The sequence below is a fragment of the Balaenoptera acutorostrata genome, chromosome 15, assembly GCF_949987535.1.
Source record: "Balaenoptera acutorostrata chromosome 15, mBalAcu1.1, whole genome shotgun sequence".
In the NCBI taxonomy this organism is placed as follows: Eukaryota; Metazoa; Chordata; class Mammalia; order Artiodactyla; family Balaenopteridae; genus Balaenoptera; species Balaenoptera acutorostrata.
This window is the reverse complement of record NC_080078.1, coordinates 78,307,886-78,452,064: the sequence shown is the minus strand read 5'-3', so window position 1 is coordinate 78,452,064 and position 144,179 is coordinate 78,307,886. Positions and strand designations below refer to the sequence as shown.

At 44.8% G+C, this 144,179-nt stretch overlaps 3 protein-coding genes across 8 annotated transcripts; 1 reads left to right on the top strand and 2 right to left on the bottom strand.

Moving 5' to 3' along the window:
• Positions 1–7,963: 7,963 nt before the first annotated feature.
• SPATA2 (spermatogenesis associated 2) lies at positions 7,964–17,580 on the top strand. Of its 3 annotated transcripts, none has more exons than XM_007185311.3 (3): positions 7,964–8,274; positions 14,187–14,634; positions 15,596–17,580. In XM_007185311.3, the coding sequence occupies exons 2-3, from the start codon at positions 14,299–14,301 to the stop codon at positions 16,820–16,822; spliced, it is 1,563 nt and encodes a 520-aa protein (XP_007185373.2). In that variant the 5' UTR covers positions 7,964–8,274; positions 14,187–14,298; the 3' UTR covers positions 16,823–17,580. The 3 variants fall into 3 exon arrangements, with proteins under 3 accessions (XP_007185373.2, XP_028023086.2, XP_057384808.1); XM_028167285.2 differs by having other exon boundaries at positions 14,123–14,634; XM_057528825.1 differs by lacking the exon at positions 7,964–8,274 and adding an exon at positions 8,338–8,592.
• A 4,162-nt stretch (positions 17,581–21,742) lies between these two features.
• On the bottom strand, positions 21,743–22,317 carry LOC103000389 (interferon lambda-1-like). The gene is given in 2 exon segments (XM_028167290.1): positions 21,743–21,891; positions 21,894–22,317. Coding segments are annotated over 2 exon segments (573 nt in total).
• Positions 22,318–41,411: 19,094 nt separating this feature from the next.
• On the bottom strand, positions 41,412–120,512 carry SLC9A8 (solute carrier family 9 member A8). Of its 4 annotated transcripts, none has more exons than XM_007185313.2 (17): positions 120,417–120,512; positions 118,338–118,516; positions 112,595–112,675; positions 97,825–97,883; positions 91,963–92,046; positions 80,692–80,793; positions 79,539–79,573; positions 74,002–74,145; positions 68,531–68,669; positions 66,917–67,022; positions 58,681–58,797; positions 56,359–56,441; positions 56,023–56,079; positions 53,472–53,583; positions 49,873–50,093; positions 47,615–47,761; positions 41,412–46,305 (listed from the first exon to the last, which is right to left on the bottom strand). In XM_007185313.2, exons 1-17 carry the CDS (start codon positions 120,428–120,430, stop codon positions 46,198–46,200), a joined length of 1,788 nt encoding a protein of 595 aa, XP_007185375.1. In that variant the 5' UTR covers positions 120,431–120,512; the 3' UTR covers positions 41,412–46,197. The 4 variants fall into 4 exon arrangements, with proteins under 4 accessions (XP_007185375.1, XP_057384686.1, XP_028023056.1 ...); XM_057528703.1 differs by lacking the exon at positions 56,023–56,079 and adding an exon at positions 119,822–119,976 and having other exon boundaries at positions 120,417–120,481; XM_028167255.2 differs by lacking the exon at positions 120,417–120,512 and adding an exon at positions 120,024–120,157.
• Positions 120,513–144,179: the final 23,667 nt, after the last annotated feature.

Genomic DNA, 144,179 nt, shown 5'->3' with positions numbered 1-144,179 from the left:
TGTATATTCAGCTTCTAAAACAGTACCTAGAGCATGGTAGGTAACTCCATAAGTATTTGTTAAATGAATATACAGCTGATAAGGAATGATGTTTGAAATATAGTTTTGATTAAAATAACACCAGGATGCTGAGTAATGCAACTAATATGTGTATATGTTTGTGTATGATGAATAGATGTCTCTGGGAGGTAGGGTGACCAACTATCCCAATTTTCCTGGGGCTGAGGGGTTTCCCAGGATGTGAGGCTTTCAGTGCTAAAGCTGGGAAAGTCCCAGGCAGAGCAGGATGAGTTGATTACCCTACTGGAAGGATTCCAGAGAATCCAGTACAAGTGGCTATTATCAGGAAGTGAAACTGAGGGCCTGGGGCCTAGGTTCTGGGCCTGGAGCAAGACTTACTTGTCATTCTCTTCCCTATTGTATTGTCTAAACTTTTCTATCAAGTTCATGCATTACTTTTTAAGTAAAAAAAATAAACAATGGCGCATTAGGCCCTGTGGGAGAATAGTTGAGATGAATTAGACATGACACCAGCCCTCAAATCAAGAAACCCTCAGAGTCCTCTCAGCCTCAGGTCACATTTAAAATTTATTACTATGCTTATCTAAAGTAGGAAGAATTTACACCATTATGCATTTCTACATTTATTAATTTATGGGTAGATAATTTCATCCAGTTCTTCAGGATTGCCAAACTGGGGACTTCCCAGGCGCCGCAGTGGTTAGGAATCCGCCTGCCAATGCAGGGGACACAGGTTCGATCCCTGGTCCAGGAAGATGCCACATGCCGCGGAGCAACTAAGCCCGTGCGCCACAGCTACTGAGCCTGCTCTCTAGAGCCCGCGAGCCACAACTACTGAGCCCACGTGCCGCAACTACTGAAGCCCGTGAACCCTAGAGCCTGTGCTCCGCAACAAGAGAAGCCACTGCAATGAGAAGCCCCTGCACCGCAATGAAGAGTAGCCCCCCTCACCGCAACTAGAGAAAGCCCGTGTGCAGCGACGAAGGCCCAAAAATAAATAAAATTAAATCTTTAAAAAAAAAAAAAAATTGCCAAACTGGTAAGAGAGCCGGGAGGAATTCCCATCTGCACCACTAGGGGGCGTAGGAGTATCTCACAGGCTCACCTGGCCTGGCTCAACTAGGTGATCGTGGCTTCCCTTGCTCTTTACAGTTCCTTAAATGTTTACTGCCCCTACCTCTATGGCTTACTGTACTTAGCATGGAAGTAAAAACCAAAAAGAAAAAGAAAAAGACTGGGGGAAAAAAAAGGACATAGTCTCGGATTGCAAGGAGTTTTTATTTTATTTTTTTTTGCAAGGAGTTTTAACATGAGTGACACTGACATGTAAATGTCTATTTAGGGACTTCCCTGGTAGCACGGTGGTTAAGAATCCGCGTGCCAATGCAGGGGACAGGGGTTCGAGCCTTGGTCCGGGAAGATCCCACATGCCGCGGAGCAACTAAGCCCGTGCGCCACAACTACTGAGCCTGCGCTCTAGAGCCCACGTGCCACAACTACTGAAGCCTGTGCGCCTAGAACCCATGCTCCGCAACAAAAGAAGCCACTGCAGTGAGAAGCCCGCGCACCACAACGAAGAGTAGCCCCCGCTCGCCACAACTAGAGAAAGCCCGTGCACAGCGACGAAGACCCAACGCAGCCAAAAATAAATAAGTAAATTAATAATAAATAAATAAATGTCTATTTAACCAATAACTTCTAGGTGTCAGGTATCCTGATAGGTGTTGAAATTATGGCAGAGAATGATTTGGATATAAACAGGAAAGACGCAGGGGATGACCACGTAAAAAGGCTGCTTCCAGAAAATTGCAGTTCATCAGTTACTCCACCAGCTCATTGCTTTTGCACAGCATTTTACAATTTGTATTATATCAAGGGTCAGCAAGATCCGATAAGAACTAAAACTGAAAAATGGATATTATGGTTGCTCCTGGTGATGTCTAATCTACTTTCTGTCCTTTGGTTGTTTTGTTTTGTTTTTTTTTTTTTGGCTGCGTTGGGTCTTCGTTGCTGTGCACGGGCTTTCTGTAGTTGCGGCGAGCAGGGGTTACTCTTCATTGTGGTATGCAGGCTTATTGCGGTGGCTTCTCTTGTTGCAGAGCACGGGCTCTAGCCACACGGGCTTCAGTAATTGCAGCACATGGCCTCAGTAGTTGCGGCACGCGGACTTTAGAGCGTGGGCTCAGTAGCTGTGGTGCACGGGCTTAGTTGCTCTGTGGCATGTGGGATCTTCCCAGACAAGGGATTGAACCCATGTCCCCTGCATTGGCAGGCAGACTCTCAACCACTGCGCCACCAGGGAAGTCCCTGTCTCTTTGAATTTGCCTATAATAGGCATTTCATGTAAGTGCAATCACATAATATTTGTCCTTTTGTGACTGGCTTCTTTCACTTAGCATAATGTTTTCAAGGTTAATCCATGGTATAGCATGCGTCTAAACTTCATTCCTTTTTACGGCTGAATAATATTCCATTGTGTGGATATACCATATTTTGTATATCCACTCATCTGTTGATGGACACGGGTTGTTTTCACCTTTTGGCTATTGTGAATAATACTGCTATGAATATTGTTGTACAATATTCTGCTCAAGTCCATGTTTTCAATTATTTTGGGTATATACCTAGGACTAGAATTGCTAGGTCACATGGTAATTCTTTTTAACTTTTCAAGAACTACCAAACTGTTTTCCACAGCAGCTGCACCATTTTTTGTTCCAACCAGCAATGTACAAGTTTTCCAGTTTCTCCACATCCTTGCCAACATTTGTTATTTTTCTTTTCTTTTCTTTTCTTTTTAATTATAGCCATCCTAGTAGGTGTGAAGTTGTATCTCATTGTGGTTTTGATTTGCATTCCCTAATGGCTAATGATGTTGAGTGTCTTTTCATGTGCTTATTGGCCATTTGTCTGTCTTCTTTGGAGAAATATCTAGTCCAAATATATATTCCAGTCTTTTGTCCATTTTTTAAATTGGGTTGTCTTTTTTTTTTGTCCACGCCCTGCATCATGTGGGATCTTAGTTCCCCAACCAGGGATCAAACCTGTGCCCCCTGCAGTGGAAGCTCAGAGTCTTAACCACTGGACCGCCAGGGAAGTCCCTAAATTGAGTTGTCTTTTTGTTGTTGAATTGTAGGAGTTCTTTTTTTTTTTAGGGGTTCTTTATATATTCTGGATATTATAAATTCTACTCTTCTGAGCAGCATAAATGCAAGGTGCCCAGGATTGAGCAGAAAGACATCAAGCACAACCATGTTGCCCAAACATCTGAGGCCTACTGTACACCCCAGCCTAGCAAGCCCCATGAGTCTGAGTCAAGAATAATCCTAGCTAGCTTGTGTTGAACTATCACTCTGCACGGGCACCTGTATTAGCTCATTCAATCCTTGGGGGTAGTTAGTTCTATTAACCCCATTTTGCTGATAAGGAAACTGAGGCCCAGCAAGGTAACTAGCTTGTCCAAAGTCACATATAGTTGGAAAGTGGCAGAACTGGGATCTGAACTCAGGCCTTTTGGCTTCTTTTCACAAGTCCCATCATTCTTTTGGCACTTCCTTACTTTCCGGCTTAATAAAATGTGCCAGCCTCACATTGTAATTTCCCTGCCCCAGTTCTGACAATCAGTTGTTTCTCCAAGGCTTGGTTCATTTTAGTGGAGAATGGTATTTAGAAAGCAAGATATGGGTGCTCAGTGCTTATTGCCACAGCGGTGTCATTTTTTTCTTTCTTTCTTTTTTTTTTTTTGCCATACTGCATGGCTTGTGGGATCTTAGCTCCCCAACCAGGGATGGAACCTCTGCCCCCTGCAGTGGGACCAGGGAGTCCTAATCCCTGGACCGCCAGGGAATTCCCCCCTCCCCCCCCCCCCCTTTTTTTCTAACAGCGGTGTCATTTCTCATAGGCTCCCTCAGTAGACAGAACTAGGAAGTATATCTACATATAGTGTTTATAATTGCAAAATTTCACTTAAAAATCTGGACTTTCAGCTCCTCTTCAGAAACCTGAATATCTGATCATGATCATCTGGGAAATTGGCAACAATCAGCTGGAGGATGGTAGGGGTTCAATAATTTTTGTTTTCTCACTAAGGTATTTATTGAATGCCTACTGTGAGCCAGGTACTATGTTGTATTACATTACTACTAATTTCTGGTACTATATAGTATGAGATGATAGTACTCTAGTACAAGTTATGCCTACCTTATATGTTTGTAGGCAGTTGAGTTTTAATTTCCAGTCCTTACTTTTTATTGCTTTCTTCCCTCTAGCTGGAAGGAAAGCTGGACATGCTTACATGTCCAAGTCACTCAAAGCCCAGTGCAAATGCCACCTCCTCCTTGAGGCTGTCCCCAATTTGCCGTCTCAGATGTCACTTCTCCATTCTCTAAGCTCTCTATCCCTCTCATAACGTTTGCCACCTTCTATCCTGAATTACTGGTTTTTAGTTCATCCTACTCCTAATTTATTAATATTCTCTCTCTTTTTTTTTTTTAAAGAATGTAGTCTTTTTTTTTTTTTTAAGTATTTATTTATTTATTTATGGCTGTGTTGGGTCTTCGTTTCTGTGCGAGGGCTTTCTCTAGTTGTGGCAAGCGGGGCCACTCTTCATTGCGGTGCGCGGGCCTCTTACTATCGCGGCCTCTCTTGTTGCGGAGCACAGGCTCCAGACGCGCAGGCTCAGTAATTGTGGCTCACGGGCTCAGCTGCTCCGCAGCACGTGGGATCTTCCCAGACCAGGGCTCGAACCTGTGTCCCCTGCATTGGCAGGCAGATTCTCAACCACTGCGCCACCAGGGAAGCCCAATATTCTCTCTTTTTAAAAATAGTTATTTATTTTATTTATTTGGCTGTGCCAGGTCTTAGTTGCGGCAGGCGGGCTCCTTAGTTGTGGCATGCGAACTTTTAGTTGCGACATGCATGTGGGATCTAGTTCCCTGACCAGGGATCGAACCCGGGCCCCCTGCATTGGGAGTGTGGAGTCTTAACCACTGTGCCAGCAGGGAAGTCCCTTAATATTCTCTTTCTGATAAGGAGGCTGTATGCTCCTTGAGGGCAAGGGCTGTATCTGTCTTGCTTGTGTCTGTCTTTGCCCCTTAAATCGAACAGCAATCCTGGCACATTGTAGGTATTCAATGAAAATTTCAGTTGGAAACAAATGCTGTTGAACTCTCTAATGGGTGTGCTACTAGTAGTAGTGTAGTATGGCAGGTAGTAGTAATATAATTGTGAGCAAAACAGGTATACTAGTTTTGTCCTCACAGAGCTAACTGACTTCTAGGGGAGAAAGATATTAATAAAAATCATATAATATGTATTCGTAGAATGATGTAAAAAACATGATCTGTATTTGCATTATTGTCCACAGTTGGCTTCATACATATGCATACATACATACGCACCCTTAGAAAATATATAGTATCAGTTGATGTTTTGTTTTCCATTTCAGGGTATGTCTCTTTTTTCCTTCCAAAATATGTCTTGCAGAGTTATGTAGGTTTACATTATCCTTTTTAAGTGATACATAGTAGTCATTAGTATGGCTACACCATTCCCTTATTGATGGACAATTAGAACGTTTCTGGGTTTTGTTTTTGCATTACAAACAATGATGCAACAGGTCTCTTTGTGCACTTATGCTTTTTCTCTGGTAGATTCCAAGAAATCAAATTGATGGGTCATAGGCTTGCTTTTTTTTTTTTCATTTTTTGCTCTACACGTCTGTGTCATTAGAATTCATGCATTACTTCTGTGATTTAAAAAAAAACACTAAAAAATAGAAAGAAGTAGGTAGATGGTTCATGTTGCTGGCTTTTAGAAAGTAGAGGTGCCTAATCATTGTTACATGACTGTTACATAATCTGCTAATCATTATGTAATAAAAGCTGAAAAGGATGCTCCCGTGATTCCATGTCACCAAGCAGAGAACTCTCAGACCTCCAGCCCTGTCTAAAAGATGAGAAACATGTCTCCTTTCAGAGACTTTGGTATTTTTCTGATATGAAATGTCACCGAGAATCAATGGCCAGGGTTTCCTACTGGTAAAACCTTCTTAAAAATCTGTTTTCTTTTTTGCTATCACAGAACCACAGAGCTGGAAGGGACTTATTAGCAGCCTCATGCAGTCTTGTAACAGTTTCCAAAGGACAGTTTTGAGTTGTTGCAAAGGCAGAGGGTTTGGGTAGGACAGTTTTTCTCAGCTGGAATTCCTGTAAACACCATCACCTTACAGGTGATTAAGAGAGGAGCTTAAACAGGAGCTGATAACAGCTGAAGTATACAAAGACCTTAAGTGATGCTCAGACAGCAACAGCTAAATATAGTAATTGCTGCTGTTTGAATAGCTGGTTGCTGGTTCTCCAAATGCTCTCCCATGTATTATGTCATTGACTCCTGAGACGACCCACTGACTTTAGCTGGGGACTCCAAGGCTGTGAGAGAATCCTGCAATCAAGCAACATCTGTTGGGTACCTCCTGATCATGTGCAGAGCTCACAGGAAACAGAGATAAATAAGAAGCTCCAGGTCTTGTGGGGGGTGTCAGGTTTAAGCATATATATATATATATATGTATATATATGTATATATACTTATTTATGGTAAGAGCTGAGATAAAATTATGAAAGACAGTGTTATGGGGTGGGAAAACAGAGGAATGTGGGTCTTTGCCTGGAGAAATCAGAGAAAGCTTCAGAAAGGATGTGAGGACTGAGCTGGGGCTGGAAGCCAAGAAAACAAGGAAGGGAAGAGGCGAAAGGAAGAACATTCAAACCCAGGGAACAGCATATAGAGGCATAGAGGCCAGAGGGGAAGAAGAGTATGGTAGGTACAGAGAGCCAAGACCATGTTGGAGAAAGAGAACTTGGCATGGAGTGGGCTCTGAGTCTTCAATAAATGTCTGGGGGTAAGATAGAGAGAATGAGCGGTTCAATGGTAAATATGTTCAACAAAGTCTTGAGTATGTGCTAGGCACTTTGCAAGCACTAGGGATTCAGTGAGTGGTGAATCACAAAAGCGGAGTTCACGGTCAATGTGGTGGGTGGGAGGCAAATCTATGAAGTGAAGTGACAAGCCACCAGAATTTATGCCAGTGTAGTTTACACTGCAGGTGTCTGGTGAGGTCACAAAGCAAGGAGGCAATATTTGGTTTGGTCTTCCCCAACCCTGGTTTCCATTCAAGGAAGATGAGGGCTGAGAGGAGTCATTTCCTTTAATTTAACCAGATTTTATTTTATTATTTATTTATTTATTTATTTATTTCTGGCCCCGCGGCAGGGCTTGCAGGATCTTAGTTCCCCCACCAGGGATTGAACCCCGGCCGACGGCAGTGAAAGCGCTGAGTCCTAACCACTAGACCGCCAGGTAATTCCCAACTTAACCAGATTTTAAAAACAAAGTGTATTTAGATTATTACTATAAGCCAACTACTGTAATAAGCTGTTTCCATACTCACTTCATTCTCACATGAATCTCAGGAGGCGGTATATTATTATTGCATTTTACGGGTGAAAAAGCTGAGGCTCAGAGAAGTTAACTAGCCTAAGGTCATGCAGCTGGTAAGTGGCAAAGGCAAAGCTGGAACCCTTACTAAACATAGCCTGTAACATCAACAGTCCTCTCAAGTCTGGATCCAGGCTCACGTGATACTGGGCACCTCACTTGCTCTTTCTAAGCCTCTGGTATTTCCACCTGTAAAATGGGGGTGAGGGAGCCAACTGTCAGCTTCTGGTCAGGCGCGGTCGGGAGCTCAGCCCGCAGATCATCTCGACAAGGGGAGGAGGAGGCCGCGGGTCGCTCAGTCTGAGATCGCAGCTCAGAGCTACGATCTCCAGACTACAGACCGGTTCCCATGACAACCCGGCCAGCCGCCATCCTGTGACCGAGGGCGTGCGTCACTTCCGGCCCATTTATTTCCGGGTCCCAGCCCCGGCAGTGGCAGTGGGCCTTCAGGCCCCAAAGCGGGACTCCGCGGCCTCTCTGCTCACTCTTCTGCCTCCCGCTTCTTCCTCCGCCGCCAGCGAGCAACGGCCTCTCCCCAGCCCAGGGCGTAGCCGCGGCCCGGCCTCCCTTTGCACCCGCCTCCGAGAGACGTCACTTCCTGGTTGAGTGTTTCCGGGTCGCCGCGGCCCCGGGGCACTGGTCTCTGTCTCCTGCTGCCGGCCGGAGCTGCGAGAGCCCAGCGGGGCCTGGCTCCGGCGGCGGCCGCGGCTCCTTCTTGCTCCCCTCGGCCGGGGCGTCCTCGGCGGCAGTGCCGGGGTGAGTGCGGGGCGGCCGCGGGCGGAAAAGGCCTCTGGGGCTTTCCCCGGCGGAGGGGGAGCCCCCGGTTCGGCGGGGCCCGGCCGGCCCGGGAGCGGGGTCCCTTCGCGGCCTGCGGGGGCGACGGGCGGGCCCGTCTTTTCGGCGCTCCGGGGGCCTATTTAATTCTCAGGATCCCCACTCCCCCAGGGTGGCTCAGGGCAGCTCAGGAGGAGCACCCCCTCTACAGCGAGTAACACGGCAGGAGGACACCCCGATTCCACCGTGAGGCAGTTACCGCGTAGTGGTCCCCAGCTCACGCTCTGGCGGCATACTGGGGTTTGTACTCACTGTGTGACCTTGGGCAAGTCACTTCGTCTCTGAGCCTCAGTTGCCTGATTAGTTAAATGGGGAGTGAACCTGCCTACTAGGGCCGTGGTGGGGATGAAGTGAGACGCATGCGAAGCACAGTCTCTGGCATACAGCAGGCGTCCAATAAATGATAGCTGCTGTTAATTCATTCACGGACCCGTGGGGAGGGCCCGAGTTTGGGACTAGGGTGTTTTTCACAACTGATGTCGCACTCAGAGGCTGTTGGAATTATCAGGCTGGGAATAGCAGTCGCCAGCTTCTGTCCCCTGCAGGGAGGGGAACCTCCTTGCTTCAGAGCCCCTCTGCGAGTCGCAGCTGCCACTGGGGAAGCCCAATTTCAGCATCGCTGAGGTTATTTTCAGAGGTTTGGAAACCCTCTCTCTGAATTTCTCTGGAACTGGGTTGGGGTGTGGGGACCCTCTGGTGCTTCACAGCCAGTGGAAGGTTGCCTAGGATGTGTCTCAGGGGCCTCGGGCTGGGGATGAATGCAGAGGAGTGGGGTGCGGAGGTGGAGGGGGTTGATCTGCGCTCCCCTTGCTGCTGTTTGGAGGCCAGGGGAACTCTGAGCCGCTTGAAGCTAGACCAGGGATACATAAACCTGTGGACTGGGGCGATGCCGGGCCCAAAATAGCTTCTGTCTGTGCAGGGAGGGGGCGCCTTCAAATGCTGCTTGGGGAATGTTTCTGCTTGAATGGGCCAGCTGAGGTAAAGCCAAGCTCATGCTTTGCTATCCAGAATCATTTCAGTTCCGTTTAGTGAGGTTTTAAACAGATATAGCTTTCCTTTGAGATGTTTAAAAAATAATAATTAAAAAGCCACCACCTCCCTGACTGCAATATCTCTCTCTTCATTGCTTTGCTTTTCAAAGGGGGCCCAGATTGTGAGTGCAGGAAGTGCTGACCAGGCCTGTTGGCTCTGGGCACCCGTCTGATTCTGTTAGGGATGTTCACGGTGCCATTTTTTTTTTTCTCTCCGCCACACTGGCACCTCTTGGCGTTCCAATCCTTGGGTTGCTTGGAGAAATTAACAGCTTCTGTCACCGGGCTGTCTTGGTCTCCTGTAACCACACTGTTTTTGCAGAGAGTGTGTTTTTTGTTGTTTTTGCAGAGTGCTAGGAATAAATTGCTGGCTCTATGCTCAGAAGAGACACCAGCTACAATGCAGCCTGTATTCTCAGGAATGAATTCAGGAGGGATGATGTCAGCTGCTCTACCACTGGCCCGGCTCTGGTCAGCCTCTCCTCTTGGCCCTTGAGCTTACGTCATAAATAGATTTGTGGCTCTTCCAGCCCCATTCTGTGTGAGAAGAGGTGAATTTTGCTACTACAGGAATTTTTAGAACTCAACTCTGCTGGCCCTGCCATAGGGCATTCTGACTTAGTTGAGCCCTTTCAAGAAGAGCTGTCCAGCAGCAGGACAGCTTTGCCTAAAAGCAGCACAGCTCAGAGCTTGAGTCAGGGTTTTGGCCTCAGACCTAGGTTCAGATCTCAGAGGCACTTCTTCCTAGCCTTGTGATGTAGGGCAAGCGACTTGGCCCCCCTGAGCCTCAGTTTTTTCTTTTTTAACCCTGGAGTTGTCGTGTGGATTTCGTTGATTTTCACGGAGCACTTAGCAAAGGGCCCTCATGTACTAATCCCTTGGTGAATGGTACTAATGGTAACAATAAATGAGTGAGATAAATGAGAAAAAGCACAGGCTGCAGGGCCGGTCAACCCAAGTTCAGATTCCAGCTCTGACCCATTCAAGCTGTGTTGGGCAGGTTGTTTAATGGCTGAGCCTTGGTTTGTTTCCTCGTAGAATTGTGAGGATTAAACTGGGTGATGCAGTTAAAGTGGAAAGCCCAATGCTTAGCACGTAGTAGGACTTCAATAATTGTTAGTTTCCTTCTCTCCTTGCCTTAATTATCTTTTAGCATTCATTTTCTTTCACCTGTTTCCTCATCTACCTAGGTTGGTTCAAGATTTTTCTTAGATGGGTTTCCTATCCTTGACTTTGGGACTTTGAATACCAACTGGGCTATTTGGATCCCTTTTCCTTGTTTATCTGTCAGCCATAAACAAGAGTGTGGACTATGGTGTGATTACAGAGCAGCAGACGCTGAGCTTGAGGGCGGCTGACTTTGTTTAAAAAAAAAATCAGTCTCTATTAGCTGAAGGCTGACGTCCTTGGAGAAAAATCACAGCAGTGTTTAGAAGACTTGATGTCCCTCTGTTTAAATTGTTCTCAGGTGTACTAAAAAACAGTCCCTGGGGCCAGAGGCTGGATGAAAGCTTCTTTTGGATAAAAAAAAAAATGGTATATGTATATGGGTTTTTTTTAGCAAGGACAGTGATGTCGTCTCTCAGGTTGCAATACAGTTTTATTTTTTAAGAGAACATACATACTTTGATCCTGGGCAGTAAGCCCTTTCAAGTAGAATTCAGGGCAGAGCTATATCTTCTCAACTTCTGTTCCCTACTGTCCCCTACCCACCCCACATTCCCCCCACTGCACCCAGCCTAGGGCCCGGCATAGGGTAGGTGCTGCATACTTGTTGAGCTCAGGAATCATGGGGTGGTGGGAGGTACACAGGTTTCAAGTCATAAGGCCAGTGGACTCTGGGATCCACCTTTTCCTAACACTGAGCTATAGACAGCATGTCGTGTCATGGAGCCTCGGCTTCTTCTCGCTCCCGCTGGTCTCCCAGAATTCTGGGGAGAGCTAAATGAGAAACTGAAGCATCATTTCGCCTGTTTTATCAAACACCTACTATGTGCCAGGAGCTGTGTTAGGCATCTTGGTGAACAAAACAGACACTGTCCTTGCCTTTGTGGAGCTTACTGGGTATTGGCGGGAGACAAAGAGAGGAAGCTAGTAAATGAATAAAGTTCATAATTTCAAATGGTGATTACCCCAGGGTAACGCAATAACGAGGGCCAGGGCAAGTGGGATTTACTGAGCTGAGGTTGTCAGGGAGAGCCTCGGAGGGATGACATCTGAGCTGAGACCTGAATGATGGGAGTGAGCCAGCGACGGGAGGAATCAAAGGAAGAACATGCAGAAGGAACAACATGTGCAGAGGTCCCGAGGTAGGGACTTCCCTGGTGGTGCAGTGGTTGAGAATCCACCTGCCAATGCAGGGGACACGGGTTCGAGCCCTGGTCTGGGAAGATCCCACATGCCGCGGAGCAACTAAGCCCGTGCGCCACAACTACTGAGCCTGCGCTCTAGAGCCAGCGAGCCACAACTACTGAAGCCCGCGCGCCTAGAGCCCGAGCTCTGCAACAAGAGAAACCACCGCGATGAGAAACCCGTGCACCGCAACGAAGAGTAGCCCCTGCTTGCTGCAACTAAAGGAAACTCGCGCGCAGCAACGAAGACCCAACGCAGCCAAAAATAAATGAATTAAAAAAAAAAAAAGAAAGGCTACCTGGCCTTTAAAAAAAAAAAAAAGGTCTTGAGGTAGAAATGGGCTTGATGTGTTTGAGGAGCAGACAGAAGGGTCCTTGTGGGTGGACCTTAAGAGGGAAGGGAAAGACTGCTCTGAGGACCACAGAGACGGTCAGGAGGTAAAATTTGATCCCAAGTGGATTTGTTTGCCTTGTGTGCTCCTCAGGCCTATTTGTTCTATTTGTTCCTGAAGCCTTGGGCTTCCTTGGCAGGGCAGTGGGTGGGAGAAGGTGACCTCTCTGTGTCCCTAATTCTCCTGCATGTCTTACCCCTCACCCCACAGTTAAGACCCCTGGGTGTCTCCCCAAAACTGTGGAGAAGCCAGAGGAGTGGCTCATTGAGACATGGGTGATTTTATTGACTTCCTGGTAGTTGCCAGGCTCGTAGGCCCTTAGAACTTCTGAGCTGAACTCAGATCTGCTAAAGGACTCCACAGGTTTGTCCCATCCCACTGTGGCTTCTTTTTGGTCCCTCATCATTTCCCACAGCCAGCAGGACCCCACCCTTCACTCAGGCAGCAGGTCTTTATGAAGCACGTAACCTGCTCTGGCATTGTGACCCTTATTGAGTCATTTGGTCGCAATCCCTGCACCCATGAGCTTGTGGTCAGGAAAGGCAGGACAGGCGAGTGTAAAAATGCATGTCCACCCCCGAGTCGGAGTTATTTGCATCACTCTGATCTGACCTCCTTGAGGATGCTTGGAGGGTCTAGCACCTTCACACACCAGGAATGTCTGCTTGTGTGTATCAAGGGCTTACTTTGAGCTGGCATTCTGAAGAGCTTTCTATACTGATTGCATATAATCCTTCCACCAGCTCTGGACTATAAGTGCTATTATTAACCCCCTTTTTCAGATGAGAAAACCGAGGCCCAGGTTGAGTAGTTTGCCCAAGTAACCTAGAAAAGCAGATCCAGGGTTCACACCCAGGCAGTCCAGCTTTGCAATCTGTTTGTAACCCCGATGCTGTGTTGCCTACCCTGGCCTGGCAGGTCCCTCCATGAATCCAGATTTGCTCCCAGCATCGTAACACCAAGGATACTGATGGATCTGTGCATGTTCTACTAACAAGTGGCCAAGGAGACAGCAAGAGTGTATAAATTCTGTGTGTCCCGGCTCAGAATGTCCTTTCCTCTCCCAACAGTGGACTGTAAAAAAAAACAAAGTCGGATATGGAATTCCCTGGTGGTCCATGGTTAGGATTCCACGCTTCCACTGCAGGGGGCATGGGTTCGATCCCTGGTCTGGGAATTAAGATCCCACATGTAGCGCGGACAAAAAAACCAAAGACGGATAAAGGCACTCTCCAGGACTCAGCAGCCAAAGTGGTCTTTTTAAAAAAATTGCAGATATGATCGTGTCCCTCTCCCCCTTGCTTTGAACTGTTCAGGGGCTTCACTTGGCTCTTTGAATAAAATGTACGATTCTTTGAGACCTTGGGGATCAGGATCCCGCTTATGCCGGCAGCTTCATCTCCTGTGACTCCCCTCCTCTCTCTGCTTCAGCCACACTAGCCTTCTTTGTGTTCACATGCCAGGCTCCTTCCCGCCTCAGGAAAGCGGGGTGTGGTGGTTAAGGGGACGGACTTGGGAGCCAGCCTGCCTGGGCTCTGATCTCAGCTCTGCTTCTTAATAGTCCTGTAACTTTGGGCAAGTTTCTTGATGTCTCCATGTCTCAGTTTTCACATTTGTAAAATGGGGATAACAATAGTGCCTATCTCCTGGAGTTGTTTAAGAAGACGGAATGAGTTAGTCCATGTAAGCACCTGGCATGTAGTAAGTGCTGAAAGTGTTAGCTCAGGGCCTTCCTCCCTGCCGACGCCTCATCCTTTGGGTCTAACCGTCACTTTCTCAGGGGCTTTTTAACCATCCCCCATCCCCATGAAACCAAGTTAGGTGCCCCAATCGTATTTTTCATTTGTGAGCTCAGCAAAGTCAAGGACCTTATCTGTCTTGTTTCCACTTCAACGTGGTGCACCTATTCACTAAATGTGTTGAATGAGCAGAAAGGGCCAGGGGCTGGTGGTGCCCGGTGTAGCTCAGGACAGCTCTGTTTTTTGTTTGGCCTCAGCAGCTGCAAGCTGGGACGTGGACCATCTCAAGGAATGATGTGCTGCTTATTCTTCCTCTTCCAGAGCATTCTGCTGGTCCAGGCAGGCGACACGTCAATGCTTTTAGCAATGTCCCTGCCTCTAACTCAGAAGCCATGGAGGAAATAAGGTAGCCCCCGTCCCTGGATCGGATCGGATGGGGAAGCCCAGTTCAATGGATGCAAAATATAAGGATGACTTATTTCGGAAGTACGTGCAGTTCCACGAAGGCAAAGTGGACACCACCCCCAGCAAGCAGCGGCCTGGCAGTGATGAGTCCCTGCGGGTGGCAGCCTCGACCCTGCTCAGCCTGCACAAGGTGGATCCCTTTTATAGATTCCGGCTGATCCAGTTCTATGAGGTGGTGGAGAGCTCCCTGCGCTCGCTGAGCTCCTCCAGTCTGCGGGCTCTGCACTGTGCCTTCAGTGTGCTCGAAACGGTGGGTGTCAACCTTTTCCTCTACCCGTGGAAGAAGGAATTCAGAAGCATCAAGGTAAGGTCTCGGGATGGGCTCGCCACGCTGGTCTCCCTTCTCCCTTCTCGCCCCTTCCAGTCCACCTTGAGAGGTTTTGTGCCCATCTAATCACATCCTTCCTCTGCTCGCGGGTCCCCCCGGCTTCCCCACTGCCTTTGAGATAGCAACCAGAACTGCCCCCATGGCTCCCCACCTGGCCCCTCTGCCTGGTGTCATCTCTTAACTGGCTCCCCACCCCTGGCAGCTCACATCTGAAACTGAGGTTGGAAAGGTGGGCAGTACCCGGTTGTGCAGGGCCTTGGAGCCCAGGGCAGAGGGCTGGAATTTATCCTAAGGGGGCTGGGAAGCAGGCAGTGCCGGGATCAGGTTTACATTGGAAAAGAATACTCCTGCTTGCTGTACGGGAGATGGATTGTAGAGGGGCAAGAGTCGGCGGGGGAGACCATTAGGAGGCTGCTGAAGGTGTCCGCGCAAGCTGAGGAAAACAGGAGGGAGGAGGATGAATTCGAGACAGAGAATTCTGAATCATTCCAAAGGCAGCGATGGCTCAGGAGAGTTTCCACCAAGTCAGGCTAAGCCTAACGTGTGCTTCACACCTTTGTAGAAATGCCAGAAAGGAGTATTCTCATTGCTCATGGCTGTTGTGCCTCTAATCCGATCCCCTTTCTTCACCCACGTTTGCCCTGCTCTTCCTCAAGGAGCAGAGCCACTGCACCCCATGTAGAAAGCTAGTGGCTTTGTTCCCTACGCTGAAGAAAGGAGCGCTGTGTCATTTCCCTCAGACCTGCGCGCTGAGCTGTTGGGAGGCATTAGCCTCTGCCTCCCGCGCTGAGACGCCGCCCTGGAGATCACTCCCCCTTCCTCCCCCGCGTGTTCCGGTTCAGACTTGATGGGATACGCTCTGATGCAGGCTCCGTGCGTTGTGTGCCTCAGAGAGAAAAACCCGCCTCTCTTTTTCTACCCTCCTTCCTTCCCCTAGACCTACACGGGCCCCTTTGTTTATTATGTCAAGTCCACATTACTGGAAGAGGACATCCGAGCCATCCTGAATTACATGGGCTACGTGCCCGAGTTGGGGACTGCGTACAAGCTCAAAGAGCTGGTAGAGACCCTCCAAGTGAAGATGGTCTCCTTTGAGCTCTTTCTGGCCAAGGTGGAGTGTGAACAGATGCTGGAAATCCACTCCCAAGTCAAGGACAAAGGCTACTCTGAGCTGGACGTGGTGAGCGAGCGCAGGAGCAGCGCGGAGGACGTGCATGGCTGCTCAGACGCCCTGCGGCGGCGGGCCGAGGGCCGGGAGCACCTGACGACCTCCATGGCCCGCGTGGTGCTCCAGAAGTCGGCCAGCGAGCGGGCAGCCAAGGACTACTACAAGCCCCGTGTGACCAAGCCCTCAAGGTCGGTGGACACCTACGACAATTACTGGGAGAGCCGGAAGCCGCCCCTGAAGGCCTCGCTGAGCCTGCGGAAGGAGCCTGTGGCAGCAGACTTGGGGGACGACCTCAAGGACGAGATCATCCGCCCGTCCCCCTCGCTCCTGGCCATGTCCAGCTCCCCCCACGGCAGCCCGGGTGACCTGCCGTCCCCCTCCCCCAACAATGGCCTTGGCTTGCTGCGTGGCACGTACTTCTCCACTCAGGAGGATGTGGATCTGTACACAGACTCGGAGCCCAGGGCCACGTACCGGAGGCAGGATGCCCTGCGGCCAGACATCTGGCTGGTCAGAAGTGACGCCCACCCCATCTACCACAAGCGCTCGCCCCCCGCCAAAGAGTCCGCCCTCTCCAAGTGCCAAAACTGCGGTCTGTCCTGCAGCTCCTCCCTCTGCCAGCGCTGCGACAGCCTGCTCGTCTGCTCCCCAGCCTCCAAGCCCGGCGGCTTCCCCAGCAAGGCCTCCGCCCACGACAGCCTGGCCCACGGGTCATCTCTGCGGGAGAAGTATGCAGGCCAGACGCAGGGCCTCGACCGGCCGCCGCACCTCCACTCGAAATCCAAGCCCTCCCCTGCAGCCGCCTCCCGCTGTGGCTTCTGTGACCGCCCGGGGGCCGCCAACACCTGCACCCAGTGTTCAAAAGCCTCCTGCGACGCCTGCCTCAGCACCTACCATTACGACCCCTGCTGCAAAAAGAGCGAGCTGCACAAGTTCATGCCCAACAACCAGCTGAACTACAAGTCCGCCCAGTTCTCCCATCTCGTGTACAGATAGACTCGCCTTGCACCTCCCTGCTACAAGGGCTACACCACTGACCTTTCTGGTTTCCTGGGGAAGAAATGTTAACGCGTTGATCTCAGAAGCAGAGGCCTGCACTTGACCACGTGGTTGTGGCGGGGGGATCATGCGGCCGGCTGCCTCACGTGGGAGTTCCCCTATCGACTCAGATATGTCAGCTGATGGCTGCTTTGCCACCTGGCAAGAGAGACGGTGGCACTTGCATTCAGATTCATTTTTGCTAATCACTCCCTGTTCCGTTCTTTTGTTTTTGTCTCTCAAAGAGGATTTCTATCTCTGGGACTCTTGCCATGCCGACCGCTCCCACGGCAAAGCCAACTTGGACTGGGAAGGGCCCTCCAGGTCCCCTCCAAACGCCCACCTGGAGTGGTGAGCTAGAGGCCTGTTGGCTTGTGAAATGAGCCCTCCTGCCACACCGGGCCTCATCCACTGGCTCATCCCTCCACCACCCTTTCCCAAACACGAGGATCCCTGGTGGCATCCCCCCACCCAACTTCCCTGCCTCTCCACGTATCGAAGGTGACCCGAGTCCAGGATTCGCTTAATGTCATCCTGTTGCCTCCACAGCTCAGTTCAGCCTTGGGGTTTGTGAAGTTGGCTCTAGCGCTCTGAAGGGTGGACCTTCCACACTGGGACTGACTTTTACCCCCTTTCTGTTGTTTGCACGTGCCTCTCTTACTCTACTGTAAATAGATTATTTTTGAGATTTATTTTTAAATAAATATTCAACTTGCTGTGTGTTTCAAAGTGGTTAAAACATTAACGATGTAGCTATTTATAAAAATGCCCCGGGTTCTTTAGTCTTCCAAGGGAGGGGCTCATGCCCTTCCACCTTGTATCCTCCACTCGCCACAGCCCGAGGGTAGAGTGGAGATTGTAGGGGCAGAGGAGGAACGGAGACGATGTCCCCTGAGTTGGTGGAGGGCCACTGTCTTCCCTACAATAAATTTCTAACACCTACCTCCAGTGTGCACTTAGGGGGTTAGTCCGGACCGAGAGGTCTGTGCGCCTGCAGACTGTGACAACCTAGTGACAATTCAGGAACCTCACCCTGTGGATCTCCAGCCTGGTCTTTGCCGCTTGCTGAGCGTGAACCTCGCACTCCAAACTTCTTGAGTCTCAATTCAGAAGGAAAATCGTTTGGGATTCCCACCACCCCTCCATCTCAGTCCTCTTCTCTTCACCTGTTTCCAGGATTCCTCTGCAACATTTGTGACCTTTTTGCACTAAAAGGGGGCAGGAGCCGGCGTGTGCCCATCAGACAGATGTGTCCTGAGATTCTTAGCTGAGCCTCAGCGCTTCTAAACCCGAAGGCCTCTTAAACTCCTCATGTGAATTGCTGACCCCGGATTTCCTTTTGGGGTGCAGAGCAGGAGTGGGGCAAGAATTTGAAAATAAAACTGCTTCCTTGTGAACTAACAGTATATTTTAGCCATAAGTGTTTGTGATGTACAGAATATTGTAGGAATTTACATGCAGTGGGTTTTCTGATAGAAGGAGGTATTCAGCTCTTGAGCAAATTTAAATCTGGCTGAATCCTGAGGCCACTGTGAATTTGCTGATGTTCTTCCAACTCAGTCGCGTGATTTTAAGGTTTTCAAAATCTTCTATGGCTCTTTTTCTATATATCTAGTAGATCACATGCAGATATTCAATGTGTATATAAAGCTGAATTTCACCCAACTTCATTACTAAGACCCACCCATTCTGGGGCATTCATCTCTGATGTTCTTCCTTTTCACGTTTCAGAAGTGTCCGTGCCTGTCCCAGTCCTGAGTTTTCTAGTTTTCCATTTCCAGACTGCTCTAGCACTACACTAACTCTTTTAACCAACCGTGATGCCACGTAACTTACACAGCAGACAAAAGTAGGAATAACTAACTTGTCCTGGAAGAGAAAGGCCAGTGTGTGTATCATCACGGAAATACTGTGTTCGTGGACTGGAATAGGAAATGCTATGACCATGCTCCTCCTCGTTGTGTATCTTATTGTATGAGGTTGCTGTGACCGAGATAAATACACGCTAATTTAAAAAAGCAGATGTTTTGCATTTGATTTCTACCAAGAGTTGAAATGTTGAGAGATGATTTAAAAAAAAAATAAAGTGTCTTCCATTGTTAAATGAAGTGTTTGGGGTTTTATGTTCCTCCTCCCTGCTGCTCTGAAGTTTGGGTTGCTTGGGGGTTTTTGTTTTTTTTTAAATTTAACTTCAAGAAAATTTTATTTATTTATTTATTTATTTATTTATTTATGGCTGTGTTGGGTCTTCATTGCTGCGCGCGGGCTTTCTTTAGTTGCGGTGAGTGAGGGCTACTCTTCGTTGCAGTGCGCAGGCTTCTCGTTGCGGTGGCTTTTTTTGTTGCGGAACATGGGCTCTAGAGCACAGGCTCAGTAGTTGTGGCACACGGGCCTAGCTGCTCCGTGGCATGTGGGATCTTCCTGGACCAGGGCTTGAACCCGTGTCCCCTGCATTCTTAACCAGGCAGGTGGATTCTTAACCACTGCGCCACCAGGGAATTCCAGTTGCTTGGGTGTTTTGGTGTTTTTTTTTTGGTTTTTTGTTTGTTTGTTTGTTTTTGCTCAAGCCATGTTCTTTAGTGACAGGACTCATATTTTCTCCTCCATGAAACTGACAAATGACAGCCAGCATTTGAGTGCTTATACTGTGAGCCAGGCATTTTATACGCTGAGACTTTACATTCATGATCTCATATAATTGTCTCAATCCTCCTAGAAGATAACATAAATCCTGCTCTGATCCCCATCTTACCAATGGGGAAACCAAGGTGTTCCGAGTTCAGCCATGTTTCCTAGGAGTGAGACTGCAGACTCCAGGAGAAGTGATTGTTGGTGGTGACTGACAGGAATTAAATAACATTGAAGGGCGTTGTGAAAAAAATTAATCCCGTTTAAAATTTTTTTGATTCGTTTAAATTCCCTAAGGAGGATCCTGGTCAGTGTAATGCGAGTTTGTCTTTAACAAAGAGAAAGCAGGAGTCAGGCTGAGAACCTCTGGCAGAATCTTAGGTTTTCAGTTACCTTCTATTTAGGGCAGGCCATACTACTTTTCCAATGATTGGGGATTACTTTAAAAATCAATTCAAGGTGTTTTTAAAAATGAAGTTTCCTGAAACTAATATAACATTGTAAATCAACTCTACTTCAATAAAAATAAATAATAAATAAATAATGAAGGTTGACTTAAAAGCAAAATGTCTTGCAAAAATCTTAAGGGTGGTGTAAGAGCAGCTGTGGTTTGGGACATCCTGTCTTTATGCGCTGGTAGGGTGTCTGTGCCACCATGCTGACCACTCTGCAGGGTTGGACCCCACGAAGCCACTCAGCTGTCGGGGAAGAGACTGAACGGTTTTCTCCATCTCATTCACTGGCCGAGCAAATATCCAGGCCTTGGACCAGACCAAGGCCCAGGTGCTGGGTTTGGTTTTAGTGACAGCATAGGAAATGGCACTGCCATCGTGGCTCCTGGGAACAGCAGCTTCCTAGAGCTGAACACCCAGCTTGGGAGAGCAAAGGAAGCCAGACACTCACTCCTGTATCTAAAGCGGAGCAGAGACTCTGAGCAGATTGCTTAATTTGTATATGTAAATGACAAGCATATTTAAACATCCTCAGGCCCACCAGCTGTACAACATTAACATTAGCCTTGCTGCCAGCTCTGTACCCCACACGACATTGCCAATTGAACCCCAATCTCTGCTCACCCTTTCTCCCTTGGTAATAGAAGCCTTGAGTTTTAGACATCTAGCCATCCAGAATAAAGACCGCCTTTCCCAGCCTCTCCTGCAGCTGGGCATGGTCATACGGTTATGTCTGGTCCCTAGGATGGAAAGATGCTGTGTGTGGCTTCTAAGACATGCCCTTCAAAGAAAGAAGCTTGTTCTTCCCACCCTGGCTGCGCTGGCTGGAGTGGAGCAGCCATGTGAGACACTGAGGCAGAGGCCAAGTGAAGGGGGGTGCAGTTAGTAGCTGGAAGAGGCTGGGTCCCTGATGCTTAGGAAGCCGCCATCATACCTGGCCTGCCCAACCTACCTTCAGAGTTTTATATGCGAGAAGTAAACTTCTATCTTGCTTAAACCACATTTTTTCCATTTGCTCATTTTAGAAAACTTTTTATTTACAAAAGAAGTGAGATGACTCTAATGATGCCTCATGTACATCGAACGCAGGACTTCAACAGTTCAACGGTTAACAACTTCTGGCCAATCTGACTTTTTTCTGTACCTGTCCATCCACTTCCCCCACTCCTAAGTTCCTTAGAAGCAAATTCCAGACATCTGTTTCATTTGTGAACATTTCAGTACCTGTATCTAAAAGACAAGGACTTTTAAAACAATACCATGATCACATCTAAATTTTTATAACAGTTTCTTAATTGTAACAAATATCCAGTCACTGTTCGCAGGTCCAGTTGTCTTATAAGTGCATACTTTTAAAACTGTGTGTTTGCATTGGGGCTCAAATAAGGTCTCACGTTGTTGCAATGGATAGATCTTTAAATCACATTTATCCTAAAGGCTGTCCCTATAGAAAAGGACACTTTTCTCTTTCTCTTTTTTTCCCTTGAAATGTATTTGTTGAAGAAATCAGATTGTTTGTCCTTTAGTTTGCCCGAGTCTAAATTTTGCTGATTGCAGCCCCTGCTGTTGTTTATCAAGTTCCTCTGTTCTCTCAACCTCCTGAAAATTGGCAGCTGGCTCTTCTTTTTTTTCCAGTTTCTTACTGTTTGTTTGAATATGTTGTACAAAAGTAGAAAAATAAACATTTCTTCTGCAGCTCCATAAATAAAGGGTGAGAGGAAATAACTTAAGGCAGGGTTGGGGCTTAGTGCATAAGTAAGGTCTGGGTCCCAGACGGGGTGGGGCTGGGTCCAGGTTTTCAGATATGCAGGTCTCCACTGGCAACAATTCTCAGGTCCCTTATGAGGAGGCGGAAGAGGTTGAATGTGACAGAGGCCTCGAGACAGCCTTGGGATTCCTCCTGTGTGGCCTCCTGGAGCTGGCACAGCCAGTGGTGGAGGCGGCCCGGGGCTGGGATTCTGCTGTGGGCCGAGCCGGGATGCAAGCCTGAAGCTCGGAGTGGATGTGGCGCAGCGTGTGCAGCGGCTGGTCCAGGATGACCCCCGAGGACGAGTCTGCCACAGCACCCAGGACCTTCAGCGTCAGGTCTAACTCCGCCTCCAAGGCCACAGGGCGCTCCCACACCTGCGGCTGCCTCAGGTCCCGGGTCCTGGGGAAGTGGTGAGGGCTGCAGCTCCAGTTCTTCAGCGAGAGCGACTCTTCTAAGGCATCCTTGGCTTTCTTGAAGCCCTCCAGCTCCCGTGGTGACAGAGATTGGAACCGGCCCATGTGGCAGCCCTTCCCAGTTGTGGTGGGCTTGGACGTGGGGACAGGGCCTGCTCTGGCCAAGTCCAGCATCACAGTCACCAACACCAGGACCCAAGCTGCAGCCATGGCTAAATCCCAACTGCTTGTTTGGCCCCATGGCTCTGCTTTTAGCCAGGTTCACTGGGCAATCCCAGCCGATGTGTATAACGTGAAAAGGCAAATGGAAATAGGAATCTTCACTTTGATGGCAAAGGCACAAGTCGGGGGGCCAGTCGCTGAACCAGGTGAGCCCGGACTTGTGCCAGGAAGGAAAGAGATACTGAAATTCAGTCACAGGAGAGAACTTTGCTTCTGAGAAGTCCCTGTGCGTGGAGAATCTCCAGGTTAGGACTCCCGGGGGCAGCCCTTAGCTCGCTGACTTTGGGGAGCCTCCGAATGAGGCTGAGGCAGGTGGAGGGATGGGAAACTGGCTCGAGGACTCTCACAGTGGGGTAGGGACCTGGCGGGTGTGGGTGAGGCTGCCTGAGCAGCAGAGAAGGGGCATCCCTTGAATGTGCAGAAGTTTTAAAGTTTGCTGTGGTCCCCTTTTCTACTTTTGCTTTTGTTACCTATGCTTTTGGTGTTATATCCAAGAAATTGTTGCCAAATCCAATGTCATGAAACTTCTCTCTGTTTTCTTCTAGGAGTTTTTTAGTTTTAGGTCTTACATTTGAACCTTTAATCTGTTTTCAGTTTTGTGTATGATGTAAGGTAGGGGTCTAACTTCGTTCTTTTGCATTTGGATATCCAGTTTTCCCAGTACCATTTGAGGAGACTGTCCTTTCCCCATTGAGTGGTCTTGACATCCTTGTTGAAGATCTTTTGACTACATACGTGAGGGTTTATTTCTGGCCTCTCTGTTCTGTTCCATTGGACCATATGTCTATCTTTATGCCAGTACCACACTATTTTGATTACTGTAGCTTTGTATGGAATGTGTTTTGAAATCAGGAAGTGTGAGGCCTCCAACGTTGTTCTTCTTTTTCAAGATTGTTCTGGCTATTCAGGGTCCCTTGAGATCCCATATAAATTTTAGGATTTTTTTCCCATCTTTGCAAATATGCCATTGGGATTTTGATAGGGATTACATTGAATCAGTAGACTGCTTTGGGTAGTGTGGACATTTTAATGCTATTCAGTCTTCTAACTCATGAGTACAGGATGTCTTTCCATTAATTTGTCTCTTTAACTTCTTTCAGCAATGTTTTGTAGTTTTTGGTGTACAAGTCCTTCACCTCCTTGGTTAAGTTTACTCCTAAATATTTTATTCTTTTTGATGCTATTGTAAGTGGAATTGTTTTTGTAATTTTCTCTTCAGATTGTTCATTATTCGTGTATAGAAATGCAACTGATTTTTGTGTGTTGATTTTGTATCCTGCAACTTGGCTGAATTCATTTCTTAGTTCTAACAGGTGTGTGTATTTGTGTAATCTTTAGGGTTTTCTACATAAGATCATGTCATCTGAGAACAGATATGATTTCACTTCTTTCCAGTTTGGATGCTATTTATTTATTTTTGTTTAATTGCTCTGGTTAAGACTACTAGTACTATGTTTAATAGAAGAGGCAAGAGTGGGCATTGTGGCCTCTTCTAAAGGAAAAACTCAGTCTTTCATCACTGAGTATGAAGTTAGCTGTGGTGTATGTGTTTTCTTTTTTTTTTTTTTTTTTTTTAAATATTTTTTTTTTGATGTGGACCATTTTTTTTTTTTTTTTTTTAATGAGGATCTTGAATCAGATGCGTATGTTTGATTGATTGATTGATTGATTGATTTTGGCTGTGTTGGGTCTTCGTTTCTGTGCGAGGGCTTTCTCCAGTTGTGGCAAGCGGGGGCCACTCTTCATCGCGATGCGCGGGCCTCTCTCGTTGCGGAGCACAGGCTCCAGACGCGCAGGCTCAGCAGTTGTGGCTCACGGGCCCAGCCGCTCTGCGGCATGTGGGATCTTCCCAGGCCAGGGCTCGAACCCGTGTCCCCTGCATTAGCAGGCAGATTCTCAACCACTGCGCCACCAGGGAAGCCCTGTATGTGTTTTCATATGTGGCTTTTATTATGTTGAGATAGTTTCCTTCTATTCCTAGTTTGTTGAATGTTTTTATCATGAAAGTATGTTGAATTTTGTCAAACGCTTTTCATGCATTAATTGAGATGATCTTGTGGTCTTTGTTCTTCATCCTATTAGTGTGCTATATCACGTGGTAGTTGACTTTTGAGGCTTGCTCAGATGTGGGTATGATTTTTTGTTGTTGTTGTAAGAATACTTCATAGATGTTATCTTCTTTCATCAGGAGGCACATGATGTCGAGTTCTCTCCCTTTGGGATATTAATAGCCGTTAAGGCTGTTACTCAGTACTTAGAACCATTATTTCATCAGAGCATGCAAAATGGAGATATTCCAATTCTAGTCTTCCTTGTTTGGCAACTGGAATACTTCTATAAAAAGAAACTTTTCTGTGGTGGTGTGACTCTATACCTGGGACAAAACTGCATGGAACTAAACACACAGACATACACACACACACAGAGGACAGCATGTAAAACTGGTGTAATCTGAACAAGGTCTATGGATTGTACCAATGTCAGTTTCCTGGTTGTGATACTGCTTTATAGTTGTGCAAAATGTTACCCCTGGGAGAAACATGGGTACATGGGACCTTTCTGTACTATTTTTGCAACTTCCTATAAATCTATGAATTAAAAAAAAAGTTAAAGACAAAGAAACTTCCCTTATCTACTATTTGACTACCAGTGATATAGTTTAAGAAAAGCAGGATAGGGACTTCCCTGGTGGTCCAGTGGTTAAGACTCCGTGCTTCCACTGCAGGGGGCACAGGTCCGATCCCTGATTGGGGAACTAAGATCCTGCATGCCGCACAGCCAAAAAAAAAGGTGGGGGGGATAGATGCTTACTTCTTTGCCTTTATTTATTTATTTTTGGCTGTGTTGGGTCTTCGCTGCTGCATGCACGGGCTTTCTCTAGTTGTGGCGAGCGTGGGCTACTCTTCGTTGGAGTGCGTGGGCTTCTCATTGCGGTGGCTTCTCATTGCAGAGCATGGGCTCTAGGCACATGGGCTTCAGTAGTTGCGGCACGTGGGCTCACTAGTTGTGGCTCACGGGCTGTAGAGCACAGGCTCAGTAGTTGTGGTGCACGGGCTTAGTTGCTCTGCGGCGTGTGGGATCTTCCCAGACCAGGGATCGAACCCGTGTCTCCTGCATTGGCAGGCGGATTCTCAACCACTGCGCCACCAGGGAAGCCCTGCCTTTATTTTTAAAATTTTATTTATTTATTTATTTATTTTTGGCTGCATTGGGTCTTCGTTGCTGCGTGCGGGCTTTCTCTAGTTGCGGGGAGCGGGGTCTACTCTTTGTTGTGGTGCATGGGCTTCTCATTGCGGTGGCTTCTCGTTGTGGAGCATGGGCTCTAGGCACACGGGCTCAGTAGTTGTGGCTCGCGGGCTCTAGAGCGCAGGCTCAATAGTTGTGGCGCACGGGCTTATTTGCTTTGCGGCATGTTGGATCTTCCCGGACCAGGGCTCGAACCCATGTCCCCTGAGTTGGCAGGTGCATTCTTAACCACTGTGCCACCAGGGAAGCCCTCTTTGCCTTTATTTTTACTTAGAATAATGAATTGGTGCCTTAGAATTCCCCAGCAGTGACTGATTTTTTAAAAGCATATTATTATGAACTCATTGATTTCAGTATATTTTAAGTATTTCAATCCATTACATTATTACTGTTATTGATGCTCAAATTCCTGTCTTTATTCAGTCAGAACCTCTTCAAGCTGGCTCCTGAGTCCTGACCTGACCCTGAAACCTCTGATTGCTTCCTCTCTGTTTGGTATGACAAGGGGTTCCATGTTCATCTTTGTACATCTCCTGCCCAACTCCTGGACTCAGACGTTTCTCCAAAGAGCCCTGGGTCCTTTTGCTGTGAAATGACATTTGGATACCAAAGTCTGAGAGCTAAGGGTGCTCACTGCCACTGGGTTGGTCATTGTTTCCAGGTCTTTTCAGTGAGCAGAGCTAGCAATAGGTTTATATCTCTAAAAATACAAACCACGTTGTAAGTTCATACTTATACTTAAATAAAAATTCAGGACCACAGGATTTTTGCTCAACCTCATTTCTCTTTTATTCCCATGCTGAGGATCCTGGTTCTCAAGGGGTCCAGGGAAGCCACTACTAGTTTTGATTTTGTCGCCATAGCTACACCTGATCCTGAAAGGAGGGAGTCACCTGGGACAACCCTTGGAGAGCATCTCAGTTACTCACCACAGAGCGGGGAGAAGGACTAAGGCTCAGAGAGCATGAGGAGCCTTTGCAAGTTTGCACGTATGATTAACTCCTGGTTGCCCGTGGCTCTGTTAGGGAATGAAACATCAGGGATACAGGTGAAGCCAGGGTAGGTGTCATGTGGTTCAAATGCAGTTCCTCACCTTCCTTCCCCTACCCCAGAGGAGCCCTGGATCCTGGGGTTAACTTTTCCAGCCTTTCTTCACACTCCGCTACACTTGGCTGCATCCCTAAGCACTACTGTTTCACAACATCATTTTGCCTGATTTTATATGTACTTATTCATCTGCAGCTTTCTTTCTCCCCTCCTTTCAATATTTTGAGATTTATCCATGTTGATATGTTATTCTAGTTTCATTCATTCATCCATCCATCCATTCTTGCTGCTGTATACTGTTCCTTACATGACTGCGCGCCACTGTTTATCCATTCTCCTAGTGGGAAACAGCTCGTTTCCAATAATTTGCTATTACAAATATTCTTGTAGGTGTCTCCTGAGTATGCATGACTATGTAAGAGTTTCTATAGGGCAGCGTGGGCAAACTTTTTCTGTAAATGGTGATAGTGAATATTTTTGGGTTTGGGAGACAAGAGGCAAAAAAAAAAATGTATATATATATATATATATATATATATATATATATATATACTATATATATATTTATTTATATATTATTATATAGATAATATAGAACAAAGAGAGAAAACAAACTTCCACGGATTTTTTATTAAAACATTCAAAACTTTATGGACATTAAACTTTGAATTTCATATAATTTTCACGCCATGAAGTACTGTTCTTTTGAATTTTTTTTTCAACCATTTGAACACGTTAAAATCCCAGGCTCAGCTCGCTGGTGGTACAGAACAGGAGACAGGCTGGGCTTGGGCCTCAGGCAGTAGTTTGCCTCTCCTCGCTCTCTAGGGCTTAAACTGAGGAGAGGACTCGCTGGATTGAAGGGTCCCAGGCGTCTTTAACTTTACTAGGCACTGCCAGGTGCTCTTCAAAGTGATTCTATCAATTTAGACCCTCACCAGAGCATGATGAGACTTCCTATTTCCTTAGTGCTCTTTTTTTTTTTTTTTCACTTTTTAAAAATCTTTTTAAAATTTATTTTTAAATTCTTAAAAATTTTATTGAAATATAGTTGATTTACAATGTTGTGTTAGTTTGAGGTGTCCAGCAAAGTGATTCAGTTGTACATATATATATATTTTATTTTATTTATTTATTTATTTATTTTAATGTCTGAAACATTTATATTAACATATTTCCATACATATTTCCATACAAATACAAATATAAGATTTTTAGAAACTTCATGTAATGTCTGAAACATTTATATTAACATATTTCCATACAAATAACCCAATGAAAGTTTAGTATTAGTTGTTTTGTTTGTTTTTTTATACTGCAGGTTCTTATTAGGCATCAGTTTTGTACACATCAGTGTATACATGTCAATCCCAATCGCCCAATTCAGCACACCACCATCCCCACCTCACCGCCGTTTTCCCCCCTTGGTGTCCATATGTCCATTCTCTACATCTGCGTCTCAACTTCTGCCCTGCAAACTGGCTCATCTGTACCATTTTTCTAGGTTCCACATACATGCATTAATATACGACATTTGTTTTTCTCTTTCTGACTTACTTCACTCTGTATGACAATCTCTAGATCCATCCACGTCTCAACAAATGACTCAATTTCGTATCTTTTTATGGCTGAGTAATATTCCATTGTATATATGTACCACAACTTCTTTATCCATTCGTCTGTTGATGGGCATTTAGGTTGCTTCCATGACCTGGCTATTGTAAATAGTGCTGCGATGAACATTCGGGTGCATGTGTCTTTTTGAATTACGGTTTTCTCTGGGTATATGCCCAGTAGTGGGATTGCTGGGTCATATGGTAATTCTATTTTTAGTTTTTTAAGGAACCTCCATATTTTTCTCCATAGTGGCTGTATTAATTTACATTCCCACCAGCAGTGCAAGAGGGTTCCCTTTTCTCCACACCCTCTCTAGCATTTGTTGTTTGTAGATTTTCTGATGATGCCCATTCTAACAGGAGTGAGGTGATACCTCATTGTAGTTTTGATTTGCATTTCTCTAATAATTAGTGATGTTGAGTATCTTTTCATGTGCTTCGTGGCCGTCTGTATGTCTTCTTTGGAGAAATGTCTATTTAGGTCTTCTGCCCATTTTTGGATTGGGGTGTTTCTTTCTTTGATATTGAGCTGAATGAGCTGTTTATATATTTTGGAGATTAATCCTTTGTCCGTTGATTCATTTGCAAATATTTTCTCCCATTCTGAGGGTTGTCTTTTGGTCTTGTTTATGGTTTGCTTTGCTGTGCAAAAGCTTTGAAGTTTCATTAGGTCCCACTTGTTTATTTTTGTTTTTATTTCCATTACTCTAGGAGGTGGATCAAAAAAGATCTTGCTGTGATTTATGTCAAAGAGTGTTCTTCCTATGTTTTCCTCTAAGAGTTTTATAGTGTCCAGTCTTACATTTAGGTCTCTAATCCATTTTGAGTTTATTTTTGTGTATGGTGTTAGGGAGTATTCTAATTTCATTCTTTTACATGTAGCTGTCCAGTTTTCCCAGCACCACTTACTGAAGAGACTGTCTTTTCTCCATTGTATATCTTTGCCTCCTTTGTCATAGATTAGTTGACCATAGGTGCGTGGGTTAATCTCTGGGCTTTCTATCTTGTTCCATTGATCTATGTTTCTGTTTTTGTGCCAGTACCATATTGTCTTGATTACTGTAGCTTTGTAGTATAGTCTGAAGTCAGGGAGTCTGATTCCTCCAGCTCCATTTTTTTGCCTCAAGACTGCTTTGGCTATTCGGGGTCTTTTGTGTCTCCATACAAATTTTAAGATGATTTGTTCTAGTTCCGTAAAAAATGCCATTGGTAATTTGATAGGGATTGCATTGAATCTGTAGATTGCTTTGGGTAGTATACTCATTTTCACAATGTTGATTCTTCCAATCCAAGAACATGGTATATCTCTCCATCTGTTGGTATCATCTTTAATTTCTTTCATCAGTGTCTTATAGTTTTCTGCATACAGGTCTTTTGTCTCCCTAGGTAGGTTTATTCCTAGGTATTTTATTCTTTTTGTTGCAATGGTAAATGGGAGTGTTTCCATAATTTCTCTTTCAGATTTTTCATCATTAGTGTATAGGAATGCAAGAGATTTCTGTGCATTAATTTTGTAACCTGCAACTTTACCATATTCATTAATTAGCTCTAGCAGTTTTCTGGTGGCAGTTTTAGGATTCTCTATGTATAGTATCATGTCATCCGCAAACAGTGACAGTTTTACTTCTTCTTTTCCAATTTGTATTCCTTTAATTTCTTTTTCTTCTCTGATTGCCGTGGCTAGGACTTCCAGAACTATGTTGAATAATAGTGGTGAGAGTGGACATCCTTGTCTCGTTCCTGATCTTAGAGGAAATGCTTTCAGTTTTTCACCATTGAGAATGATGTTTGCTGTGGGTTTGTCATATATGGCCTTTATTATGTTGAGGTAGGTTCCCTCTATGCCCACTTTCTGGAGAGTTTTTATCAGAAATGGGTGTTGAATTTTGTCAAAAGCTTTTTCTGCATCTATTGAGATGATCATATGGTTTTTCTTCTTCAATTTGTTAATATGGTGTATCACATTGATTGATTTGCGTATATTGAAGAATCCTTGCATCCCTGGGATAAATCCCACTTGATCGTGGTGTATGATCCTTTTAATGTGTTGTTGGATTCTGTTTGCTAGTATTTTGTTGAGGATTTTTGCATCTATATTCATCAGTGATATTGGTCTGTAATTTTCTTTCTTTGTAGTGTCTTTGTCTGGTTTTGGGATCAGGGTGATGGTGGCCTCATAGAATGAGTTTGGGAGTGTTCCTTCCTCTGCAATTTTTTGGAAGAGTTTGAGAAGAATGGGTGTTAGCTCTTCTCTAAATGTTTGATAGAATTCACCTGTGAAGCCATCTGGTCCTGGACTTTTGTTTGTTGGAAGATTTTTAATCACAGTTTCAATTTCATTACTTGTGATTGGTCTGTTCATATTTTCTGTTTCTTCCTGATTCAGTCTTGGAAGGTTATACCTTTCTAAGAATTTGTCCATTTCTTCCAGGTTGTCCATTTTATTGGCATAAAGTTGCTTGTAGTAGTCTCTTAGGATGTTTTGTATTTCTGCGGTGTTTGTTGTAACTTCTCCTTTTTCATTTCTGATTTTATTGATTTGAGTCCTCTCCCTCTTTTTCTTGATGAGTCTGGCTAATGGCTTATCAATTTTGTTTATCTTCTCAAAGAACCAACTTTTAGTTTTATTGATCTTTGCTATTGTTTTCTTTGTTTCTATTTCATTTATTTCTGCTCTGATCTTTATGATTTCTTTCCTTCTGCTAACTTTGGGTTTTGTTTGTTCTTCTTTCTCTAGTTTCTTTAGGTGTAAGGTTAGATTGTTTACTTGAGATTTTTCTTGTTTCTTTAGGTAGGCTTGTATAGCTATAAACTTCCCTCTTAGAACCGCTTTTGCTGCGTCCCATAGGTTTTGGGTCGTCGTGTTTTCATTGTCATTTGTCTCTAGGTATTTTTTTATTTCCTGTTTGATTTCTTCAGTGATCTCTTGGTTATTTAGTAACGTATTGTTTAGCCTCCATGTGTTTGTCTTTTTTACGTTTTTTTCCCTGTAATTCATTTCTAATCTCATAGCGTTGTGGTCAGAAAAGATGCTTGATATGATTTCAATTTTCTTAAATTTACTGAGGCTTGATTTGTGACCCAAGATGTGATCTATCCTGGAGAATGTTCCGTGCGCACTTGAGAAGAAAGTGTAATCTGCCGTTTTTGGATGGAATGTCCTATATATATCAATTAAATCTATCTGGTCTATTGTGTCATTTAAAGCTTCTGTTTCCTTATTTATTTTCATTTTGGATGATCTGTCCATTGGTGTAAGTGAGGTGTTAAAGTCCCCCACTATTATTGTGTTACTGTCGATTTCCTCTTTTATAGCTGTTAGCAGTTGCCTTATGTATTGAGGTGCTCCTATGTTGGGTGCATATATATTTATAATTGTTATATCTTCTTCTTGGATTGATCCCTGGATCATTATGTAGTGTCCTTCCTTGTCTCTTGTAACATTCTTTATTTTAAAGTCTATTTTATCTGATATGAGTATAGCTACTCCAGCTTTCTTTTGATTTCCATTTGCATGGAATATCTTTTTCCATCCCCTCACTTTCAGTCTGTATGTGTCCCTAGGTCTGAAGTGGGTCTCTTGTAGACAGCATATATATGGGTCTTGTTTTTGTATCCATTCAGCCAGTCTATGTCTTTTGGTTGGGGCATTTAATCCATTCACGTTTAAGGTAATTATCGATATGTATGTTCCTATGACCATTTTCTTAATTGTTTTGGGTTTGTTTTTGTAGGTCCTTTTCTTCTCTTGTGTTTCCCACTTAGAGAAGTTCCTTTAGCATTTGTTGTAGAGCTGGTTTGGTGGTGCTGAATTCTCTTAGCTTTTGCTTGTCTGTAAAGCTTTTGATTTCTCCATCAAATCTAAATGAGATCCTTGCTGGGTAGAGTAATCTTGGTTGTAGGTTCTTCCCTTTCATCACTTTAAGTATATCATGCCACTCCCTTCTGGCTTGCAGAGTTTCTGCTGAGAAATCAGCTGTTAACCTTATGGGAGTTCCCTTGTATGTTATTTGTCGTTTTTCCCTTGCTGCTTTCAGTAATTTTTCTTTGTCTTTAATTTTTGCCACTTTGATTACTATGTGTCTCGGCATGTTTCTCCTTGGGTTTATTCTGTATGGGACTCTCTGCGCTTCCTGGACTTGGGTGGCTATTTCCTTTCCCATGTTAGGGAAGTTTTCGACTATAATCTCTTCAAATATTTTCTCTGGTCCTTTCTCTCTCTCTTCTCCTTCTGGGACCCCTATAATGCGAATGTTGTTGCGTTTAATGTTGTCCCAGAGGTCTCTTAGGCTGTCTTCATTTCTTTTCATTCTTTTTTCTTTATTCTGTTCCGCAGCAGTGAATTCCACCATTCTGTCTTCCAGGTCACTTATCCGTTCTTCTGCCTCAGTTATTCTGCTATTGATTCCTTCTAGTGTAGTTTTCATTTCAGTTATTGTATTGGTCATCTCTGTTTGTTTGTTCTTTAATTCTTCTAGGTCTTTGTTAATCATTTCTTGCATCTTCTCAATCTTTGCCTCCATTCTTATTCGAGGTCCTGGATCATCTTCACTATCATTATTCTGAATTCTTTTTCTGGAAGGTTGCCTATCTCCACGTCATTTAGTTGTTTTTCTGGGGTTTTTTCTTGTTCCTTCATCTGGTACATAGCCCTCTGCCTTTTCATCTTCTCTGTCTTTCTGTAACTGTGGTTTTTGGTCCACAGGCTGCAGGATTGTAGTTTTTCTTGCTTCTGTTGTCTGCCCTCTGGTGGTTGAGGCTATCTAAGAGGCTTGATGGGAGGCTCTGGTGATGGGTAGAGCTGACTGTTGCTGTCATATATATATATTTTAGATTCTTTTCCATTATAGGTATACTGAAGATATTGAGTATAGTTCTGTGTGCTTATACAGTAGGATTTTGTTGGTTATCTATTTTATATATAGTAGCGTGTATATTTTACTCCCAAACTCCTAATTTATCACCCCCTTTCCCCTTTTTGGTAACCATAAGTTTGTTTTCTATGTCTGTGAGTCTGTTTTTTTTTTTTAAATTTTATTTATTTTTTTAAGGCACTCCTTTATTTATTTATTACTTATTTTTGGCTTTGTTGGGTCTTCGTTTCTGTGCGAGGGCTTTCTCTAGTTGCGGCAAGTGGGGGCCACTCTTCATCGCGGTGCGCGGGCCTCTCACTGTCGTGGCCTCTCTTGTTGTGGAGCACAGGCTCCAGACGCGCAGGCTCAGTAGTTGTGACTCACGGGCCTAGTTGCTCCGTGGCATGTGGGATCTTCCCAGACCAGGGCCCGAACCCGCGTCCCCTGCATTGGCAGGCAGATTCTCAACCACTGCGCCACCGGGGAAGCCCTGTGAGTCTGTTTTGTAAATAAGTTCATTTGTATCATCCCTATCCCTCTTGAAATCACATCAGATCTCTCCATTTAATGCATTGCTCCTCTAGTTCTGGTTTCATTTATAATCACATTTTGAAAAGTGAAGATAGCACGCTGTATGTTCCTTATTATTGAATGAAAGTTCTTTTTTTTTGAATTTTATTTACTTTTTATACAGCAGGTTCTTATTCGTTATCCATTTTACACATATTAGTGTATATATGTCAATCCCAATCTCCCAATTCATCCCACCACTACCAACCCCCTGCCACTTTCCCCCCTTGGTGTCCATACGTTTGTTTTCTACATCTGTGTCTCTATTTCTGCCTTGCAAACCGGTTCATCTGTACCATTTTTCTGGATTCCACATATCTGTGTTAATATACGATGTTTGTTTTTCTCTTTCTGACTTACTTCACTCTATATGACCGTCTCTAGATCCATCCACGTCTCTACAAACGACCCAGTTTCGTTCCTTTTTATGGCTAATATTCTATTGTATATATGTACCACATCTTCTTTATCCATTCATCTGTCGATGGGCATTTAGGTTGCTTCCATGACCTGGCTATTGTAAATAGTGCTGCAGTGAACATTACGGTGCATGTGTCTTTTTGAATTATGGCTTTCTCTCGGTATATGCCCAGTAGTGGGATTGCTGGGTCATATGGTAATTCTATTTTTAGTTTTTTAAGGAACCTCCATACGGTTCTCCATAGTGGCTGTATCAATTTACATTCCCACCAACAGTGCAAGAGGGTTCCCTTTTCTCCACACCCTCTCCAGCATCTGTTGTTTGTAGATTTTCTGATGATGCCCATTATAACAGGTGTGAGGTGATACCTCATTGCAGTTTTGATTTGCATTTCTCTAATAATTAGTGACATTGAGCAGCTTTTCATGTGCTTCCTGGCCATCTGTATGTCTTCTTTGGAGAGATGTCTATTTAGTTCTTCTGCCCATTATTTGATTGGGTTGTTTGTTTTTCTAATATTGAGCTGCATGAGCTGTTTATATATTTTGGAGATTAATCCTTTGCCATTGATTCATTTGCAAATATTTTCTCCCATTCTGAGAGTTGCCTTTTTGTCTTGTTTGTAGTTTCCTTTGCTGTGCAAAAGCTTTTAAGTTTCATTAGGTCCCATTTGTTTATTTTTGTTTTTATTTCCATTACTCTAGGAGGTGGATCAAAAAAGATCTTGCTGTGATTTATGTCAAAGAGTGTTCTTCCTATGTTTTCCTCTAAGAGTTTTATAGTGTCCGGTCTTACATTTAGGTCTTTAATCCATTTTGAGTTTATTTTTGTGTATGGTGTTAGGGAGTGTTCTAATTTCATTCTTTTACATGTAGCTGTCCAGTTTTCCAGCACCACTTACTGAAGAGATTTGTCTTTTCTCCATTGTATATCCTTGCCTCCTTTGTCAAAGATTAGTTGACCATAGGTGCGTGGGTTTATCTCTGGGCTTTCTATCCTGTTCCATTGATCTATATTTCTGTTTTTGTGCCAGTACCATATTGTCTTGATTACTGTAGCTTCGTAGTATAGTCTGAAGTCAGGGAGTCTGATTCTTCCAGCTCCGTTTTTTCCCCTAAGATCGCTTTGGCTATTCGGGGTCTTTTGTGTCTCCATACAAATTTTAAGATTTTTTTGTTCTAGTTCTGTAAAAAATGCCATTGGTAATTTGATAGGGATTGCATTGGATCTGTAGATTGCTTTGGGTGGTATAGTCATTTTCACAATATCGATTCTTCCAATCCAAGAACATGGTGTATCTTTCCATCTGTTTGTGTCATCTTTGATTTCTTTCATCAGTGTCTTATAGTTTTCTGAGTACAGGTCTTTTACCTCCTTAGGTAGGTTTATTCCTAGGTATTTTATTCTTTTTGTTGCAATGGTGAATGGGATTGTTCCCTTAATTTCTCTTTCTGGTCTTTTGTTGTTAATGTATAGGAATGCAAGAGATTTCTGTGCATTAATTTTGTATCCTGCAACTTTACCAAATTCATTGATTAGCTCTAGTAGTTTTCTGGTGGCATCTTTAGGACTCTGTATGTATAGTATCATGTCATCTGCAAACAGTGACAGTTTTACTTCTTCTTTTGCAATTTGTATTCCTTTTATTTCTTTTTCTTCTCTGATTGCCGTGGCTAGGACTTTCAAAACTATGTTGAATGACAGTGGCGAGAGTGGACCTCCTTGTCTTGTTCCTGATCTTAGAGGAAATGGTTTGTTTTTCACCATTGAGAATGATGTTTGCTGTGGGTTTGTCATATATGGCCTTTATTATGTTGAGGTAGTTCCCCTCTATGCCCACTTTCTGGAGAGTTTTTATCATAAATGGGTGTTGAATTTTGTCAAAAGCTTTTTCTGCATCTATTGAGATGATCATATGGTTTTTATTCTTCAGTTTGTTAATGTGGTGTATCACATTGATTGATTTGCATATATTGAAGAATCCTTGCATCCCTGGGATAAATCCCACTTGATCATGGTGTATGATCCTTTTAATGTGTTGTTGGATTCTGTTTGCTAGTATTTTGTTGAGGATTTTTTCATCTATATTCATCAGTGATATTGGTCTGTAATTTTCTTTTTCTGTAGTATCTCTGTCTGGTTTTGGTATCAGGGTGATGGCCTCGTAGAATGAGTTTGGGAGTGTTCCTTCCTCTGCAATTTTTTGAAAGAGTTTGAGAAGGATGGGTGTTAACTCTTCTGTAAATGTTTGATAGAATTCACCTGTGAAGCCATCTGGTCCTGGACTTTTGTTTGTTGGAAGATTTTTAATCACAGTTTCTATTTCATTACTTGTGATTGGTCTGTTCATATTTTCTGTTTCTTCCTGGTTCAGTCTTGGAAGGTTATACCTTCCTAAGAATTTGTCCATTTCTTCCAGGTTGTCCATTTTATTGGCATAGAGTTGCTTGTAGTAGTCTCTTAGGATGCTTTGTATTTCTGTGGTGTCCATTGTAACTTCTCCTTTTTCATTTCTAATTTTATTGATTTGAGTCCTCTCCCTCTTTTTCTTGATGAGTCTGGCTAAAGGTTTATCAATTTGTTTATCTTCTCAAAGAACCAGCTTTTAGTTTTATTGATCTTTGCTATTGTTTTCTTAGTTTCTATTTCATTTATTTCTGCTCTGATCTTTATGATTTCTTTCCTTCTACTAACTTTGGGTTTTGTTTGTTCTTCTTTCTCTAGTTCCTTTAGGTGTAAGGTTAGATTGTTTATTTGAGATTTTTCTTGTTTCTTGAGGTAGGATTGTATTGCTATAAACTTCCCTCTTAGAACTGCTTTTGCTGCATCCCATAGGTTTTAGATTGTCATGTTTTCGTTGTAATTTGTCTCTAGGTATTTTTTGATTTCCTCTTTGATTTCTTCAGTGATCTCTTGGTTATTTAGTAACGTATTGTTTAGCTTCCACGTGTGTGTTTTTTATGGTTTTTTTCCCCTGTGATTGATTTCTAATCTCATAGTGTTGTGGTCAGAAAAGATGCTTGATATGATTTCAATGTTTCTTAAATTTACTGAGGCTTGATTTGTGACCCAAGATGTGATCTATCCTGGAGAATGTTCCGTGTGCACTTGAGAAGAAAGTGTAATCTGCTGTTTTTGGATGGAACATCCTATAAATATCAATTAAATCTATCTGGTCTATTGTGTCATTTAAAGCTTGTGTTTCCTTATTAATTATCTGTCTGGATGATCTGTCCATTGGTGTAAGTGAGGTGTTAAAGTCCCGCACTATTATTGTATTACTGTCGATTTCCTCTTTTATAGCTGTTAGCAGTTGCCTTATGTATTGAGGTGCTCCTATGTTGGGTGCATATATATTTATAATTATTATATTTTCTTGGATTGATCCCTTGATCATTATGTAGTGTCCTTGTCTCTTGTAACATTCTTTTTTTTTTTTTTTTTTTTATAAATTTATTTATTTTATTTATATATTTTTGGCTGTATTGGGTCTCCGTTGCTGCGCGCGGGCTTTTTCTAGTTGTGGCGAGAGGGGGCTACTCTTCGTTGCGGTGCGCAGGCTTCTCATTGCGGTGGCTTCTCTCGTTGTGGAGCACGGGCTCTAGGCACACGAGCTTCAGTAGTTGTGGCATGCGGGCTTAGTAGTTGTGGCTCGTGGGCTCTAGAGCGCAGTCTCAGGAGTTGTGGCACACGGGCTTAGTTGCTCCGCGGCATGTGGGATCTTCCCGGACCAGGGCTTGAACCCGTGTCCCCTGCATTGGCAGGCGGATTCTTAACCACTGCGCCACCAGGGAAGCCCTCTTGTAACATTCTTTATTTTAAAGTCTATTTTATCTGATATGAGTATTGCTACTCCAGCTTTCTTTTGATTTCCATTTGCATGGAATATCTTTTTCCATCCTCTCACTTTCAGTCTGTAAGTGTCCCTAGGTCTGAAGTGGGTCTCTTGTAGACAGCATATATATGGGTCTTGTTTTTGTATCCAATTAGTGAGCCTGTGTCCTTTGGTTGGAGCATTTAATCCATTCATGTTTAAGGTAATTATCGATATGTATGTTCCTATTACCATTTTCTTAATTGTTATGGGTTTGTTTTCGTAGGTCCTTTTCTTCTCTTGTGTTTCCCACTTAGAGAAGTTCCTTTAGCATTTGTTGTAGAGCTGGTTTTGTGGTGCTGAATTCTCTTAGCTTTTGCTTGTCTGTAAAGCTTTTGATTTCTCTGTCGAATCTGAATGAGATCCTTGCTAGGTAGAATAATCTTGGTTGTAGGTTCTTCCCTTTCATCACTTTAAATATAGCGTGCCAATCCCTTTTGGCTTGTAGAGTTTCTGCTGAGAAATCAGCTGTTAACCTTATGGGAGTTCCCTTGTATGTTATTTGTCATTTTTCCCTTGTTGCTTTCAATAATATTTTGTGTTTAATTTTTGTCAGTTTGATTACCGTGTGTCTCAGCATGTTTCTCCTTGGGTTTATCCTGCCTGGGACTCTCTGCGCTTCCTGGACTTGGGTGGCTAGTTCCTTTCCCATGTTAGGGAAGTTTTTGACTATAATCTCTTCAAATATTTTCTCGGGTCCTTTCTCTCTCTTCTCCTTCTGGGACCCCTATAATGCAAATGTTGTTGCATTTAATGTTGTCCCAGAGGTCTCTTAGGCTGTCTTCATTTCCTTTCATTCTTTTTTCTTTATTCTGTTCCATGGCAGTGAATTCCACTATTCTGTCTTCCAGGTCACTTATCTGTTCTTCTGCCTCAGTTATTCTGCTGTTGATTCCTTCTAGTGTATTTTTCATTTCAGTTATTGTATTGTTCATCTCTGTTTGTTGTTCTTTAGTTCTTCTAGGTCTTTGTTAAACATTTCTTGCATCTTCTCGATCTTTGCCTCCATTCTTTTTCCAAGGTCCCGGATCATCTTCACTATCATTATTCTGAATTCTTTTTCTGGAAGGTTGCCTATCTCCACTTCATTTAGTTGTTTTCTGGGGTTTTCTCTTGTTCCTTCATCTGGTACACAGTCCTCTGCCTTTTCGTTTTGTCTACCTTTCTGTGAATGTGGTTTTCCTTCCACAGGCTGCAGAACTGTAGTTCTTCTTGCTTCTGCTATCTGCCCTCTGGTCTGAATAAAAGTTCTTTGTGAAAGAAATAGAAAATATCTTCAGACGAGATCTTAAAAGTTACCCATTATCCTTCCACTCAGAGAGGACCAAAGTTCTCTCAAACTTCGTACCTATCCTTGCACATTTTTTCCTATATACACACACATCACTTTAATTTTTGGAGGCTGATGCTATGTATGTTGTTTTGGAATCTGCTCATCTTACTTCATGAAGTTCTTTCAGTTAGGATTATTTTTGTTGTAACATAAAACCCAACCCGAACAGCATCAGCAGCAAGAACACGTATTGTCTCCCGCAGTGAGCTCTGGAGGGAGGTCGGTTCCAGGACTGGTTAATTCACTGGTCCGACAGGGTTGTTAACAACTCAGGGCCTCTGTCTTTCTGCACAGCAGGTTGGTGAGGCCTTCCCTTGTCTCTGAATTGCTGCAGCAGGTCCGAGCACTGCATCCTCACATAATGGGAGGCAAAGGCCAGACCGTGGGAAGAGGGTGCTTCCCTTCTTTCAGTGACTGTTTGAGTGTGAGGAAACAGTCCTGGAAATTCCCTAAGATGTTGCTTCATTCTCCTGCCGGAATTTGGTCAGAGGCCCATTCCTCAGCATTCTCAGGCGAGGGGAGTGGAATGACCATAAATGGCTTCATCTCCCCTCAGCTCCCCTGGGGGTCAAGTGGAGGTCATGGGGCCCTCAACTTTGTGTGTGACCCTCCCCTGCAGCTTTCTGGCCTCTAAGGAAAATACTTCTTCCCTGGTTTGCTCCCCTTCACCCTGAGTGCTTTTTCTAGACATTGAGAAGGTTGAAATGTGAATGAAAATACCCAGTCCCACTCAGGCTCTGCTCACCTTTACTACCAGGGTTCCATTTCGTCCAGGCTGACACTCTGCTCGTTTCCCAGCCTCCCCTGCAGCCATCGGTGGCCTGGGAAGATTCTGCTTTATATGTGCCAGAGGCCCATCACTCCAGTGCCGCCTGTTGTCACACCTGCACGGTTTCATTAGGGTGGAGGAATCCTTCTCTGAACCCAGGTCTCCGTCACAGGGGGAAGGGAGCTGAGGGCCACGTGCGCCTCCTACCAGCCCTGCTCCCTGACCGGGTTCCCTGCCTGACGCCAGCAGGCATTGGTTTGGGCGTGCAGTTGGCAGTCCAGGTAGAGGAAGGGTCCAGCATATGATTTATTCTCCTCCCACCCTTCCTCCTTTGGCCTGGGGGTGGGGGTAGGGGGTGGGGATGCATTGCAGGGTGGAGAGGAACTAGAGTTCCAGTTTTGGCCTCCCTGTCAGGAGGCTCGTGCCTGGGGTTAGGACAGGTTCTTCTGCCTGGTTTCGTTTATGTCACGTGTATGTTTTGTTTGCACCTGTTACCGTAAGTAGCTTCAGCTGCCTTCTGGAAGCATGAGAGAGTATAAACAAACGGAGCCTCCAGACTCCCCATAGATACCGCCACCAGCTTCCATCTGACTCGCACGGCCGTGTGGGTTCAGAGCCTGGTTTCAGTCAAAGGCCTATCAGGGGCCAGTCTGCAACCCCAGCAGGGAGGAGGGCGGCTAGCCCAGCGAACCCCAGGGAGGACAAGTCCCTCGCACCTGTGAGGAAGCAGCTGTGGCTGGAGGCTGGAGGCTGGGCCCGAGCTGAGCCCTCCTGCTTGGCCTCACGTCCTCCTCACTGAGGGACTGTGTGCTTAGGCCATTCAAGATGGCTGTCTCCTGCTCTCTGCACATCCCCTGCTCGAGCAGCCCCTGCTTCCCTCACGTGACTATCCAGTCCTGTTAATCATAGGGCTCAATTAGTTCCTGGTAACTGAGCCCACCTGACATCAATCCCCCCTGTAAATGGCAGCCTCCTTCTCCTGATGTGGTGAGGACTGCTGCCGTGTCCTGGTGTCCCGTCCGACGGCTGCTGCACGCCGTGGGGTTTCGCTCCAGGACCGTTTGTTAAGATCCCTCTATCCAGCAAACCGTTCACGTCTCTGTTGCTGTCTCTAGGCTCTTTCTCTGGTCTCAAGGCTGGGCAACTACAAGGCTTGTGGGCCCGCGGGGTCCAGCCCAACAGGGACAGGGGCAGGAATTGGGCCCCAAAGCCCGCACTCCTGCCCACTAGCCACTGCGTTCTGCCAGGCTTCTGGCCGCAAGAGACGGGCAGGCGTGGACAGAGCCGAGTCTAGGGGGGCGAGACCCAGGCCTCTGCAAAGCCACGGAACACAAACACAGAAAGTGGGTCTGATTCAGCAGCATTCATTTTTATTTCTAAATAAGAATCCAGTGACATTACTGTTTTCCATCCATTTCTGAATTCTTTAAAGAGTCCAGTGAGACGAGGTAGAGGCTCCAGCAGAGCAGCTGCAGGTCCCTCCACCTCCGACCCACCTTCCCCTCCGCAACCCGCAGCCCCACCAAGAAGAGCAGCAAATCATTTCTCAGGAACCAGGACCTAACAACTGCCTCTCACATCTTACTTGGGGGAGGGCAAAAGAACAAGCCTGACCTTCCCAATAGTCCTTATATCAAAAAGCTGTACTTAAAAAATCCTTCATTTTTACAAAGAAAATTACTCAAAAGAATACAAGATTCTGATTAATCTTGAGAACAAATCAAGCTTTGCAGGAGCTGTACTGGAGAAAATGTTAAAGCCTTTGGTAGCCACGAACCTAACCTTCGGTAGTCAGCCGAGCGAGTGAGGAGCCTTCCCTGGCCCATGGGCCTCCGCGGCTCCTTAGAGCGGCGCTGGGGCCTGGAGAAGTGGCTCTTCCGCGTGGCTGACCAGCTCCTTGGACAGGGGCCCATAGCGCTGACGGGTGACCTTTCTCTCTTGACCACCGCACTGCACAATCCCCATCGATCCCATGGCTACGGGGCCCACGGCTGCGCTCCGAGCGCTCAGCTCTCTTGCCCTGAAGCCAAGACACTCACGCAGAGCAGCTGGGCAAAGACCAGCTCCTGGGTAGGAAAAGCCACACATTTTTTTTCCCTCTAGGATTAGGGACTGTGTCGGCTGGGGTGAGAAAGGGTGAAACGGGGTGGGGGAAATTAGAAAGTCTTCTTTCGTAACATGGGCGATGACGGTGAAGTCCCTGAACATCCAACTCCATTTGTGTGAGAAACGGCAGGAGACTAAGTGGACGGGAGTATGGCTGCTTATCCGAAGCCGTCACCCTGACTGTGGTGTTTGCATTTAAAACATTATCGCCTGCCTGGGGCTTTGGAGACCGCGTTCCTGGTAGAACAACTTCTTAATGATTCTGGCTGCTCTACTGGGAACGTTTCAGATAATTTCCTACCTACCACCCAGCAGGAGAATCACATGCCTGCATTCTGGAGGGAACGGGGAAGGAGCAAAGGATCTTTCCTCTTTTTTTGGCATTTGAAGTCCTAACTGACAGTCAATCATTGCTGTTGAGAGAGATTCCTCCTCCCACTAGAATCAGGGGTCAGTTCTAAGGCCAGAGCCCCCCTAAGCCACGCCTGCACCTTCCCGCACCTTTGGTGGCCTGGACCTGGCTGAGGAGAAGCCGGTCTCCGCCCGGCCCCACCCTCACTCTCCCCACCGAAGCAGAAGAGGGATTCTGGCTGTGGCCTCCCCGCTGGGGACTTTGCCACATGTGCGGACCCCCGTGGGAGTGCAGACCTGAGACCCCGGAAGGCCACCTGAGGCAAGGGCTTGAAGGAGAAGGCTCCCCACTCACCAGCCTTTCCACACTCCGCTGCACACAGAGGAATCTGCAGGCAAATCAGGGCCTCCCTAGGCTGACTTGGGGTACTCAGGGGCTGCCAACATTCTGGGCCCCCAGCCTCACGTCAGCCAGGGCCCAGCCAGCATTCCCAGTGTGTGGCCTGGGGGAGAGGGTCTGCCCCTGGGCTGAGTGAGCACCAGACGATGGAACTGAGCCACCTTCCGCCTGGCTCTGTTCCAGCTCAGCCCGAACTTGGTCTCTGGGTACCTAGGAAAAGCCAGCTTCTTCTCCTGGGAGGCCTCACACGCCAAGCCTCTGAGCATGGTTACTCCCAGAGGTCCTACAACCACAGGGCTGCAGAACACGTGATATATTCCAAGTCCCCAGTCGTAGGGCCTGCTGCGGAGGGGCTGCTGGGGAGCCTTGGGGTGGGGCCTTAGTGCTACGGAACACCCCAGCTCCCCAAGACGGCACGTCTTCAGAGTTCACTGGCTAGCCAACCAGCTTCCCCAGAGGCACGCACTGACCTTTACAGCCTTCACCTCCTCCTAAAGTATTACCTTCTCTCTGTGCTATACTTCTCCTGTCCCATGGCCTAGACCTAAAAGAAAACGTGTGTGAAGTTATAGTTATGCTGGATTTTTTTAATCTTCTAGGCATTTATTGCCCCAAACAATAGAATTATTAGGAATGCTAAAGGTAGACAGCAGCAATTTTTGATTCTCAGGCAAAGACATCTAAAAAAAGTCCACCAGAGGTGAACAGACAGATGGCTGAGGCACACGGGGCGCCCTCCTCGACGGGGGAATGCCCTCCCACGCTGCTAAGCCACTACTTGGCCAGCAGAGGGCAGGAGCAGCTCACGGGACACCCAGGCTGGCACTGCTCCAGGCCAGGCAAGACTCCCCCAGCCACCTGCACACAGCCAAGCCTTGGGGACCTCGCCCCGCCCCCGCGTGCTTCTCTACTTAGTGTCACTCTCAGGTCTCAGCTAAAAGTGGGAGGACAGGTGGGACCTGGTGACAAAGGGCAGTCTGAACTGAGAAGATCCTGTTTTCATTATTTAATCTGTGAACTCACAGCCAAAAAAAATTTTTTCCGGCAAGCTATTGAGTTTACAATGCAACTTACACCTCGGAGATCAGACTCTGAATTTCAGGGGGAAAAGTCAGTGACTTATGAATTGGAGAATGAGAGAACAATCTGGCCTCTGATCCCTGCCCCCTCCCCCATCCCCTTATGGACAAAGGTCCCCTCCCTTTGACCTCTTCTCTTTTCCACTAAAAAGAAACAGGAAATGACAGAACCTGGAATTATGCATGGCATTAATCTTCCAGTGGGGATATTAGGTGAAGTAAGGTAATCCTATTTGGCTCAAATTATGGGGTTAAGGTGGGAGATTACAAAAAGAAATGATCATATTTTAGCTCTATCAAGTACAAATTTACTTTTCATGCATAAAAAGGAAGCCACGTGCCCTCCTGCCTGACTGGCTTTACGCTTACACTTCTGGGGCAAGGGAAGGGGTTAGGGCAGGGGTCTGGCCTCGTGGGCTGGGTACATGGGTCCTGGAGGGTCCCGAGGTCAGTCCTTCCTCACATCCAGAGCCACGCTGCCTGAGGCTGAGAAGATGGAAACATATTTGCCGCCAGCCCAAGGTCCACGCTGGCCCACTGTGTCCGAAACAGAACCAAGGACATGCACATGATGAATTAAACCACGCCAGAGGGTGCTGAGTCCCGAGGCTCCAGCTGAGACCCTGAGCCACATATGGAAACTGCCAGAGGCCTGTAGATGGGCACAAGCAAGCAGGTAAAGACTTGTTAAAGGGCCGGTGAAGGGGGTGGATGCGGGGAAGTCAGAAACTCCATGTCCTCTGGACATGCCTGGCAGCTCCTCACCTTGAGATGGCCCGGGGGCCCGGACCATGGGGCCGGGGCAGGTGTGTGTGTGTGTGTGCGTGCGCGTGTGCATGTGGCCGGGGCAGGGGTGTGTGTGTGTGTGTGTGTGCGCGTCTGCGTGTGTGGCCGGGGCAGGGGTGTGTGTGTGTGTGTGCGCGTGTGCGGCCGGGGTGTGCGTGTGTGTGGTGTGTGTGTGCACGCGCACGCGCAAGCACTCTGTGAGCGAGTCCTGAGGTAGCAGTGGCTGCTCAGGGATTGCAGGTGAGACTCAGATGCATCTGGCTGCAGGCCACTGGAGTCCTGGGGAGGGGTGGCAGAGGAGGAGCATGGGGACAAATGGGACCCAAGATGGTAGCGAACTGGGAGAGGGAAAAAAAAAAGATGTCGATGAGCACTGAAGGTGCAGCAGGTAAACGGTGGGCAGAGCCCAGGAAAAGGGGCCTCTGAACAAACAAGGACCACTAAGTAAGGAATCGAGGTCAGGGAAGGGACTGCTAGGCTCTCACCACTTTATAAAAGTGCATGAATTTAAACTGAATTCTAAGACAGCGGCTGCTGGCCAGCATAAACCCTGTAGACTTTCCCTCTAGAGGGTGCTCTGACCCCACAGAATAGGGTCGCTCACCCCCTAAAAAACCCAGGGATGCGGCTTCCATTGGGGCTCTAGAGAGGTGCCTGTGCCCTCGTGCTCGGTTCCAGTGTAAACATTCACAGTATTCCCAGAGAAGGGCAGTAGCTGCCTGCTGCCCAGGGAGACAGCCTGTGAGGTGCCAATCAGAGGTAAAGAGAAAAAGGTCACTCAGTTTCTCTTTCTCAGGGAGTGCAAGCGACATCACGAAGGGGAGTGTGAGGTTTTCAAGGTTTCTGAGTCTGCCACTTAGGTGAGAACCGCTGCTGCTGAGGGCGGAGGCGCCTTGATGATGCACAGGGAAGCGGCGGCCGGCTCCTCGCCCTGCTGGTACCGACACCCGTCCAGCAGGGAAGGGCCCCTGTAATGAAGGCAGTGGCCAGGGATGGCGGCAACAGCACACCACACTCCCGGGACGCCCTGCACAGTGGGTCCACAGCAGGATTTCTCCTCTCAGGCACCTCGGCGTGACAGATGACTATTCCCCGGCTACAGAAGCAGAAGGAAACATTTACCTGCAAAGGTGGTCCCTCCAATCCGCGGGCTGGGAAACCACCCTGAGGGAGAGGTCCAGCCCAGTGAGGAGCGGGGAGAGGGTGCTTCAGGGCAGCCGGCTGGCTCCAAAGGCCTGGGAGGTCCTGGGTTAAGACGACAGTGGCCTGTGCGTCACCCTGCTTCCATCCACCCTAAAGAACTGCCAAATGCACACGCCTCGGGGGCCCTTGCTGGGTGTTCGTCCTGAGAGCCGTGGGGAGGCTGGATGGCACTGCTGCGGCCCCGGTTGCCCGGGAGCCACGGCGTCCCACTCGGTCACAGCAGCTCCTGCTCGTCGTCCTCGGAGCCTGAGGGGCCTTGGCGCACCTCTTCGTACCACTTGTTGGTGAGGGTTTTCATCTGGATGCGCCCGTGGTGGAGGTCCTGGGGCGGGAGACACAGCAAGCCCTTGTCAGTGGGTCTGGCTCAGGGTCAGGGTTGAGGAAGGGAGGAGACGGGAGGCAGGGTGCACGGCCACAAGCAATTTCAAAGTGTTAACTGACTAACCGCAAGCTGGGATCATTCTTTGTGGGGGAGGAGATAACGGGAGGTGTCACCTTGGAACAGGAGTAGGAGGCAGGATGGCATGATGTTAAAAAACCTGGCCTCTGGAATCAGACACACTTGGGCTCTGCTTCCAGCTTTGCCATGTACTGGCGGTGTGACCTCGGGGGGTTACTTCACCTCTCTGGGCCTCAGTCTCCCCGGCTATCAAGTGAGACAACCCGCTGCATCTACTGCATGGGTTGCTGGGAGAATGAAACGAAGCAATCATGAAGAACGTCTGGTGCAGCGCCTGGCTCACAGTAAGAACTCACGTGCTGACAGCGATCCTGACTGCTGAAGGAGGGAAAACGGGGCTCAGAACCAAAGCAGGGCAGCAGCCAGGAGAACCCCTCCCCCACCCTGCATGGTGCAGGATGACGGTTTCAGCAAAGCAGGCCCAAGCTGGTCCCTGAGTGTGTCACTCACTGTCAGGCCAGTGGTGCCTGGAGGGATGGAGCGAGAGCCCTGAGCCTCGGGCCACTGTCCGAGGCCCTGGCAGGTCTGAAATTCCTCAGCTCAGATTCAGTAGCCGATCAATGTCCCAAGTCTATCATCCAGGAAAACCAAACTGGGTTAACAAGTCTATTATTAAACTAGCACTAGAGACTTCCCTGGTGGCGCAGTGGTTAAGAATCCACCTGTCAATGCAGGGGACGCGGTTCGAGCCCTGGTCCAGGAAGATCCCACATGCCGCGGAGCAACTGAGCCCGTGCGCCACAACTACTGAGCCTGCGCTCTAGAGCCCGCGAGCCACAACTCCTTAGCCCACGTGTCACAACTACTGAAGCCCGCACACCTAGATCCCGTGCTCCACAACAAGAGAAGCCACTGCGATGAGAAGCCCACGCACCGCAACAAAGAGTAGCCCCCGCTCGTCGCAACTAGAGAAAGCCCGCGCGGAGCAATGAAGACCCAATGCAGCCAAAAATAAACAAACCAACCAACCAGCATTAAATATGGCAGGAGGGAAAAACAGCAGATGCAGAGTGCCGCAAGCATATCCAGCCCGCGAGGCTGGGAAGGAGAGAAAGCTGAGTGGGGAGAGGCCCCCACCCAACCCGGCATGTGGGTCTTCCCTGCCCACCCTGCTGTTGGCCACTGCAGGCCCTGAGGGAGGAAGGCAAGGGACCCCTGGCCTGCGTCCCACCTCCTGGGTCAGCCGCCGCGTGAAGAAGGGGTTCAGGTACTTGGCGTCCAGCCACAGGAAGCCTTTGAGGTCCTGCCGCCTGATGTAGTGGGCTTCGTACTCCTCCTCGGTGAGCTCCGACAAGTGCTCCGACTCGATGGTGTTGCCCTGCGGCGGGTGGGGAAGGCAGCCGAAGGCTTGTCAGCTGACACCTGCCTGGAAGCCCTCACACCACCCAGCCTACCTCCTCGCAGCTCTTCACCCCGGCCCCCGTGTCCCCAACCCTAACGGTGGCAGCAAGAGGCCTCCTGGGAGCCTGTAGGGAGGCGGGAAGGTGTGTAAAAACACGATGGACATCCAGGAAAATCAGAATTGTGAGTAAGTTGGAAGCTCAGGGCTGGGGCTTGGTCTGTAAGTGCTCCAGGTGGCTGGCTGTGCGGCCAGGACTGGGAGCTGTTCTAGGCTGTCTCTTTACCAGGGAACTGAACGAGGGAGGCTGCTCTTGTCGTTTTTTGCCTGCAGAGGCCCACTCTGGGTACATTCGCTGGTCATGTGGATGCAGCGGGGAGGGATGTGGAGAGGGAGAGAGGGAGGGAGGGAAGGACCACCCACCCTCTGCAGGGGCGACCAAAGTCAGTTTTGCATTGCCGCCCCCAAGCGCAGGTGTACCCCGGGTGTAGGAGGTGGGAGAGAGGGAGGGGCAGGGAGGGCATTTCCCTGCCATGGAGCAGTGCTTCTCAAACTCTGGCCGGCATCGGAATCATCTGGAGCTTGGGGAGCCACAAAATGCTGGGCCCACTAGGCCCACCTGCAGTTCCTGATTCAGCAGGTCTGGGAGGGGGCCCAAGAATGTGCATTTCTAACAAGCGCCCACCAATGCTGCTGGTCCAGGAACCCCACCTTGACAACCAGTGATGGAAAGTGGGGTGGTTAAGAGTCTGTGTGACCACAGCTGTGTGATTTGGTCTCTCTGTGCCTCAGTGCTCTCATCTGCAAAATGGGGATCATGAGACCATCTGCTTCCTGCAGGTTATCAGGGACAGTCCAAGGAGAGCGCAGGCACCACAGAAAACATGCCCTAAACAGCAGCTGCTCCCCGCTGAGCACACATCCTGGTTCTACCAGAGCTGTGCTTGGCCAAGTGTGGCTGCGCCTCCCGGCAATTCATCAGAAATGCAAATTCTCTGGGCGCCCACCCCAGACCTGTAAGACCCTGGAGCCCTCCACCAATCCTGACACCCACTAAAAGCTTTGAGAACCTATACTCGAGCTTTGGTTAAAAACAGACAAGAAGGCTGGTGGATGGGGGTGGGGTGAGAAGGGCTACGGAGAGTGAGGAAAGTTCTGTGAGCCAGCCCTGCCTGAGGTCATCTGAACGTTCTCCCAGCAGCACAACTCTGGCTGGAGAGGCCGTGGGCAGAGACTGGAGGCCAAGATCCGCCCAGACTGGACTTTCCAGAGTGAGAAGTGGGCCACATCCCCTTTCCCCACCTCTGGTTGAGGATTTCTGTGCCTTCCATGGCTGAGTAAAGTTACTGATGGCCTTGAAAAAGGGAACTAGAAAAAGATGCATTTCTGCAAACGCGTGTGTGTGGAGCAGGGGGTGGTGCAGGAAGGCAGGACAAGAGGCCAGGGCTCCGCAGCCAGGGCCCGAGGGAACACAGGACAGGAAAGGCACAATCACAGTGACTCAGGGCAAGAGGGTGGCTTGGAGAAGGCAGAGGTGGGCAGGGGTCCGGGGGCCTCGGGCTCGCGGCAGCTGGCCCTGGTCACCTCCACCCCCAAATCATGCCCTCGCCTGTCCTCAGTGGAGGGCCCTCTCCCGTGACCCTCCAAGCCTCTGTGAGCACTTTCCCCTTCTCCAGCCCCAACAGGAGGCTTTTAGTAGATGCTAGGGAATGATATGATTTTGTCATTTTGTGATTTTGAAACCCTCCTTCCAGTCCCGGCCTGACGGGGTGGTGTGGTTACTGGCAGGGGAGGAGCGTTACTGGAAGAGTCTGCTAGGGGTCCACGTTCCTACGCCACTGCCTCCGTGGCTTCACGAGGCCGGCAGACAACCCACCCCAAAGAGCCACGCTTCAGACCCTGAGTCCAACCTCCTTGTCACTTTGGGAAGCTGGTGCGTACGTGTGTGCATGTGCCGTGCGCCCATGCGTGCGTGCCCAGGGACGGATCATCCTCAGATCGTGTATCGTTTCCCCACTTTCTGGCGGCGAGTGGGGACCCACCCTCTGCCCCTGCCCGCCCGCCTGCCTGCCCGGCCGGCCGGCACTCACCATCTTCTCGGTCTTGCTGAGGTTGACGTCCTTCTTGCTCCTGCGGCGCGCCCTGGCGTCCTCGACGTCCGCGAAGCGGATGAGGGGCATGGTGCTGCCGCCCAGCAGCAGGATGGTGAAGAGCACGATGCTGATGGTGGTGGTGCCGACGAGCTGCCGCTTCTCCATGGGCTCCAGGTCCAGGTGCAGGCTCAGGGCGTAGGGGATGGCCCCCCGCAGGCCTGGGCGACAGTGAAGGGAGTAAGAGGGACGGAGGCAGGCGGGAGGGGGCAGCGGTTCTCGGGGGATCTGGGCCCAGGCCGGCACCACGGCTGCTCGACATTCTAATGCACCCACTGGAGAGTGCGAACTCAGCCTGTGAGGCTCTGGGGTGTGAGAAAAGCAGGCACAAGGAACGGAGGCTCACCTCCGTTCCCACTTCTCAGGGCGGCAGAGCGGATCGGGTGAGGTGATCTGCCCGGGCTGTGACGCGCCGGGCGTGTACGTGTTGAGGATTTATCAAGCCCAGCGCTTACGTTTTAGAAACACGACAGCTGGTGCAGACGACCCCTCCCTGTGCGTGCCCGGCCCTGTGCTAGGGGCTCCGCGGGCACGACCTCATCCGATTGTCACAGGAAGCCCTGTAGAGCTGGTCCTGTTATTCTCACAGCGCACAGATGAGGCGCCGAGACTGAGAATGAGGTGTCCTCCCAGGGCCACACGCTTTACTGGCAACGGCACAGAATGCCATTTGCCCAGTGCCCACTGTAGTGGAGGGTGCCAGCCCCGCGGTGGCCAGCGGCTCAGGGGCCGCATCACGGCCTCTCCCTTACTTCCTGCTGTGGTTCCCTGGGAGGCTGCTGGCTGGACTGCGGGGTGTGGACTGAGCTGGGAAATGGCACTTTCTCTCTAGAAAACTCCCCCGCTTGCCTGGTGCCATAGGGGGGGCGGGACCGCCCAGAGCAGCGGGGGGAGGCGTCAAACAGGACTCGTCCTCGCGAGGGTGAGGGCCTGAAGGAGAAGGGGGGGCGGGCCGGGCACACAGTGACAGGATCTGACCCAGACGTGGAGGCCAGCACATCGCAGCACGAGGGGGGGCTGGCTGCTGCAGCCCAGACCCTACATGGGGACACAGCGGGGCGGAGGGAAGGGGGTGGAATTAAAAGAGACACGGGGAGCAGAAGTAACAGGTCACAGGAGCGACGGGAAGGTGGGGTGACCAGGGAAGGGAAGGGCCTGGAGGATGCCCGGGTCCTAGGAGGCTTGCCGCGCGATGGTCTGGGCACGGGGTCAGGAGTCTGGCTCCTGGGTCCACCCCCTGGCCCCCTGCTTTCCCTGGGGCCTCCCAGGCTGGCACGAGGAACTAGACACAGGGCCTGCCATGACGGTGGCCCGAGGATGAAACGCCTTGGCATAGGACAGCATGTGCACACAGTAAACACTTCGTAAGAGGCAGCCACGTGGTACTGTTTCCTGTGGAAGGAAGGGGGATGCTGGCAAACAAGCAGGTTGGGCAGGAAGGTAAGTTCCGTCCTAGACAATGAGATTGCAGTAGCTCCACGACATCCAAGGAGGGTTCAGACGCTGGAGTTTGGGTCTCAGAGGGAAGGCCTGGTCAGAGGAAACAGCTTTGGGAGGGTGGGAACCAGATGGAAGTTGAGGCCACAGGACAGGTGAGCTTGTGAGAGCGCAAGAGATGAAGCAGGTCTGAGGCTGAGTCCTGAGGAAGCCAATATTTACTGAGGTGCCGGTAAAGGCAGATGGGGACCTGGACAGGAGCCTGAGGAGATCCCAAGGGAAAGGAGGGGAACCAGAGCATGGCCTGGAGGCCAAGGGAAGAGGAGAAGAGGGTATCCTCCTAGTCAGAGGGCAGGTCGGTGGGAGGAAGGAGCCCCAAGCCGAGGCGGCGGGGTGGATGAGGGCTAACCAGTGCCCGCCAGGCCTGCCTGTGGGAGGCTGCTGGTGACCCAGGCGAGGCCAAGTCCAGCCCTGAGGACAGGAGGTGAGGAAGTGGAGAAAATGGGCAAGAAAAGCTCGCTCAAGAGGTCTGGCCACGATAGGAAGAGATGGGGAAGCAGCTGGAGGGGATGAGGAGCAGGGGTTTTGGCTGAAGTTGTTGGTTTTCTGCGGGGAAAAGGAGAATCTTCCACTGTTGAATGATGGAGGGGCCAGTGACACAGGGTGAGGATCCAGGAAAGAGGGCGGGAATGGACGGAGGGAGGCCTGGACAGCCTGAGGACACCTGGAACCAAGAGCCCTCCCTGTTTAAAACCACCAACCACTTCCCTGTAGAGTCTCTCACGACACCCCCCAACCCACAAAGAGCTCACATACTTTGTAAAATGCCTGATACATTTCTTAGATTTTCTTCCAGATTTTCAAGACCTTGGATCAACTACTTTACGATTTTTTTCCCTCACTGGCAAAAAAGATTAAGAAAAAAGTTTCTCTCACTGTACACACATATATACACACCTACCTACCTATATCAGTCACACACACACCTATGTATATATTTTAAACAAGGTCTTTTGAAAAAGAAGAGAAATCTGTGAGAAATTTACAGATATGCTGTTGGAGAGAAAACAGCTTACAAAGCATGTTGCTATACCCTGACCCACACAGAAATATTTTAATTATAATATTTAAACAAGAAAGCAAAAAGAACTGGATGTATTGCTCCTAAGTAAATTTAAAGATGTCTACGGATCCAGTTCTTTAGGAGTCAAAGATTTATGGAATCATTTCCATCCTTTAAAAAGTAGAGGAGGGCTTCCCTGGTGGCGCAGTGGTTGAGAGTCTGCCTGCCAGTGCAGGGGACACGGGTTCGAGCCCTGGTCTGGGAGGATCCCATGTGCTGCGGAGCAGCTGGGCCCGTGAGCCAGAACTACTGAGCCTGCGCGTCTGGAGCCTGTGCTCCGCAACAAGAGAGGCCGCGACAGTGAGAGGCCCGCACACCGCGATGAAGAGTGGCCCCCGCTTGCCACAACTAGAGAAAGCCCTCGCACAGACACGAAGACCCAACACAGCCGTAAATAAATAAATAAATACTTTTAAAAAATCTATAAAAAGTAGAGGAATATGGGATTGAACAGCAACTGAAATGGCCAAATAAACTATCAGAACTTAGTAACTGAATGAAAAAAAAATCCAAATCTAGCCTGTAGTACAAAAAAGTTTGAACTTTAACCTTTTTATTCTGAGCCCCTTGTTACTTCAGCCTAGAAAGCGCTCAGGTGGGAGCGGCGCCGTGCACACCTTGCCCTGGGCTGCCCGTCTGTCCAGGAAAGAGTGGAGGGAAGGAGGGCAAATCCTGGCTCTGCTTCCCGGGGCCCCTCGTCCCGAGCAAGTCCTTTACCCTTGAGCCTGAGCTTCCTCACCTGTAGAGCAGACACGCACCACCCACTTCCTGCGCTGTGGGGAGGGGTACCGCCTGCGAAGGGCCTCGCTCAGGGCCCGTGTTATAACAGGCGCCCCTAAATGGGAGCACATGCAACTTGGGGCTGATGAGGCAGGCTCGTTTTGCAAGGGCTCCGGGGACACGCACGTGCATTCTCCGCAGGGCCTGTGCCTTTATAACACGCACTTTCCCTCCACCATTCATTCAAGATTGGGCTTACCGCTGAACCACATGATGAACATCATCTTTGGTGTGATTTTATGATCACGGAAGAAATTCAGGAGGTAGGAGAGAGGGAAAATGTTCACCGCTCTGCCAAACAGCACAAGCACCTGTTAACAGCAACAAACTAAGTCTTAACATGGAAACCTCTGGTTCTTCAAGTTGAAGCTTGTTGAGGCTAACACAGACCTGGTAACACACCCATTATAAAGGCAGCATCCCCTTGTCATCAAAGACATGAACTCAGTGCTAGGCAGAGACCCAGGAGATGCCAGTTTCTATGTGTCTGGGAAAGGATTAAAGCTCTGTAGGTTACGTTTCCACTGTCAGAAAGAGAGGACTAACAAGGTATCAATGACAGCTTTAGTAATGCCAAGAGGCCGCGCAGAAGTACCCAGAGATTAATTTAAGGGTAATCTGGTTCCTCCAAATGTGCTCCACTGTGGGACGGGCCTGCACTAATCATTCCCAATGGGCTAGCTCTGGAGGAACAGACAAGGTATTCCTGCCTCTCCCATGGGGGCCCCACTCCTCAGGGAAAGGAGCGAAGACTGAGAAGTGCCTACCTATGTCCGTAAATGCTGCTCCCTGAGCAAGAGGAATGCACAGGTGGGTTCTAACAGGAGGTCACACACACCCTGTCTAGCCAGTTGCTTCATGGCTTTTGGTTCCTAGCCATCTCCAAAGGCATGTCGATTTTAACAAAATATAGCTTTATGTAAAGTCTAAATCTTATCTAAGTGGCTTCTTAGAACTACTTATTAATTTACTTCCATTTTCTTCATCTTGGTTCTCACCATAACTAACTTGAACAGAATAATATATATATAGACATTCTAAGGCTCTAAGTTTATCCTTTTAACCAGCATGAATTGAGTGTGCTTTGGACTGTTGTGCCTTGGAAGGTCAAGTTAATAATTACCCACAATCATCTAACATTTATATGCCAGACAATGCTCTAATCATTTTATATGCATTATCTTGTTCAATTTACATCCTTCCAAAGGTCTTATGAGGTAGGTATTACTGTCTCTATTTTAGAGACAAGTAAACTGAGACAGCGAGAGGTTAAGTATTAAGTAACTGGTCTAAGCTGACCCAGGCAGGAAGTGGTGGAGCCAAGTCCCAAACCTGGCTCAGTCCCCAGAGCCCATGCCCTTGACCACTGAGTGAGTCTAAGGTAATCCATCTGAACGGCACAGGCCGTCCCTAGGAGTGCCAGGGCCAGACTGACCAGCTGCTCAGCGGAAAGTGAGTCACCACCCCAGGCATCGCCTCATTTTTCTTTCCCTCCCAGCTCATGGCTGAGATCGCCACCTCCCTGTTTCACCCACTGAAATCTAATCCTCCATTCCCACATGTGTGTTTCAGGGTTGACCAAATGTGGCCCCTTTCACCCAGTGACCACACTAAAGGCTACTATACTTTCTATAAAAGACTTTTGCTGCTGTTTTCTTGTCCTAAAACCTGAGTTTGGAGGACACATAACAGTGACAAAAGCAATGAGCTTGTGCCGACTAAGGTAGAAGCACCCAGATTGCAAGGAGAAACATCTTTTTCTTTAGGGTTCCTTATCTTCTCTGCCTCAGGTTCCCCATATGCCAAATAGGTAGGCCTCACTGGTTTGCACATGGTAGGTGACAGTGATTTAAAAGAAAAAGCCTGCCTCTCAATAGCTGTGTTTTGTTAAGTGGAGCTGGTAATAAAAGTTAACTCAAGATGAATTATGGTAACTCAACAAGGTGTGCTTTGTAAGTGCCTTAAATTAATAGAGGATCTAAAAAGACAACAAACAGATCAAATTAGGGACAGGAGTATAAATCAGCAGGAGGACCTATGGGAGATGGGTTCACACTGACGGGACAGAGACACAGGAGGGACACAGACGAGGGACCTGGCAACACCAGGCTAATGCCCAAATGTTAGCCATTCCCGGCACTTTGATCAGATGCCTGAGGGAGTTGGACCTTTCTTTTAAATGCTTAAACATTTATTTTTTTCCTATTCCATTCCCAAGATCTGATTTGAATGCAAATGATTAAACTTCTATTTTCCTTTTTTAAAGGTACATTTTAATTTGTCTCCTACTGCCACCACCCCTCTCTCGTCCAATTACAACACTGTTTCCCAAATCTTCTCAATGGTAAGAATCACCTGGGATGATGATTCTTCCAGATGAATCTCCAAAGGAGGTAAGGGCCTCGTAATCTTTACCTTGAACAAGTGTCCAAGGTCATGCTTATAAATGGACACATTTGAAGGAAACCACAGCAAGAATTAGGTATATTCATTATAATCATCCAGAAAAAGTAGAAAAGAAAAAGAAATCATCCCCAGTTCTACAACCACTGTGAACATTTGGCTGCATTTTCTTACATATTTTCTTTTTTCTATGCATGCTGTTTTTACATGGTTATGATCAATTACACATTCAATTCTGAAATCTGCTTTTACTACCTAACGTTAAAAACTGGTAAATTTCTTTTTTTTTTTATGGCTGCACCGTGCAGCCTGCAGGATCTTAGTTCCCTGCTGACCAGGGATCAAACCTGTGCCCCCTGCAGTGGAAGCTCGGAAGTCTTAACCACTGGACTGCCAGGGAAGTCCTGAAAAAAATGGTAATTTTAAAAGAAGACTATAACAATTCAAGGCCACTTAAAATTAAAACCAAGTAAAAATTCTTTTCTAGGGATATTTATTTACTTAATTCCATACCTTCCCATTTATTGTATGTTCATGAATTTTTAACAAAAAGAAACTTTAAACAGAAGGTTGTCTATGTAGCTGTTGACTTTGACCAGTTAACAGTTACATAAATGAATCCAGAATACGTGGTTATCGATCTACAAATAAGTAGTTAAATAAAAAACAAGGAAAATACTTACTATGCACCAGATGACAAAGGAAATTTCAAACTTGTGAGGGAAACTAAAAATGGACAGGCCAAGAAATGCAAACACACATGTTTCTGAAACAAACCAAAGAATGGATTATTCAGCCTCAACTATTTTCTTCCAATACAGCACGGGATTGTTATGCAAGCAAACATTCAGAAGTTAATCAGAATCCAGTATACCACTTTGCTTATTTTCTGGAAAATCCTGCAACCAGTACCTTGGCAAACTTGTCCTTTGATTCTCTCATTCTTTTCTATCACATAAGCAACAAGTGCTTGCTATTCAGAATCTCCTAATTTAATAAGCCAGCTGTCAAATACCCATGCAAATAAATACTCTCCTGCCCGGGGACGATGGTAAATATATGAATCTGTCCATTTGCTGAACACTGCGATTAGCAAGGATCCCAACTGCGGCAAAGCGGCAAAAATTTAGAGCAAATGACTGCAGACGCCATGTGACTAGTGTGAAAGGGCCCTTTGTTAACTTCCTTGCCAGAGCGGACAAAGCCAAATGACTGACTTCACATATTTAATGTTGCCACAAAGTTTAGAAGAAGGCTTACACCCTGCAGGATTTGCAGGAAATACATTTCAACTCTTGGCTCCACTCCACAAGTCAAAGAGAGTCTGACATTTACTCTTGCTGTACAAGCAGTCACTTGTGTATCCTAAGAAAAAGCACCTTAGAAATTCCTAGCACTAGGCTCCCCGCTTAGACTGTGACATCCTCCAGAATAACTGTACAGCCAGGGAGACAAAGACACTATTTTAAAAGTTGAGCATCGTAAAACATCAAGGCTGTTTTAAAACATTTCAGCAATGTTTTTTTTCTTCAAATGTGTATCCTTTTAGAATAAGTCCACAAGCTGGACAGTATACTTACCCTTCTACTCCTTGAATGTTTTTATCAAATATTTTTGTCATCTTTCGAAATCAGCTTATTTAGAACACATTCAGATCTATGTAATGCTTTTCCCTGGCGGCATGAATACTATTATGTGGATACGTCACGGTTAATTTAATGAATCCTTGATGGGTATTTAGACTGTTTCTATTTCTGATATTGAAAAAGCAACAACAAACATCCCTGTGCACAGACTAAATTCCTGATGGTAGAATCGCTGGGTCAAAGAGTATGTGCCTTTTAAATTCAGACTGATGCTGCAAATGACTCTCCAAAAAAGATGGCATCAATGTATATGCCCATCAACAGGGCCTATTTTCTATACGTTTGTGCCAGAAGTGGGGGATCACCAAACTTAAAATCTGATGGGTACAAAATAGAATTTGATGGATGTTTTGCTTTACATTTCCTTATGGTGAGAGAGTCTTCCGCCATGACTTTCTGAGAAGGGTGCTGTGGAAACAATATCCACTGGGCCAGGAAGAGACAGACCGCTTCCAGACGCAGTTCTTAGCCATGAGACGGTGCTCGGGTCATGTGACCTGAGACTCCCTGTTTGTGGAATGAAGTCTCTGCACAGCTTGCCCCCGACTCCCAGCACGTGACAGTGTGGAACTGGTGCTTCGAAATGAGACAGCCCACAGAAATGCCAGGGGAGGTGCTGATGATGACAGGCAGAGCACAGCCACTTGGGGGCCGGCGTGAAGGGACAGTGTGGGAGTGGTTCCTTCACTCCCAGGTGTAAACTAGGGGCAGGTACATGATGGGTTCATCAGACTGTGATGCATAACTGAAACTGCTTAAGAGAAACAGTCATCACGGTGTGGCCCAGGCCAACGATGACATCTCTAATTCAGGATTTGCCTGAGACACGTCCTTCAAGATGCTCTTGTGAACAAAGGATCCTGTGGACAAGTTTGGGAAATGCTGTCACTCTGTCTCTCTCTTAGAAATTCCCAATGCACGTTGGCAGAAAAGTCTCACAAGTTCAGAAACTTGTTAAACTTTATTTACCCCAGGATTTCCCAAACTGTTTTTTGACTATGGAGTCTTTTTTCACTTAATTCTCATCAATATCAGTTCCAAAGAACATATTTTTTAGAACTGTCACTTTCATATATTGCAAATACATGAGTCTCAAAATGTTCATTATTAGCAGTTCTCATTATTTTTTGGTCTTAAAATTATAGGCATCGAAAGTTCCATTTGTTAGGTCTTAGGCTTACTTTATGGAATGTGAAAGCCAAAGTAACAAACAAAAGCTAAGGGAGTGCAGTATCTGGCTCTGAGGAATTCTGCGGCCTCCTCTGTCAGGGAAAATCTCAACGGACTCCTGGAACAGGCTGAGGAAGAACAAGTAGCTCTGGGTAGGCCCACGTGGGACCACACAGAGGCAGAACTCACCGCACAAGAAGGCCACAGTCCGGAGGGTTTGCTGCATGAGGATCTGGGTGACTGGGGACAGGTTATGGTGTGTGTAGTGAGACATCACGATGCCTGAGAACAGGATGGCCATAATGCCTAGAGAGGGACAAAGGGGCAAAGTGCACAGACATGAACAGAACAGAAAAGCACCTTCCATGTGATAGGCAATAATGCCTCACACCTCCTACAAGTCCCTGGAGCCTATAGTGTTAGGTGTTTTAAGAAAAAGGACGGGAAAATAACACCTGAGGCCTCCCAGAGGCTGCAGAGAACTGCTAAGGGCCCGTCTCTCTGGTAGCTTCATTACCGGCTGGGTGACTTTGGGCCAAGTTTCTTCCCCTCATCAAGCCTCAGTTTTCTCAACTGTACAGTGGGACTAATAGTACCCATGCTCATGGAAATGTTAGGAGGGTAATGCAGAGAAGCCATGTAAAGTGCCCTTCACAAGACCAGGGCAGAACAGGTGTGAGCCGTCACTATATCCCTGTCACTCATGGATATAAGAGGGGCAGGTGAACCACTCTTGGGGCAGAAAGGGAACATAAGAATCTGGGTATGGAGAATGGGTGGATTTTTATTTACTTTGTCATACTTTAATTTTGAATTTCCCCCTAATCGCCATGAATTAACCTTATAATATGAAAAGAGAGATGTGTTATTAAAAAAAAAAAGTGATGTCTTTTCTTTAAAGGTCACCATGAGAGAGTCTACAACTTTTGTTGTGTACTCAGGATTTGAGTTTCAACTTTCGTCCACTGCCCCTAATCACTGCTGAAGCCACTTCCATGGGTTTCCTCTCAGTGTCTCCCTGGCGAGGCAGCAGCAAAGAGGTCTTTATTTCATGTAAGGAAGCTGAGATTTTTACAAAGCCATTAAACAAGCTGCCAAGATACATGAATTCCAAGTCAAACTTTATAAGCAAAAATTTAACTCACTTCTGCCATTTTGCAGAAACAGATTACTGGCTAACTTTCCATTTAAAAATGAGTGAAGCAGGGCTTCCCTGGTGGCGCAGTGGTTGAGAGTCTGCCTGTCAATGCAGGGGACATGGGTTCGGGCCCTGGTCTGGAAGGATCCCACATGCTGCGGAGCAACTGGGCCCGTGAGCCATAATTACTGAGCCTGCGCGTCTGGAGCCTGTGCTCCGCAACAAGAGAGGCCGCAATAGTGAGAGGCCCGCGCACCGCGATGAAGAGTGGCCCCTGTTTGCCACAACTAGAGAAAGCCCTCGCACAGAAACGAAGACCCAACACAGCCATAAATAAATAAATTAAAAAAAAAAAAAAAAAGAGTGAAGCAAAGGAGAATGTCCTACTTGGGAGGGCAGAAGCAAAGGAACTAGACAGGAAGTACGCTTGGGGGACAGAAGTTTAGCTTTGATACCTGAAGGCTGGGTCTCTGCACAAGGAGACTCAAAAGGGGACCCTGCTTCCAATTTCCCTCTTCCATTCCCAGAGCTGGTACAAGGCTTGGAAGAACGCCCTTGGTCTGTTGGTCCAGTGTTACCTGCCATCCATTTAAGTGTTCCCACTTTCAAGTGACAATCCTCTCCTTGGTCCTGCCATGGGCAGAGCATGTCTGGCGTACTAGCCTGACTTTTACACCCTAATCTTGAGTTGAGGAAACATATGCACAGGAGTCAAAGAGATGTCTTTATATCTGACTGTACATAAATGAAGTTTTTTTTTTTTCTTTTTGGTGCAATAAAGTTTGTTTTGGCAGAAAACAAAATGACTGAAAAACGCAGAATTGCGTTGGAGACATTTCAACTGCTAAGCTTGCTGTGTAAACAATACCTTACAAAACAGAGGAAAACCCTGCTCTTTGTGGTGCCCAACAGGTATTGGCTGGCCGGAGAGATAGCAGTAGCTGGAACGTATTATCTCCTAGCCCTCTTGGGAAACAGCAAATTCCTTTGCTCTTTCATTTTTCCCGAAAAGGAGGCCAGACAGGGAAATTCCAGCAACGGTGCCCACGAGCCACACCTGACGAGCCTGGAGAAGGGAAAGGACAGGGCAGGAGACTTCTTTACTTGCTACTTTAGAGCAGTGAGAAGACTCTGGAAGTCACGAGTCGTTCTGAGCCTCTGCTCCGCTAGATAAAACACACGATAACAACACCTCCGCTGTCCCCTCAATTCATCTGCTCTCCTCAGTAAGTTCCTGCAGGCGACCACCCGAGAGCTTCTCCTTCCCGACTCTGCACCTAGACCACAGACGCCACAGGGAACGTGAGGGGAAACAGAGGGAGAGACCAGAACCGTGGAGGTCGGGGGAGGAGCACGCGGCACAGCACACTTCAGTTTCTATGGACTTGCTCCTCAGCCCCTCTCTGCCTTCTGTGCAGTCCAATGCTAGAGACGGCTCTGGCTTCTGGGCTCTCAAAGGGCTTTGTTTCACCAGCCTGCTTCAAGAAGGGTTATCAATTCACTGCAAAGCTGAGGCTTTGGAGTTCTTACCCTGAAGGGAAAGTCAACCCCAGAGGAGCCTGAACCACTTAAGCTGTGAATCACAACCGCTTAAGTTGTGACAGGAGTGGCCTTCCGCCCATGTCATCATTCTGCCCACAGAACGAGGTCGTCATAGCTCACAGGAGTCCTGGCATTGAACAGCCACTCCAGAAAGCCAAAGGTTCTGGGAAGTCAGCTCTGACAGTGAAACGTGGAACTTCTCGTGGGACTGAGTGTCAGGAGAGGCCACTGCCAGAGCGCCAGCAAGCCTTCCTCCACAGGAAACAAGGAGACAGGCTCAAGGCAGAAGGGGTCTGGCTGGCCGCTTTAGTCTGGTGCACTACAGGCCAGGGGTTGGAAACCCAAACTCCTCAGGGGACAGACAATAAAAATAAAGATAAAAACAATAAGTGGGTGAGTGGCACATGGGCAAAGAAGGCACAAGCCCATCTATAAAGGGCTGATGGCAGCCCTGTGGATGGGGGCCTAGTGCTGACCAGTCTTCCTTCTGGTTTTTGAGAAACTCCAGAAATCTGTTTCTTATGGGAAATCTTCCAACTTTTTGTTTTTTTTGGCCGTGCCGCACAGCTCGCTGGATTTTAGTTCGCTGACCAGGGATCGAACCCCGGGCCCCTGGCAGTGAAAGCAGCGAGTCCTAACCACTGGACCGCCAGGGAATTCCCAGAAATCTTTTGACTTTTTTTTTTTTTTTTTAATTTATTGATTGATTGATTGCTTGACTGCTATGTTGGGTCTTCGTTTCTGTGCTAGGGCTTTCTCTAGTTGCGGCAAGCGGGGGCCACTCTTCATCGTGGTGCGCGGGCCTCTCACTATCGTGGCCTCTCTTGTTGCGGAGCACAGGCTCCAGACGCGCAGGCTCAGTAGTTGTGGCTCACGGGTCTAGTTGCTCCGCGGCATGTGGGATCTTCCCAGACCAGGGCGCGAACCCGTGTCCCCTGCATTAGCAGGCAGATTCTCAACCACTGCGCCACCAGGGAAGCCCAAATCTTTTGACTTTTAACGACAGCAACTAATTCAAATGTTTAAACATCTTCTGTAGAGATAAATAAATCCCATTTGGGGGCTGAATTTGGACCATATAGAAACGGGCCCTCTGGCCAACAAAAGAGTGACCAGCCAGCCACGACCCTCATGCCAGTCTAGTCTGGGGTCGGGGGAACTCTCAAATCCCGGGGGCTAAAGGAAAGAGTCAGGGTCAGCAGTGGGTACAAAAGCCGCAGGGACAGCTTAAGTGTTTGCCCTACGTGCCCTCCCTAAGCCCAGGTGACTTTACCACCCAGACGACCCTCACCCACTGCAGCTGCCCCCGGCATAGGCTGCAAAGACACTGAAGGGGAAACCGGTCCAGCAGGCTCGCTCCTGGAGATAAAAGGCCTGGGGATTTAAAACATGCCCTGCTTTTTTCACTTTTAAAAGAATACCGACTTTCAGAATTTAACTGTCTATGTAAAAAAAGATTCATATTTTAAAATATTATCAAATTTTTCACTATTTGGTATGAATTTGTTTCCAAATGTGTCCTAATTCTCTCAGTGCATCTGGATAAAAACATTTGCCAAGAGATAAGCAGGCATGACTCCTAAAATGGCTATTTTTTTTGGTCCAGAGAGGAATGAGGTTTGTTAATGAATAGAAATGTAAACATTTATTGAATAAGATGTAAGCCTGTTTATGTTACAAATGTGAAACTATTTGTAGTTATAGAGAACAAAATAAACAAAACAACTAAATCCCATTAATATTCACAACAACAACAACAAAAAAAAACAAACATGCCCTGGAATGAAGAATCCTGATAATATTTACTTCTTTCAGAAGGCAAAATCATTTAAGGAAGTAGACAGCAGTGCAGCAAACGGTCAGCCTCTTAGAAGGAAGGCAGGAAGAGAAGAGAGGGAGGGAGGAGGGAGGAAATCCATTTCTAGTCTCAGTTAAATCCATCGTTTCAAATGTAATTAAGGAATAAAGGGATTCAAATCCAAAAGGCAGGAGTTGAAAGGGTATTGTGTACAATTTCTATTGCACTGAACTTTACTGTGGGTAAAACACGATGTACTTCTTGAAGGCTGAGTCAGGCCATAGTCAGTTTTCTTTGTTAATTACCCAATAAGGAACATATTTTGCTATAAAACATCTGAACTCAGAGGTAAAGAGTAAAACAAGACTCTCCATTCACACCGCCTGCCCAGAGGTGACTACTATTAACAGTTCAACATGCAGATTGCCAGCTCTTTTACTATGCCATTATAAAGTTTATCTGTCTTTAAAAAAGTAATAAACAGGGTCTTCCCTTGTGGCGCAGTGCAGGGGACACGGGTTCGAGCCCTGGTCCGGGATGCCGCAGAATGACTGGGCCCGTGCGCCACAACTACGGAGCCTGCGCTCTAGAGCCCGAGAGCCACAACTGCTGAGGCCCGCGCGCCTAGAGCCCAAGCTCCGCAGCAAGGGAGGCCACCGCAATGAGGGGCCCGCACACCGCGGCGAAGGGTAGCCCCCGCTTGCCGCAAGTAGAGAAAGCCGCGCGCAGCAGCGAAGACCCAACGCAGCCAAAAAAAGAAATAAATAATAAATAAATTTATTTTTAAAAAGTGATAAATGGTATCATATTACAGATATGACACGTGTAATTACTGGCACAGTGATTTTTAAAAAGTCCTCCAACACTTGGCTTTGCATGTGTAACAGAACGCCAACTCCTTCCCAGGCCTACAGAGCCCTGTGGGACGGGGTCCTCGCCCCTGTGTCAGCCACGCCATCTTCCTGCTCTTCCTGGAGCAAGCCAAGCTCCCTCAGGTCTATCTGGGACTCTTGGCACCTGCTGCTCCCGCTGCCAATCGCTCCCTCCCCAGAGCCTCCAGCGCTGGCTCCTGTTCACCACACAGGTCTTAGCCCCGTCTTAGCCCCAGTGCCACCCCTTTGAGGACACCTTCCTGACTCACTACCTCATAATGTTCCTGCCCCCGTGACACTCCATCACATAGTACTCTGATTTCTTTTTTTCACGTCACTTTTTTTTTTTAAATTAATTAATTAACTTATTTATTTTTGGCTGTGTTGGGTCTTCGCTTCTGTGCGAGGGCTTTCTCTAGTTGCGGCGAGCGGGGGCCACTCTTCATCGCGGTGTGCAGGCCTCTCACTGTCGCGGCCTCTCCTGTTGCGGGGCACAGGCTCCAGACGCGCAGGCTCAGTAGCCGTGGCTCACAGGCCCAGTTGCTCCGCGGCACGTGGGATCTTCCCAGACCAGGGCTCGAACCCGTGTCCCCTGCATTGGCAGGCAGATTCTCAACCACTGCGCCACAAGGGAAGCCCTCACATCACTTCTTACTACCTGAAATTACCCTATGTGTTTGCTTACTTGCTTATTATCTTGCTTCTGCAGGCAGAAACCTGATCTTGTCTTGTTTATTACTGTACGTCTGAAACCAAGGAGTGTTCTCGGCACAGGGTAGGCATTAAATAAATATTTGCTGAATGGATGAGTGAAAGGAGGTTTTTCTTTTTCTTTTTTAAATTTAATTAATTAATTAATTAATTAATTAATTTTTGTCTGCTTTGGGTCTTCGTTGCTGCACGCGGGCTTCCTCTAGTTGCGGCGAGCGGGGGCTACTCTTCATTGCAGTGCGCAGGTTTCTCATTGTGGTGGCTTCTCTTTTTGCGGAGCACGGGCTCTAGGTGTGTGGGCTTCAGTAGTTGTGGCACGTGGGCTCAGTAGTTGTGGCTCGCGGGCTCTAGAGCACAGGCTCAGTAGTTGTGGCGCACGGGCTTAGTTGCTCCGCGGCATGTGGGATCTTCCCGGATCAGGGATCGAACCCGTGTCCCCTGCATTGGCAGGCAGATTCTCAACCACTGCGCCCCTAGGGAAGCCCCAGAGTGGCACTTTTATTATGTCTACTTCATATGAAGAAGTGGAAGCTCAGAGTGGTTAAGTCTGCTCTCAGAGGTTACACAGCTAATGAGAGGTGGAGTTGGGATTCAAACCGAGTCTGTCCGGTGCCCTTAACCGCTGTGTTCTAGACACACAGATTTAGGTAAATGATTCTTAGGGAGAGTGTCCTGTTTGGTGGTCCTGGTAACCACTTAGTCCTTTGTGACAGTCAGGAAAAGCAGAGCACAAAGAGGAAGGAGGGGGCAGCACCAAAGTCACCTTTTCTGTTTGTACCCTTACAGTAACAGGGTGAGCCTCCCCTTCTCTGAAAACCCTGCGTGACAAACATCCCACCGGCAGAGTGTGGGCAGAGCCAGCCCGTCACCCAGAGGTGGACGCGTGTGTTCTTGGCTTGCATGTGCTCTTTTTGGCCCCATTAGCGTGCACGGCAGAGGTCCCTAAGGAAACGAAACCCCTACAAATAGAAAACACTGCCTCTCTGAAGAAAAGACAAGAAAAACACTCCCTGGTTTTAATCACAAATTTCAAATGGATGCATGAAATATATCTTTGCCACCAGGTACTCAGTGTTCATCTCAAAGGGGTGGGGAATGATCTAGAAAAACAGACGTAAAAATAGCTAGGCTAGAGCCAAATGACTCACAGGTAGTGGTAAGTGCCAAAATTCAGGAAAGATAAGAGAGGGAACAGGATGGCAGATACTGGGATGAAATTATCCAAGAGAACTGGCTTGGGATTAATAAACGAATGAGACCCTGAGGTTTACAAAGTTCTCCAGAGAAAATGGCCAGAGTCCTCTCTGCCTCCTCCTTGGCAAGACCTGCTCACAGAGAACCCATGTGTGACGCCAGACAGTGACCTGAGGGAAGGAGAATTCTGCTCAGCAGCAGAGGAGGAACAGAAAAAAATATTGCAAGAAACTGATAAAAACGTACTACATTTGATAAAAGCCATTAACTTACACAAAGTATAAACCCACGAAGTTCAACAAATCCCAAGAGGAATATAAAGAGAACCACACCAAGGCACATCAAAATCAAACTGCCACAGGCCTGTCAAAATGGCTAGTTTTTAAAATTAAAATAAGTGTTGATGAGGATGTGAAGCAGCTGAAACTCTCTCATACATTTTGGTGGGAACGCAAACGGCCCAGTCACTCTGTAAAACACTCGGCAGTTTCTGATTAAGCAAAATATACACCTACCGTAAGACCCAGCAACCTTACTTACTCCTAGGTATTTATCCAAGATAAATGAAAATACGCACATTAATAGCCAAAATCTGGAAAAGTCCAAATGTCCTTCAAAGGGTGAATGGAAAAACCGGCTCAATAAGAATGTAGAACTACTGAAACAGCAAAAATGTGGTGTCTCTCAAGAACATTATGAAAACTGAAAGAAACAAGTCACAAAAGACTAAAAACTACATGATTCCCTTTATATGACATTTATGTTCTGGAAAAGGCAAAACTATAGTGGAAGAATGCAGGTCAGTGGGTGCCGGGGCCCAGGGACGGGCTAAGGGATTGACTGCCCTTGGCAGTCTGACCCCATCCTTTGACTGAAGGCCCTTCAGAGGGCTTGTTTTGAGAGAGAGGCAACATTGGAAGAGATGTTTTGATCTCTGCTACAGGATGGCGGGTAAAGAGAAAAGGTGACCGTGACAACATTGAGTTCCTGGATCCAGCCAGGTCTGAATTCAGATGTACCCCTAGAGAGCCAGTTAGTCCCCTTTATTGCTTAAGCTCTTCTGAGTTGTGACTGTCTCTTATGATTGAAAGTGACCCAATCGACATAACCTTTCACCAGGCAGGACAACAGACCATCAAGCCCAGCATTTCAACACTCTCCGTCACTTACCTGAGAGTGAGATTCCTTCTGCGAGCCCATATGGAAGATAAGCGAAAATGATCATCATGCCAAACTCCAAGGAAGGCGTTTTCCTCAAGTCAATATGCTTTAGCACGTAAATGACAATTGTCAAGGAAAAAGAATCAAAGGACACTTACGGGTGATCTAGAGAAGTCACAAAACTGCTGCCTTCCAAATAGAGAAGGTAAACAATGGATACAAAGATTTGGGAACATCTCAAGGTAACAGGTGAAAATTTGTCATGATGGATTTTTTTCTTTGCTGGGAGACTCTTGTTTTAAGGAAGGGAATCTGACAAAATACTAAGAGATGTAAATTCCTGAGACAAACGGTAGGGGAAAACTAAAGTCACCCTAAGTCATTTCATTTGGAAATGCTGACTTGGAGGGCTGGGAGCCACGGGGTGCGGGGGACGGGCGGGCTGTGGGGAGCTGGGGCTGCAGACAGACTGAGGACAGCCCACACTGCCAGGCCCCTTCCAGGGCCGTGTCCCTCTTCCACTCCTCTGACGACATCAGCTGAGGTCACTAACGGGGTTTCCAGAATCCTGGGGATCAATGCCCCATTGAAGGACCTTCTCTCCTATTCCTGGACATTTATAAACTCATGTTCCTGTGAAAGGAGAATCTTCCATGTATTCAAATGTTGTTCACATGCCTGTGCTGGAGCCCACAGCACCCATTTACTGGGGCTTCATTAAAGAAGATGCTCTCCCCGCCCCTCCGCTCTTTTAAAGAAAGAGATAAATAAAGAGGAAAATACTGAACTAGAAAAAGTTTTCTTTTCCATTCCGTTTATTGATACAATATGAGAAGCTGTCAGCTGACTCAATAGCGCCTTGAGACTTCTGGACATAGGGACTGAAGGGAAAATTCAACAGGATGGCAGACAAACACGCCTGTCTCAGGCAGAAGAGGCTTTCCTGGCCGGCCATCTGTGAAACAAACTGCTGGCGGAGGAGGGCCAGGTGGCCATCTCCCCAAGATGCATGCAGGCTTACGCTCACACAGAAATGGTCTGGTGCCTGTTCCTGTTTTAAACGTGACAAATTTTCTACAGCAATAAAGGTGTCGGCGGCCTTAACAAGTCTCTTGGCTTCTGTGGCTGGAAAAGCTTATGGGTTGTTCAGCCACAAAATCAGTGTGAATAACTTAGATGGAGCTCACTTTGAAAGTCTCTTTTCTGGTTCTTCCAGATAAATACTTTCAGTGGCGTAGAGATTTTCTCAATTTGACATTTTCTAAGGAAATTAATTTCCGATTTTCTTAATGTGAAAAGTGAGACAGCAGAAAATGAAATTCATCTGAATGCAGTTATCACACTCTGGGAACTGAGAAGACCCCAAAGTCAGATCTGATATTCAACAGTGTACATGTTTTTTAAGCTTTGAAAAGTGATATCCTAAATTTCACATGTTAAATTTTAAAATCCTTGAGTTTAAATTAAAGTGTTCTTCAAATCAGAACTAAGCATAAAAATCCTCCTTAAATACGACTTTAGACTAAAATTGGTCCCCTTAAGGAACTGGAGAAAATGACGAGAGATGGATGTAATTAGGAATAATCTTCTCAGCCACGTGTGTTCATCATATTAAAAGGATATTAATGCAGAGATTAAGCCAGTGAGAGTGCCGAGTGCTGCTGAGCCAAAGAACATTTTGAGGAAGTAGCCAAGGGCTTGTAAAAATGTTTGCCACCCACTGACATCTGACATATTTTTTCTTGTTAAACCTTCAGCTGTGCTAGGAAATAAAAGAAAAAAAAGAAAGAAGTTAAAATGTTATAGACAAAGTTATTAGAAATTAACTTAGAACTCAAAACTTATTTCTGGCTTATTCTCTCATTCATTCATTCATCATTCAACCCGTTAGTCAAACACTTATTTGTTCACCTACTTTGTTCCAGGCACTGTGTTAGTTTCTGGGGGTTCAGAGATGAGAGCAGGTGCCTGCCCTTAGGGAACTCTATAGTCTAATGAGGGAGGAAAACAAGATGGAGGGCTTCCCTGGTGGCGCAGTGGTTGAGAATCCACCTGCCAATGCAGGGGACACGGGTTCGAGCCCTGGTCCGGGAAGATCCCACATGCCGCGGAGCAACTAAGCCCGTGCGCCACAACTACTGAGCCTGTGCTCTAGAGCCTGTGAGTCACAACTACTGAGCCCGTGTGCCACAACTACTGAAGCCCATGCGCCTAGAGCCCGTGCTCTGCAACAAGAGAAGCCACTGCAATGAGAAGCCCGTGCACCACAAAGAAGAGTAGCCCCCGCTCACCGCAACTAGAGAAAGCCCACACGCAGCAACGAAGACCCAACACAGCCAAAAAGAAAAAGAAAAAAAAAAAAAGAAAAAAAAAGAAAAAAAAAACCAAGATGGAAACTAGGACCATCTCAGGAAAGAGCAAAGAGCTGTAGGAAACACACGGTGGGCATCTAACTCAGACTGGTGGGGGTCAAGGAAGGTTCTTTATGACACATGGGCTGGGTTTCAATTTAGGATAGAGAAGAGTTAACCAGGTGAAGAAATAAGGGAATGCACCCAAGGCAGAGGGAAGAGCATGTGGGGAGGTAGGGAGCCCCAAAATACTAGCAGTGTTATCTAGGAGCAGGAGATCACACCGATGACTGTGGACAGAACACAGGAACTGGCTGTTGGGGGAGGGGGCTGGTGGGGAGGACAGTGGTAGAGTAAGGCAGGAGCAGCAGGCAGGGCCAGGCCCCGTGAAAGGCTTTCGATGAACCAAGCTAAGGAGTTGGTGTTTCATCCTGAAGGCCCTGGGGAGTCACAGGGAGTGTTTTCAGTGCAGGGTGGGCGTGGGGGAGTGGGGATCCTGTGGGATAAAACCTGAAACTGAGGCTGTGGCATGAAGTCAGACTAGAATGGAGCCTCCTAAAGAAGAAATATCAGTGGGTAAGGCCCAGAGTGGGGATTTGGGAGGAGACATCAAGAGGAAGAATTGAAAGGACTTTCCTTTCACTGCTACAGAGCAAAGAAAAATGTCAGCAACCATTAAATTCAACTGTTGGTTTTATCCCCAAAGGTAAAACCATTACACCATTAAAATAGTTATTCTCATTCAATATCCTCCTCCTGCTGATTCCACCTTCTCTCAAATCCATCCACTTCTCTCCCTCCCTCCCCTACGATCCTCCAGCCCAGGGCTTCTGCCTCGCGTATCTCTCTCTATATACATCCTGCTCTTCCTAGGAGAACCCATTCTCTACTCAGGGGCCTGAACGATCCCTTGAAAATGCACATCTGATCGAGTTATTGGCCTGTTCAAAACCCCCCGTCAGTCTCCTGCTGCTTCCTGGGGGAAGCTCAGCCTTCTGAGCCTGACCGACTCCTCCCGCCACACCTCCTCCTCATTCAGGCCGGCCTCCACTGTCACCGACACCTCCCCGACACCTCCCCGTAGGTCGTAGGTCGTAGGTCACTCTTCCTGGGCTCCAGCTGACTCTGGCTTGTTCTCAGAACCCAGGGTCAGTGACATTCCCTCAGGGACACCTGCCTTCACATGGGCCAGCCCATTTACAGGCTCTCCTGGTGCCTGACTTCTCCACAGCACGTGGAACTAGTGAATCATTCCATGAGGACCATGCCTGTGTCCACCTTGTTCACTGCCATATGTCCAGGGCCTAAGCAGAGCCCAGCACACAGAAGATACTCAACAAATTTTTGCTGAATCAGTAAACAAAACAAAGAATTGTCAATAGCAATGTTCAGCTTCATTAATCAGCGTTTCAAGAACTGGTATAATTTTAAAGCAGGATAATTTGTGATAAAAGGGTGGCTTGGTCAGATAACTTCAGCCTTTTGTGGTGATTTACAGCATAATATAACATAATAAAGGTTCTGAGAAGTCCTGCAAAAAAGAAAACCAACTTTTTTCACATAAAAGTTTTCTAAACTCACCCCAATAGCCCCATTCCCTTTCTTTCCCAGCAGATCCCATGTTAACATCCCACCTTGGGGAAAGCTGGGAACCAACAAGGTTCTTACTGGGAAAGTACTTTTGAAGGCTAAGATCACCTCTAGGTCCCAAAGGGATCCGTGGGCCACGAGCATAGCATCCAGCCCCCACCTCATTTCATTACCACAGCTGGGACACTGGCTGGTGTCATTGCTTTCTTTTCATGCAAAGGACACTGAGGCCTAAAGAAACTGGCTAACTGGGTGAGGTCACACCAATGGTTAACAGCAGACCCAGGGGCGAGGCCAGTGGTTTCTGAACTCAAGATAAATGAAGGTAGAATTCGGACTCTTTCTAGCCTGGAAACGTACATTTTATTTTTTCAGGTCATGTTTCTCACACCTTAAAGAATAAAAGACAATGTTGCTTCAGGATCCATTTCATGAGCTTTAGCTGCAGCTGCAGAGAACAAAAGGTTTCCTCTACCACAATTATTGTAAGAATAGATTGTCATAGTAACAAATCAAAGCTAAAAATAATTTAATTAAGGTTAATGAAGAAACAGAAGATACTCAGCTTTCTGGCACTTATGAAAGTGAAAACATTAAAGAAGGGGTAATTCATTCACATATTCAGTTACAAAGATAAATGTATCATCATCAGATCACTTTGAAAAACAAGATGTGATTCTTCCCTGTAACCAAGGAAAGCTGACAACACCTCCCCCCTACACTGCAAAAACAAGGCAGTCCTACCACATCCCCTTTCTCCCCCATCTCCCGCTTCTACCTGAAAATGCCTATGGACTCACAGGACAACCCATCTGAGTCAGAGACTTAGGTCAGTGACTCCTACCCCAGCCTGTGTACCGGTAAGTAGTGGAGGTGAAGGCTGGAAACCATATATGCATGTGGCCCACTGATTCAATTTTGGAAACTGTCATCATAGGTGAACTTGGCCTTCAAAAGCAGTATTCCAGGAAGAATGTATGGCTAGTTACAATGACTCCATCCTTTCTCATTTTAAAAAGAAAGTATCTCCTAACCTTTGGCCTTTTTGTGGCAAAGGAGACCTGGGAAAGCTCAGAAAAGATCCTACTTCTGACAGATTTAAGAAAAAAATAAATTAGAGATAAGGCAGTTGAGTTTAGCTCCTCATGTATAAGAATAACTCATGATGTCACCTCCAATTTAGGCACAATTCCTTATCACAAATGTTCAAATGCACAACCAGGACATAAGATAAAGGTAAAAACCAGAAAACTGAGACACTTTCAAAGTAGATCTTAAGAAAAAATATCAGATTTTTTAAAAGCTCTTACAGCATGATATATGATAATTTCCTAATAAAGCTATAGAAATTTTTGCCAAGAGAGACATGAAAAAGCCAACAATAGGGAATTGGTCAAATAGATCACAGTAAATCCATAGAAAGAATAATCTGCAACTAGTTAAATGATGTTATGAATATAAATGTTTATCAACTCCATTCAATGGAAAAGTTACAATACAGTATATACCCATCTAAATAAATTACATGTACCTTCTACCAAATTGTTAACTGTAATTATCTCTCGGGAGTTACAATGCTCGTATTTTTTTTTCTTTTCTTTCTTTCTTTGTGAGTTTTCTAAATTTTATATGCAGAATATATGTATTATTTTAGAATATATACATATGTTTTTGTTTTGTTTAAGGGTCTGCTGAGCACCTCTTTCAATTAAGCAACATTTGGTAAGTTCTTCCTGCAAAAGCAGGAGAAAAACAGGACAAACAATAGCTGGGGGACAGGAGCAGAAGAGGAAAGGATCTCACATTAACTGACGGCAGATGCTTTTCACATAGTATATTTAACTACTCAATCCTCAAATCCAATTCTAGGCTGAGGCATTATCACCCTCACTTTACTGTTGAGACACCTGTGGCTCAGAGAAGTTAAGGAGCTGACCCAGGGTGTCACACAGCTATGAGTGGCCATCACTGGGACTTGAACCCAGGTCAGCCTGACCCCAAGACCTCGGCTCTTTCCATGATAAAATGTTCTTTTATTCCAACATAAGAATGCTGAATATAGTCTATAGTAAGGCTTTTAAGAAAACCACAGAGTGGTTATGCTTTGCAAGGAATCCCACAACAAAGGAAACAAGTCCAAAATCAAAATGGAAAAACTATTCTTTAACAGAACACATAATGGCCCCTAAAATTCTCTTAGCTCATCTCTGATACATTGTCCAGGGCTCTTTTCTCCAACTGCTTTGACTGTCTGTACCTTCTTGTTTTTTGGTAAAACTGTCTGGGTCTCCTGCCCATACATGAACACCACAAACCTGGCCAAGAAAATAGCAAGGAAATAGCCCCGCGTCCGACAAATGGACTTGAGATGAACTTAGACTCATTTGCTTTTCCCAATGACTTCTTGACATTTCATGGCTCATCTTTAACTGCTCAGATCCTATCAACAAGGGCAGTACACCAATGAACAACTGAAAAAGAGCTGCAATTTCCCAAGTAGCTTTCCCATATTAGCATCTTAAGGCAGGATGCCTGGGAATATCACTACCGTACCTTACAGCTGCGAAAAGGAAGGTGACGTGCACCAGCTCACAAGTGGGAGAATAGGGCCTCTGTCACATGCTTTCATCTGGAACAATGCTGCCCAAGTACTGATCCCTCAACTGGCTGCTCCATCGTCATCTGGGGACTCACCCCAGACCTGCTGAACTGGAAGCTCGCAGGGTGGCGCCTGGGAATGCTGCATTTAATAAGCACCCCCGGTGATGCTGATGAGAAGCTGGGCTTTATTTATTTACTTAGGCCACACCCCATGGCATGGGGGATCGTAGTTCCCCGACCAGGGATCGAACCCACACCCCCTGCATTGGAAGAGTGGATGGAGTCTTAACCACTGGACCGCCAGCGAAGTCCAAGCTGGGTTTAGTTTAAAAGCACTGCTAAAAGGTAGATCCTAAAAGGCAGATTCTCCTCTAATCACCCTGGGCCTTGACAATATTCCTGGGGCACATCAAGGCTTGTCAGGCCAGAAAGATGGAGAAGCAGTGAACCAATCACCCAGAGGATAAGCAACTGTACACGCAGCTGCATGGAAATATCTGCCCCTCTGATACAAGGCCCTTTAGTTCCGTCACTTGAAGAAAGCACACTTACTTGGTCAGGACAATGGAGACTGCATCGTTGAGGATGCTCTCTCCAAAAACCAGCATGTTGAGCACCGGGTCCACATGAAGTGCATTGAAAATAGCAATAGTAGCCACTGGATCAACAGCAGAAATTAGGGAGCCAAATGCAAAACTGTCAAAGAGAAAAGGAAGGGGTAATTCTGTAATGCTTAACCCCTGGCCCACACAGGAAAACATTAAAGTCAAAGACTGTATGTAGTATAACCTAACAGTACACACTGTAGCTGAAGGACCCACAGAAGATGGTGTTTTTTCTCCACTTAAAATACCTGCTAATTGACACTGTGGGTGGAGAAGTGAAAGTCCCACTCTACAAGTTGTTGTTATGAATGGCCTGGTTTTCCACTGAGAATACCAAGATTTTATTTTGACCAATGTCAGAGGGAAGACTTTTGCTTAAAAACATGACAGCCATCCCAGCCTTCTTGGTCAGAGCAGCTGGAACCATGGTGGCCCGGAGGGCCTCCTCTAAACGGCCCATGTGCTCCTGGGTCTGACCTCTGCTTTGCCCCTTGCCACCAGGCCACCGGAGTGCCATCTGTGACCGATGCCAGCCTCCACTCAGATCTGCAACATCTAGGAAAGTGCCAAAAGTCAGCAGCAACTCCAGCCTGCTTCAGGAGCTGCGCAGCCTGGGAGGCAGACAGCGACACCAGTGCTGCCTACCGCCAGGCCAGCAGCTCTCGCCCCAGTACCCACGAGGGTCTAACTACCTCCGACAAGTGGCCATTAACTGCCTAATATGTTTCAAGCACTAAGGCTTTTTTTTTTTTAAAACATTTATTTATTTGGCTGCGTCGGGTCTTAGCTGCAGCATGCAGGATCTTCGCTGCAGCGCACAGGCTCCAGAGCGTGCGGGCTCAGTAGTTGCAGCGCGCAGGCTGAGTTGCCCCACGGCGTGTGGGATCTTCGTTCCCTGACCAGGGATCGAACCTGCGTCCCCTGCATTGGAAGGTGGATTCTTAACCACTGGACCACCAGGGAAGTCCCAAGGCTTATAATAATAGCAAATATTTATGTGGCACTTACCACGTGCCAGGCACTGCTCTGAGCACTTTACATATAGTAACTCAATAATCCACAAAGCAACCGTATGAAATGGTACTAGTATTGCTCTGATTACATAGGAGAAACCTGAGGGACAATGAGGTTAAGGAACTTGCCCAAGGTCAGACAGCTAAGAGGTGGCAGAGCCCGGATCCAAACACAGGCCTTCTGGCTCAGGGTGGGTGCTCTTAGCCGCTACACTGGATACAGCAAAACCCGGAGGCCAAGGCCAATTTAGAAAAGGCGAGTGTTATACAGGAAGTCAGGGTGATGAGAGAAAGAGTAACATGGCGGGGTGGTGTGGAGGCATGGGAGTGGGGCCCACTTAGATCGGGGGGTCAGGAAAGGGGGGGGTCTTCTCTCTGAAGAAATGAGGCTTATTTAAACGAGGGCCTACCTGACAAGAAGCAGGTAGACAAGCCAAGACCTGGGGGCAGCGACCAGAGCAAGCTACTTCTGAGGTGGAGCAAGCTTGGCTGCCTGAGAAACAAAACAGTGAGCCTGGCAGCAGCGCAGGGAGGGCGAGTGGCTGGAAATGTTGGCGTCTGGGAGGGAGGCAGGGCCAGGTCACCCCGCAGGGCCTCGGGGGCCGCCTAAGGAGTCAGGACGATTATTCTCGCAGCCCATTTGTCTTCTTCCCCTTAGAGTTCTTGCAAGCCCTTGTTGGTTCCCTCAGAAGGCCTCGCCTGGCACTGCTTTCCTTCCAGCTCAGCAGAATGGTTAGGTCTGCCCCCTTCCGCAACACAAGGAGCCACGACGGGACAGCCTCGGGTAGAGACGTGAGCCAGAGACCATCCACCTGCTTCCCGCCCTCACCAAGCCTGCGGTCTGGGAGGGGTGAGGCGCTAGCTGGCCTGGGGACTGGAGCGTGCTCTGTCCACCGTATGTCACCAGCAGCCTTCCACGAGCATCTGGCTCCGGGCTCAGGGAGGGGAGTGCTGGTGGCAAGGGACGCGCGGCTGCCCTGCCAGTTCCAGTTCTCTTCATAAATCGATAATCTGGCATACTGGTTTCCATGGTGGCACGCTGAGTTCGCTTAATGTGAATTCCTGCAGGAGAGCCTGCTCACTTCAAAGACGGCCTCAGCTCAGACTTCAGTTCCCAGACTTGCCCTGTCCTCACAGAGCTTGTCGCGTGCATTATGAGCTGTGACTTCACCTGCCTCTCACCTCACTGTGAGCGCCCAGAGATATCTGGGGAAGGCAGGCAGGAGGGAGGGATCGGGGAGGGAAGAAAAGGTAACTCCACCGAACAACGAGTAAGTAAAACGAGTAAGTAAAAAAAAAAAGTACATCCCAAAGCAGGGTGGGAGCCTGGGAGTGTGCAGCGGGTTGTGTGCTGGGCGACGACTCTGCGCGGCTCGCGGGCCCCTCCCTCCATCCCTCAGCAAGCGCAGGGTGGACAGCACCCATGGCCCCAGTGGGTGTTACCAGCTCTGGTAACAGCACTCCAATTTCCCCTTGTGGAGCCAGGCCTCCTCCACTCTCCATCCCTGTATTGCGTGGGGCTCTAGGGGTAGGCAGGGGACCCAGGCCTGGTCAGAGGTCCATCGCCAGGCATTTTACCAGGACACCAGGAATTAGGTTGGCCCTTTTGGCGGGGACGGCGAGGGTGATGGTGAGCCAAAAGCCATTGGTGCTGCCATGTGGGGTGAGCGCGCCTGAGGATGATGTCGACCAGGGAATAGCTAAGACAGAGAGAGGAGAGGTTCCTGACATCACAGGCCCCCAGAGGCTGCCATGCAGGAAGCCATCACTCCGGGGACACTTCTGTTCTACGAGTCAGCAAACTTCTTTTTTGCTAAAACGAGTTCGCGTTGGGTTTCAGTTGCACTGAAAGAGGCCTGACTGATGTTCTTTGTCATAGTTCCTGTGGCATCCTGAACTGAAAATCAAACAGCAGGAACTAGAAGACGGAGTGATGAATGGACAGAGGGATGGAGAGATGGAAAGATCTGTGGTTAAAGCAAATCCAGTGAAAACAGTGATTGTAGAATCTAGGTGGTCATGTGCGTGTCCACTGTACAGTGCTTCCACCTTTTCTGTGTGTTTGAAATTTCCACAATAAAAAGTTGGGGGAGAAGTGCTTTGCATAAATTATGTAACACATTTAGCTTTGGCTGAGACTCTAAATTGGGGCACAGTGTTTCTGACAGTGAACATGGAAAGTCTGAAATATGAACTGCCTGAATCATGGAGAGGTCTGAATATAAGCAGTCATTGAATCTTGCCCGCAGCTGTTCCACTTCACACCTTATGACCCAGTCTTTTAAAAGGCCAGAAGCCAGAAGTTCAACTGAACAATGTGTTTTCTTTATTCCATCATCTCAAAAGACAGCAACGTCAACAAAACAAAAAGAAAACGGACTGGGGGACTTCCCTGGTGGCGCAGTGGTTAAGAATCCGCCTGCCAATGCAGGGGACACGGGTTTGAGCCCTGATCTGGGAAGATCCCACAGGCCGTGGAGCAACTAAGCCCCTGCACCACAACTACTGAGCCTGCGCTCTAGAGCCCATGAGCCACAACTACTGAGCGCACGTGCCACAACTACTGAAGCCCATGCACCTAGAGCCCGTGCTCTGCAACAAGAGAAGCCACCGCAATGAGAAGCCCCACTCGCCGCAACTAGAGAAAGCCTGTGTGCAGCAACGAAGACCCAACGCAGCCAAAAATAAATAAAATTTAAAAATTAAAAAAAAGAAAAAGAAAAAGAAAATGGACTGGGATGGTGAAATAATTTAGGGTGTATCTATGAGTGGATTAGCTCTCCAGAGGAAACACCAATGAAGGAAAACCTTCTGTGCAAAAAAGTTATTTTTATGTTTCCTACTGTGCAGAGGTCCATGGGCCTCATGTTTGACCTGCATGGTGTTTTGAAAAATGGATTAAGTTGGCAACATTTAAAACAGGAAAATTCCCTATTAAAATCCAGAAACTTGGCCTCTTTTGGAAAAAAAACAATTAAGTATCTGGCAATCCTGGGCCCATGTTCCCACGTGGTAATTAGCAGGTGGAGCTAAGAGGTGGCTGTCCCCTTCAGACGATGGGCTCTCCGGCTCACCACTGTCACCACCTCCAGACACACACCTGGCCAGCTCCCCTCTGTGAAGGGTTCTGCCAGGCCCTGCAGCTGTGTGGGTTTGCGACCACTGGCTAATTTCCCCCAGAGCACCCCCCATCTGTGGGACAGTCACTTTCTAACAGGAAAGGAAGCGTCTGCCCCACAGAGAGAAACTCCCCCTGGTTCTTACTCTGCTTGTCTAAGGGCCAGTTCTTTTATTCCTCTCCTCCTGAACATCCCAACCTCCGGTTCAATTCAATTTCACAAGGATTTATCAAGCGTTTTTTGTATCTAAGCAGTTGCCCCCAAACAGGTTGAAGGAACGAATGCTGTGACATCTTCCTTTACATCCACTGGGTTTTGAGCACTTCTTTTCAGTTGCAAAATACCTACAAAATGCAGGGCATCAGTTCTGCTCGGCTTCATGCTCCTTATGGAACAGGAATGTGACTTTCGCTACTTGTTTGTATAGCAAGACTATCTTACTGACAAAGGCTTTGAAATTTATGTCCCTGGAGAGAAAATGAGATTGGACTTGATGCTATCAAAGGCACATTTCTCACGAAAAAGGCTCCAAGATTCTAATCTCCAAGTTGCTGCTGAAGGCTGTAAGCTCTGGCTGGCCCAGTGAAAGGGACCCCGGGGCCGAGCACTGGGCCCCACTTCCGAGCTCCCCAGCGAAGCCACAAGACAGAGCCCAGTGCTGGGGGGGGGGGGGGGGGGGAGAAACACAGAGCGAGGCTGCATTCTCACTGCGCTTCTCAGAGAGGGGAAACCAGGTCACGCTGTGTGTGGGCACTTTTTTAGCACTAGGCTTCCTAGGTTGCTTCTTGCTACGCCAATTATGGAAATTTCTGGATTGGGTTCCTAGACAGCAGCTCTGAGGGCCCGATGGAGTAGCTGCAGCCTGAGAAGGATGCCCACAACAGAGCACCTGCTTCCCCCTCCCCATCCCCACCGCCTTGGTGGGAATCCCAGAGTAAAGATTCACACCTCACCCCCGACTCCATCCCCAATCTATCAAGAAGACAACTTTTCATTATGGCCATTGCAAAGCCTCAGAAATGAGTTGAAGATGATTCTTAATAATAAAAGGACAATGGAGCAGCGTGCGGTGTGTGTGAGGTGGCAGTTAACTAACCAAGAGTTATTCCCTTCAAAGCTGAAACTAAATCATTTCCATCAGCAGCCCTCTGACTGGAGATCTTCAAAATTCCTCAATATAGTTTCGATTCATTTCAGAGACACAAATTAATTCAGAGTAGATTCTACAGCAGAAATAGTCAGCAAAACGAAAAGACAGAATAAAGAAGTACCACAGCCAGGAATCAATGTGGAGAAAACTTGGCCCCCGTCTGAAAAGTAGCCACATGGGTGTTACAGTATGAAAGGTTTACCTGTCTGTCATGTTGAGTTTAGAGATTACATCAGCCTGTAAAATAAAACACACAAACACACAGACACAAAAAAAAACCCCTGGAGAACAGCCAAGAAGATTAAAATGTCCATTAGTGCTTTATTACAAACTAATAAGGACATTAATCTTCAGTCCCCAAACCACTTGAAAAATACAGAAAACTCCTAAGTTTTAGTTTAGGCATGCATTCAATCATCATACATAGGAAGTATGAAAATGAACACTAATACTTGCAAGCCAAATTAACTAGTTTTCTTCTCTGAAGTTTATTCCCATTTGATGCTGGAAGCTGAGCAATGAAGAAGGTTGCATGACAGACAGATTTATTCTGGTGCCATCGAGGCAACAGTAAAGGTGAAAATCAGATGGAATGGGCTTTTACCGACAGCCATCAAAAGAAGCAAACACATCTGACACATGTAAGAGAAATCTGCCAGTCACCCCAAGGCCTGAATCTCAAACTGCGTTTGCAGAACTAGGGTGGACAAACTTTCTGCAACTGACCATATTGGAAAAGAACTGTGACATGCATAGACGTGCATAATGCAAAGCTACAGATACTACCTTCCTAGGTAGGTCTGGTTTAAATTAATTCAAATTAATTTGAATTCAAAGTACAAAACACTCAATTGATGACACCGGGAATTGGTTTAGCAATGGTGGAAAATCCAGGGAAAATAATTCTACAGGAGGACAGCTTAGAATTGAGTGAAGACATTCAGAATCATCTTTGATTTTTAAAATGCAAATTTTTATTAAAGAAACAGTGTTTAACCTTGATTCAGTCTGATAATAGAATTGATACTGTTATAATTTGAAGATCTTGATGGTATATATTCTGCTTTATTTTTAGGTATCCCAACTTAAGACAATATTGGTTTGCAAATAAGATCAAATACTTTTGGGGATTATGGAAAAGATTCACTCAATTCCAGACACTAAAGCTTCTCGAGGACACTGAGAGACAACTTCAGCATGCCTTTACTGTGCCTTGCTTGAGTCTGGATTTCTTTGCAGGAGAGCACTTACCTTGACTGTAAAACCCAGGCCCCATGAGGTGTCCCTACCCCACTTCCCTGAATGAGCTCTAAGAATGTAAGCTTTTCAAAGTTTCTCAAAGATGTTTTCCTTACCTGACCCAGAAAGTAAATTCCTCCACCTACTACAAAAGCAGAAATTGCCGTACCAAAAACAGCAAATAGGGTGATGGAACCAATATTTTGAAAGAAGTTACCCTGTTTGAGAGAACAGAAATGAGAGGAATGATTAGAAAGGCTGGTCTGCTCAGTGAAGACAAGGACCCCACAGCTGGCCCTCCTCACACGCTTGATTCTCTGTAAAGGGCACCATCACCCACCTTGGTTGGCAAGCTGGAAACCTGGGCATCTTCCCTCACCCCCACATGTGATGCAGAGCCAAGTCCTGTGGCTTTTGCGTTCCCCGCGTCACTCACATCTCCTTGCTTCTCTCCATCACCATCCCCACCGCCCTTGCCCAACTGCCATCATCTCTCCCCTGGACCACTGCAATAGCTTCTAACAAGTCTCAACCATCCCTGGCCCTTGCCCTCTGCTCTCCAAGTGCTTCCAGAATGATCTCTGCAAAAGATAAATCTGACTGTGCTGCCTACACTCGGACCCCCACTTCCACTCAAAACGCAGTTAAAACCCAACCAAAGCCTGGATGGTTTGACCCCTCGAAGGCCTCTAACCTCCCCTTTGTTCTCTGGGTTCCAGTCACACTGGTAGCTTTTTGTTTTTCAAACACATCATGCTCCCTGGGCTTGGACCACTCTTCCTTCCCCTTCGCTTAGTGAACTTTAATCGTCCCAAGATCTCAGGACATTTGGACTCTTCCTGAGGGAAGTCTTCTCTGATCCCTTACCCAAGTCAGATCCCAGTCTATGCTCTCAATGCACAGCGACTCTCCCCTGGTAGCACTTGACATAGCTGAAACGTTACATTTATTTATGTAATTATTTGGTATCTGTCTTTCCCACTAGGCTGCAGGCTCAATGGGGGCAATGACCACATCTGCTTTTGTACAACACAGTCACTGGCATACTGCCTGTCAGATGCAAGATGCCCCATGAATAGGTACTGAAGGAATTAACTGTGTTTCATGTCTGATTAAAGTCCAAAGTTTATATAATTATAATTTTTCAATTAATTAAGAAAAGGTACATTACTACAAAGAATGTCAGGATAATAGGTTATACTATCAGAAGCTCCTTTTTGTAGTCCACATCTTTTAAGCAATTTTATTTCACTCTATTAGTATCATCAAATATGACAGATAAAATATATTCCCATCTATACAGCATTTAAGAGAAAATATTTGAGTCCAAGCAGTATGGTAACATCTTTCAAATTTCCATAAAATTTAAAAAATTAAGCTATTTATTAGAATCCTGTGGACTCCGTTTAGGAATAAGGGCAGGGAAACTTGATGGTCTGTGATTGTGGGTCTGGACAAGGAAAACCATTTTTTCGCTCAGAAACTGTCGAGCCATAGACAACAGGAACTGATACTTTTTTTTTTTTTGGCCACGTCATGCGGCTTGTGGGATCTTAGTTCCCTGACCAGGGACTGAAACCTGGGCCCTCCGCAGTAAAAGTGCTGAGGTCCTAACCACTGGACCACGAGGGAATTCCCAGGAACTGATACTTTAAAGCTCACTTCAGAAGACTGCCCTCAGCTCAGCACTGACAACCCACTAAGCCTATCTCCTTCAGGAAGTTTCTTTGCTTCATTTTTTGCAATTTTGATTTGGCTGACCATAATCCGACATTCAATTACTTTGTTCGGCATATCAATCTTTAGCACACAAAGAACTTTAAAATAGCTCAAGGCAAACACAATGATTTGGTTTTTTCCTAAACAAAAGGCTTTTCATCTATGAGTTTTTCTTTGCAGAGAGCTGCTTAATTTTGTTATTTAAAAATAGATTACACTAAGTCTTGGTCTGTTTATAGGGATCTAATTCTGATATAACTTACGTAGTTGGCTAATATTAATCTGGATGTTGAAAAGTTACCCACATTCAAGTTGCCCCACTGTAAGAACTTCCCTTTGCTACATAAAGCAAATTTATCTGCTTCTCTCAGACATAATTTAAAAAATGTTCTATTCTTGGGCTTCCCTGGTGGTGCAGTGGTTAAGAATCCGCCTGCCAATACAGGGAACACGGGTTCAAGCCCTGGTCCGGGAAGATCCCACATGCTGCAGAGCAACTAAGCCCGGGCACCACAACTACTGAGCCTGCGCTCTAGAGCCCGTGAGCCACAGCTACTGAGGCCCATGTGCCTAGAGCCCGTGCTCTGCAACAAGAGAAGCCACCACAATGAGAAGCCCGCGCACCGGAATGAAGAGTAGCCCCCGCTCGCCGCAACTAGAGAAAGCCTGTGCGCAGCAATGAAGACCCAATGCAGCCAAAAATAAATAAATAAATAAATAAATTTATTTTTTAAAAAAGTTCTATTCTTTATATGATATTAATAATTTAAAGAACCAAATAGCTGCCTACCTAATGCATACCAACTGATGATAACTGTACTGAAATTTTTATTCCAAGTCCAAATTTACATCAGCAAATACAGCAATATTAAAATAAAGTCGACAGTTACAGAAAGACAGAGAAGATGAAAAGGCAGAGGGCTATGTACCAGATGAAGGAACAAGAAAAAACCCCAGAAAAACAACTAAATGAAGTGGAGATAGGCAACCTTCCAGAAAAAGAATTCAGAATAATGATAGTGAAGATGATCCAGGACCTCGGAATAAGAATGGAGGCAAAGATTGAGAAGATGCAAGAAATGATTAACAAAGACCTAGAAGAATTAAAGAACAAACAAACAGAGATGACCAATACAATAACTGAAATGAAAACTACACTAGAAGGAATCAATAGCAGAATAACTGAGGCAGAAGAACGGATAAGTGACCTGGAAGACAGAATGGTGGAATTCACTGCTGCGGAACAGACTAAAGAAAAAAGAATGAAAAGAAATGAAGACAGCCTAAGAGACCTCTGGGACAACATTAAACGCAACAACATTCGCATTATAGGGGTCCCAGAAGGAGAAGAGAGAGAGAAAGGACCAGAGAAAATATTTGAAGAGATTATAGTCGAAAACTTCCCTAACATGGGAAAGGAAATAGCCACCCAAGTCCAGGAAGCGCAGAGAGTCCCATACAGAATAAACCCAAGGAGAAACACGCCGAGACACATAGTAATCAAAGTGGCAAAAATTAAAGACAAAGAAAAATTACTGAAAGCAGCAAGGGAAAAACGACAAATAACATACAAGGGAACCCCCATAAGGTTAACAGCTGATTTCTCAGCAGAAACTCTGCAAGCCAGAAGGGAGTGGCATGATATACTTAAAGTGATGAAAGGGAAGAACCTACAACCAAGATTACTCTACCCAGCAAGGATCTCATTTAGATTTGATGGAGAAATCAAAAGCTTTACAGACAAGCAAAAGCTAAGAGAATTCAGCACCACCAAACCAGCTCTACAACAAATGCTAAAGGAACTTCTCTAAGTGGGAAACACAAGAGAAGAAAAGGACCTACAAAAACAAACCCAAAACAATTAAGAAAATGGTCATAGGAACATACATATCGATAATTACCTTAAACGTGAATGGATTAAATGCCCCAACCAAAAGACATAGACTGGCTGAATGGATACAAAAACAAGACCCATATATATGCTGTCTACAAGAGACCCACTTCAGACCTAGGGACACATACAGACTGAAAGTGAGGGGATGGAAAAAGATATTCCATGCAAATGGAAATCAAAAGAAAGCTGGAGTAGCTATACTCATATCAGATAAAATAGACTTTAAAATAAAGAATGTTACAAGAGACAAGGAAGGACACTACATAATGATCCAGGGATCAATCCAAGAAGAAGATATAACAATTATAAATATATATGCACCCAACATAGGAGCACCTCAATACATAAGGCAACTGCTAACAGCTATAAAAGAGGAAATCGACAGTAACACAATAATAGTGGGGGACTTTAACACCTCACTTACGCCAATGGACAGATCATCCAAAATGAAAATAAATAAGGAAACAGAAGCTTTGAATGACACAATAGACCAGATAGATTTAATTGATATATATAGGACATTCCATCCAAAAACGGCAGATTACACGTTCTTCTCAAGTGCACACGGAACATTCTCCAGGATAGATCACATCTTGGGTCACAAATCAAGCCTCAGTAAATTTAAGAAAATTGAAATCATATCAAGCATCTTTTCTGACCACAACGCTATGAGATTAGAAATGAATTACAGGGAAAAAAACGTAAAAAAGACAAACACATGGAGGCTAAACAATACGTTACTAAATAACCAAGAGATCACTGAAGAAATCAAACAGGAAATAAAAAAATACCTAGAGACAAATGACAATGAAAACACGACGACCCAAAACCTATGGGATGCAGCAAAAGCGGTTCTAAGAGGGAAGTTTATAGCTATACAAGCCTACCTAAAGAAACAAGAAAAATCTCAAGTAAACAATCTAACCTTACACCTAAAGAAACTAGAGAAAGAAGAACAAACAAAACCCAAAGTTAGCAGAAGGAAAGAAATCATAAAGATCAGAGCAGAAATAAATGAAATAGAAACAAAGAAAACAATAGCAAAGATCAATAAAACTAAAAGTTGGTTCTTTGAGAAGATAAACAAAATTGATAAGCCATTAGCCAGACTCATCAAGAAAAAGAGGGAGAGGACTCAAATCAATAAAATCAGAAATGAAAAAGGAGAAGTTACAACAGACACCGCAGAAATACAAAACATCCTAAGAGACTACTACAAGCAACTTTATGCCAATAAAATGGACAACCTGGAAGAAATGGACAAATTCTTAGAAAGGTATAACCTTCCAAGACTGAATCAGGAAGAAACAGAAAATATCAACAGACCAATCACAAGTAATGAAATTGAAACTGTGATTAAAAATCTTCCAACAAACAAAAGTCCAGGACCAGATGGCTTCACAGGTGAATTCTATCAAACATTTAGAGAAGAGCTAACACCCATCCTTCTCAAACTCTTCCAAAAAATTGCAGAGGAAGGAACTCTCCCAAACTCATTCTATGAGGCCACCATCACCCTGATACCAAAACCAGACAAAGACACTACAAAAAAAGAAAATTACAGACCAATATCACTGATGAATATAGATGCAAAAATCCTCAACAAAATACTAGCAAACAGAATCCAACAACACATTAAAAGGATCATACACCACGATCAAGTGGGATTTATCCCAGGGATGCAAGGATTCTTCAATATACGCAAATCAATCAATGTGATACACCATATTAACAAATTGAAGAAGAAAAACCATATGATCATCTCAATAGATGCAGAAAAAGCTTTTGACAAAATTCAACACCCATTTCTGATAAAAACTCTCCAGAAAGTGGGCATAGAGGGAACCTACCTCAACATAATAAAGGCCATATATGACAAACCCACAGCAAACATCATTCTCAATGGTGAAAAACTGAAAGCATTTCCTCTAAGATCAGGAACGAGACAAGGATGTCCACTCTCACCACTATTATTCAACATAGTTCTGGAAGTCCTAGCCACGGCAATCAGAGAAGAAAAAGAAATAAAAGGAATACAAATTGGAAAAGAAGAAGTAAAACTGTCACTGTTTGCGGATGACATGATACTATACATAGAGAATCCTAAAACTGCCACCAGAAAACTGCTAGAGCTAATTAATGAATATGGTAAAGTTGCAGGTTACAAAATTAATGCACAGAAATCTCTTGCATTCCTATACACTAATGATGAAAAATCTGAAAGAGAAATTATGGAAACACTCCCATTTACCATTGCAACAAAAAGAATAAAATATCTAGGAATAAACCTACCTAGGGAGACAAAAGACCTGTATGCAGAAAACTATAAGACACTGATGAAAGAAATTAAAGATGATACCAACAGATGGAGAGATATACCATGTTCTTGGATTGGAAGAATCAACATTGTGAAAATGAGTATACTACCCAAAGCAATCTACAGATTCAATGCAATCCCTATCAAATTACCAATGGCATTTTTTACGGAGCTAGAACAAATCATCTTAAAATTTGTATGGAGACACAAAAGACCCCGAATAGCCAAAGCAGTCTTGAGGCAAAAAAATGGAGCTGGAGGAATCAGACTCCCTGACTTCAGACTATACTACAAAGCTACAGTAATCAAGACAATATGGTACTGGCACAAAAACAGAAACATAGATCAATGGAACAAGATAGAAAGCCCAGAGATTAACCCACGCACCTATGGTCAACTAATCTATGACAAAGGAGGCAAAGATATACAATGGAGAAAAGACAGTCTCTTCAATAAGTGGTGCTGGGAAAACTGGACAGCCACATGTAAAAGAATGAAATTAGAATACTCCCTAACACCATACACAAAAATAAACTCAAAATGGATTAGAGACCTAAATGTAAGACTGGACACTATAAAACTCTTAGAGGAAAACATAGGAAGAACACTCTTTGACATAAATCACAGCAAGATCTTTTTCGATCCACCTCCTAGAGTAATGGAAATAAAAACAGAAATAAACAAGTGGGACCTAATGAAACTTCAAAGCTTTTGCACAGCAAAGGAAACCATAAACAAGACGAAAAGACAACCCTCAGAATGGGAGAAAATATTTGCAAATGAATCAACGGACAAAGGATTAATCTCCAAAATATATAAACAGCTCATTCAGCTCAATATCAAAGAAACAAACACCCCAATCCAAAAATGGGCAGAAGACCTAAATAGACATTTCTCCAAAGAAGACATACAGACGGCCACGAAGCACATGAAAAGATGCTCAACATCACTAATTATTAGAGAAATGCAAATCAAAACTACAATGAGGTATCACCTCACTCCTGTTAGAATGGGCATCATCAGAAAATCTACAAACAACAAATGCTGGAGAGGGTGTGGAGAAAAGGGAACCCTCTTGCACTGTTGGTGGGAATGTAAATTGATACAGCCACTATGGAGAACAATATGGAGGTTCCTTAAAAAACTAAAAATAGAATTACCATATGACCCAGCAATCCCACTACTGGGCATATACCCAGAGAAAACCGTAATTCAAAAAGACACGTGCACCCGAATGTTCATTGCAGCACTATTTACAATAGCCAGGTCATGGAAGCAACCTAAATGCCCATCAACAGACGAATGGCTAAAGAAGATGTGGTACATATATACAATGGAATATTACTCAGCCATAAAAAGGAACGAAATTGAGTCATTTGTTGAGAAGTGGATGGATCTAGAGACTGTCATACAGAGTGAAGTAAGTCAGAAAGAGAAAAACAAATATCGTATATTAATGCATGTATGTGGAACCTAGAAAAATGGTACAGATGAGCCAGATTGCAGGGCAGAAGTTGAGACACAGATGTAGAGAATGGACATATGGACACCAAGGGGGGAAAACTGCGATGAGGTGGGGATGGTGGTGTGCTGAATTGGGCGATTGGGATTGACATGTATACACTGATGTGTATAAAACTGATGCCTAATAAGAACCTGCAGTATAAAAAAACAAACAAAACAACTAATACTAAACTATCATTGGGTTATTTGTATGGAAATATGTTAATATAAATGTTTCAGACATTACATGAAATTTCTAAAAATCTTATATTTGTATTTGTATGGAAATATGTATGGAAATATGTTAATATAAATGTTTCAGACATTACATGAAATTTCTAAAAATCTTATATTTGTATTTGTATGGAAATATGTATGGAAATATGTTAATATAAATGTTTCAGACATTACAGGAAATTTCTAAAAATCTTATATTTGTATTTGTATGGAAATATGTATGGAAATATGTTAATATAAATGTTTCAGACATTACAGGAAACGTCTAAAAATCTTATATGTTCTGGTATAATGTTATAAGTAATAATCCTAGTAATTACTTTAAAATGTATATCTCAGAAATAACTACTTTTCTTGTCAACTGCATTATTATGAACTTTCATCAAATCTTTAACCATGGTCATTTTTAAGTCTTTTGTCATTTACAGACAGTTCTGGGTGTACTCTGATGATTTTGCAAATATGTTCCTATAAAAGGGTTTCATCTTCAAGAAATTCATGGAAAAGACTCTGACAAGTACAGGTTTCTGGTAACTGACTGTACTGCTGAACTGAATGAATAAGCATTTTCAGAACTCTAATGAAAAACTGATGAACTCATAAAAGTGCTAACAAAAGATCAAGATGAAAAAAAAAAGAAATTAATTACATGGGACTGAGTGAACTGATGAGGATGAGTATAATTTTTGTGACTTTCTGTCTGAATTTAAAAAAAAAAAAATCCCACAAGGACTCAGAGGAAAAGAATATACAAATCAATTTTCACTGCAAAGTAAAGGAGCTGTTACAGTGGAGGATTACTGGACTGAATGTCAATATTATGACATAGTATAACTGTGTTTCATGTTTGGTAATTGCAATCATTGTTGCTTTTGTTGTGGTCATCCATGTACAATGCTTGGTGTCAGTCTATTTATCTCTTGTAAAAATAAAATACAGTGTGTGTGTGTGGAAAAATAAAAAATAAAAAAAAATAAAAATAAAAGTTAGCTGATACAAAAAAATAAAAAAAAAAAAAAAAAAAAAAATAAAGTCAACTTCCTATCTTCTTTGGGGGTGGGTAGGCAGTGGACAGAAATCTCTGAATTCCCATTCCAACTCACACTAGTCCCACATAAATCGTCACAGTTTCTGCTATAAAGCCATCTTCAAAAATATGTTCTCTTAAGAAACTATTTTCCTCAAATTTTGAATGAGTTTATTTCCCCTCCCTCCAAAAAATTAGAAAATAAAAACTTTACATGTGCTAATATAATAACCAGTCTTATGTTTTTAAGTCAAAATCGAATCATTTTTGGGGAGTTCCCTGGCAGTCCAGTGGTTAGGACTCTGTGCTCTCACTACCGAGGGCCCAGGTTCAATCCCTGGTCGAGGAACTAAGATCTCACAAGCCGAGTGGCAGCCAAAGGGGGGGGAAAAAAAAAATCAATCCATTTTCTTCAGCACTATTTTGAAATACTTTCATAATCTGCTCTCAGTTCTTTCAAGATTTGTTCACAAAATTAAAGAGTAAGAGATACTGACCTTCAAATCCTTCTTGCTTGTTTTCTTTTTAACAATTATCTGATGTCAGTAATGGTTTATAAGATATGGGATTTTTTTTTATATTAAACTTCTTTTTCACTTTTTCTTTTGATTAATGCACAATAAAATAATAACTTAAAAAACAATCTGGCCTGAACATCTTAGAATAATTTTGCTTCAATATCCAGGAGGAAAATTAAAAATTTAATTTGTATGTTTTTACCAAAACTCTCATAATAAATTTAACTCGTTTATTACATTATTATTAATAATAACACTAGTCATGTTATAATAGATAATGACAAGAAGCACTACCAATTATTTAATGTGGTGAGTGGTGCTTTGCATACATTCTTTCATCTAATGTAAATCTCAAAGCAACCTAGGAGGTAGGGTTTTGGGGATCTTTTTGTTCTCTGTTTTTAATTTCTACTCTACTCAAAAGGAACCTATAGGGGGCAGCGCATGATTAGGCCTAGGTCTCTCTGGCTCTAAAGTCCAGGCTCTTTCCTCTCTCCAAAGATAGGCCGAACCTTAGTCCTTCCAACCTTCACAGTTTTTTAAAATCACATTTACAAAATAACTGTTGTATTACTAGTATTTTAAGTTGAATCACCTTTTTATTTTAAAACTTAAATACACTTATATTTAAAAAGAACTCATATGGACTTCCCTAGTGGCGCAGTGGTTTAGAATCCACCTGCCAATACAGGGGACACGGGTTCGAGCCCTGGTCCGGGAAGATCCCACATGCCATGGAGCAACTAAGCCCATGTGCCACAACTACTGAGTCTGCGCTCTAGATCCCGTGAGCCACAACTACTGAGCCCACGTGCCACAACTACTGAAGCCCGCGCACCTAGAGCCCATGCTCTGCAACAAGAGAAGCCACCACAACGAGAAGCCGGCGCACTGCAATGAAGAGTAGCCCCCGCTCGATGCAACTAGAGAAAGCCCGCAGGCAGCAACAAAGACCCAACGCAGCCAAAAATAAATAAATAGGGCTTCCCTGGTGGCGCAGCGGTTAAGAATCTGCCTGCTAATGCAGGGGACACAGGTTCGAGCCCTGCTCTGGGAAGATCCCACATGCCGCGGGGTAACTGGGCCCGTGAGCCACAACTACTGAGCCTGCGCGTCTGGAGCTTGTGCTCCGCAACAAGAGAAGCCACGATAGTGAGAGGCCCGTGCACTGCGATGAAGAGTGGCCCCCACTCGCCGCAACTAGAGAAAGCCCTCGCACAGAAACGAAGACCCAACACAGCCAAAAACAAATAAATAAATAAAAAATAAAAATAAAGGAATTCCTTTAAAAAAATTTCAAAAATAAATAAATACATAAATAAATTTATGAAAAAAAAGAGTTTGCTATACAAATTAAAAAAAAAAAAAAAAAAGGAACTCACAGACAAGGAAAAGACTCAGGTACACACACAAACTGGCTTAAAAGTGAGAAGCTCCTGCCCAGGCAGAAAGAGCCCCAGTGGAAGCTGAAGACAGAGACCAGAAATGCCAGAGCAAAGCAGAGAACTGAGCAGGGCCCAGTGACACTGCTCTCCAGGGTCAGGGAGCCAAGAATGAGCGGAGCAACTGTGGGAGTAGGTGAATGGGCCAGAAGGAGGTGGAAGACTAGGGGGAAGGATGGGGCTCCAGTTTGGTGAGGAAAAGCAGGGCCAGGGAGAGGGTGGGAAGGAATGGAGACTGGGGCTTAAAGGGCATAATGGCTGGGAGTTGAGGCCCAGGGCAGTGCCCTGAGAGGGGAGACACTGAAGGATGGATGGGTGCAAGGCAGGAGAAAGGCCCGATATGGTGACATGAGAACCAGTAGGCCTGGGGCACCTGTCCCTGTCATCCCAGGACACAGTCTGTCCTCTTAACATGGGTCAGTCTGTGTCCAAGAGGAGTCAATGTAACACCTGTGTACCATCAAAATCACTTTGGCTATTTCTTTCTAGGCAAAGTACCCCTCTATGGAAAACACTAGTAAGCCACACTGCCTGAAACCATGAAAGCAGCCCACTGACCATGTTTGCTCCCTCTGCAAGTCAGGCATGACAGTCCAGCTTCTACCACACACGCCAGGGTGTTCACACAGAGCCACCACTGCTAAATTGACACCCGAGCTTTTAAGGAAGTTGCCCTACAAACACACAGAGCCACCCAGACCAAAAGCACTAATGCGTGCCTGAGTCTTACCTTGTGTAATGAATATCCTGACTCAAATATAATAGGTGGAAGCAAAAGGAGGAAAAACATATTTGGACGAAACATTTCTTCCTCCTGTAAATATAAAATGGATATTTTCAGAGGCATGAAATCTGTGTAATTAAGAAATAAATCCATCAATGATGAGCCAAAGTAACTGTTCTCTTAGAACCTGGCCCAGTGGAAAAATACAATGCTTAAACCACAACCTGATAATAAAACCAAACAAACGGAGCGACAAAAACAAACAAACAAAAGGAGACAAAAACAAACAAATATACAAAACCCTCAAAACCTGCATTTAAAAATGTAGGACAAATGATTTTAAAAGCTGACCAGCAAAATAAATAGCAGAATGAACCACTTCCAAACATAAAGCGGTATGCTTTTTATTCTTTACTAAGGAAAGAAAGCTAATTTTAATATAGAAGACATTTCAATTCAAATAGAACACTTTCAAAAACAAGTCCACAAATTGGATTCCTCCAGGAAAAAGGTTAACGGTAAGCCCTAAAACAATCCACTTAGAGGAAGAGTAAACCCTACTCATGTTTAAAACAGCCCTGCCTTTTCTCTGCATGTCATAGACAACTATGCTATTTTCCTAAATCTGATGTGATGAAACAGTCCTCACCTGATGCCCTTGCAACCTGGGACATGGCTATAAAGCGAGCCCCTTGCCATGCTTTCAGATTCAAATATTAAGTACCATTATGAAAGGTGTTTTTAGAATATGGCCACCTTTGGGGGGAATGGAATAATAATTTCATCTTCTAAGGTAATACAGCTCTCTAGTTGTTGGTGGATTGGGGGAAAATACATACTGGTTCTCAAACCCACAATGACTACAGGTAATACGCAGTTTATTTAATACTGCAAAATCAGGCCCTTTTCATATGAAAACTTCTATGTCACAATCTTGACAGTCTGACTTCTTGTCAAAATCCCTATTCAAAAGAATGATAAATGTATCCTTACAAATGTACGGCTGTTACCATAAAGACTAAAATAACATTCAAAAAAGGCTCAAAATAGAAGCAAATGATGACTTCTGAAAATGCCTTATTAAGTCTTAAAATAACTGCCTGTATCACAAGCTCATGACTCAGACTGGGGCCATGTGAAAAGAAATGGGCCGATCCCTGTGCTTTGTGGGGCAACCTATTCGCAGGATCTGTGCAGCTGGGCCACTGCAGAGACTCTGGGAGTTTCAGAAACAAAACCTCCCCTGGGAAAAAGGAGAACCCACCTGCAGTGGGTTCACAGTGTCCTCTATTCCCAATTCATGTCCACCTGGAACCTCAGAATGCGACCTGATTTGAAAATAGGGTCTTTGCAGATGGAATTAAGGGAAGAATCCAGCTGAGATCATCCTGGATTAGGGTGGGCCCTAAACCCAATGACAGTGTCCTTAAAAGAGACAGAAAGGGACACACAGACACAGAGACGAAGGCACATGAGGACAGACTGAAGCAGAGACAGGAGTTAGGCTGCCATCACCAAGGAATGCCTGGGACCACCCGAAACCAGAAGAGGCAGAGAAGGATTCTCCCTTAGGGCCTGGATTCGCTCCCCTGAGGGAGCGTGGCCCTGCCAACACCTTGATTTCAGACTTCTGGCCTCTAGAACGATGAGAGAACAAATCTCTGCTGTTTTAAGCCACCCAATTTGTGGTAATTCATTACAGAAGCCACAGGAAATGCACACACCACCTTACAGTGAATAGTGTTACAGAAAGATCCCAGGTTCCTTTGGGCAGTATCTCCCCTAAAGTGGTCTGATGTGGTTTTAGGTGGTACTTGAGCAATGTGTGTCGAATACCACCGACCCCACGGATTGAGAAAGTCAGCCCTTTTTGATTCTTTTTCAATCCCGATTAAGTCAGACGCGTCAGTTTGGTGCTACCGTGTTAAGCCTCTCTCCAATATGCTGATCCCCCTTTTTGACAAAGAGGACAGGCTTGACCTCAGAGGCTTCAGCAAGCAAATGTACCACTTTGTTTTTATCGTATTTATTTATAAAAACAATATTGGTTTCCCACTTAAAACAGTATTATAATGTTTCCTTTAAAATAAATGTATATAGTACACCAACGTTCATAGCAGCATTATTCACGACAGTCAAAAGGTGGAAACAACCCCAGGGCCCATCAACAGATGAATGGATAAACAAAGTGTGGTATACACCGACCATGGAATAATATTCAGCCATAAAAAGGAAAGAAGTTATGACACAGGCTACAAAGTGGATGAACCTTAAAAACATCATGCTAAGTATTGATAAAATAAGCCAGATAAAAAAGGACAACTATTGTATGATTCCACCCATTTGAGGTACCTAGAATAGGTAAATTCATAAACACAGAAAGTAAAATAGGGGCTACTAAAAAAATAGAAAATACTAAGAAAAATAGAAAGTGGAAAAGAAAGTAGGGAGAGAGGAATAGGGAATTGTATAATGGGTAGAGTTTCTGTCTGGGATGATGAAAAAATTCTGGAAATAGATAGTGGTGATGATTAAACAACATTGTAAATGTATTTAATGCCACTGAACTGTACACTTAAAAATGGCTAAAATGCTAAATTTTATGTTACGTATATTTTACCATAATAAAAGCTTTTACAAAACTGTTACAAAGACATATACATAAAAGAGCAAGTTGACTTAAAGAAACATATTAAGCATATGACAATATAGGTAGAAGGCAGGCCCAGCAGGACAGTTTGGAAACAGACCTACATGGAAAGAAAACACCCAGCAACTTCACTGTTTTTCTTACCTCCCCTGTTCCCTGCAGCACCCAGTTTCCAAACAGATCCTGCTTCCTGCTTTGGCTTCCACAAACACCTGCTCCTCCAGAAAGCCTGCCCAGCTGTCTTAGCCTAAAAACCTCACCCTATTCTGAGGTCAAGCACTGGTTGTCTAGATGGCTCTTCAGGGCACTTAATTACAGTCACCACCCAACTATACTACTCAATATATTATTATTATTTAACTTGAAAACTAACATCTGTTGAAAAATAAATTTAATAATACCGAAGCATATAAAACTGAAAGTAAAAGATAACCTTTCCTCCTCCTGCTCGGAGCAGGGATCATACAGCATTCCCCAGGGGAGCAGCTGCACTCAGTGCCTCGGATCTCTGCTTGTGGGGAATGTGGGCTTGGTGTTGAGAGAGCTTCTGCTTCTTCGAGAGAAGCTAGAAGTTCAAATTTTTATGTGAGGACTTCCCTGGTGGCGCAGTGGTTAAGAATCCGCCTGCCAATGCAAGGGACACAGGCTTGAGCCCTGGTCCGGGAAGATCCCACATGCCTTGTGGCAACTAACCCCGTGAGCCACGACTACTGAGCCCGCATGCCACAACTACTGAAGCCTGCGTGCCTAGAGCCCGTGCTCCACAACAAGAGAAGACTGCTCACGACATCGAAGAGTAGCCCCCACTCGCTGCAACTAGAGAAAGCCCACACGCAGCAACGAAGACCCAATGCAGCCAAAAATAAATACATTAATTAATTTTAAAAAAAGATTACAAATTAAGCAGTTTAAAATATTTTTAAAAATCCATGTGGGGCTTCCCTGGTGGCGCAGTGGTTGAGAATCTGCCTGCTAATGCAGGGGACACGGGTTCGAGCCCTGGTCTGGGAAGATCCCACATGCCACGGAGCAGCTGGGCCCGTGAGCCACAACTACTGAGCCTGCGCGTCTGGAGCCTGTGCCCCGCAACGGGAGGGGCCGCGATAGTGAAAGGCCCGCGCACCGCGATGAAGAGCGGTCCCCGCACCGCGATGAAGAGTGGCCCCTGCTTGCCGCAACTAGAGAAAGCCCTCGCACGAACCGAAGACCCAACACAGCCAAAAATAAATAAATAAAGTAGCTATAAAATAAATGTATAAAAAAAAAAAATCCATGTGAAATTTCTATAATTTTGTATAGATTAATAACATTTAAAACAAAACTGGGGGCACAGTTCTTGACGTGCTAGCCTACTGTGTTCCCCCTTTGCCTGGCAAAGAAATAAAGCCACTCCTTCTTTCTCCTCCATGAAAAACAAAATAAAACAAAACAAAAAACTTAATGATTTTTTAATTGTTTTAAAATCAATTCCAATTTTGATCAATTGATTTTAAATCAAACAAAATGTGTTAGGGGGCGGTATTTACACATCAGGCTCTATCTAGTCTAAGAGTTGAGAAAGGGTGTACGGTCAGTTGCTCCTGCCCTAGAATGAGCCACTGTGAGGGGGGTTAAACTGAACCAGCTGCAGAGGCCACTGTGAGGGGGGTTAAACTGAACCAGTTGAGCTTCATACACAGCATGTTCCAGTGGGGTCTGCCTAGCCCCTTCCTCAGCTGAGGGTAGCTCTAGAAATATTCCAAGCTCAATGTACATTTTGAGAATTCATTTAATACATACAATATATCCTGAATATTATTTATAACAACCTCAAATTGTGTTTTACGTCAGACCATGAGGCTTGTTTTGCAAATTTTTTTTTTAATTTACTTATTTCTTTATGTTTGGCTGCATTGGGTCTTCATTGCCGTGTGTGGGCTGTCTCTAGTTGCGGTGAGCGGGGCTAGGCAGACCCCACTGGAACATGCTGTGTATGAAGCTCAACTGGTTCAGTTTAACCCCCCTCACAGTGGCCTCTGCAGCTGGTTCAGTTTAACCCCCCTCACAGTGGCTTCTGCAGTTGCGGTGAGCGGGGGCTACTCTTCATTGCTGTGTGCGGGCTTCTCATTGTGGTGGGCTTCTCTCGTCGCAAGCACAGGCTCTAGGTGCACAGGCTTCAGTAATTGTGGCTCGCAGGCTCTAGAGCGTAGGCTCAGTAGTTGTGGCACACGGGCTTAGTTGCTCCACGGCATGTGGGATCTTCCCGGACCAGGGCTCGAACCCGTGTCCCCTGCACTGGCAGGCGGGTTCTTAACCACTGCGCCACCAGGGAAGCCCTGTTTTGCAAATTTATACGCTACAGTTCCACAGGTAAATTAATCCTCACACCTAGGAGCTGCGTCAAAGTAGGAAGGGCTCAAATGTGACACATTTTAACCATACAATTCTTTTAATATTTTGAAATGGACCTTATTTCCCTCCACAAAATCAGTTTTGTTACACACTTGTTAAACTCCCTACTCGATATAGATGCTCAAAGTTTAAGCTGAAACTTGAGTTTCAATTAGTCCTTGGACCTCACGCTCTAATGACCATTGTGTGAACGTAAGGGTGGGAACATCCACAAGTGAGGACAGCATGGTGTGGCGGAGAAAATATAGAACACATAGGACCAGATGGTCTGGACACAAGAGCCAACTCAACCGCTCTCTAGCTCTGTGATGTTAGACATGTCCCAACCTCTCAGAGGTCACTTTCTTCATCTGTAAAAATGGGGATAATACGTGGTCAATCTACCTCCATGGTTGTCATGAGGATGACAGAAGCTACAGTATATAAAGCATTCTGTAAGGTCTACAGTGCTGGGCAGATATGTCTTATTGGGCTCAGCTGTCAGAATGGAATTAGGAGCAATAAACATTGTTTAATGTTAAATGCTAATTAGAGCCTTGTATGCAGCAAGTTAGTCTAAGATTATAAAAATGCAAATAAATAACAAAACATGGCATTGAATGCTCCTATGTTAATTTGAAACAGTGTGAGATTTATGCTTTTTCAAAAAACTCAGATGTAAAGATATCAACCCTAATCTACCAGAATGTTAAAAAATTAATGGGACAATATAAACTTCACTGACAGTCGAGGAATGATAAGAAAGCCACCATAATCAGTGTTATTAAACTTAAGAACCAATAAAAATTGTAATTATGTTAAAAAAAAGAACAGTTGGGTAAACCTACCTTCCAATTTGCCAGTTTTTTAAACTCTATAATTTTTATAACTGCTCCCATGAGAATACCTAGAAGAGAAAATATAAAGTTTAACAAAAATTTAAGATATAAGAAAGATTACTCAGGTTTATTATTCTAAAGAAACTGATTATTATTACGTCTCTAAATGGCATCTGTGAATTTCTGCAAGTTTTATGTCTGAAAACATAAAAATGGAAATTAGTGTGGAGTTTTATGAATCACATGAGTTTCTCACTTGCATCTCAGGCAAACATACTATAACGAAGTCTACAAAAATTTGGGGGTGGGGGTGGGGGGAGGGGTGAAAAAGCTTTACAAAACAAGACCTAGGGATAGTTTGCCTGGCATGGAAGATTTAAGCATCTGTCATTCTTGCTATATCCACCCATTTTAGATTTGAAATGGCAGAAAGCTAAGTTTGCCCTGTACTACTTATTCCTACCGTTTTCAAAAAGGAATCCAAGATCACTTTCTCAGGCTCAGATGGTAGCTCTATGTAGAGTATTTAGTTAGAGTTAAAGCCCCAATGCTGAAAATAACCTAAAGTGAAAATTCTGTGAAATTCCTGGAACAAAACAGACCATCTAAGTTCAGGCATGTTTCCACAAAGCTGACAGGCTCATTATTATCTCATAAAGAACCTACCAAAAATAATTCTCGAAGAAGCATCATGGGTACAATTTATGATTGCTCTGTTACTCACTAGATTAATGATTCTTAACCCTGTGGGCTCATCAGAATCATCATGGGAGCTTTTTATGAAATAGACACCTGAGCAGAACTTGGGATCTGCAAAATAACAATCTCTGGTAGGGGGTGATACAAAGCAAGGGTGAAGACCACTGTTACAGATGCTTAAACATAAAGACTTCCCTTTCGGACTTCCCTGGTGGCACAGTGCTTAAGAATCCACCTGCCAATGCAGGGGACACGGGTTCGATCCTTGGTCCAGGAAGATCCCACATGCCACGGAGCAACTAAGCCCGTGTGCCGTAACTACTGAGCCTGTGCTCTAGAGCCCACGAGCCACAACTACTGAAGCCCACGTGCCTAGAGCCCGTGCTCCGCAACAAGAGAAGCCACTGCAATGACAAGTCCGTGCACCGCAACGAAGAGTAGCCCCCGCTTGCTGCAACTAGAGAAAAGCCCGCACGCAGCAATGAAGACCCAACGCAGCCAAAAAAAAGACTTCCCTTTCCCCTAGAGGGGAAGGAGCTTTTTCCCATCAACAACAGAAAGCTGAAGAAACACACCTTATTGGGTGGGGTGAGGAGAAAATACAAGAACACAGAGGTTTATTAGGAAAAGAAGGTGCACTAACACTAATTGTCATGGGGAAGGAGGGGTTTGAGGTGAAGAGAGGATCAGTTGATTTTAACTTTATAAACCTCTGTACTATTTGTATTGTTATATATTAGTAAAAGACCAACAAAACTGTTTTGATAAAAAGGACATAAGACGAAATAGGTCTGAGCTATAAAGGGAATCAATGACATTTTCAGAACAGTAATTGTACATTCACTTCCACGTGGCATGAAAGCACTGATTCTCACCCCTCTCTAGAGTTCCCCAGTTGCTTCCTTTTTCTTATATTTTTAAATTGTGTATATATTTTAAGGAGTTTTCATACAATTTTTTTATTAACCAAATAGTTCATGAATACTTTGTAAAATGTTATAAATAAGACAAAAGTCCCTTTTGATGAAATCCCACCCCCACTAGTTCTCTCTCTCCCTGCCCCAAGGTAACCAACCATCTTGATAAGTCTGGGGAATATTCTACCAGACCCTTCCCTATGCCCTTACATATTTATATTTACCATACAGTACTAGGGTGCGTGTGTATGTAACACGTGGCACACCTGTGTGTATTTATATAAAATTTATGGTACTATAATGCATCTTTTTTTTCTTTTTCTTGGCTGCCTGGCACGCGGGATCTTAGTTCCCAGACCTGGGATCGAACCCGTGCCCCCTGCAATGGAAGCACACGGTACCTCCAGAGAAGTCCTATAGCAGGTAGTTTCTACTACCTGCTATTTTGCTCAGTGTTATGATCAGGGGTGACTACATATAGATCTGCCTCATTCCTTTTTAACAGCTCTACAGCACAGCATAAAGATGCCACAGACTGAATAGACATTTCTCCAAAGATATACAAATGGCCAATAAGCACAAGAAAAGACGCTCCACATCATTAGTCATTAGGGAAATGGAAATCAAAACCACAATGAGACACCAGTTCATACCCACTAGGATAGCTGTAACTTTTTTAAAATGGAAAGTAAGTGTTGGCAAGGATATAGAGAAGCTGGAACCCTTAATACATTGATGATGGGAAAGTAAAATGGCACAAGTGCTGTAGAAAAGTTTGGCAATTCCTCAAAAAGTAAAACAGAGTTACCATATGACCCAGCAATTCTACACAGGAGAATAGAAAACCTATGTTCGTACAGAAACTTGTACATGGATGTTCATAACAGCATTATTAGCCCAAAGGTGGAAACAACGCAAATGTCCACCAACTGATGAATGGATCAACAAAATGTGGTATATCCACACAATGGAATGTTATCTGGCAGTAAAAAAGAATGGAGTACTGATACATATTGCAATGTGGATGAATCTTGAAAACATGCTACGTAAAAGAAGCCAGACACAAAAGACATCTTTTATGATCCATTGATATGAAATATTCAGAACTGGCAAATCTATAGATTGCCTTTGTCTCTATAGAGACAGAAATGGTTTCCCGGGGCTGGGGAGGAAAGTTTCAGGGATGATAGCTAAAGGGTATGCGGCTTCTTGTCGGGGTGATGAAATGTTCTAAAATTGTTGTCATGGTTGCACAACTGTGAATATACTAAAACCCTGAACTGTACGTTTAAAATGAGTAACTTGCATGGTATGTGAATTATATCACAATAAAACGGTCATCCCACCCCCGCCCCCGAAAGGCCAGATCGCATGGTTCCATTCATATGAAATGTCCAGAACAGACAAATCTAGAGACAGGAGGTAGGTTAGTGGTTGCCAGCGGAAAGGGGAGGGGGAAAATGTGCAGTGACTGCTGATGTGCAGAGAGTATCTTTTTGAGGTGATAAAAATGTTCTGGAATTAAGACAGTGGTGATAGTTGCACAACCCTGTAAATATACTAAAAAGCACTGAATTCTACACTTTAAAATTATAAAGTTTATGTTATGTAAATTCTGCTTTACTGTTTAAAAAATTTTATTGAAGTATAGTTGATTTTCGCTGTCATGTTAGTTTCAGGTAAACATATATATATATATATATATATATATATACATTTTTTTTTCAGATTATTTTCCCTTACAGATTATAAAATATTGAGTATAGTTCCCTATGCTATATAGTAGGTCCTCGTTGGTTATCTATTTTATATATAGTAGTGTGTATGTGTTAATCCCAACCTCCTAATTTATCCCTCCCCTCCATTTTAATTTTTTTAAAAGTCACTATCTTTTTAATGTTCCCCCAATGATGGCTGTCTCCAACTGTTTGCCATTAACAGCTGCAGTGAACATGCTTGTATGTGCCTCTTTGTGTAAGAGTGTCTCCCTAGGGCAGATCCAGAGACAGTGAATGGCATGAGCATTTTTATCTCTGAAAACGTTGCCAAACTGTCCTCCAAAGTGGCTGCGCCGATTTACACCCCTTGCACCAAAGCATCCTCACCAACCCTGGAAAATCATCAGACTTTAACACTTCTGCCAGTATGAGGGGCAAGAAATCGTACTTTAAGGTTTCGATTTGCATTTACAGTCAATCTGCACTCAGTAATCATTCCTGATTACTAGGGAAGCTGGAACTTTTTTCATGATTTCAGATTTAATTTTTAAAGCTAGTGTTTTTCTGTGCTACTAAACCTCAACTTTCTTTTTCCTTTGTAAATGTACACCAAAAACTTTAATACTATGATCAATGCTTTTGTAATTAATATACATGAAGCAATTACATTTGAGAATCAGTGATTATTCTATTGCCTAAGCTTGTTCCTATATTATTATTAATGAGGCATTAGAAAGCTTTGTAAAATACAATATGATATTATTACTACTATTACTATTATTACTATTACATGAGGAATCCTTTTGAAATGTCCTAGGACTGAACTATGGTACAACATTAAATTGGCAAACTCCTTTACCTTTTGAGATTGAGGTTCAAAGTTAGGTCAAATCAACCTAGTGTCCAGGAGAAATTAATTTATACCATACAACCAGACACCCTGGAAATAATACCCTAGATACAATTTTGTATCTTCCTATCAGTAAAAAGAATTTGACCATGCACCTTCAAGTTACAAATTTTTATTTTATTATTATAAAAAAAGTGCTACTACATTAATGTATTTTAAAATAACACAGGGATTTGGCTGTCCAGTGGTTAGGACTCCACACTTTCACTGCCGAGGGCCCAGGTTCAATCCCTGGTCGGGGAACTAAGATCCCACAAGCTGTGCGGCACAGCCAAAAATTAATAAAATAAATAACACAAAAAACAGAGATTGTAAAGGAGATTCAAATTAAATAGAAACATAAGTTCTAATATTTCCTTTTGCCTCCTATGGATCTTCGTACACACACCTCATTATGGATACCACTGGATTCACTCAAAGGATCAGGAGTAATTCATAATTATTTGCTGAGACCCTTCTCCCAGGATTTGTCAGGTTAAATCATTCTTACTCCTCAAGAGAATGCTCCAGGTAGGAAGGCTCAGAGAGTCTCTTCTGACAGCTCAGGGCCAGCAAGTGACAGTGGACTGCTGGCTCCTGGGTGCCGTCTACCACCTCTGGACGAGGAGACACAGGGAGACTGCACTACTGCTACGAACTGCTAACACCCTTCCCACTCCCAGGGTGCACTGCTGGTCTACCATTTATCGCTGTAAAATACGAGTATTCCTGAATACGAACAGTACAGGAAAGTGCCTAAAATGTATTAAGTATAACAATCAGTACAAAACAGTATGTAGAACATGATCCTAGTTCCCTTAAAAATATACGTATATATGTATATGCACACACATTTATTAATTTGCATTGTGTTAAAAAGAAACACACATACACACACACACACTATGGTGCTAGGCACTGTGCTACCGTATACAATATACGTTATTTAAGCTCATTCTCACGATTACCCTACAAGGTAATAAACCATAATAATATAAATGATAATAATATTGATAGCAGCAGCTAACAGTTATTGATTACTTAGCAGGTAGGCATTATACTAAGTGATTTCTATGCATTGCCCTGTTTAATATCTGCACTCCTATGAAGTGAAGGCTTTGTCGCCTGCATTTTACAGGTAAGGAAACCGAGGCTAAGGACAAGCATCACTGAGCTAGTAAATAGCAGATCCAGAATTGTTTTAAAAATGAATTACTCGGGCTTCCCTGGTGGCGCAGTGGTTGAGAATCTGCCTGCCAATGCAGGGGATATGGGTTCGAGCCCTGGTCTGGGAAGATCCCACATGCCGTGGAGCAACTAGGCCCGTGAGCCACAACTACTGAGCCTGAGCGTCTGGAGCCTGTGCTCCGCAATGAGAGGCCGCAATAGTGAGAGGCCCACGCACTGCGATGAAGAGTGGCCCCCGCTCGCCGCAACTGGAGAAAGCCCTCGCACAGCAACGAAGACCCAACACAGCCAAAAATAAATAAATTAAAAAAAAAAAAAAGTGAAAAAATGAATTACTTTATTTTTTACTTGATTATGTAACAGATGCCTATGGTACAAAATTTGAAAGGTATAAGAGAGTATGCAGTGAAAACTTAAGTCTCTGTCCCATTCTTGTTTTTTTTCTCCTTCCCGGAGACCACCACCGTTACCAGTTTCTTGGTTATACTGTACATTTCTGCTGAGAGTGTCTGTACGTTTAAAATTATATACATGCATATGCATGTACATATAAAATAAATTTTAAAACAAATGGTAATACAGTATTTACACTATTCTGAATTTTTTTTTTTTACTTACCACTACCTCTTAGAAACTATTCCATATCAACACATAAAGAGTTTCCTCACACTTTTTGTTTTGTTAGTGGCTGCAGTGTATTCCACTGTGCCATCCAATATGTCCTCTTGTAATGAGCGCTCAGGTGTTCTCCAGGCTTCTGCTATCACTGCCATTGCCATCTGAGTAAATACATCATTCCACATGTGTGAGCGTATCCACAGACAAAACTCCTGACAGAGGGGCTGCTGGGTCAAGGGTACAGGCATTTTTAATTTTGTAAAGAGCTCGTCAGCTGCCTTCTGTGGTAGATGCTGTGAGGCTCGCCCCCTCCCCTTCCCTGGGCCCATCTGGGTGAGCTGCTGTGCGTGTTGGCTGCTAGGCACTCACGGCTGTCCCCTTCTCCAGAAAACTGCCCTTAGCCGCCGAGAGGCACCTCATCATGGAAGCTGTGCCCGCCCCACACCAGCTCATAGCCACTGACTAACTGATGGGGGTCCAGAAGTCCCACTCCCTTGGTTTAAGGAGAGACAGACTCTGCTTGGCATTCTTGCCCCAGAGCCCTCCTACTGAGGCTAGGCTAGGCCTACCCTGAGATCACACCCACCGTTTGGCTTTCTCCTTCCCTGGTCTTGTTGACTCCCTCCGTTACAGATTTGCTCTTGAAGAGCACCCCTCAATACATTACCTGTCCCCAAACCCCTGTCTCAGATTCTGCTTTTAGGGAGCCAACCTAAGACCACTGGTTCCAGGAGTGGAGTGGTCAAAGGAAGCAAACTCGAGGATAGGGTTCTGGAGTTGGACCACTCAGCAGCTTCCGGGCAAAGAGCATCCCAACACTGGAGGTAAAATACTGCTAGCCCCTCCCCGGGGGTAGCAGTGCCACTGCTAAGACTTTCACTTGTGGCAGACTGGGTCGGGACACTGGTGGAGGAGGCAAGGGCTCATGCAGTATCTCTGGTGTTAAAGAGGTTATGACGGAAATAATAACTGTAAGAAAAGTGGAATTGTGGTTGTTGCTGAGTGCCACCGATGCTCTGAAAAAAGAAAACAAAAGGCCCGAACAATCACCAACTTAAAGCAAACGGTGAGAGTCAGAGGGCCTCCTTGGCAGCAGTGAAACAGACCGTCATCTCCTGCAGCTGGAGGGCCTCTAGAGCTGAAAACTGGGCACGGGTCTTAACCGCACGAGTGGCAGATCTTCAGAGAATGCTGAACTCAAGATGATAAATTTCCTATGCCTTCTCCTAGCAGGGCCCTGATAAGGAAGAAGTGGGGCTCAGACATGGGATAGGGGTGCCTAGGGAGATGCACATGAGCACCTTTAACCCTCAGGTTCCCGTGGACCTTCTAGGCCTGCAGAAGTGGTCCCTACCACCCCGTTGGAATACAGAGCTCCCAGGTTATTTCAAGATTACACAGATGCCCCAAATGAGGCAAGTGCCTTAGGTTAACTACTGCTTCCTGCATAATACAGTCCCCAAGAACACAGACCATATGGACGTTCCACAGGACAATACACTGCTCCACTACTGACATCATGCTAATGTATAGCGACAAGCAGAAGTGGCGAGGAGACGTCTTGGTAAGACACGTATGCTTCAGAGGATAGAGTTTCAGGGGCCTGCCCATCTGGGAAGTATTCAGGGGTCAAGTGGTCTGAAGCACACCAAGACACTGCCTCCAAGTAACGGAAAAGGTCTGCCCCTTCTACCGTAATAAAGAAGCACAATGCTTGGTAGGCCTTCTCCAGGTTTTGGAGGCAATATATTCCACACTTGAGAAAACTATTCAACACTTCAACCCATTTATTGGATTTTGAGAGACTGATGGTTTTGAGTGAGGCCCAAAACAGTTAGCTGCAGTTCAAGCAGCTCTGCTGTTTTCGCCATACGATCTGGCGGACCCCATGGAACTGGAAGTATCTGGTAGGAAGGGAGGCCGGCAAGCCCCAATAGGAGGGTCGCTCAGCATAGATCCCTAGGGCTCTGGAGCAAGGTCGTGCCATTTGCAGAAGAGACACATATACCACTCAAAAAACTCCCAAGGGAAAAACACGAAAAAGCTCCTGGCATGTTATTGGGCCGTGGTAGAGACAGAGCATCTGAGCATGGAACGTCAAGTGCCCAGGTGGCCAGAATCATCTTTCATAAGTTGGGTTGCCGTAGCTACTGTCAGGCTGGGTGGGCCCAGGAGCAATCCATTTTAAGATGGAAGTGTTACATTAGCGATCAGACTTGTGCCGATCTAAAAGGCACAAGTATGCTTTACTTGTGGCCCAGACCTCTATGTCATCTTCAGCTGTTACAGCAACATCTCTCTCTCAGCTCAGCTCCTACATACGGCCTCATGGGGAGCTCTTTAAGACCAGCTGACAGAGGAGAAAAAAAAAACCCACGCGTGGTTCATGAACCACTCGGCCAGCCTCTGATATTGGCCACTTCAGTGTCTATGCAATGGGCTCATGAGCACAGTAGCCATGATGGCAGACATGGAAGCTGTGCAGGGCCCCTACGGCATGAACTCCCTCTCACCAAGGCTGCTCTGTAGCCATGGCCACTGCTGAATGTATGACTGGAGAGCCACAGAGATCAACACTCATCACCTGGTGTGATACCATCCCTTGAGAAGACCAGCCAGCTGCATGATGGCAACTCGATTACATCAGACCCCTTCCATCCTGGAAAGGGCAGCAATTCATTCTGACTGAGGCTGACACGTATGCTAGCACCACCATCCCAGGCAGGGTCCATAAGTGTCTGAGCCACCAAAGTGGGATACTGCATAACAATATGTCAACAACATGTCAAACCAAGAGACTCACTTTATGGCAAAGGAGGTGCAGAAGTGGGCATGAGACATGGACACCACACCGTCCTATCCAGAAACTGCCAGCCAGCCAGAGTGGTAAATGGCCTCTTAAAAATGGAGCTGAGGGCTTCCCCGGTGGCGCAGTGGTTAAGAATCCACCTGCCAATGCAGGGGACACGGGTTCGAGCCCTGGTCCGGGAAGATCCCACATGCCGCGGAGCAACTGAGCCCGCGCACCCTAGAGCCCGTGCTCCGCAACAAGAGGAGCCACCGCAATGAGAAGCCCGCGCGCCGCAACGAAGAGCAGCCCCCGCTCGCCGCAACTAGAGAAAGCCCGCGCGCGGCAATGAAGACCCAACGCAGCCAAAAATAAATAAATAATAAAAATTAAAAAAAAAAAAATGGAGCTGATGCACCAGCTTGGAGGTGACATATTGTGAGGAACGGCGCGCTCCTCCAGGGTGTGGTATACTCCTGAAACCAGTGGCCATTATAGGGTGGTACATCCCCAACAGGCAAGCATGGGTACAGCACACAATGGGTACACCACTCACCATCACTCTCAGGGACTCACTTAAGAGTGAGGATTCCTGCTTGGAGGATTTCTGCTTCCTTAGCCTGAAACTTTAGGCTCGGTGGGTTGAAAGAACCTGGCTCCCAGAAGGGGACATTTCCACCAGAGTTCACATAGTAAGAGTTACAACGGCTGCCGCCTGGTCACTTTGGGCTCTTTGTGCCAACAGACCAGCAGGCCTAGAAACAGGTTACCACGTTGGCAGGGGTGACTAACCCTGATTACCATGAGGAGACAGCCCTGCTACTACATGATAGGGCAGAAAGGAATATAATTACTTATGTAACATGTTTTTAACCACAAATGATTTTTTGAAAATACTTTAAAATATTGTTAGCACGTTTTGTTAGCTATAATCATAGAATCACTTACGCTATAATAAGGTGATTTTGAAATTCCAGTCCTTGATGCTGCTACCTATACTAAAATAGATACTCCAAAGATAGTATTCTGAAAGACAGAAGAGCTGCCAGGAAGATGAGAATCAGGACCTCAGAGCTGTCTGTCTGTTTTCTGGGGAAATGTTGTTTATATATTTTGTTTTTAAGTGGCTTACTTTTTCAGTGGAATGTTATTCCTTTCTATTCTGTTGAGAACATTTATGTGGCGAAAGAGGAAATTTATAGAAATCAGCCCAGATGTAGCAAGTTTCCAAATGCAATCCTTTAACAACCTTTCTTCCTTGAAAGTTTAGACTACTTCACTATTCTGACATAGCTAAAAGATTTAAGTATAAAATACAACTTTAAGATGAAAAAATGCTGAGCCAAGAGCAGATGACCATAAAACTAAGGAGAATCAGAGCAAGACTCCAGGCAAAAGCATGCACTATTACACACAGAGCACACATTTAGCTAATGGCAGCTAAAGAGCAACAAGACGTTCCAAGAATAAATTGTCACCTCTGAGCCATGTTTCCAGAAACACGGAGGCTAAAAGTCTGCGCTAGCACTCTTCCTTGGAATGCGACAGCCCGGAAAATCCTTAGAGTCCAATGTGATCATTTTGTCAATGTGACAACCAATTTTGGCCTCTACCTCTGAGACAGCTACTCTAATGCCAACAAATGAATGCCTGTTTCTTCTCTAATAAAAATCAAAGTACCTGAGATTCAGGGAGAGTTACCCGTGGGACAGCTCAAGCTGCATCACAATTGGACTCTCACAGTCTAAAACGTCAGGAAAGCTGTTAGTTACAGTCAGGATTCTTGCTTTAGGTTTTCTCTAAAAAAACCGTTTTTAGAACTTAAGTACAATTAGAATATAATCACTATATATGCTTTTTTCCAGAATTACCTTCAGTCAACAACTCAGGAACTGAGTGATTTTTTTTTCATTGTCTTCCACTCAAAACCCCCATTGACAAAAAGAGCCCTACTCTTAAAAAAAAAAATTTCAATCCTTTAGTCAAAACAAGGAGTTAATATAACTAAAAGCACAAACATAGTTAAGCAGGTTATGACAAGGAAGCACATTTGTGTATTCCTATTTATTCAATGATTCAATCAAATCCAGTTACAAGTTAAAATACGGTTTTTCTAACTATCAGCAGTATTCAGGCTAAACCCTGGCATTTGTAGTCAAATTCCATTCTTAACCCCATTCAGGCTTTTCCTCACTCTACGATAAAGTATGACTATGAAAAAAAAATTTATTCCTATTTTTGCTATATACAACAGAGGACGGTAGGCAGTACAACTATTTCATTTTCACTCCTTACCAATTTCAGCCCAAAATATATGAACAGTGAATCAGCACTATATGGCCAATAAAAATAAATATGTGCACTTTACTAATACGTGGCAAGAACAGTAAAAAGTGAAGAACACAAAAAATGATTCAAACTCAAACCAAGTCAAGTCATCTGATGGACATATGTGCATCTACACATGGTTTGGAAGAGAAGGAAGCATGATAAAAAGAGCTGGTTGTCAATGAAAAGGGTTTTTCTTCTTTATAGCTAAGTGTGAAAAAATATATATACATATTTTTAAAAGGCCCGAACTACAGAATTCCCTAAGTATAGAAAGTATCTGAAAGCTTTGAACAAGGGCCAAGGAAATAGCTTTAGAACTTCATGTTGATACTATGTTTTTATAAAGAATGAAAAAAGTCTCGATTCATTTGAAAATACAGTAAAACAGAAGCGCGGAAATGTGCTTTTTGAGTACAGATAGTGCTCTTCTATACCTACGATTTCTTAGGAACTCTGAATGCTTAACACAAAAGGCCAACAGTATCTCTAAATGACTGTGGACTAAAAAGTAACTTCTGGTTAGAAAAAGTAGGCTACGAAAACTTACCCCTGAAAGAATGAAAACCCCATTTTCTCTGGCAGCTTCATCTAGATTCTTTTTTGGCACAAAAGTTGGAAATTCTTGAAACGGTGGATATCTCAATATTTTGTTACACTTCACTCCAGTAGGAGAAAAAAGTTTTCCTTCCATTTACATAGCTTTATGAAATACAGAACTACTTTGATAGCTTTGTCAGCGTTTCTAAATTCTAACCAAGTGTCCTCTAATATAACAAAAAATCCATTCTGGACCCCAGTACTCTCCCTAGAAGTGCTCTTAGTATTCCAATCACCTGAGTTAGCAAATAAGTACTGAAAGCAAGACTGACTTTCCATCACCCACTCCCAAGCCCTAGCTGTATAGGCCACAGTTATTTGTGCAACATCAGCGAAGAAAGAAACCTTGTGGACCGACAGCCTTTGCTGACCCCCAGCATTGCTCCACTCCATGTCCAGTTCTGGGGTGGCCATTTGGTCAGACTTCATCCTACAACTTCTGGTGGAACCAGGGAGAAGAGGAGGCCACCTTTCCCACCGTGACTGCTACTGTAAGGAGAGCAAGCCTGAAGCTGTCAAGTCTTACCATGTGGAGAGAGCCCGCCTGAGAGTGAAGCCAAAACAAAGGGAAGCACTGTTGAGAATGGAGAAAAACTGAGTCCAGGAGACTTGATCCAGCGAAGTCTGAAGCTGGCACCACCTGTAGCTTTCGGTGCCAGGAGCCAATGGGTGTGCAACTCCACCCGCACCAATATCTGTTTTCTTTGAATCATTTTGAATTGATTTTGTCCATTGAATGGAAAGAGTCCTATATCAGTTAAGATGTTTTCCTCTGCAAGTAAAAGAACACCTGACTAAAAACGGCTTAAACAATGGATGTTTATTATCTCATGTAACAGGCAGCTCTGAGATAGGTAGTTTCAGGGCTATCAATTCTACACAACAACAGTGCAGTCAAGAGTCTGGACTTCCCATCTGTCCCCTTGGCAAGCCTCAGCATTCTGGCTTTTGTCTTTGAGCCACAGTGATTGCAAGATGGCTACCAGTGCTCCTGGCATCACATCCTCATACAACAGCATCAAAGGAAGGGGAAATTTCCCTTTTTATCACAGAGGAAAAATGTTTCCAAAACTCCTCACCCCAGCAACTTCCCCTTGGTCTCACTGGCCAGACCTGGGTTTCACACTGCCGGCTGCCTCCACCCCTTTGAAACAATTATCACGATGGCGAAAACCAATCTTGACCTGGAGGAGGGGCCCACCTTCCTTGAGCACACTGTGGCAAGACACCGGGTCAAAGCGAGGGTTCTGTTTTCATGGAGGGGGAAATGGCTCTTAGGTAGGCATACAACAATGTCGCTGTAAGTCCTTGTACAAGCACTGGTGTTCAGTGACCCGCAGTTACTGAAACATTCAAGAGATAGTGAGGAACCTGACATTCCAAACCAAATGAACCACCACTTAAATTTCCATGTGCACAATACCTAAATACACACCAACTATAGGTCTTATTCCTAAGAAACTATGTAAACTGACCACAAAACTGTAACTTCCTTGCAGTGGCTTTTTAAGTCTTTACTGAATGCCCCAGAATAATAGGTATTAGCTATATAAGTTATTTTTGAGGTGCCTAATATCAGGAAAGGAATGTTAACAAATGATCCTCCTCTTCTTAGAGCTCTAAGGCTCTTGTTAACTAAGTTTGTTAGAATCTGCCAGGATGTGTAGCTGAAGAGCCTGCTCAACAGAGAGCAGGAACTCTGAGTAAAATTGATTTCTAACTCTTTACTGAAGATCAAAATTATCCAGTGGTACATCTTCCTTAAAATATGGCATCACCTGGGGGTAACGGGACTCAAATGAGATGGCAATGTGAAAGCTCATAGGCCAGAACCTGGCACTCAGTAGTACTGTGAAGTCCAGGGAAAATATAGGAGGGGTTGAAACAGAGTAGTAGGAATGCTGGTACTGGTAGGGGAAGGAGAATGAACAGAGCCTGATCATTCATTTCTAAAGCTAACCTAAACCATTGCTATATTGCGAAAAATACTAAATACTACACTAAACCAGATCTAAGGCAAAGAAAATTAACTTATAAAGCACCAGTGGTGATAAGGAAAATTAAATATCATCAGTAGGCAAGTGGAAACTAGTAAAAGTAACTACAATATAATAAGCTGATGAAAGCTTTGGCTGACCTTAGTGAAACCCTATTTACTATCCCTTAAGCTTCCCCACCGATCTGGATTTTAATACTTACTGAAAAGTAAGGTCCCTGCTTCATTAACCACTTCAATGAACTTACATGTGAGGTCAACTGTGATTACAGTGATTCATACATTCTAAATAGAGCCTAATTATCTTAACAGTTAATTGCCACAGGAAACAAAAGAGGGACATGTAAGTGAGGTAGAATGGAATGCTCTCTGAATACCTTAGATCTGACTGACATTAAAGTGAGCCATTCCTCCATCCTAAACCTTAAAGTGAGAGCCTCTTCCGGCTGTAAAATTCAGTGATTCTATGAATTAACTGTCAATTATTCGCCTTAGTCGAGTGACAGCACAGCCTAGTAGTAGACCTTAGAATGAACAGTGTGAATGTTCATTTACAAAGCTAACCTAAACCATCGCTATATTGGGAAAGAATTTCTAAATATACTAAACCAGATCTACAAGGCAAAGAAAACTTATAAAGTATATATAATTTTATATATAAAATTAACTTATAAAGCAGTGGTGATAAGAAAAAAATAAATATCATTGGTAGGCAACTTGAAACTAGAAATAAAGTAACTACAATATAATAAACGGATAAAAGCCTTGGATGTGCCCTGAGGGTGGTTCTAGAAGTAGAAAGGGCTCTCAAGTTGGATAGAGGGGCTTCTATGTGACCTTTAGGAGGTCATCACCCCTCTCTGAGCCCCCAGTGTCCTCATCTGTAAAATGGGATCATAACATCCTCATGGCAGCTTGCAGTGACAATGAAATGAGCTCAGGTATACACCACATCTCTTGTGGTTCCTAGCACTTTGGAGGCACTCAAAAAGTGGTATAGTTAGTGCTTTTATTATAGGATCATCAATAAGCACTTACCTAAAGAGACAACAGCAACGCTCTCTGGCAGGAAATGTAATCTGTATCGGATCAGTAGATGCACCAATATGATGCAGATAGCTGTGGGAAAAAATAAGACATTGTTAAAACAGCCGAACTTTGTTTTTTTATTTTATTTATTAGTTTTTTAACATCTTTGTTGGAGTATAATTGCTTTACAATGGTGTGTTAGTTTCTGCTTTACAACAAAGTGAATCAGCTATACGTATACATATATCCCCATATCTCCTCCCTTGTGCGTCTCCCTCCCACTCTCCCTAACCCACCCATCTAGGTGGTCACAAAGCACCGAGCTGATCTTCCTATGCTATGCAGCTGCTTCCCACTAGCTATCTATTTTACATTTGGTAGTATATATAAGTCCATGACACTCTTTCACTTCGCCCCAGCTTACCTTTCCCCCTCCCCATGTCCTCAAGTCCATTCTCTCTACGTCTGCGTCTTTATTCCTGTCCTGTCCCTAGAAAACAGCCCAACTTTGAATGATAAACACCAAGTCCAAGGCAGGGGTTATTTCTAGGAGGCTGTCAGGGAAATGGACAACTGACAATGACACAGTAAACTTCAGCTGTATTTTCAATTTCTTATTTCTTAACCTGGAGGTAGATGCATGGTGTTCATTACATTTTCTCCGTATTTCTTTACATGCCTGAACTAGTTTGTTTTCCAGTTGTTGAAAGAGCAACAGACATCCACCTCTATTCTAAGCTGTAAACCTTATACAACCATTTAAAATTATTCAAATTTCCCTGATTCTGAGAAATGATCCTCAGTGGTGAGGAGGAAGTCAATGAAATCAATCACTTTTATGCAACTAGAGCTGCAACAGAATATATGTTGACACAAAGTATCTTGCCACCACACGATCTCTTTTAAGGCAGAAGGAAGTGAGGGTGTTTTTAAAAAACAGAACAAAGGTAATATTGGTTTGGTGATAAGAGCATCAGAGACCTGAAGATGGGGTGCTTGCTCCCCAGATGGGTACTGGGGCTCCCACTGGTTGAGGGCTTCCCATGAGCCAGGCACTGCCCCGAGCACTTCCCAAATGCTGTCTCATTTGACCCTCAACACCCCCTCTGAATGAACTGTTATCACCACTACCTCCTTTGATTAAAGATAAAAGCCGAGGCTTACAGAGGTCCCACCGCTGGTAGGCGCGGCAGGGTTGAGCTTAATTCCAACCCTGTGCCCTTAATCCTGGGCACCCACCACCTCCCTCCCTGCAGCCTTCATTCCTCAACCAGCAAAATAAGAATAACATCTGACTTTCCTCACAGGGGCGTTGTCATGAAAGAAAAGAAACAAAAAGATGTAAAACTATTTGAAAGGAATACATATTTCTGAACCAAAAAAAAAGCACACTTTTGCATAAATAACTCCTAAATGTAATTTCAAGACCCAAATGTTAGTGTGCATGTCTTTTTCTCTTACTAGGCACCTAGGTGGTATGCCAGCTCATCAATCAAAGTATTACCTTGATAGTACTAAAAATAAATGTGTTGCCTTTTCTTTTTTTTGTAAAAGGAAATGTTTAAACAATCTGCACGGCTGTTAATTGGCCACCCTCAGAGCCCACACTGACAAATTAGATTATCTTTAGTCCCACCAAGAAGCACCAGGTGGCCAGAGAAAGGAAACAGCTGTAAATACAGAAATTTTGTCCTCCTTTCATTCTGTGCTCTAAGCTATCAATCTGTGGTGTTATTTTATTATAAATATTTAGCCTAGTTAGAAAAATCCTACATTAAATACTAAGAGCAAGAAAAAAGTTCCAATGCATTAGTACATGAAACCAATGAGAACGCCTATTGCCTAAAAAGGCAGGCAGGTAAGCACATAAGTAGACAGAAAATTGATCTAAGGAGTGGAATCAGTTTCTGCTTTCTTTGCACCAAGCTGGATGAAAAAAGTTTACAGTTTATTCTCATAAATCACACAATTTGCAGCTTTAAGAGCAAAAGAGAAAACTCTATCAATGGAGAGAGCTACATATAAGAATGATCAATGCCAGGGAATGGTCTTCAGCTATAGAAAGAAGGAGATCTGCAAAGACAACCCACAGAATCGGAGAAAATATTTTTAAGTCATATGTCTGATAAAGGTCTAGTGTCCAGAGTATATATAGAACTCTGACAACTCAACAACAAAAAGACAACACAATTTTAAAATGGGCAAAAGACTTAAACTGACATTTCTCTAAAGAGATGCAAATGGCCAACAAGCACATGAAAAGATGCTCATCAGCATTAATCATTAGAAAAATGCAAATCAAAACCACAATGAGATAAAACTTCATACCCACTAGGATGGCTATAATCAACGTAACAAGTGTTGACAAGGATGGAGAGAAACTGGAACCCTTGTGCATTGCTGGTGGGAATGTAAAATGGTGCAGCCTCTGTGGAAAAGTTTGGCAGTTCCTGAGAAAGTTACACATACAGTAACCACTTAACCCAGCAATTCCACTCCTAAGTATGTACCCAAGAGAAATAAAAACATATGCCCACATAAAAACCTGTACAAAAATGTTCATAGCAGCACTATTCACCATAGCCAAAAGGTGGAAACAACCCAAATGCCCATCAAGTGATGAATGGATAAATATAATGTGGAATATTATTCAGCCATAAAAAAGGAAGGGAATTCTGACACATGCCACAACATGGATGAAGCTTGAAGACATTATGCCAAGTGAAAGAAGCCAGACATAAAAGGCCACATATTGTATGGTTCCAATTGTATGAGATATTCTGAGTAGGCAAATTCCTAGAGACAGCAGAACAGTGTTTACCAGAGACTGAGGGGACGGAATGGGGAGGGACTGCTTTTAATAGGGACTGGGTTTCCTTTTGGGGTGATAAAAATGTTCTAGAACTAGATAATGGTGATGGTTGCCCAGTACTGTGAATGTACTAAATGCCACTAAATTGTGCACTTTGAAATGGTAAATTTTATGTTATGCTTATTTTACCACATATACATCCTTTTTCTTAAAGAAAGAATGAGGTAGATACAAAAAGACTAACATGGAAAGAGCTCCAAGACATTCTGTGAGATGAAAAGGCAAGTTATAGGACCCCACTTATATTAAAACAAACTCCAAACTATATGTGCCTGTTGGTGTGTATGTGCTTACGAATGTACACATGTATATATACACATACAAGTGCATGTTTTCAAGTACACTTGGGAAAAAACAGAGCAAGAAGGGACAAAAACTTCTGTGTCATACGGAGGGTATGAGTAACACAAGTTAATGTGTTTCCAATTTTTCATGCCTGAAGTTTTAATTACAGAAAATATATTGAAACATAGGCATGTCAATTTTAACAACTCCATTAAATTTAACGGCCCATAAAATGTGTCAAATGATGCTAATAGTTAACTCTAAGTCAATAATAATGACTCACTATTGTCTCTGTGGAGTCAAAGATCAGCAAGGGTTAAGTGTAAGTCAACTGATTTCAAGCTTCTAAAAGTCAAAAGTAACCAGAGTTTTGGCATCCTTTCCACACAAAAGTTACAATTTCATTTGACTTGACTAAAATAGTAAACAAAAGTGGTTAAATCCGTTCCAGGTTATGAGTTCCTGAAATCTAGAATAATCTATGGACTATTTCCCTCAATTCACTAGTCTATATATTTAGCGAGCTGGCAAGCTACCTATTAACAGCCATTTTTTTTTCTTTATCAGATTTACACTGTTTGGACATATAATCACAAATAAATATACAAGATACTTAATAATTTGTTGATATACAAGAACAGAGAAAAAAAATGCCTTCAAATTTACTTAGAAAGCATTCCACTCTGCTAATGCATGCTGACCTACACATAAAAAGTGGAGATACCAACTCATCAACTGATTAGGTGAAAACAGAAACCATCTGACATCAGTATGACTCTAAAGTGTAGGTTTATGATCTGTTTGAAGAGAAGACAATCCAATAGAAATATGCAGCACTACTAAATACAGTTCAGCCCTTTTTGGCCTCAAAGAGGCCAAAAGTGGGCAAGATTCTGTCTGGATTAAAAAGCACATTATAAAAACCTGTTTTGTGATCTCGGGCACAAGCTAATCCTAGACGCTCCACACCCTGAAAGTTACTTTGAAAGTCTTATCTTTTTCACCCTCCGGTGAAAAAAGTGATTACAAAACAGAAGTTTTTTTCCCCAAGGCTTGCCTTTTATATTCCCTAACATATCATGCTGACAACAATGTAAATAGACTAATAATACTCTTTCAGGTTTAAGGATTCAGGTACTAAAGACTTCTTGATCAAGGAAAGAACTGCTTTTCTTCTCTGTATTCAACTACTGTAACAAAAGGAAAAAAAAAGAAAAGAAAACAAGATTCTTTGATTGTTAAAGTAATCCCCAAGAAATAGAATTCAATTACGCTGAAAGAGTAAAAAATTATTTGGGCATATCAAATCTAAATGGACATTGTACACTTGTGGTTTGTGTACTTTTTCAGTATACAACTTAGAAGTTTTTTAAAAACTATGAAAGACAAGGATGAGTCCTGGGATTTTAAATAAAATTAGTATCTTATTAAAATTATTTAATTAACAGAGTCTGAATAGAAATGTGAAAGAAGTTACACTTTTCCTCAAAAAAACAGTCCTAATAGCCATCTATTATGGCTATGGAAATACTCTGCACTTTTCCATTTTTTTGTACCTTCCTTTCTTCTGAAAAGATCTAATCAGAAATATGACTCAGTATCATTAAAGAGAAGCAGAAAATGTAAACCTTCCAACTTCACTCTTCAAACAAGAGTTTGGAGGGTCATATTTGAAGCTATTTCTTCCTTAGCTGATCCAAAGTGGTTGTGCAGTTTCAACTGGGTCTTCTGGTCTAAAACAGGTATCTACCGTCCATAGTCTCTGGGAGGCAGCTAAGTTATTGCCTTTTATCTAAACTTCTTGACCGATGTCTGGCAACCTGGATATTAGCCTCTAGTCTCCCCCAAACCAGGTCTGTCAATAACTTAACCTCTGGGCCTAAATTTCTTCACCTGTTAAAGGAGGAAGTCGAATAAAATGAGATTTTCAGTTTGAGAGAGTGAATCTGTTTAAAGAAAAACATTATATAGGTAAATAACAGCACAGGTGGTACACAGATATGGCAAAAGTCATGACCATTTGTTAATGGGAATGACTGAAGTTAAGGAAAACAGGGTGCTAGGGCAAGGGTGTCTGATCTTTTACTCACAGCAAACCTCTTCACTAAGTAAAATTTTACGTGGAGGCCTAATGCGTACAAGGGACAAAATGCTGCTCTGGTCAGAAAGCTGGATGCTCTTCCATTTCACGCCCCACCCCACCTCCTGCTCCCACCACCACCTACACAGAAACACACACACACACACACACAGACTCTCATGAACAGTCTGAAATACACTAAACTAGATGTTCAAGGTTCTCTCTAGAGCAAGAATTCTTTACTTCTTCCTTTCAAAGGATGTCTAAGATATATAAAGGGCTCTTCAGAATTGCTCAGCCCAATGATTTTATAAAGAAAAAGGAGCGCCCTGTTATGATGTTATGAACCGACTGATCGTTGACCCTCAGCGTTTGAAGTGCAAACCAAACAGGAGGGAGACTTGACAAAGTCAACAGGGGCTGACACGGGGTTAACCATACAGAGAGCACACACAGACACTCAAAGTGCCAGATGACGGCGTTTCCGCACGCATTCACCGCGGACCCGCGTTCACCTAGGACGAGGAGGCTGAAGAAAATGGTCATGCCGCTCGACTGCTCCTCCTGCTGGGCCTGCTCCCCCGTCTGCACCGGGAGGATGGGCTTGGCAGGGGTCGGGCGCACCAGTTTCGTAGTGACCACCAGGGTGGTGTGAAGGGTGACGTTGAAACCTTCATGAGTTGTATTGGGGAACCTGTTGGAGAACATAAAAAGCAACAGAATTAAACAAAGGAAAAAGGGCCCCGAGTTATCAACACACGCACAAACCAGACAAGAGAACTTTGGCACAGAGCTTTATGGGATTCACAACTCTTGCAACCAAGAGGCAGGCCTCGGAGAGAAACTGATTAGGAAGATTCCTGCCTGCTGCAGCACGAGGGTACCAGTGGCCTCAGGTACTCTGAACGCAAACACTTAGAGGACAGGGACAAGGGGAAATCAGGACCGGTGTAGAATCAAATGCTGCCTGCTCTTTGGCACTTAATGGGGGATTTAAAGGGAGGCAAACTGGAGTCTCATCATATTCCAAGGTCCAACATTATTTACTAAGTGCCTTATTTCTTCAGTTTACGTTCTTTTCCTTGGATGGTATCTGCAAGTTGAAGAAGCCACTGAATTTGCCCAGTTGTTGATCTGGTCGGAATGCTCTACCCTACTTTACAAAAACCTTCTCTGAGTTCAAAAGGCCCAAATGTAATCCCCTCTGTAATACCCTCCTCCACGCTACTGCTGTGTTCCTCACACTATCTCCTCACACTGTGTTGGGACTGTAAACTAGCATGATATTGACATAATGATCATTGTAACTGTGATTATAACAGCTAATTTTTTTTGAGTACTGCTTCAATCCAGGAACCAGGTAACATACCAACTCTCATTTAATAGGCATAATAAGCCTGAGGTGGACACTACTACTTTCTCTTTTTTACCCATGAATAACAAGCTCGGAGAGGTTGCATAACTTGGCGAATATCAGTCAGTGCCAGAATCAAGCTTTGAGTCCAAACTTGAAATCACTGAGTCATACCACCTCTTTTGCTTTGTACTGCTGAGGCCCTATTTAGTGTCTGGGACAGAGAAGATGCTCAATAAGTAATGTGACCAAATGAAATGACCACCAGGCCAGAAGACATACATGAAAAGTTGTCAGGTGAGGAAGTCAAATTTCAACCATGGGGTTGGTTCCTTGTTCATTTTCACATACTCATTCCACAAACACAGATGGGGCACCTATAACACGCAACAGACTGTGCCTGGCAGGTATGTAGATGGACTAAGAGTGGTCCTTCCCCAGCAGCACCAGGAGGACAGAGACACCTTCACCCACTTTATCTCATCTTGTACAGTTAGCTCCCTTGCTCTCCACACTCCAGCCATCCTGCCGTTCTTTCTGTCCCTCAAAAAGGCACTAGGCTCTTTCTTGCTCCTGGCGTTTTGCACCTGCTCTTTCCTCTCCTATCCCTCCTTCTGGTCACTAAGGTTTCATGTGGCACGTCACCTCTTCCCGAGAAGCCTCCCACACGCCAACACCATTCCGCTTCCTCCAGAGCAATGAAATCATCTCGTCTATTTATGGTCTTCTTTTTCCACTAGAATGGAAGCTCCCTGAGAGCGGCTCCTGGTCGGCCTCCTTCACTACCATGTGACCAGGGCCTGAAATAGAGTAGATGGCCACCAGTTAACGAATAAATGAAACTCACTGAAGGAAACAGATGTGAAAAATAGTCGTTACAATGGAGGAGGTGACTGGCTACGTAAGGGGTGCGGCTGGGGGACTTTCTGGAGGCGGCGAAGCGCTGCGTAATCAGCGGATGCGAAAACTGGGAAAGTGAAATTTGACCTGCGGTTTCCGCAAGACGGCTTTCGAGACCTACGCTGGGCAGCCGATCCCTAGCCAGAGGGTCCAACCTCAAGGAGGTTGCACGGCCCAGGCCCGTCCCTCCAGCCCTCCTCGCAGGCGCCGGCATGGTCAGTCCTGGCCAACCAGCACAAGGAGCTCCGCCTTCTGGGGCCGGAGGGCGGCCTGAGGTGCTCGCAGTCACCCGATGGGGCCCAGCCCTGCCGCCTCCGCCGCCCAGGAAAAGCCCACTCACTCCTCTTCCGCCATCTTCTCCCCAATCCTGCGGAGCCTCCGAGACCACCGAGCCGCGGGGCTAGCAGGGCCCGCTTTTGCTTCCGGCTTCCGCTGGAGGCGCGGAACGGGGGGGCGGGATCTCGGCTGCGCAAGGGCGGCACTTCTGCCCTTTCGTCTCTATGGCCCGAGGGTGGGAGGTCCTCCGAGAACGTTCCGAGCATCGCTCTGGCCTGAGTCTTTTGACCTTACGGCTCTACGAGGTTCCGGTTTTTCCCTTCCACGGGGTGGGGACGTTTTTGGGGAAACTCCTGTGAGGTCCCTGTGACTCACCCTGAAAGCAAGCTCTTTCTTCTCAGTGTCCAGGAATTCGCCATGGTAAAATTGGAAAGGAAGCGTCTAGCGTAAGCTGTGCAGAGGGACCCCAGGAGTATACTTCCTCAGTCTGTTTTCCTCAGCTGTGAAGAGGCCTAGCCACCTGGGTTTTGCAGAATCGTGCGGTATTCTGTCTGTATACATTTATTGAGTTCTGACCATATGCCTATCATTAAAATAGGTGATGATGATCTAGGGATAGATCATTCATTAATTTGTTCATTGTCTCAACAAATACTCATTAGACGCCTATATGAGCTTAGCAGTGGTCTGTGGGGTTGGGGATACAGGAAAGAACAAGGTGAGCTTGGAGGGGTAGGAAGAACCCCATCGGGAGAGCTGGTACCCTGTTATGAGGCCTTTGGGTTTGACACCACCTCTGCTGCTACCTCCCTTCCTGGTGGAAACCATCGTATCTCAGCAGCTGTGATAGCTGCTTAAACCCTCTTTCTGACTCTGCTATTGTTCTTTAAGCTTTTCCACACATCGGCCTCAGTGATCCTTTTGAACTGCAGTCACGCCGCTGCTCAAAATGTACACTGGCTTCCAATCTCAATCTGAGGAAAAAAAAAACTTAGAGAATCTCCAAGACTGAACCCTGTTCCCTTACCCCCGTGAGGTCAATCCCCTCTTCTCCTCATGCACACTTTCCACTATGGTCACAGTGGCTTCCTCGGGGTACGTAAAACACACCAGGAACACTTCCACCCATGTATTTGCTGAGCCCTTAGTCAAGGATGCTCTGCTCCTAGGTTGCCCCTTGGCTCCCACCTTTCCCACTTTCGGGCTTTTTGTTTACCCTTTTTTTGTGCATTATACCTTCTCTGACCACCTTGTCTAAAACCCAAGCCCTCTTCCCCTCCCTCTGTTATTCCCCTCCAGAACACTGAACATATTAATAGTACATGTTTTACTTATATATTCGTTTATTGTCCTTCTCCCCATGAGAATGTAAACTTCTGAATGCAGAAGTCTTGCTCTCTGTTTTATCTCCAGTGCCTGGAATAGCATCTGGCATATAGTAGGTACTCAAGAAAAAATGATCCTTGAATAAATAATCCATTTTGAGTTTATTTTTGTGTATGGTGTTAGGGAGTGTTCTAATTTCATTCTCAGAATAGGAGAAAATATTTGCAAATGAAGCAACCGACAAGGGATTAATCTCATGCAGCTCATGCAGCTCAATAAATACCAAAAAAACAAATAACGCAGATAAAAAATGGGCAGAAGGGCTTCCGTGGTGGCGCAGTGGTTGAGAATCTGCCTGCCAATGCAGGGGATACGGGTTTGAGCCCTGGTCCGGGAAGATCCCACATGCCGTGGAGCAACTAAGCCCGCGTGTCACAAACTACTGAGGCCCACGCGCCTAGATCCCAAGCTCTGCAACAAGAGAAGCCACCGCCATGAGAGACCCGCGCACCGCAACCAAAAGTAGCCCCCGCTCGCGGCAACTGGAGAAAGCCCGTGGGCAGCAACGAAGACCCAATGCAGCCAAAAATAAACAAATAAAATAAAATAAATTTAAAAATGGGCAGAAGATCTAAATAGACATTTCTCCAAAGAAGACATGCAGATGGCCAAAAAACACATGAAAATATGCTCAATATCACTAATTATTAGAGAATTGCAAATCAAAACTGCAATGAGGTATCGCCTCACATCAGTCAGAATGGCCATCATCAAAAAAATCTATAAACAGTAAATGCTGGAGAGGGTGCAGAAAAAAGGGAACTCTCCTACACTGTTGGTAGGAATGTAAATTAGCACAGCCACTGCGGAGAACAGTATGGAGGTTCCTTAAAAAACTAAAAATAGGGGCTTCCCTGGTGGCGCAGTGGTTGAGAATCTGCCTGCTAATGCAGGGGACACGGGTTCGAGCCCTGGTCTGGGAAGATCCCACATGCCACGGAGCAGCTGGGCCCGTGAGCCACAATTGCTGAGCCTGCGCGTCTGGAGCCTGTGCCCCGCGACGGGAGGGGCCGCGATAGAGAAAGGCCCGCGCACCGCGATGAAGGGCGGTCCCCGCACCGCGATGAAGAGTGGCCCCCGCTTGCCGCAACTGGAGAAAGCCCTCGCACGAACCGAAGACCCAACACAGCCAAAAATAAATAAATAAATAAATAAATAAGAAAATCCTTTAAAAAAAAAAAACTAAAAATAAAACTACCTATGACCCAGCAATCCCACTCCTGGGTATATACCCAGAGAAAACCATAATTCAAAAAGATACATGCACCCCAATGTTCACTGAAGCACTGTTTACAGTGGCCAGGACATGGAAGCAACCTAAATGTCCATCGACAGAGGAATGCATAAAGAAGATGTGGTACATATACACGATGGAATATTACTCAGCCATAAAAAAAGAACAAAATAATGCCATTTGCAGCATGATGGACCTAGAGATTGTCATACTGAGTGAAGTAAGTCAGACACAGAAAAACAAATACCATACGATATCGCTTTTACATGGAATCTTAAAAAAAGGGTACAAATGTACTTATTTACAAAACAGAAGTAGAGTCACAGATGAAGAAGACCAACTTTTGGTGACCAGGGGATAAGAGGGGGAGGGATAAATTGGGAGACTGGAATTGACATACACACTACTATATATAAAATAGATAACTAATAAGAACCTGCTGTGTAGCACAGGGAACTCTACTCAATACTCTGTAATGGCTTATATGGGAAAAGAATCTTAAAAAAAAAAAGTGGATATATGTATATGTATAACTGATTCACTTTGCTGTACACCTGAAACTAACACAACATTGTAAATCAACTATACTCCAATAAAAATTTTTTTAAAAAGTTGTTAGTTAACTCCAGAAGTGTTAGGAAACAGAAGGGTTTTGAAAAGAGGAGTGCTGTGGAGAGCTGGGGGCGGAGGCAAGGATGGAAGATCTCAGACCAGCTAAGAGGCCTTTGCAGTAATCTGGGCGAGAGCTGACGGCACTTTGGATTAAGTTGATACCATGGGTATGGTAGGAATGGTTGGACTGTGGGTGGGTATTGAAGGCAGGATTTGCTAATGGACTGTGGCCCGTAAAAGAAAGAGAGGAGTCAAGGATGATGTCAAGGTTTTGGCCCTTGAGGAGAAGAGCTCTGTCTGGCTCAAAGCCAGAGTCCTCTGCCACGCCAAGACCTCTAAGCCTGTTGTCAAAGCTAACTGAGAGAATGGGCTCTGTGGGTGTGGTGCTGGGCTATTGTTTCCTTAATTCTTTACATTTCTTTCAGGCAGAGATTATCATCAGTGGTAAACTGAAGCACAGAGAAGTCAAGCCACTTGCCTGAAGTCACACAGCTGGCAAATACTGAGTCTGGGATTCAGGTACAGAGTCTTTGGTTTTAACCAGTACCCCCTGTTGCTCCTCACTGCCTTAATTTCTCTGGCTCTAAAATGGGACTAACATTTCCTCCATTAGCACAGAGCCTGGCAGGAATGAACTGGCCCATAAAGGATTGAGAACTGGGTTCTCTCTGAGCCACATTTATTAACTGAGAGATTGAGACTGTCACTCTTCTTCCAGCCTCAGAAAACCCCACCTGGCTGGAGTCGGGCCCCCCTGGGCTGGAGGTAGGCTTCCTTGCATTGGGCCACAAGCTGTGAGCCAGTCAGGATGAAAGCAGGGCCCTGAATTCATCGAGGGCTGTCCCGTTCTCCTTGCCATGCCACAGATCCTGCTATCAGGGCCAGATCTGGGCTTTGTGCCTGTCCTGGACCTGCTGCCAACAGGGGGGCCGTAGAACACCTGCTCTCAGGACTGTGAGCCAATCCCAGCCCTTCTCACCTACTCCTGGGAACGAATCTAAACTCCCCGGTCACTGTCCCCAGCAAGGCAAATAAAGCCTTTCAACATGCAGTTCCTGGGTTCATGTGCCATGCCAGGCTGAGAAGGGACAGGCTCTGGTGCCAGGCAGTTCTGGCTCTCTACCCCGATTCAGGACCTGTGGGCTCTGACCCTGGGACACCACAGCACCCTCAGAGCCTCAGGGCCCCATCATAGTTTTGACAGAGCCCCTCTTTGGAAGGCTGTTGTAAGATTAGAGAGAAAGCTTTTGCCTTGGTTCTCTGTTCTCTGCCCTCTTACCCCTAATCTTCCTCTTTCCTGCCATTCAGGTCTCAGTTTAAATGTCACCTCCTCAGAGAGGCCCTCCCTGACCACTCAGTCTAAAGCAGGGGTCAGCAAACTTTTTTTGCAAAGAGCCAGACAGTAAATATTTTAGGCTCTGTGGGCATTCTGATCTGTGGCAACAACTCAACTCTGCCATTGCAGTGGGAAAGCAGCCATCGAAGATTTAAATAGGCATGGCTGTGTTCCAGTAAAACTCTATGGATATTGAAGTTTGAATTTCTTATGATTTTCACGTGGCACACAGTGTTCTTTTTATTTATTTTTTCAACCATTTAAAAATGTAGAAACCATTCTTAGCTCACGGGCCATATGAAAACAGGTGGCAGTCTGGATCTGGCCTGCCGTGGGCTGCCAACCCCTGGTCTAGTCTTAAACGTAAGTGTTTCTGAGACACTTATAACTATCAGATATTTTTTTCCCTTCTTCCCTCCCTCCTTCCTTTCCTTCCTTCCTGAGTTTATCATCCATATCCCCCTCTAGGATATAATCTCCTTGAAAGCAGGGAGCTTGTCTCCCTCTCTCTCCTTTCTTCTGTCCTTTATCTCTTCCAACATTTTTTGAACACTTTGTACCAGACATTATTCCAAGTGCATTATGCTCAGTAATTTATTTAATCCTTTTAATAACCCTATGGGGTACACTAATTAGCCCAATTTCACACATGTGGAAACTTGAAGTCTTGATCATCATTCTGTTGTTCCCAGAGTTTAGAAAATGCTGAAGCTGTCAACAAAACAGAGGTACCAATGAAAACTTTTGAACAAATATGATATTTCATATTTTTTAAAAACGGGAATCAAAGTGGTTACCATCAAGTGGTTATTAGTCAAGGTTCAATCAGAGAAGCAGAACCAATAGGAGATATTTATTAAGGGATTTATTGCAAGGAATTTTCCCAAAACAACACAGATTTATTATAATTCTATAGGTTAGAAGTGTCATGGGGCTAAACTCAAGGTGTCAGCAGGGCTACATTCTTTTGGAGGCTCTAGGGGAGAATGTGTTTCCTTGCCTTTTCCACCTTCTAGAGGCTGCCCACATTCCATGGCTTTTGGTCCCATCCTGTATCTTCAAAGCCAGCAATGGCATCACTCCAACCTCTGCTTTGGTCATCACTTCATGTCTGACTCTGACTGTCCTGCCTTCTTTCCTTTATAAGGAGCATTATGATTATGTTGAACCCACCCAGAAGGATCTCCCCATCTCCAGGTTAACTGATTAACAACCTTAATTGCCCCTTGTCATGTGACATAATATATTTACAGGGTCCAGGGATTAGCATGTGGACATCTTTGGGAGGTATTACTCTGCCTCCCATGCCATGGAAAAATAAGTTCTGTGTTGGCTTTCCCTGTATTTTTTGTTACCATTTAGCATTGTGTCATATTCATTTACACATGGGGGAGAGTTGGGAATAATTTTTTAAAGCCTGTTGACATTAATGTTTTAATCTGGCTCTGACCACTTAGCAGGTAATAGGCACTAGAATTACCAGGCACAAATGAAAAAACTGGGCTTGTAGAATTCAGTGGAGTCAGGTGCAGTAGGTACTCCTGAGAGATTCTGTGAAAAAGTACAGATTCCAGTCCTATCACAGACCTACTGGATCGCGGGCATGGGGCCTTAGAATCTGAATTTCTTCTTGGCTATCCCCTACCCTTACCAGACTCTGCTAGTGCCTGCTCATAACGTCTTGGAGGGTCTTACTGCTGCCTAAAGGCTTCCTCTCAGCACAGTACAAGCCAGCTGTGCTGGGGAGTTGATGCTGTCAGAGCACCCCTCAACCAGTAACTCGAAAGAGTTGGAGGATAAGCACCCCCAATCCTTTGCCCCTTGGGTGGGGCAATTCTGCGGTCATATTCTAGTTTCCTGGAACCCCTCAGTGGGAGTAAGCTTCAGCTGCCCTCAGTGGTGACCCACTTGAACACACACACACACACACACACACACACACACACACACACACAGCCAGCCCTCCTTCATATCCTTGGGTTCTGCATCCTCGGATTCAACCAATTGCAGATCAAAACTATTTGAAAAAAAATCCCGGAAAGTTTCAAAAAGCAAAACTTGAATTTGCTGTGCCCTGGCAACTATTTACATAGCATTTACATTATGTTATGTATTAAAGTAATCTACAGATGATTTAAAGTATACCAGAGGATATGGTTGGTTATATGCAGATGCTACACCATTTTATATAAGGGACTTGAGCCTCTATGGATTTTGGTATCTATGAGGAGTCCTGGAACCAATCCCCCCAAGGATACCAAGGGAGGACTGTGTGTGTGTGTGTGTGTGTGTGTGTGTGTGTGTGTTATGTATTTATGCTTGGATGATATAAACATTCAGGAGTTTAACTTTGTTTTGAAAATCTGCTTTGAGGATATCTCATGAGTTTTCACCCATGATACTCTTATTGTAGTTTCTTCTTTGAGACAAGATTTACTTAGGGAGTGTTTTAGAATTTCCTACTTATTGAGTGTTAAATGTAACTTTTGTTATTCGTTTCCAATTTTATTATATTCTTACTCAGTAGTATATACTAAACATTTTCTGCTTTTTGACTTCACAGAGACTTACTTCACTGTCTAATTCATAAATAATTTTTGTGAAGTACACAGAGAATTGGAAAAGTTTTTTATTTTTAGAGTATAAATAGTGATGTTTAGTAACTCATTATTTAAATTCTATAAACATTTAATTTGTTTTTTAGATTGTAGAAGGCTTTGAATACATAGGAAATGAAAGAATATCTTTGATAAACATTAACATTCTGTACAGTAGACAATGCCAAAAATAACTTTCTTCCTAATTGTGTTTTATTTATTTATTTATTTATTTATTTATTTAATTTTAGCTGCATTGGGTCTTCATTGCTGAGCGCGGGCTTTCTCTAGTTGTGGCAAGCAGGGGGCTACCCTTTATTGTGGTGCACGGGCTTCTCATTGCGGTGGCTTCTCTTGTTGCAGAGCACGGGCTCTAGGCTCGCGGGCTTCAGTAGTTGTGGCACATGGGCTCAGTAGTTGTGGCACGCGGGCTCAGTTGTTGTGGCTCACGGGCTCTAGAGCTCAGGCTCAGTAGTTGTGGTGCAGGGGCTTAGTTGCTCCATGGCATGTGGGATCTTCCCAGACCAGGGCTCGAACCTGTGTCCCCTGCATTGGCAGGTGGATTCTTAACCACTGCACCACCAGGGAAGTCCCCTAATTGTATTTTAATAAAAAATACATACTCTCAAAATACAGTTTATAAATGAAACTCTGAACAAGTTTACAATCATATTTTAATTGACGTGTAGTTGATATACAATATTGTGTTAGTTTCAGGTGTACAGCAAAGTGATTCAGTTATACATATTTTTTTCAGATTATTCTCCATTATAGGTTATTACAAGATATTGAATATAGTTCCCTGTGCTATACAATAAATCCTTGTTGCTTATCTATTTTATATATAGTGGTGTGTATCTGTTAATGCCACACTCCTAATATATCCCTCACCCCCTTGCCCCTTTGGTAACCACAAGTTTGTTTTCTGTGTCTGTGAAGTTTACAATCATATTAATTTCAGAGTCCTGAAATTAAGACTGTTTATGTTCTCCCTATAGACTTTAAATATATATATATATATTTTAAATTGAGATATAATTGACAAACAACATACCCTATACTGACTTCTCTGTCCTCCCTGTCTTAATTCTCCACTTCTGCATCTGGGCAAACTAAGACACTCCCTTCAAGAGTTTTTATGTCAATATCAAAAACAAACAAACAAACAAACAGAAACCAAACAACCCAATCCAAAAATGGGCAGAAGACCTAAATAGACATTTCTCCAAAGAAGATATACAGATTGCCAACAAACACATGAAAGAATGCTCAACATCACTAATCATTAGAGAAATGTAAATCAAAACTACAGTGAGGTATCACCTCACACCAGTCAGAATGGCCATCATCAAAAAATCTACTAACAATAAAGGCAGGAGAGGGTGTGGAGAAAAGGGAACCCTCTTGCACTGTTGGTGGGAATGTAAATTGATACAGCCACTATGGAGAACAGTATGGAGGTTCCTTAAAAAACTAAAAATAGAACTACCATACAACCCAGCAATCCCACTACTGGGCATATACCCTGAGAAAACCATAATTCAAAAAGAGTCATGTACCACAATGTTCATTGCAGCTCTATTTACAATAGCCAGGACATGGAAGCAACCTAAGTGTCCATTGACAGATGAATGGATAAAGATGATGTGGCACATATATACAATGGAATACTACTCAGCCATAGAAAAACCCAAAATTGAGTTATTTGTAGTGAGGTGGATGGACCTAGAGTCTGTCATGCAGAGTGAAGTAAGTCAGAAAGAAAAACAAATACTATATGCTAACACCTATATATGGAATCTAAAAAAAAAAAAAAGGTCATGAAGAACCTAGGGGCAGGATGGGAATAAAGACACAGACCTATTAGAGAATGGACTTGAGGACACGGGGAGGGGGAAGGGTAAGCTGGGACGAAGTGAGAGAGTGGCATGGACATATATACACTACCAAATGTAAAATCGATAGCTAGTGGGAAGCAGCCGCATGGCACAGGGAGATCAGCTCGGTGCTTTGTGACCACCTAGAGGGGTGGGATAGGGAGGGTGGGAGGGAGACGCAAGAGGGAGGAGATATGGGGATATGTGTATATGTATAGCTGATTCACTTTGTTATAAAGCAGAAACTAACACACCATTGTAAAGCAATTATACTCCAATAAAGATGTTTAAAAAAAATTTTTTTTTTTTTATGGTAGGGACTTCCCTGGAGGTCCAGTGGTTAAGACTCCACACTTCCACTACAGGGGGCATGGGTTCAGTCCCTGGTCAGGGAACTAAGGTCCTGCATGCCACGCGGTGAGGCCAAAAAAAAAAAAAAAAGAATTTCTTATGGTAATCACACTTGGTAACAACTGCTGAGGATGATCCTGTTAAAAAAAATCATCTCCATGCTTACCATGTGGCAGGCCCCACTCTTGGCACAGGGAATGGAGAGATGAGTTAGGCATGGACCCCTGGAGAAGGAGGAAGTGGGATTTCAGCAGATGTACAGAGCGTCATTTTAAGATTAGCCCATTGAGACTTTTGGGAAAACAGCCAACTGAATGCACACTTCTACTTTTGCTACACCCCTTGGCTCCACTAGGTTGACAGTAAAGGGATTTATTATTTTTTTAAAGGCATAAACCGTTAAGGACTGGAGAACGGGAGAGGAGACAATAGTGAGAACATTTTGGAGAACAGAAAGCAGATGGGTTAATCGGCAGAACTGAGAAAACCCAATCCTCAGGCAGCAGAGGGGAAAGTCAAAGCCAACCTGATTTATCCCCCAAAATCCCTCCCAAAGGCTCGGGAATTGGTGGTACCAATTCCTGGAAGTAAAATTGGGGAGAGGAGTGGGCAGCAGAGAGGAGGATGTGAAATAAAGGAAATTCCCTAAAAGTCTGTTTGAGGAGCAGTCAGATTTGCAGATCCTCCCAGCCCCCGCCCGACTCTAGGTAACTGGCCACCTACCTATGCAAAAGGCTGGAGGTTTATTCTTTGGAGACAGTAAAACAGAGTTTCTGGACTTGGGGACCCCAGCACATTTTCAGGCAGAGGTACTGTATTGAAAACAGGAGGATTAAGTGAAATCTTGTGTTTAGTTTCCTGGGACTGCTGTAACAAATTACCACAAACTGTGTGGCTTCAAACAATAGAAGCATATTCTTTCATAGTTCTGGAGGCCAGAAGGCTGAAATCAAAGTGTCAGCAGGGCCATCCTCCTTCTAGAGGCTCTGGGAGAGAATCCATTCCTTGTCTCTTCCAGCTTTTGGTGTCTGTTGGCATTCCTTGGCTTGTGGACATATCTCTTTCTGCTCTGTTTTCACATTGTCTTCTCCTCCAAGCTTCTCATCTCCCTCTGCCTCTCTCTTATAAGGACACTTTTGATGGCACTTAGGGCCCACCTGAATAACCCAGAACTATCTCCTCATCTCAAGAGCCTTAACTTAATCACAGCTTCAAAGAACCTTTTTCACAAATGAGATACCATTCACAGGTTCCAGGAATTTAACATGGATATACTTTTGGGGGCTGTTTTGGGGCCTGCACGCTGAGATACCCTATTCTAGTCCTTTGCCACATCTGCAGGGCTGGCCCCATTGCTCACATCCAGGGGCCAGGCAAATTGTATGTAGTGGTCTTTCCCAGGCCACTCCATTCCAGGTAGGAGACTGGAAGAATATTCTCCAGAAAATCTGGCTAGACTCAGAGGAATCACCTAAAGATGTTTTAACATCAAGGGGTTCCCAACAAATGGCCCAGTTCAATGTCAACAGCCCACTTCCCAATATATACAATGATCAGCTTCTTGGTCCCCTACTCTTAAATATGAGCAGAAAATCAAGAAATATCAGACATCTGAGGGTACCGTCTTAAATGAAAAATTGAGACCAAAGCAAATAGAGAAAAGTAACTGAAGAAAACAGACAATGCAGGAAGGAAAGAAAAAAAACCAAAAAAGCAAAAAAATCAAAAACAACTTTTCAGAGAGTTATCCTGAAGCAAGAACAAGATGCTATTAAAAATAGGAATATTTTGAGAACAAAGAGGGCTTCTTGGAAATTAAAAGCAGAGATATTAAAAATTTAATAAAAGAGATGGAAGATAAATGTGAGAGTTTGTCTCAGAAAGTAGGACAAAAAGACAAAGATAGAAAATAGGAGAGAAAAGATAAGTTGTTTCAGGGACCGGTCTAAAAAATCACACATCTGAAAAATAGGCATTTTATCGAGAAAGAAGAGAAACGGGGTCAGGTGGGGGAATCATCAATAAAATAATTCACAAAAATTCTCTAGAACTAAAGGACATGTGTTTCCAGATTGAAAGTGTTTACTGAGTGCCCAGCATGCTGGATAAAAATAGATCCATAGCAAGGCACATCATTGTGAAATTTTGAAATACCAAGAACAAATTTGTGAAGAGAAGGAGAAATAGGTCACTTCAAAGTATCAAGAGCAGAATAACTTTGGACTTCACCAAAATTCAGACATAAGAAGGTAGTGGATTAATGCCTTCAAAATTTTGAGGGAAAATGATTTCCAACATAGAATTCTATACCCAGCCAAACAATCATCAAGGGAGCAGATAGAATAAAACCATTTTCAGATATGGGAAGTTGAAAATTTTCTACTTCCCACACAGTCTTTCTCAGGGAGTTACTGGAGGCTGTACTTTTTGGCTACACCAAAAAGGGTGTGTGTGTTTGTGGTGAGACAAGGAAGAACAAGACACAGGACCCAGGAAACAGAAACACAGCACAGGGGAGAAGCAGATGGAATCCCCAGATGATGGTGAACGGACATCCTAGGATGACAGCTGTGCACCAGAGTGGGTAACAGGTTAGATTCCAGCAGGTCTGAAGGCTCCAGGGAGATTTCTTTAAGAAGGTGAACACATAGAGTTTCTGAGGCATTAGAAGGAGTTGAGAGGATACTTGCACCACTGACAAAGAGTTTAGAGTTGAACTGATAACAAATACTGAGAAAATTAGGTCAGCTTGAGTGGGGTCAGAGAACAAGACAATAATCAACTTTAAAAAAAAACAAAACTGGGACTTCCCTGGTGACGCAGTGGTTGAGAATCTGCCTGCCAATGCAGGGGACACGGGTTCGAGCCCTGGTCTGGGAAGATCCCACGTGCCGCGGAGCAACTAGGCCCGTGAGCCACACCTACTGAGCCTGCGCATCTGGAGACTGTGCTCCACAACAAGAGAGGCCGCGAGAGTGAGAGGCCCACGCACCACGATGAAGAGTGGCCCCCGCTTGCCGCAACTAGAGAAAGCCCTTGCACAGAAATGAAGACCCAACACAGCTAAAAATAAATAATAAAATAATAAAAATAATAAAAATAAAGGAATTCCTTTAAAAAAAAAAAGAAGAATCTGCCTGCCAATGCAGCGGACACGGGTTCGAGCCGTGGTCCAGGAAGATCCCACATGTTGTGGAGCAACTAAGTCCAGGTGCCACAACTACTGAGCCTGCGCTCTAGAGCCCGCGTTCCTCAACAAGAGAAGCAACCGCAGTGAGAAGCCCGCACACTGCAACGAAGAGTAGCCCCTGCTCGCAACTGGAGGAAGCCTGCGTGCAGCAGCAAAGACCCAACGCAGCCAAAAACAAAATAAATAAATAAACTAAAAAAGCAAAACAAAACAAACAAACAACAACACAAAAAAACGCTGTGGGGAAAAGCAAAAGGACATCATAGTTTACCATGGTGCTCAGTGGTGAATGTCACAATTATGTAATTAGTAAATATTGATCTCACCAAAATTACCATATACCTATCATGAGAGGATGGGGGAGTGGGAAGGGTATACACATATGTGCTGGGGCCAAGTGTAGGGAAGGAAAGAGAGCAGAACCCTCATATCGTAGAGTGGGAAAGCAGATTATTCTGAAAACTGAAAATTTTAGAAGTGGCAATCAATAGAAGCATGTTATTTAGAGACATGGAATTAAATATAAAAAATTTAGCTTAAAGTAGTCGAAGTCGTTGCCTTTGGGGAGGGGGAAATGGGAGGAAGAAGTGAAGTGGGGACTTCTGCTTTTAGAAAATTTGACTTTTCAATTCATGTGCATGTATAACCTTGATAAAATAAAATCTAAAACCAAAAAATAAAAAAGGACAGGCATACCATATACTAAAATGTTGTTTTGATAATAGCTATCTCTGCATTGTGGACCATGGATAATTTTCCCCCTTTTTCTTACTTGTCATTATTTTAGTAATTTTTGTCTGCAAATAACATATGGCATAAAGTGAGAAAAAAAATATTTTTTAAAGGAAGAAAGAAAAAAAGGTCTGCCCAGGGGCAGCCTGGAAACCAGTGTTTCCATCTGTCACCAGGTCTCAAAGTGGGGACAGTGAAAAGGATACAAAGGTGAAGCAGGGTGGGCGGGGAAGGAAGAATTGACAGAGCTTGGTGACTCACAGAATAGGGAGGTGAGACAGTGTCACAGAGAGAGATATCAAAATAACCATGGCCTTGACTTCCTGTTTTTAAATAAATATGACAAGCTGGCATATTTCTAGGTTGTGAAAGATGACTGAATGTTCCTAGTCACAGCACAGTGTCAAAGGGTGTTACTTATCAATACATTTTATGCTTCTACTTTTACTCACCTGCTATTTACTTTACATGGCAGTTCAAGTGATCCTTTTTAAGCATTCATCGGATCACGTTACTCTTTTGCTCAAAACCATCCCATGACCCCTCATTTTACTGTGAACAAAACCCAAGGTCCTCTTAGTTATCTACAGTGCCCAGTTTGGTCTGCTTCTTGCCCCTGCAGTGGTCTCTGACCTTCTCTTGTACCTTTTCCTCTGCACCCCAACTCAGTGGGCTTCAACTCATTGAATGTGGCAAGCTCATCCCCAGCTCAGCACCTTTGCACATGCTGATCCTTCATCTCCCTTCCTCTGGATATTTATATAGTACCTCCTAGTCATAATTCAGGTTCCATCACAAATGTCACTTCCTCAGAGGGGCCTTCAGGAACCACTCTGCCCACTTACCCCAGCCAGCTACTATCTCTTGCAACATTTTACTTTCTTGTCTTCAATGCACATATCACCATGTGAAATTATCCTGGTTTTCTCTTTTTAAAATGTTTTAAAATTATTGTTGAGATATAATTCATATAACATAAAATTCAGCATTCAAAAGCATACAATTCAATGGCTTTTAATCTATTTAGTATGTTGTACAACCATCACCACTGTCTGATTCCCAAACGTTTCCATCACCCCAACAAGAAACCCTGTACCTGTTAGCAGTCATTCTCCCCTCCCCCCACCCCTGGCAGTAGAAACCAACCTACTTTCTGTCTCTATGGATTAACTATTCTGAACATTTCATATAAATAGAATCATATACGTGGCCTTTTTGTGTCTAGCTTCTTTCACTTGGCATAATATTCTGTTTCTTATAAAAATTTGCTTCCTTATTATCTATCATCCCCTTTAGACTCTCAGAAGCTCTAATACCTAGAATAGTGCCAGTATAAGTCATTAAATTTGGATTAAGCACCTATCATGTGTTATGCACACAGTAGCACAAAAAATCCTCTCCAAGGAAACTCTCTCTAATCTTTATTTTTTCCTAAGTAGTCTTCAAGTCTCCCCTCATGCATCCCCAAGGAGGGTGATGGGCCAAGGCTTAGTGGGCTGGTTTGGGGAAGTCTCCCCCCTTCTTGGCCCAGCAGACATGATCCAGCTCTCTCCAGAAAGGGACACCTCACACCAGCACAGAGGCCCCAACCAAGACTGAAACAAAAGATAAGTCCCAACTGAGCACCAGTTACTAAGGGGTTTCCCTGTCCCTTTGGTTCTTATTCAAGACAAATCTGTGTGACAGTTAAGATATTCACCTTAAATAAAAAGTGGAAGGGACCATGGGACAAGGAATATGGGAAGCATCTAATTGCACAGAGAATAGCCTCCACGACCAACAAGCAAGGAAATCAGGACCTCAGTCCTACAACCACAAGGAACTGAATTCTGCCAACAACCTAAATGAGCCTGGAAGTGGATTCTTCCCAGAGCCTCCAGATAAGGATTTAGACAGACTGCTGTCTAGACTTCAGCCTGTGAGACCCTGAGCATGGAACACAGCAGAGCCTGCATGGACTTAGGACCTAAGAACTCTGAGCTGGATGTAGTTTAAAAGAAAAAAAAAAAAAAGATATTCACCTTGCTGCCTGCAGTCCGCCACTAAATGCAGGCTTGCTCTGAGGACCCCAGGGCTGGTTGGATCACTTGGGCCAGCTGGTAGACCTAGAGGCCCATTAGAATAGGAGTTAAGAAACCAGATGCTGGAGTCAAATTTCCAGAGTCCAAACCCCAGCACCGCCACTTACTACCTCTGTCACCTTGGGCAAGTTACCCTCCCCGTGCCTCAGTTTCCCCAGTATGCATTTCAGAGTATTATTTTTAGATTAAATGAACTAATATTCATGAAGTCTTAGAATGATGCCAGGTACATATTTAGATGTTTCTCAAATTAAAGTAACCCCTCCCCAGATAATATATGTATGCCTAATGGGGCGACTGCTTCCAAGTGATGCTGCACTACTTTTTTTGCTTCTCCTGGGTTGGAAATACTGGTTGTTGTGACATCTAACCACAGTTTTGTTTTTTGTTTTTTTTTTTTGTTTGTTTGTTTTTAACCTCATTTAAAGACCAAAAGCGTAATTCCTCTCTGTTTCCTAAGAGGAGAAAAGTGGAAACATTCCAATTATTCGTTAATGGAAGAGTAAATGCAGACACTGAAAATGACTCACATGTATGGATATTAACTTAGGAAAGGACCTGTGCTCTGCCTTGGCAATGTAGTATAGCGGTTAAGGTCACGGACCTTGAAGGCAGACCACCTATGTCTGAATCCCAGCTTGACTACCTATGGCTGTATGACGCTGGCTAAAACACTTAACCTCTCTGGGTCTCAGTTTCCCCATCTGTAAGGTAGGGTTAATAATAGTGCTTATCATACAGAACTATTGTTAGGATAAAATGAAGTAATACATCGAGAGCAACTAGCACAAGCATTGTAAGTATTCATTAAGCCTTAGCTGTTACTGTTTAATTAAAAAAAAAAAAAAGCACAAATGGACTTTAGGATTTAAACATACTTCTATGCATTGAAAAAAATCTGAGATAATTTATAAACTGCTCTAAAATTATAACTGTTTTTCACTCTCTTCTTCATGCTTTTCTGTATTGTCTGAAAACAATTTTTCATAATAGTAAGCCAATACTACTTTTGTAACCAGAAAAAAAAATTTTAAGTTAATTCCATTTGGGGGTGGGGGAATTAATAAACAACTCCACCCTCCACTGCAGAGGCAATCAATGAGTTATTTGCCTGTCCTTGCCTTTTGTGTTTGGGGACTGTTTTTGCCTGGGAAATTCTTGCTAGAACACGAAGTTACCCTTGTTTGCTTAACTTCTCTCTCTGTGAATCAGCCTGTTAAAGGCTGGGGGGGCTCTCCTTCCCCCTGCCTGACTTTGTTGCAGGGGAGGAGGTACTGACTCACGAAACCCCTGGTTCATCTGGCCGTTTACTTCACTCACAGTCATTCAACAGGGTTGGGAAACAAACATGGCCCATCCAATCAACAGAATTCCATGGTTCGTCTCAAAGATCGAGACAGATTCATATCTATTACCCTGGAAAGATGTTTGTGATCACACCACTCAGTGAAAATAAACAAACCAACTACAGAATGATATTTATTCAACAAGTAGGTATTGAATTCTTAGCCACTCTGTTCAAGGCACTAGGGACACAGCAGTGGTGAGCGGAGAAAAACCCCTGCCCTGGTAGAGCAGAAATTCTGGAAGAAGAGAAAGAGAGCACAAGAAAACAAAGTTAATTTAGGTAATGAAAATTGCTGTGATGCTGAAACAGGAGGGAAGGGGGAAGGGCACAACATTTTAAAGAATAACATAGCCTGAGGACAGGACAGAAACTGATTAGAACCAAACAGGTCCAAGATGGCAGATGAATCAACTTCCACTAGACCTTGAGCCTCAGTATATGCTCATTGCAACACATCAGCAAGCGAAATGATACACCCACAGGCGCCATGACAGTTCCAAGGCCGACCATAAAGGTCAAAAAGTGGGCATTGACCCAATTCCTGGGAATCTCCACTCCCTTCCCCAAAATAGCTGGAATAATCCTCCCACTCATTAGCCTATGAAATTACCCACCCCTATAAAAACTGACAACCCCATACTCTGGTGCCACTCTTGCCTTCTGAGATGGGCCACACTCTGTCTGTGGCGTGTGTTTCTCTCTAAATAAATCCACTTCTTATCTATCACTTTGTCTCTCACTGAATTTTTTCTGTGATGAGACATCAAGAACCTGAACTTCATTAAATCCTGAAAAGAGGTGTGTGATCTCAATTAAAAGACCGTGGGTTTTGGCTGGGTTCGAGTCCCAGCGTGTGGGCTCAAGTCCCAATCTGAGGTCCATGGTTTTAATGCAAGAGAGTGGGAGGGAGGCAGAGCTACTTAGATAGGGTGGTCATGGAGGGCCTCTCTAAGGAGGTGGTGTTTGAGTTGAAAACATACAGTGTGATTCCACTTTTGTAAAACATATTCCTCTATGTGTGTGTATATGCCTGTTTACTATAAGCATAGAGGAAAAGTCCAGAGAGATACTCATCAGAATATTTCTGCTTTTAACTCCATATATTTCTGGAGTTCTGTTCTATGCATTGGCCTGGGAAAAATTCTCAAGACACTAAGCTGATTCAGGCAGGTATGGTCCTGCCCTCAGAGGACTATCTCCTTTTCTGATTCCCCACATCAGCCGAACTGGGCTGGACTCCAAACTCATCATTGCAAGTAACAGAACCTCAAACTAGTTTAAAGGAGAATTTATTGGCTCACATAAGGAAAAGTCCAGCGATATAATTGGTTCAGGCATGGCTGTATTCAGGAGCTCAACAGTGTCAACAGGCCTGTGTCTCTCTTCATCTCCCATCTCTGCTTTCCCTTCTGTTGGCTTCACTCTCAGGCAGGCCCTTCCCATGAGGTGACCAAGACATCTTCAGCTTCTGTCCTCCCAGCTCAGCGATCCTAGGGAGAAAAGAGCACCCCTTTCCCTGCCAACACCAGCAGAGTTCCAGAGCTGCCTGTCATTGGTTCACTTTGGATCACATGCTTTCCCTGAGCCAGTCACATTGGCTTGAGGGATGCAGGAATGCAGGTGAGGATAATGCATCCACTCCCGGAGCCAAAAGGGAGTCTCCCTCACCTGGACCACATCTACTGAGGAGGGGAAAAGACCACCCAAGTTGCTACTGGGAAGGCCAAAAAAAAAAAAAAAAAAAATGCATGATTAACTTTTTGCCACACAGTAATGACGTGGGATAGGAACCATTTCCATTTCACAGAGTAGATTTGAAGCTTAGCAGCTTTCATAAGACCACACAGCTAAGAAGTGGAGGAACTGGTGTTTACGAAGTCTGTCTGATACCAAAGCCCCCAAATGAGGATCATGATGTTGATAATTATTGTAATAAGAACTACTATTAGTTGAGCACCTACGGAGTGCTAGGTTTTGCAAGCACGATCTCATTTCATTCCCCCTGCAACCCTTTGAGGCAGGTGTAGTGGACAGTTGTAGTTGACTCCTTGATATCCATTCCAGCTCAGCCACAGGCCTGGGACCCATTTAACGTAAGCCAATCATGGGAATTGCATCCCCTTGCCAGAGACTGGTTTGGGAATGGGCATGTGACCCAAGTCTGGCCAATGAGAAGTGAGGAGACGTTTGCCAGAGGCTTCTCGGAAAGTTCTTCCTCACTTTCAGGAGAGGGTCTGGAAGTGACCCTCTTTTCCTGTTGGACATGAAAGAGAATGCTTGTAGCCCTGATAGCTCTTGACAGTCATCCTACGATGACGAGGAGAACCAGCCTTAGGCGGAAACTGACACTGTGGATGGAAGAACAGAGAGACGGAAAGAACCTGAATCCTTGATGATATCATTAGGTTGCTAGAACTACCTCTGTCCTACAGGTGGCCTGACCTGGACGTCCTGTGAGGGAAGCAGGATAGCCTGTTCTAGTTAAGCCAGTTTGTGTTTTATTGGCTCCTTTTTTCTAGCAAAAGACATGCTAATGGACTTAGTATGGATTTTTAAATCTTTATTTCACGGATGGGGAAACTGAAGCTCAGAGAGATCAAGTGAGTTGCTCAAGGTCACACAGCAAGCCAGGCTTTAATCCAGGGTTTGTCTGATTCCAGACTCATCTCACAGTGTGGTTTCCCCACAGTAGTAGCCGTCCTTCTGCTAGATATTTTTTGAGCACCATGACGCTGAATCCTCCTAACTACCCTGTGAAATAAGTGCTTTTATTATCCCCCCCTTTTTAAAAATTATTTGCTTTATTTTTTAATTTAATTAAATTAATTAATTTATTTATTTATGGCTGTGTTGGGTCTTCGTTTCTGTGCGAGGGCTTTCTCTAGTTGCGGCAAGTGGGGGCCACTCTTCATCGCGATGCGCGGGCCTCTCACTATCGCAGCCTCTCTTGTTGCGGAGCACAGGCTCCAGACACGCAGGCTCAGTAGTTGTGGCTCACGGGCCTAGTTGCTCCGCGGCATGTGGGATCTTCCCAGACCAGGGCTCGAACCCGTGTCCCCTGCCTTGGCAGGCAGATTCTCAACCACTGCACCACCGGGGAAGCCCCTATTATCCCCATTTTGCAGATCAGAAACATTCACAAGGGAGGGGAGGTTGTTTAGCAGAGAGGCTTTTGGATCTGAGGCTTTCCTTTCGGGTTTATGATTCAGAGCCAAAGGCAGATAATAGTCAAGTGGAAGGGGACAGGAGTGGGATTGGGGAGTAAGGAAATCCTGAAGGTTGCAAAATGCTAGGGTCTTATTTCAACCCTGCTGAAGTATTGAGCCAGGAGGATTGGGAAATAGAACCCCAGAAACTCATTTGTCCTCTCAGGATTGGCTCTTAATTAATTTTAAATTTGGGTTAAAAAAATTCATGTAGGGAATACATCACCATTTTAGAAAAAAATTGGAAATATAGGCACATAGTAAGATAACATAATTTTAAAATCTTACCAATACTCCAGCTGTATAGTTGTTGACAATTATGCTCAATCCCTTCATGCCTCTATTTCCTCTACATGGGGAGTCAGGAAAGCCTTTCTGAGGTGGTAGCATTTGAGCCAAGGCAGGAAGGATGAGATGGAGCCCCCACTGTAAGAGTGTTCCTGGCAGAGGGAATGGCATATGCAAAGGCCCTGAGGTGGGAGTGAAGTTGGCTGACTGAAGGGATGGGACGATGGCCAGTGGGGTTCATGAGAAACAAGGGAAAGGGGAGTCGAAGGAGATGAGGTCAGGGAGGTAGACTAGAGTCAGATCACAAGAGGGGGAAATGGTTTTGGGGACAGGGAGCTGCTCATGTGCCCAAAACACAGATGATCAGCCAGTAATCCAAGCAGAAGTTTTATTAATTAGCATCAGGCTTCTGAGAGGAAGGGCAGGTGAGAGACACTACCAGTTAGTCGGTACATTTTTACCAAGTGTCTACTCTGTGCCAGGCCCTGCCTGGAGTTCTGGCTTCCAGGAACATTTGCTTTGAAGATCAGAAATTCAGGGGCAGCCAAGTCTATAAAGAGTCATTTTTCCAAAGAGGACAACTGACTGGCCAACAAATGGATGGCAAGAGCCTCAAGATCCCTCCAAAGCAGGCAATGCAGGTTAAAACATTTAGAGACATTTCACAGCTGTGGACTGGCAACAATTTGAAAATCAAAACCCAGCAAACTGTAGAGGAGTCGTTAACAGCTCAGGCTCTGGAACCAGCTTCCTCGGGTTGGTACCATGCTCTGCCATTCCTAGCTGGGTGATTTGGAATTAGTTACTTCACCTCTCTGTGCCTCCATTTCTCTATCTGTCGAATGGGGATGAGAATTGTCTTTAACTCAAAGTTTCTTAGGAGGATTACATGAGCTATTTCATGTTAAATGTTGAGAAAGGTGCTTGGCACAGACTTAGCGCCATATGTGATGGTGGTATTATTATTGGTGAGGAAGTGGGAAACAGAAACTTTCATACACAGCAGTTTGGCATTTGAAAGGCATGCACCCTGTGACCAGCAATCCCACTTCCAGGTATTCACCGTAGAGAAGCTCTCACACCTGTAAGGATGGATAGCTTCACCCATAATAGGCCAAAAGTGGTATCGACAGTATAGGTGTCAGCGGGTGAGTGGATATTATAAACTGTGACATATCCCCATAAAGGAATATCATTGAGCAGCAAAAATGAATAAACTAGATCTAAAGAGGTCTTAAAAATATAATGTCGAATGAAAAAAGAAACTTTCAGAAGTAAACTCTTAGTATGATAGCATTTATGTAAATAGTAAAGTCACAAAACAACATTATATGTATAGTAATACCAGGGGTGATATTGAAATATGACCTGGGCACCAACCGATCAGAGCAGAGGCTGACCATGTGGACCCCAGCGGGTGGTCCAGAAGTGGCTTCTCCATGCTCACTAGCACCTCCCAGCCTCCCCACCCCTGTTCCGTCCATTCTATTGCTTATTAGCTCTGTGATGTCAGGCAAGTTGATTAATCTCTCTGGGCATCAGCTTTTTCATCTGTAACATGGGAACAATAGTTGCAAAAGCTAATACATACACAGTTCCCCATGTGCCAAACCCTCATTACAATCCTCGTAGTAACTGTTTGTGGTAAATTCTATTATTACTCCCATTGTGTATAAATGGAAACTGAGGCATAGAGAGGCAGAGAAACTTATGGTCATGGTCCGTAGAACTTAACCTATAGGATTATTGCAAATATATAGTAAATAATACATGTTAAGAGCTTAGGAAAAGGTTTAGCACTGAATAAGTGCTCAGTAAATATTAACAGTTATTTTTATGTCACTGCCCTGCTCAAAAGGTGGTTCACCATTGCCCTCAGGAGACAGTTTGAACTCCTCAACATGGGCTACAAGGTCATGGCCTTTTCCCTTCCCACCCCTCTATCTCATTCCCCTGTTTCCCCCTGTTCTCTATTCTCCAGTCAACTTTCCTTCTCTCAATTCCACCCATACCCCTCACCTTCCCTGCCACTGGGCCTTTGCACATCTTTCCCCTTGCCTGAAATGCTGTTTCCTCCTGCTCTTATTTTACCTGGTTAGCCTCTAAACACCTTCACAGTCATATACAGTGACACCTCTTTCAGGAGACCCTGTAGGAATCGGTTAGGTCCTCCTGGTCTGTGTTCTCATAACTTTAAAAAAATGTCCCTTAAGTAATGCTTATCCCTCCTGGAATTAATTCTTTAGTGTTGGTCTCCCCCTCTCAACAGTGAGCTCTTGGAAAGCAGGGAACTTCTCTGACTTTGTCACTGTTTGTGGCCTGTGGCAGGCATTGCAGACTTGGCTCACTCAACACTTGTCCCAATCCCCTTGTAATGTGGCTTCTTGTACTGTAACAGCTAGAAAGTGAAAAACTAGATTTCCCAGACTTCCTTGAAGCAGGAGTGATTCATGTGGTCCAGTTTCCCCTGGTAAGCCTTAGAGGCAAAAACAAGCTGTGGGGATGCCAAGTGGTAGAATCTTCTGGCAAGCACAACGGTGGAGATATCTGGTCCTTCTAGGGAATAGTAGTGGAGTTGTAGCTGCCAGCCCCTAGCTCCTTAAGTCCTGAGCAGGTGGCAGAGGCAGCAGAGATGTTTCTGTTGGAATAGTTCAGCAGTGAAGTTTTTTATTTCTCCTGGCTTTGATGCTCCTGGCTACAGTGGGGTTATTTAGCATCTGTGGTACCGCCTAATACCTTTAATAAATCCTTTGTTCCTTAAGCTGGCTCTAGTTGATTCTGTTGTTTGCAATTTAAAATGCCTTGTGCACGCACTCATTAAATTTCGGTTGAATGAATGATGACCTCTTAGGAACCTCCCTGTTCCCACTGCTTTTATCCCCAAGTGGTAACATCACAAGCCCTAGACGGTTACCTTTCTTTCAAAGGTCAGGGACGGGAAGATGACGTGGAATGTCTTATCACTGGCAGGCCTTGTAGATGAAAGAGAGTCCTAGGGAGGACCTGGGGCTGTCTCCTAGGGCTGCCGGGGGAGCTGGCTGGGGCCTCGGAATGACTGGGCTTGGAGAAAGGATGCTGTGTGAGGGAGAGGGAGCGGGCAGGGTGGGTCACCGAGCTGTCCCGGGGCCATCGGGGCAGGGGTTCTCTTATTGGGGCCCACCATATGTCAGTGCATGTACTGCTTTTCAGCTGAAAAGCATGTTAGAAAAATATAGTTATGAGCCAAAGATTTTCTAAGGAAGCTTAAACTGCATGTCAGCCAGAGCACTTTTGGCTGTGAGTGACAGAAAAACCGATCTTAGGAAATGCTTAGGTTGGGTTCCTGCAGAAGCAGATCTGAGACAAGGATTTGTGAGCAAGTAGTTCATTTGGGAGATGATTCTGGGAAGCGCTGGTGGAGGAAGTGGTAAGTGAGATGGGGAAGGGAAAGAAGCCAATATAAGGGGGGTCACTGAGCAGGTAGTCACTTTGGGCGACTGAGGCTCAGCCCCATCATGGGGCTCTGGGACACAGAACAGAACACAATTCAGCACTGCCCACTCAGTGGGCAAGGGAGTCGGGGTATTTATCCACCGACTCCTGTCAGTCA

Coding starts and splice junctions, on each gene's coding strand:
- SLC9A8 (XM_007185313.2), bottom strand. Junction 97,884..112,594: donor CGTTGCTGTTGTCTCTTTAG/GTAAGTGCTTAT, acceptor TTTCTCTTCTAG/GTATTCTCATGGGAGCAGTT. Junction 79,574..80,691: donor GAATTTACTTTCTGGGTCAG/GTAAGGAAAACA, acceptor TTTATTTTACAG/GCTGATGTAATCTCTAAACT.
- SPATA2 (XM_007185311.3), top strand. CDS start 14,299: ATGGGGAAGCCCAGTTCAATGGATGCAAAATATAAGGATGACTTATTT. Junction 14,635..15,595: donor AGGAATTCAGAAGCATCAAG/GTAAGGTCTCGG, acceptor TCCTTCCCCTAG/ACCTACACGGGCCCCTTTGT.